This window comes from Schistocerca serialis, chromosome 11 (assembly GCF_023864345.2).
Source record: "Schistocerca serialis cubense isolate TAMUIC-IGC-003099 chromosome 11, iqSchSeri2.2, whole genome shotgun sequence".
Classification (NCBI taxonomy): domain Eukaryota; kingdom Metazoa; phylum Arthropoda; class Insecta; order Orthoptera; family Acrididae; genus Schistocerca; species Schistocerca serialis.
Window position 1 is genome coordinate 52755483 of NC_064648.1, and position 144179 is coordinate 52899661.

Below are 144179 nucleotides of genomic sequence, written 5' to 3' on the forward strand. Positions count from 1 at the left end.
TTTTGGTAGGAAGTCCTAAAAAACGGGACTTTGCGATGTCGGTTATTTAAACGCGGCCGATAGCTCACTTTATAAAAGGAAATGAAAATGACAACGTTTTGTTTTACGTGGTCATCAAACAATTGCGGGATTGTTTTAATATGTGACAGGAATATTAAGCAGACTATGGCAGAATTCCGAGATGGAACACACTGCACGAGTTTAGCGTGTCGACAACAGAGGGCACGCAATCCGCTTGTCGAGGCGGAAACAATGCATAAAATAAGTTCTGCACTGTGAGTTCTGTACTTGTAAGCCACAGAGTAAAAGACAATCGGACAGATAAAAATGGAAATTAATTTCGTTTGTTAAGAAAACCACGAATGTCTCAGAGCACTCAGTGTGTTATTTCAGTAAGAAGAATGTAAGGCCGGGCTCACTCGATTACAGGGGGACCATATGTGATACTACAGAATCGTTTGTGAGTGTCGCTAGTGGCCGGTATTATGACGTCACCACTGTGCATCAGCAACAGGCGACAGCCGCGATGTTTAGTTGACGAATTACTGTCGGAAAGATGCTTCAGCGACACACACTAAAGTGTTGTGGAGTGGAAACGCGGTCTAAATGTACGGGAATGTGAAATCACGGAGATGCCAAATGTCCGATGACTACGTATAAATGATTTACAATTGCAATGAGTGAGGTGTAGCAATTTGCAGGGATACGAGACGGAGTGACCACACAGGCTGAGTCGTGGGTGAGGCAAGTGGGGGACTGGCGGTCACTGGCAGAATTCAAATGGCTCTGAGCACTATGGGACTTAACATCTGAGGTCATCAGTCCCCTAGAACTTAGAACTAATTAGACCTAAATAACCTAAGGACGTCACACACATCCATGCCCGAGGCAGGATTCGAACCTGCAACGGTAGCTGTCGCGCGGTTCCAGACTGAAGCGCCTAGAACCGCTCGGCCACTTCGGCCGGCGCAAAATTAGTTACTTTACATGTATTCACGTAATACTAAGAACCGTCAGTTCTGTCAAAACACGGACTGTAGAGATGAGAATGTACAACAGTAACTTCCAGTTCATTTTTGTCTTAATGTTGAGAGAACACAGAGGATATCCAAAAGGTGTTTACATTTGAAGCACGAGGGAAGCAGCGTCGCGGACATGGACACCTTCTTTCGCAGCACGGCTGTAGTCAGCTGGTCCAGAAAAACTCGGTGGAGGGATTCGTCGAATCTTAATTTGTTACTCAAATTCAACGCGACAAGAATGCCGAGAGCGTGTGTCACAAGAACGTCGCTGCGAGAAACGCCGTTCCGAGTTGTAACGGAATGTTTTCGGCCAACGCCTGTTTTCGCGGCATCTTGAGAATTGCACGTCTTTGTAATTAATTGTTCGTTTACGCTTTTCTGAAGAGCTGAAAACCTGTGAACTGAGGAGAAATGTAATTACGATGATGAGTCGACTAATTTAGTTTCCGAGAGTGATCGATTATTGAAAATATTGTCGCTTATATCATTTTTCAGTGATACGGTAGCTACTTTCTGTTGGGATGAACGACGATTTTTGCTATTCGCTTTCCACGTCTGCGTAGGAGTTTTAGCCGCTGTTGCACGACAGTAAGTCGTTATCACTGCACGTGAAGAAACCGATGGTCGACCATCACATGACATGTGTGCAGACGTGATAATTATGAAGCCAGAAGTTGACATTTTCTATATCTCCGCCGTTACTATAGCGACAGTTATTGTACTGTTTTTATACGTGGAGAGAGCGCACAGTGAATATACGCAAGTGGAAGTGTTGTGAAACACGACGCCACAAGTGGTTAGTGGAAGCCAGTATCGTTTTCCAGTAAACAATACGGTACGTTATTTCATTTGAGAAAAAGGATGACTTTTGCGAGTTTGTCTGTGAAGGCATAACTCTAAATGTGGCTTTATGTAGCGTAATCACAGTTACGTGTGGCCCACCGACGTGTTTTATCACTTACAGGTTTACTCGCTTATTACCTTGCTAAATGTAAAGTCTGACCGCTGTCTGCACATTATCATTTTCTCTTGTTTTCATTTACATCAGAATAGATCCAACACTCGCGAGAGAGTTAAACTGCCGACATTTCGGAGCCCTAGCAGCAGCAGAGACAAAGCTCTGTGGGCAGCAGGAGACGGGGAAATAACGGAAAGGTGCGATTACATGCGTTCACAGTCTATACAGTGTCATTATGCAACACCGAAGACGGTTTCACGATTGTGTGTAATCCGTGCTTTCGTTCGAGAAGTATCGAAAATGAGTCATAGACTGGCTTGAGCGAGGTTTGCCACCGAGTACAGGTACACACACCTGACATGACATCACAAGGGTGCTAACCGCCTTAGAGTAGAATACTTATTCATTGATAAAACCGAATGTGCTTCAAGGCAGCAAAACAATGGGCTGCTATGGTAAATCCGGCATCTAAAACTGCACTTCGAGAATCGATATGAAAGTGTTTACATGACGAACCAGAAGCGGTACTCGAAGATCGGTTTGTGAAAAACACATTTCCTACCCGTATGTAGGACTGTTAAAGTACGCTTCATATTCTCTTTGGCACAATTAAAGTGAATATTAACATATCGGCCGTTTTCTTGAACGGGAAGAGAGACAAAAATTGTGTTTTCGCGCTTCACATTTCTTCTCTGATCCATACTTATCAATGTGTACAAAAAGCTAATAGAAGTCCTATAACCACTACTGTACACAATGTCCTGCATGATTTTGTGACAGAATGGTGTCCAGTACAACGTACTATTCTTTTTTGAACTGTTGATTCCTGTTCATGCTGCTCTATCACTGCTTAACACTGCAAGACGCATACTGCCACCTGTCGGCCGACGGCTACGCTGCGTTCTCCGTAACCCCTTTCGTGGTTAACGTCTTCTGCAACACTTGGCGCCAACCGAATATGTCTTCTCATATCGCTGATTCGGCGCGAATCGCGCATTTTCGTGAATTAAAACAGAACACTCGTACATCGAGATCTCTTCTTATGGGTGAGGACGGAAAGCCATAGCCTGTTAGAATGAAAGAAGTTAAAATAACTGTGAACGGACAAGACTGACACGTCAAAGAGAGGCGGGTGCTATTTCAAATCCGCCTCCACACAGCGTTATCTTATAACGCAGTCAGGTGACGTGTAGTAAACATTAGATTGCCTTCGTTCTCGAGCGAAGCGTTGGCAAGCGTTTTAAAATAAATATGTTCTGTTGTTCTTGTGTGGTCTTCAGTCCTGAGACTGGTTTGATGCAGCTCTCCATGCTACTCTATCCGGTGCAAGCTTCTTCATCTCCCAGTACCGACTGCAACCTACATCCTTCTGAATCTGCTTAGTGTATTCATCTCTTGGTCTCCCTTTAAGATTTTTACCCTCCACGCTGCCCTCCAATACTATATTGGTTATCCCTTGATGTCTCAGAACATGTCCTACCAACCGATCCCTTCTTCTAGTCAATTTGTGCCACAAACTTCTCTTCTCCCCAGTCCTATTCAATACTTCCTCATTAATTATGTGATCTACCCATCTAATCTTCAGCATTCTTCTGTAGCACCACATTTCGAAAGCTTCTATTCTCTCCTTGTCCAAACTATTTATCGTCCACGTTTCACTTCCATACATGGCTACACTCCATACAGAAACTTTCAGAAACGACTTACTGACATTTAAATCTATACTCGATGTTAACAAATTTCCATTCTTCAGAAACGTTTTCCTTGGCATTGCCAGTCTACATTTTATATCCTCTCTACTTCGACCATCATCAGTTACTTTGCTCCCCAAATAGCAAAACTCATCTGCTACTTTAAGTGTCTCACTTCCTAATCTAATACCCTCAGCATCGCCCGATTTAATTCGACTACATTCCATTATCCTCGTTTTGATTTGTTGATGTTCATCTTATACCCTCCTTTCAAGACACTGTCTATTCCATTCAACTGCTCTTCCAAGTCCGTTGCTGTCTCCGACAGAATTACAGTGTCATCGGCGAACCTCAAAGTTTTGATTTCTTCTCCATGGTTTTTAACACCTACTCCGAATTTTCCTTTTGTTTCCTTCACTGCTTGCTCAATATACAGATTGAATAACATCGGGGAAAGGCTACAACTCTGTCTCACTCCCTTCCCAACCACTGCTTCCCTTTCATGCCCCTCGACTCTTATAACTGCCAGCTCTTTTCTGTACAAACTGTAAATATCCTTCCACTCCCTGTATTTTACCCTTACCACCATCAGAATTTGAAAGAGAGTATTCCAGTCAACATTGTCAAAAGCTTTCTCTAAGTCTACAGATGCTAGAAATGTAGGTTTGCCTTTCCTTAATCTATTTTCTAAGATAAGTAGTAGGGTTAGTATTGCCTCACGTGTTCCAACATTTCTACAGAATCCAAACTGATCTTCCCCGAGGTTGGCTTCTACCAGTTTTTCCATTCGTCTGTAAACAATTCGCGTTAGTATTTTGCAGCTGTGACTTATTAAACTGATAGTTCGGTAATTTTCACATCTGTCAACACCTGCTTTCTTTGGGATTGGAATTATTAAATTCTTCTTGAAGTCTGAGGGTATTTCGCCTGTCTCATTCATCTTGCTCACCAGATGGTCGGGATTTGTCAGCACTGGCTCTCCTAAGGCTATCAGTAGTTCTAATGGAATGTTGTCTACTCCCGGGGCCTTGTTTCGACTCAGGTCTTTCAGTGCTCTGTCAAACTCTTCACGCAGTATCATATCTTTCATTTCATCTTCATCTACATCCTCTTCCATTTCCATAATATTGTCCTCAAGTACATCGCCCTTGTATAGACCCTCTATATACTCTTTCCACTTTTCTGTTTTCCCTTCTTTGCTAAGAACTGGGTTTCCATCTGAGCTCTTGATATTCATGCAAGTGGTTCTCTTTTCTCCAAAGGTCTCTAATTTTCCTGTAGGCTGTATCTGTCTTACCCCTAGTGAGATAAACCTCTACATTCTTACATTTATCCTCTAGCCATCCTGCTTAGCCATTTTGCACTTCCTGTCGATCTCCTTTTTGAGACGTTTATATTCCTTTTTGCCTGCTTCATTTACTGCATTTTTATATTTTCTCCTTCCATCAATTAAATTCAATATTTCTTCTGTTACCCAAGGATTTCTACTAGCCCTCGTCTTTTTACCTACTTGATCCTCTGCTACCTTCACTATTTCATCCCTCAAAGCTACCCATTCTTCTTCTACTGTATTTATTTCCCCCATTCCTGTCACTTGTTCCCTTATTCTCTCCCTGAAACTCTGTACAACTTCTGGTTTAGTCGGATTATCCAGGTTCCATCTCCTTAAATTCCCACCTTTTTGCCGTTTCTTCAGTTTTAATCTACAAAATATGTACTACAACCACGAAATAAGTATATCTTGTCTTACTCTGAAAAGAATCGAAATAAATAAATCCTTTTTTTCGTATGAGTTTCCAACAACGTGGAACATTTTTGATCTCAGAAGAAAAATAAATGATCTGAATCTTCTTGTTCGAGCCCACTCCCAACGAAGTGTAGCTTTCAGCAACTTAAAATAATACTATTTTTGTATTTACTAGGTGCATTCAAGTTCTAAGGCCTCCGATTTTTTTTCTCTGGACTGGAAAGAGATAGAAACATGCGCATTGTTTTAAAATGAGGCTGCGTTCATTGTCAATACGTCCCAGAGATGGCAGCACCGTACGGCAGATGGAATTTTACCGCCAGCGGCGAGAATGAGAACTGTTTTAAATACTTAAAATGGCGACGTTTTCCTTACTTGAACAGCGTGCAATCATTCGTTTTCTGAATTTGCGTGGTGTGAAACCGATTGAAATTCATCGACAGTTGAAGGAGCCATGTGGTGATGGAGTTATGGATGTGTCGAAAGTGCGTTCATGGGTGCGACAGTTTAATGAAGGCAGAACATCGTGTGACAACAAGCCGAAACAACCTCGGCCTCGCACAAGCCGGTCTGACGACATGATCAAGAAAGTGGAGAGAATTGTTTTGGGGCATCGCCGAATGACTGTTGAACAGATCGCGTCCAGAGTTGGCATTTCTGTGGGTTCTGTGCATACAATCCTGCATGACGACCTGAAAGTGCGAAAACTGTCATCCAGGTGGGTGCCACGAATGCTGACGGACGACCACATGGCTGCCCGTGTGGCATGTTGCCAAGCAATGTTGACGCGCAACGACAGCATGAATGGGACTTTCTTTTCATCGGTTGTGACAATGGATGAGACGTGGATGCCATTTTCCAATCCAGAAACAAAGCGCCAGTCAGCTCATTGAAACCACACAGATTCACCGCCACCAAAAAAATTTCGGGTAACCGCCAGTGCTGAAAAAATGATGGTGTCCATGTTCTGGGACAGCGAGGGCGTAATCCTTACCCATTGCGTTCCAAAGTGCACTACGGTAACAGGTGCATCCTACGAAAATGTTTTGAAGAACAAATTCCTTCCTGCACTGCAACAAAAACGTCCAGGAAGGGCTGCATATGTGCTGTTTCACCAAGATAACGCACCCACACATCGAGCTAACGTTACGCAACAGTTTCTTCGTGATAACAACTTTGAAGTGATTCCTCATGCTCCCTACTCACCTGACCTGGTTCCTAGTGACTTTTGGCTTTTTCCAACAATGAAAGACACTCTCCGTGGCCGCACATTCACCAGCCGTGCTGCTATTGCCTCATCGATTTTCCAGTGGTCAAAACAGACTCCTAAAAAAGCCTTCGCCGCTGCCATGGAATCATGGCGTCAGCGTTGTGAAAAATGTGTACGTCTGCAGGGCGATTACGTAGAGAAGTAACGCCAGTTTCATCGATTTTGGGTGAGTAGTTAATTAGAAAAAAAATCGGAGGCCTTGGAACTTGAATGCACCTCGTAATACTTCTGAAAACAAAGCACCATTCGTGGCATGGGGTAACAAGAGGCATAGGCAATTAGGCGCGACGCTGGAACATGCGTTATCCGAATGGAGAGAGAGAAGCAGACTTCAGAGAAAGCGGTTGTGAGTCACGGGCTGGGAGCGACCGGCTGTGTGGCGCATCTTGAAACGAGAAGTCTAAACTAAATCAACAGCAGCGGGATGCTAAGGGCGGACAAGTTCTGTTACTTAGGAAGAGTACCCAGTAATCTGTGGGTGGCGACATGACACTCTGTGGATAGATTAAGATGGCGTCACTGATCGGTGACTGGGACACGGTACTGGACACGCACCTTACGACTGGCAGGATACACTCTGCTGCAGGTGGAGTTTAGGAAATCAGTACGCTGCCTCAAGCGGGGAGAGATTCCAATGTTTCTCTTAAACAGAAACACATTGACATCCGTCTTTTTCGTACAAGATCAACTTTTGAATGTAAATAATTAAGACATGTTATGTATCTAATACTTCTACAGATGTACCTGGTAAAAGCGGCCCATGTTTCAAAAGTACACGTAATTTGCTTGACGCTAATTGAGTGTAGAAACAGAAAGTACAGTAACTAACGGATAACTACTTGACAAAAATTGAAAGTAAAATTGTTAATAATCATGACACTCGTAAAGGAGTATTATACAAAGCCTTTAATATCATTATATCGATACCAAGAAAAGATACCGATGTTTCAAATGTGCAAAATTAGCGAAATGATCGATAAAGAGAAATGTTTAAGTGCAGGGAAACACATCACGCGTGGTCTACTGGGTCAGGGTTGCCACGTGACGTCACACGTCGGTGTGGGCCGCTACCGTCTGTAAACGCACCTCAGCCGCTGTGGTCACCATTAAGACTTCGTGAACGACTTAGCTGTCACTACAGCTCTGTGATGGAAGAGATCTAACACCAAGTCTTGGTATTATGCGCTTTTCTGTCGTTATTGCCGCCAAAACTGCAACATCTATTAACACTATGCGGTACGTAATTCGGTTCGCCCTTGTACTAAGAATTCAGTTTATATGGTTACATATAAATTCCATGTAGAGGTAATTAGAAAATCATACCTGCGTCGGAACAGTAAATGCTCTGGCTGGAGACATGGTGTTCTGGATGATTACATGCTGGACACAAGACCGCTATCTCGTTTGAGCATTTTGCTCGTTCGTTGCCTAAGGAAGATACGAGAGCAGTAATAGTCGACTCCGACACGAATTACAGCCTTAGTTAAGAGTAGTTGTTAAGAAATACTCGAAGTCAGTTGTGTGTGAACTGAAATTGGCAAGGACGATAACTTTAGTGAATTGGTGTGTGGACGGCGCTAAGTTTAAATCCAGGTTTGTGTACAGGTATTAACTAAGTCCCACAACGTGATTTATAGTTTAAAATAGCATTAAAGTACCAGGAACGTGCAGTTTCACTGCTAGCTGCCATGTTTGTTACTTCTTTACGTTTTTATTCATTTAATAGAATCCCAATTACTCCGGAGAAAGTCTCAATTTAACTGCCATCATTCCGTGGCGCCAACAGCAACAATCGACCGCTGATGCAGCGACAGAGCTCTGTGGTCTGCACGAGACGGAGAATTAACGGAAAGATAGACTCGGCCTCTGCAATACTGCGACTTGCATCTGCGATTAGTGTCTAAATGTGCTGACAATCAGTACAGCGTCACTATGCGAATGTGATGCTGGTTTCGCGATTTTGCGGATCGCGTGCTGGCAGCATGGATATGTGATTGTCTTCATTTTTTTAAAGAAGTACTGCCTGGTCCGTCAGGTAAGAACGATACACGTGTAAGTAATGCTTTAAACTTACCTTGTTCTCATTGTGGCGATTTATTAGTCCAAACATTCTGTTTACGTATACATCTACTATAAGTTACCCATTATTTTGGGTAAAGACATCGGTCTGTTAGATTTCAGTTGCGTTCCTGTTGCGCCGAAAATATTCAGTTGCTATCCCTAGTTGCTATACTCAAATTCCTATGTTTAATGCTGCCTCTCCACCCTACACTTTTGGTCAAATTGTTTTGCCCCAGCCTGTATGACGATGCTGGATGGAAAACCTCGCACAACCAGAGCTGTTTCAATTATTCCTTTTTTACCTGCGTTATACACACGTCTCATTGGCCCCCAGCCCGGTCATCCGCCTACATTCTGCCACGTCACTGGAAAGCCAGCACGCGATCGGCGAACATGTTGCGAACATCGGTTGTCCATTACTAGTCACGAACAATGTTATGAACAATGTTGCGAACTCAGTGTATACGCGCCTCAATATATTTCGTCTCCATGAATTTTGGTGCTCGTTTGTTGCAAGTCATATGTTCTGTCTTTTCAAAAGATACTTGCTGGTCGACTTTTTCCGCAGCTTCTTTCAGGAATTCAATCTATTTTTTGCCTGTTGAAACGCCGCGAGTTATGATGGCTGGATCATCTGCAAATGCTAAGCAATCTACTGTTAATTTTCCTCTGCCGAGAGTAATTGCTTGGTCGATCTTGAGGACTGATTTCAGTTAGCGCTATTCTTGTATCACCTTTTCAAGAACGCAATTGAACAGTAGTGGAGAGAGTCCATCTCCTCGTCTTACTCCTGTTTTGATCAGAATAGGTTCAGAGATTTCTCCCATAAATTTTGTGTCTATTAATGTCTGTTATATGATTGCAAGTGTTTTCAGATCTAAAACCTGTTCTTTTAATATTTGGAATAATGATTGGCGATCAACTGAATTGTAGGCTTTTTTTAAAGTCAACTAATATGCAAACTACATGTTTGCCACTTATTCTACGATGTCTTAAGATTAGTTTTAAGTTCAGAAACAGCTCTGGACATGAACGGCCTGCTCGGAATCCTGCCTCATATTCTGCAATTTTTTGTTCTAAATGTTGTTGTGTTCTATCGAGAAAGCACTGGGATAGAATTCTGTAAGCTGCTGATATCAATAAAATTCCCCAATAGTTGTTTATATGCGAGCTATCTCCTTCCTTGAGTAGAGGATGAATTAATGCATTTTTCCAGTGGTCCAGAATTCGTTCTGTTTGCCAAATGCCATGTATTACTTCGGTGATTTCTTTTATAGTATTTGGGCTTGCTGATTTGAGGATTTCCGCTACGAGTCCATCTTCAGCTGCAGCTTTATTGTTTTCAAGTCGTTTGATCTGTTTGGGGATTTCCTCAACATCCGGTGATAATGAGTTTGGGTTTGTGGATTCAGGTTCCTGAGGCGGAAATCTCTGTTTTGCGCAGTTCAGCACTTTTGCAAAATATCTTGCAAGTTCTTCGCAATCTTATTGATTGTTTAGAGCAAATTGCCCATTTCCTTTCTTGAAACAAAGATTTTGCGCTTGATATCCTATGAGTTTTGTTTTGAAATTCTTGTAGAAATTTCGCGTGTTATTGCTGTCAAAGTTTTTCTCGATTTCAAGTAGCTGGTCCTTTTCGAATTTCCTTTTGGTCTTTCTGATTAATTGGGCTGTCTCTTTCCTCACTGCCAAGAATGTTTTTCAATTCTTCTCAGTCTTTCTGCTGTTCCAATTACTGTATGCTTCCTGTCGAGACTGGATTGCTTGTTCACATTCTTCGTTCCACCAAGGGAGGTTTTTTTTTTTTTTTTGCAGAGGTATCAGTGTTTGTGCGGTTTCGATTAGTTTGCTTCTAATTGTTGGAGGGTTTTTTCTCTAATTCTTCTGTGAAAGATGGTTGGATCCGGCTAGTGTCAAATTTGGGGATTAGTGGATTCCTTTATGTGAACCTCTTGAGTTTTTAACTGTAGTTTGATTCTCGTTAGGTAATGGTCTCAGTCTACATTTGCACCCTTTCTTACTTGGATATTCATCGTTTCTCTGTGGTTTGGATAGGAAATTGCTACATGATCAGTTTGGAATTCACCAATGAGTGAGTTAGGTCATCTCCGTGTCATTTGTTTTCTTGAGATACATTGACCTGATTTTACGGTTGAATATTCTGAAGAATTCGACCAATCCCCGTCCATTTTGATTAGTCCATTTATATGCTGGGAAGTTTCCTATTGTTTTCCTGTATTTTCTTTCTTTGCCTAGCTGCGCATTGAAATCACCTACTAAGATTTTGACGTGGTTTTGTGGAGTTTTTGATATTATTTCTTCTAGTGTTTCCCACGATTTGTCTACCTTTGCGTGATCTGTTTTATTGTCATCATTGATAGGCATGTGTACATTTATCAGTGTGTATGTTTTGTTTGCACACTTTATTGTGATTGTTATTAGTCTATTATTTACAGGCTTCACATGAGTTACCGAGTTGAGTCACATGAGTTACCGAGTTGAGTATGCTCTTTTGACTGCAAAAGCAACTCCTAAATGTGGAGTATTTTTGATAATACGTTCGTCTGTTTTGCTTTTGAAAAGTCTATAGTTCCCGAAATCCATTGCGTTTTCGTCGGTCAGTCTTGTTTCTTGGAGTGTCGGTATTTCCGATTTTTGTTCGTTAAGGATTTTCTCTAGTTCATACAACTTCTCTACCCGCAAGATAGTATTTCTATTTAAGGTTCCTAAAAATGTTTTGGTATTTGGGCGAAGTTTGCCAGACGTCTCCGACTCCCTCTGTATGCATGTCAAGCCAGACTCCACAGAATCCGACAGTCTGGTTGTCCTGTTGATGGCAGCTATGGATTGGTTACCATCTGGGGTAAAAATTTGTTTCCTGTCACGCCTCGTAGTACTTGATCATCACAAGTTTTGGACCGTAGTCCAGTTTCATAGGACTGGAGTGGATAGTTCCAGAACATACATTTCCAGCGGCTCCTCTGGTGATCAGACGCTGACCACTTTGCCGCTTGTTGCAAGTCAGACGCAAAGTGGATTTAAGTCAGTTCATCCGTCCTCTCTGCCATTGGGATTTCGCCTCTTCTGCCTTCGAGACCGTTGACCATTTTCCTCATTCCTCAGTTGATCCGCAGGTGCTTATTTGCTATGCCTTATTCCCACGTCCTGCATATCTACAGGAATTCCCCTATCAGCCATTATTATTATTATTATTATTACTACAACTACTAAAAGGAAGTTCACTAAGTTCAGATTCCACTCACTACATTAATGCAGAGTTCAAGCCACAGAATTTCATTTTCCATCTCATCCTGTAGTAGGCTGTCTGCTGAAGTACTAGGACCGGGTGGAGATACCACTGGGGCATATCCTGTCAAGGTGCCGATTTCTTGGAGAACATTCTCCAGCAGCTCATAATCGTGACAGGACTTAACGACTCGATTAAGACCAGCTCTTATTGTAATCATGGCGTTCACAATAAGAATAGTTGGTCTGTTCTGGAGAGATCTTCTTATCAAATTTAGTTGGCTAAAGCCCCTTTCCACCTCTGCATTGGACCGCGGTAAAACCGAAGCATAATAGCAAGATCAGAGTTCTCGGAAAGGATTTGAGCCTCTGGCATCTCTGTATGACCTAATTTCATTCCAGAACGCAGCAGTATTGTCGATTTGTTTCCATTGGATAGTAGTGAGCTTGGACCACTGAAAATCAATTTTTGTTACTGTACTGTCTCACAAGCCAAATTCCTTAGCCAGCTATACTATTGGTTCTTTTATAGCTCTCGAGCATTCTCGTGGAGCAATTAAGGATACTTATTGCAACACTTTTACGTTTTGGGGCAAGCGGCGTTGCAGCTCAGAAGCAAGGAAAACAAGAAATGTTTACATCTCTTCCTTATGACTTTCTCAATCTCAGATGAAATTTTCTTGAGAGCACTCATATTCTGCAGTAAGACTTCGACTTCATGACCTGAGTATATTCTTGGCGACTTATAACTGCGAACGTCTGCTGTTAAGAGATCGCCTCTATACCCTGGTACAACTATTCTCCTTAGGAGCCCACTGAGTAGTAAAACAATATCGTTTAGGAGCCGTGATTGGTCGGCAGAATTTGACTGAAATTCCTTGTTTACCAGCTGACAGTCTTCCAAATAATGTTTCAGAAAAGTAAGGTAAATTTTGTTCACGTCATCACTGTACACATTATGGATGACTTGGACAGTGTAGCACTTCTCATGAAGCGCTGCTATCTCAAACTGAGTTTTTAGTTCGACCCACTGAGACAAAGCACGAGAAACAACCTCTAAAATAGACATCCGAAGTGTATTGCACTTCTGAACTATTTTGAACGGATTAGCTCCGTCGCACTTCTGATTTTGAATGGATTAGTTCCGTCATTTATTGCACCGAATAACTTTCTACAAGCAATTTGACGAGATGAAGACTTGGAAAACCAAGAATACGTTTCTGACAACAAAATTTCCAAATTCTGGGACAAAGTTTCAGCTGCAGCAGAAGATGCCGCCAGGTGCACGGAAAGGCAGAGACCAGGAATTAAGACAAGATGAGGGACTTCTCTTCTGAAATTCTGATGCACACAGTTATTGATGCCTACCATAACTGCTGCATTGTCAGTACCTAAACCACGCATTAAATGAATGTTCAAACCGTACTCATTAAGCAAAGATTTCAAACCATTAGTTACTGCCATTGTGTTGCCTTCCTCTAACTCTACCATTCCCAAGAATGTGGAAACAATGCGACCTTGGGCATCAGAAAAGTATATGACACACGCAGGTAACAATCTACTGGCACTAATGTCTAGATTCATCCAAAAGTAAACAGAAATATCCGTATCCTATATCCTTTTCAGACTGGCCTTGAAATATAGGTAAACAATGTTTTTAATCGCACCACTACACTTGCTTCTATGCAAACGCATCTGAGAGACATGGTCAGCACCTATAAGGCATCTTTTTGAAAGGCAGCAGAGGTGATCCACAGACCTTATTGCGGAATGTTTAGTCACAAATCAACAGAATGTAGCTTCTGCAACAGAAATTTCATTTCATTTGACTGCCTAACTGCATGAGCATCTAGTTGCAACTGTCCCTGTGAGGAAAAGGATTCCGCACCTTTTACATGCTTTTTGAATGATTCAATAAATCCGACAGATGCGAATTTAAATAGCACTGGCAAAATCGACATCACACACTGGAAGGATCGGCGGGGATCTCAACAAGCCGGTTTTTCAATTGTTTGTGGCTAAGAACCTCTTTTCTGCGCTTTTGGGTGTATTTTTTGTCCTTTTGCTTCGACATTTTGATGAGACAACTAATAAAATGCAAAGAAAATCACTGATTACAATGCGATTAACTGCACCATAAACATTCACAATTCAGCTCTATGTACTGTAACGACTTCAGACCGCGGTAACTTGCAAGTGCAGTGCTAAAAGCAAAGAACTAAGACAGGAAAGAATTGTTCTGTTTGTTGAGGCAGGGGAAACACTATATCGAAATCTGATTATTAGAAGTAGCTGTAGCCGTATTGTTGCCAGTTTAGGATTTTTCACGCTGAATATAGTTTCAAAATGTATAATCGAAAGACTGACTTAAACGGACAAATATGGTTGCAGACATCAATCCACAAATGCATTAAAAAAATTGATTGATCGCTAAATGCAAAATTTCTGGGGAGTGTTAGAAGACAGGTAAGCGGCCGGGCATTCCCTCAGAACGGCTGTGTCGAATACTGGACACAGGTATTTGAATTTCACTTATTTGTTGAACTCAACAATTTCCTCTTGATAGATGTTTCAATGATGATTATTTAGGGACCGGTTATGACTTTTAGTCGAATTAACCGAATACAGAGTATTCTGAGAATGTGATTTCCGTCAGATGCGACCACGCAGTCCATAAATACAAATCTAAATCTTCATTAAACTTAGTAAGAGATGTTACAGATTTCCATTTATTATTGATGAGAATTTTTAAATTATCTTGCGTCGATGTCAGAGTGTTTTATTCCAAATTTGTAACGAGTGCGCGTTTTGTGAGACGAGTCCGTGTTCCTTAAAAGCGTTTCACGCTAGCAATACGTCGCCACAAAATCCTGCTCGATGGCAGCCATGAAGTATAAAAAAATCTTCTCGGCGAAATGCTGTCGACATTTGCCTGCCCGTGTTGATTATTTAGTGCATGTGAATGTCTGTCGTTAAAATAGAACAGTGACCACGTGTTCCAAGACTTTCCCTTCCCCACAGGACTATGCAAATTGAAGCCAACACGGCATGTAATTCTTAGGTGTGATATTGTGAAATAGAATTTCGAAAGGTATTTGATACCTTGTAAATAATATCATGAACGTTTGTCAAACTGTTAAATGCAAAAAGATAATCGAAAGTAAAAATAACTTGCAATTTGAAAGCAACTTATGTTTCTCGCTACCTTATTTCTAACAATGCCTGAAAAGAGTCACGTTAATAGTATTTATGATTAGGCTGCCCCAGTCATAAGTTCTCGGCATAAGATTAGTTCAGGCCAGAACGTAGTTTTCTCTGACTGACCCCGAATTCCTACTGCATTATCCGTTGCGACCTTATAAAATATCCGTAGGTGCAAGAGAGTACACGAAAATAAAGCTTAATCGGTGACAGATTGTTATCAGAATTTAGGTGGGCCGAAACCTTAGTCTATTAACGGGCATAATAGCCAGAGAAGGTTACCTCGGCGATAATAAGGGTGTGTCCCAGATCTTCTCTCAAAGCATGAAAGAAACTCATATTATCAAAAGTAAGCAACTTCCTCTTTAGCCTGCCATTATAAATTCAATAATTATATTGAACAGACAGGCAGAGTTAATGAAATGCAAACAAAACTAGTGTGACGCCCCTGCCAGGATTTTCATTCGGACACCGGTATTTTCAGATCGAGCAGTCAGTTGTGATAGGATGTACTAATTACACTTCTTTTTCAGGCATCCACAACTCTGTTTTGTGTCCTCTTGCAGCGTTGATAACGGCGTTGAAAATACGGCGGTGCTTTTGTTTTTATTTTGTTTTTTAACTGTGTGAAATCTTTTGGAGGGCTAAAGAAATTTGTGCACAATTAATTAGTTTTTTCTTTCCTTTTGGGGTGTAATCATTTCGTTAGGCGTATAGTGGTATGCGAGTTACAAGGGCGCGAGCGCATAGTCGTAGAGCTATAGAAAACGCAGAGTGCAACTTAGAGGCAGTGGAGACCGTAACGGCAGCCAAGAAAGCGAGAGCGCGTAAACGCTGACACACACACAGGGTATGCAGGGCTGCACAAAGGAGCACGGCAGCGGGCTGCAGTCGGCCGAGCAGGAACCGTTAGAGCAGGCGGGGGTGGGGGTGGGGGTGGCCGAGAGCACGCTTCCGCAAGATGAAACTCTGGAGCGGGCGGCGTGTGTAGAAAGCGCGCAACCAACATTCGCGGTTACCGCCGGTACCAATAATGACATTTTAGGAGAAATTCTTAAACTCGTCCGAAAACAAAACCGTAAATTAGACCAACAGTCGGAAGAACAGAAACGAGTTTCGGAAGATTTAACAAACAAAATTGTTGTCATAGCAGAAGACTTGAATAAACGGTTCGATGAGCAGGAACAAAGATTTGCGGAACAAACGCAAAAGTTTGGAGAACTCGAAACCCGCGTGAATGGGTTGATCGACAGATAACCAATCAAGTAATAGGGCAATAAGTACCGAAGTCGTAAAATACGTAAAGATATGGAGGAGATTACCGAGCGAATAGAAAATCGAATTCAGCAGGAAACTCTAAACAGTGTTTGCCAGTAAGTGTGTCCACAACAGGCTGCACTGAAGGCGCAAGCGGGCGCTATGGCCCAAGTCACGCAGAAAATAGGCGTACCGACTTTGGCAGTCGAAAGTGCGTCCGAACGGAGGGAAAATGGATCTGATAGGACACTCCCTGTGGCTGTTCGTGATAGCGAAGAGGCGCAGCCACTATTACGCTTGAAACAGACGCAGAATGACATAAATAGAAGAAACCGTGAGTTGCCAAATCAACTGCTGCAAGTGAACGAGCGCGAGGCAGCCAGGCGCGGACACGTAGTAGATGGGGGATCATATGATAGGGAAGCGGACACAAACCAAAGTCAAGTACATGACGAACTTCATCAAATGGAATGGCGCCTGTTCAATCTGCAGATGCAGATCCGAGTTCCGTTAACGAAACTGCGGTCACGACAACAGAAGACGAAAACTGTTGGAAACATTTCACTTCGGTACTGAAGTACTCGTTATTTCCAGACCCAAATACTTTGCAACACTCCCGAATTTGGAATTCACAACTTGATAACGGGCCATACCTACATGATCGGGGGAGCTGTTAACAAATGAAGTTCGTGTATAACCACCTCCGAGACGAAGCCTACACTTCATTCGAGAATTCTGGTCAGAGACCGAACAAGAAAGAACAAAATTAGTGACTCTTACGAACCCAGACTATAACGACTGTGATCATCCACTTACTTACTACTCCTCGGCTCCACAGCCCTTGAAGGGCCTTGGCCTGCATCGCAACATTCTATCCGATCCCTGGCTTTCCGTCTCCATCCTCTGACACACAGCTTTTTCGTGTTTTCTTCAACTCCATCCACCCATCTCTTTCTGGGGCTTCCCCTCCGCCGTCTGCCTACAGCCTCGCCATCAAAAATCCTCTCACATGCTCTGTCTTCTTCCATTCTGACCACGTTTCTGACCAATTGTTGCGAATGCTAGCGAAGGTGATCGTCCACGCCCTGCCGCTTACTCCCGCGACTTAGCTCGACGAAATCAGGATCTCGATGCACCTTACTTACCTTCTCAGCTCATTTGAATATGTTTAACAAAACTACGTGAAAAGTTCAGGAGCGAAATAATGATAGCAGGAAGAGGACTAAAAGATGTCACCTCTTTTCAACATCTCCTGCAAGAAGTTGGACGACCGAGAGTCCAAAATAATTCGAATGAAAACAGAAATAGCATAGAAAACGCGTCCCCATGTAATGGTGACCACCGGAATTGGCCGTAACATTCCGCACCGCGGGACAGAAACCGTGGGAGGGGAAGTTGGAGTTGGCGTCCGTAGGACAATCAGAGACCACGTGATGTGGGTCGCTGACCGCCAAATAACGGCCGAGACTCGGAACGAGTAGCTGAGATGCGATGTGCGGACCCACGCCACAAAGACCGTCAGCGTCAAACGACACGCAGCACCCAAGAATGACTGGATAATAGGACGGAGGGTACGCAAAGAACAGGAGGTAAACCAAATCAGTAAATTCTCCGTGGATTTTGAAGATCCGTGAAGAATTACTGAAAGAAGGAGACGATATAATTTCGGAATAGTCCCTCGTAATAAATTTAGAAATTAACGGAATAATTGTGCCTTCTGTGCTAGACTCAGGCAGCGAAACGTCTGTGATTAGGGAAGACGTTTTGAATCGTTGCAGTGCAAAGTGTGAGTGGTCATCCTTACCACTGCAGAAAACAAAAGCTAGGGGCGCCGTGCAGAGGAAATGTGTAGATGTGCGGAGACAAGTACACCTAAAACTCACGTGCCAATCACATGTATTTAATGGTGTATTTTTGGTGCTACCGTTTCTGGCAGCTGAGATGATTCTCGGACCCGACTTTATAATTACGTATCAAGCTGTCCTTGATTTCAAGCGGAGCTGTGTTTCATTAGCCCTGCAAGGGCGCACAGCATAAATAAATTTTAACAACGAGACGGACACCGACGATCTCGTGTCCGAATTATTCGGTATGAGAATAGAATCGGATGAACCTTTAGGCAGCACTCGGTTTGTACGCAGTATGCAAAACTAAAACCAAGACGCAGGTGTAATGAGAAACAAAGCGGAGCATATCGTGACGGAGGAAGACAGGAGAGAGCTGCAGAAAATTCTGCAACACAACGCAGCAGTGCTTTCAGAAATTCCAGTAACAATACGGGATTTTGTCGACTAATTTCGTGTGAAGCGACATCGCCAATTTTCCGTTCGTCCATATGGGATACCGTCAGTGTCTCGAAGTAAAGTCGAGGCAGAAATGCAATCAATGTTATCACAAGGCACCATAGGGACAGCTGTGAGCCCCTGCAACAGCCCGTTGCTCCGTGTGGCAAAGGAGGACGGTTCTGTCCGACTCGTGCTCTATTCGAGAAGGATTAATACAATAACTGAGCCGGAAACGGACCGCCCTGAAACGCTAGACGGATTATTACAACGATTTCACGGAGTAAAAGTGTTGACCTCACGCGACCTTCGACGGAGCATGTGACAGGTCAATCTCGCTCCCTCCTGCAGAAAATGCACTGCCTTCTCATGCTACAGGCGATGTTTTCAATTCCGCAAACTTCCGTTCGGGCTCGATGTTTCGTCTTCTGCATTCGTGCGGGCGCTGGACACTGCGATACCGAGGGAAATTAGGGACAGGGTGACTCCATACGTAGACGATGGGCTCACTGCAGAGGGGTGGCGGTCAGAGCACAGTAAATTGCCCGACGTTCAGCTGAACTCATTCAGAGGTAAAGGTGTCCCTGTAAATTTGAGTAAATCCGAATTTGGTAAAAGGGAAGTGAAACTCCTGGGACACATTGTGTCATCAGAGGGAATCTGTCCCGATCCTGAAAAACTCAGTGCAATACAGGGCTTTCCCGTACTCAAAACAAGAATACAACAGCGCAGTTTTTTAGCACTAGTAAATATTTATAAACATTTTGTGAAACTAGCGTGCGTGACGGCCCCCGTCTATGCACTCTAACCAGGAAGAAACCCTTTTGGAACTGGGATGGAAGGGCGCAGGTCGATTTCGACGAATTGAAGAAGGCGCTTCTTGCTGCTCCACTGCTCACACATCCCGATGTAAACAAGGAGTTCTGCCTATGGACAGGTGGTGCACGAGCTGCATTGGGGATGACGCTGTTTCAAAACTTTGACAGCATTTGCTAGCTGTGTATTAAAGAAGCCCGAGAGAAACAGTACTCTCACAGAATTGGAGGCTTTAGCAATGATTTCGGCCTTTACCAAATTTAGATACTAAGTGTTAGGCCGAAAGACAAATATTTATGCCGATCACGAGGCCCTGCCGTTTCTCATGACCGCAAAATTAAAACGTGGCAGACGTAAACAGTGGGCAGTACACATGCAAGATTTTCAATTCCCACTTATCTGTGTTCGTGGGTCACAAAATATCGTGGCTCATGCCTTATCGCGTAGTCCTGACGGACTCATGACAGGCGCAGATGGAACAAAATGAGATGCCGTTCCATGTATTATACATGAAACTAGTTCCATTCGAAAATTTTATGATTCTAACACTCACAGGGATAGGGAAAGAATGAGATAAAGATCCTACATGGTCTCTGATAAAAAATAAAGTGAACGAAGAAAGAACTTCATCTTTGAGGGAATAATATACAACTGAAAATCGTGTTCTTTTCTTCCGAAAATGCCCTAATGAGATAAACTGGCGCTTTGCATTCCAAATGAGCTCATTAACAAACTACTCTGGTAGTGTCATCTAAGCTACGGAAACTTTGAGGCACAAAATTGTTGCAAGAAGTTACAAGAGTCAGTTTTCTTTCACAACATGGCCAGTCGCATTATAACTGTCCTCAACACGTGTAAAAGTTCCCAAACAGGCAAAACCACCAACTGTGTCGTTCAAAGCACCGTTATATCCGATAGTGCCAACACAATTGAATGAATTAGCAGCAGCTGACCTCTTCGCGCATTTAAATGGGTGTCGATATGTTGTGGTAGTGGTAGAGCTGGCGTCAAAGTACGTCGCATTCACTCCGCTACACCGCACGACTGCCAAAGCGGTATGCACAGCGTTCGTGCGAGACTTTCTCGCCAAAGTCGGACGCGTAAAAGGGATGATGTCCGACAGCGGACCACAGTTTGGGTCCAAAGAGTGGAGATCACTGTTACACAGACGACAAATCACGCCCATCTTTATATCCAGAAACAGCGCGCATTCGAATCCCGCCGAACGAACGATAAAGGAACTAGGTAAACTTTGTAGAATCTATTGCCACAAACAACATAAGAACTGGGCTCTGTATATAGAGGAATTCGAGAGAATACAGAACACAATGCCCCATGGATCAACAGGAATTTGTCCGTTAACTCTATTAAAGAATAAAACGCCACGTGACAGGATCAGAGAGATCGTGCGTGAACTATCCGGCGTCACAGAAACTGAGACATACGGAAGTATTTCGTCATGCTGTAAAACGTATCACAGTGGAAGCTGAAAACAGAAAACGACGGCACAAAGGTCCATTGCGCCAGATACATGTGCAGGAGGCAGATAAAAGTCCTAGTCTGTTCTCACCGGTTGTCAAAGAAACCTAGTTATCTGTGCAGTAAATTTTTCAATCTGTATGACGGAACATTTCGTGTAAAAAGAGTGGCACACGAAAATACATTTGAAATACACAGTCTTCGTACGAGAAAATCCCGTGGTTTACACCACATCAGCAACTTAAAACTGTGGAAGCAATGGGGTACTAAGGTAGGATCAATTGTGTTTTAATGTAATCATTATCGGAACGAAGGTTTATATTATTCTATGTTTTTCAACTCACAAATAAATATTTAAATCATAGTTCTCTGAATGTATGTCGCTTGCAAATTCAGCAAAGCAAGTTATTCATGTGATTTGGTTGATGTCTGGTTGCAGTGACAGTCCAAGGCAGTATGCCCGAGTGAATGAGAGGCAGGTCAAGGTGCATTTTCTAATAAAAGGAAACAGAATGGACGAGCACTGGTCGCGTCGATAGTAGTAGTAGATTTGCGCCGTATAGGAACGTCTTAAGCGATTCTAAAGCGGAATGCGCCATGTAAAGAGTGGATGTTGAGAAGCCCATAGAGGCGATATGTTGTGTGCCGTAAGGGAGCACATGCGTTGTAGAAAGATAGTGTAGATCAAGAAAGGGAACTCCGACAGAGGGAAGAGCCTGAGAATTCTGTGTTTCAGGACGACGAAGTATATCTGGGACTGTGCCGACGGAAACCACGACCAGACCATATCGTGATGGAGATCTACTTGCAGCGACAATGTTCCACAACTCTCCTTACAATGAGACACCTTTCAAGGCAAAGCAGAGAACAGGGAATAGAAAAAGCAGTGTTTATAAGTATGTAAAAATAAAAGAATCATAATGGTTAACCTTGATAAGCATAAATATTTAAATAATCATTAACAAGAGAAATTTTATCGTTAACTACCATGATTTTAAATTAAGTTTAGACATAAATTTACATTATACCAGGTAGCTAAATTTGTTGCAAACTTTTGCCATTAGCACAATCGCAAATAACTAGTAAAGGAAATTATCCATGAGGAATTTATACGCCTGGGTAAACACTTTTAGATAAGATAACATAGCCACTGTTAATCACGTGTTAACACATTAATGCTGAACAAATTGATGGTACCTCAACGAAGATTGAAAGCCTCAGATAAGAAACGATGGGCACAGAACAGGTCTGGAAGGAAGACATCCTAATCAGGGACAACAGTAAAGTGAATGAGCAAAAGCAAACCTTAACTTCAGTGATGTAAATGACGGAATTGTATTTTTACTAAAAGAGTCTTTTAGTTGTTTTATAGTGTTCGCTGTTTGTAACGTTAGTAATTGTGGGCTAGTATTCAGACTGTGTGACTTAATGGACTTTTGCACGTGTAATTGAAGGAGCAAATGCACCTAAGCCTCAATGCTGCGAGTGAAGGGTTGCATGTTACTGAGACCTTTAAAGTGTCTTGATTTCTCCATCTATGATATTACTAATTCGTGGAGTAATTTCAATAGTGAAGAAATAAAATGAACCTCAAGAATAAATGGTTAGCATAGACTCTAACTTTGGGGTACTAACTCGTTTAATCAGTTTGCCAGTATATAGAGTACATGAGAACGAAAACCTGATGGAAGAAAGTGACGTAGTAAACTTTGCGAACTACTGCATGATCGGGAGAGACGATTTGGTAAAAGGGGCCGCATCCTCAGCTACCTCTACCTCATAGCCAAACATTTCGCAACAGTGACGAATTTTAGTTTCTCATCCTGTGACTGGCCCATCAAAGGGAAAGAGTATTGACAATTTTGTGTTCAAATGTATGTGCCACATGTAAAATATTCATGACACACTTTGGACTAAAATATTCGCAGATCAGCCTATTATTTTGTCACTAAACTTTTGCTACATGTAATCATGGCACACTTTAGATTAAATATTCCTGGGTTAGAGTATCTTTTCTTGTAAATGGTACGCCAATTGTAAAGCACTCACGACAAATTTAAGATGTTGTAAAATTAGAATGTAAGTCTTTTTTGTTGAGAGAACTCGACTGTTTAACGTGCTGTTGCAAGGCACCTGAAATTAAATGAAACCTACTCAGCGAAATAATACTTTCGATTATGTGTGAGGACACATTTGAACGTGTAATCTGTGTTGTGTCAGGATCGCGTCGAAGCAGAACGGCGGTGGTAACGGCAGTCTTCCTCCGTGGCGGAACCCAATTCAGGAGCGAGCGGCAACGGGGTGGCAGCCTTGGGGGGCGGGCGGCGACCGCAGGCGCTCAAGGCCGCACCAGCAGAGGGCTGCGCGCCGCGGCCCCCGCCACACCACCCCACCCCACCCAACCCCCTGCTCACACTCCTGATGCGGCCTCACGCCAAGGGACTGCAGCTCACGCCAATGGACCAAATGATAGTCTTACATTACTGGCCTCCAAGGTCACCGGACCGGACTGTTTGTGATTATTCCTTGTGGGGGCTTATGAAAGACTGTTTATGTGGTTCCGTTACTTGAATGAACTGAAACATCGCAGAACAGAAGCTATGGAAGCTGTGACTTGAAACCTGCTCGCTGCAGTGTGGGAACAATTTGAACACCGCATTGACAAATGGCATGCATCTCAGCGGGTGCTATTGAACACCTGTGCAAAGGCAGGAAAAAAAAGAGTAGATTTTGAAGTGTTTATATGACTACGCAGAAGCGGTGTTGGGAATTCGGTTCGTTACGAAATCATGTGTTGGGAGCCCCACGTAAACGGGGTTTGCCTTGCGAACAGCAAAGCGCACCACGAGACACCGTGGTGTGGATGGAGGCAGGCGGCCCGGCAGTGCGCACACCGACGTAGACGCCTCGCCGGCCGGCTCTGCCGCAGCCGCTCCCTCGCCTGCCCTGGGCCCAGCTGGCAACGCCGCCCCGTGACGTCAGCGCTGGGTGGGGGTAGCCGCGCGCCTCGGCTGTTTGTGCGGCCCAGTTCTGGAGTGAGGAGCCAGGCGTGTAGAACGGCGAGACGCGGTGCTGTCTGCTCGAGAGCTGCTTTCTATCACTTCTCCGGGGGATACCAGAGGAAGGTAAGGCGGGCAGCCGGCCTCTACTGTAATTTCTGGAAGCTGCGGACGTTGTTCCGCTGTTTTCCACGCTTTTGTGTGGTCCGTCGCCTAACTCGCAAACTCAGCAAAATTGCTCCTCTCCAAAACAGCGTCGTACTTTGAAAACAGAAAATTAGCATCGCTACGAATGGCGAATAGTGTGTTAATTTACAGTGTCGAGTGTTTAATAATTTTTTGCTCGTTATTTCCTGCCTTTTGTAGAGTCATTTAATCGCTGAAAACCTGAGAGAGAATAACGTGGTACAAATGGAAAATAGCGCCACATTCAGTCGGTCAGTGTTTCGATGTGCCAGTGTAGATTCCTGCAGAGATGTGCCAGTGTAGATTCCTGCAGAATTCTCGTACCACACGTATTTAAAGTCAAAACCACGCGTTCTTTATTATGTCGCTGCATCGAAATAAAATATGTTCGTAGGACGAAAGTCGGCGATAACCATCAAATGCAGCAGACTGAGTGAGTTTTAGTGCGACACTAGGTCTTCTGCCTCTGGTTCCATCAGCCGTAGCCATCTCTGTTACGGAACTCCCAGCAGAAATTTAATTTTGAATGTTTCACATAAACTGGCCGAATTTAAACATCTAAAATGCTGTCGTAGTCTAGTATTTAAGAGGTACAATTTTGTTACGGGTCTCACGCAGTAAGAAAAGTATCACAGTCCACTTAGTGTCTCTTGCAGGCGTTGAAATTCCCGGACGGTAGTCACCCAGTATTTGAGAACGAGACAGCTTAGCGTTTACGATAAACTCAACAAAATTTCAAAGGCTGTTATTTCTCTCGCTATCCTCTTTCCTCCTGGCCCTACAAACCACACACAACGTGAACAACCACACTTTCGCTGCTCGTGCAGTCAACTTCGGCATCAGACATGGCGTTTTGTTGCTTCATTAGTACCGACGCTGTTTGCAGCGCACTTCGCAGACAGTAACCACATACACCACTGAAAGTATCGGCTAAATTATATCATTGTACGGCAAACGCGTCAGGAGATAAGTCATAAATATTTAGACACGACAAAAACTTGTTTTTGCTTAAAACGGAGCGCAAATTAACGAGACCATATTCATACAGCGTTTCATAATGAGAATACTGGCGGCATTGAAGACACGTTCAGAATAATTTCAAATCGTTCTTCTCTTTTTCTCGCTTTTATATGACAAATATTACACACTTTAACTCATTTCTAAAGTAATCAGACGTAGTTACATTTTTCTGTACATGTATTGTTATAATGTTATGTTCATAAATAAATGCAAAAATACGCGTAACTTGGGGGAAGAAAAGCTGTTTCGTGCGCGGGCGTTCCGAATCGACTCGCGAAGCAGAACACGTGGCGACATGCCGACATGATTCTGGCGGTGAAACACAGCGCTTGCGTGAATTTCAATATTTTCACAATGTTCTGGAAGTGAGGCTGTGGTGAACGTGCGATTTGTCGCGTTCCCCTATATCTTGGTTGGACTGAGCCGAAGATGGGGTGAGTAGTTTGCGAATCCTTGAAAAGTTACCGTAATGTTCCTGCTTCATGAAATAAATCTGTTTTTTTATCGTTCTGTCACGTCTCCTCTTTTGAGATTTGCTGCTGAGGGGGAAGCGATCAAATACCACACGTTTTTTGTTCTCTGCAGTGCTGCAGCGCTTCGTTTGGCTTTTCTGGTGTTAAAAGTTGCGTGATACGAGAGCATGCTGCGTTTACAACGCATCAGAGATCTCTTTGAGACGCGTCGGATTTGTGTGCGGCTTGTTGTGCAGAAAAGTTGTTGCAGTCATGCTTCCGCATTAGTCGTATTTTTCTGTACGAAGCAACGAATGTTACCGGTTCTGGCGCTGTCACTTACCAACTTCTTTACTTGAATTGAATTGGATTTTATTTGCCTGTAGACAACCTTTGTTGTATAAGGCATCGTCATTTGTTACATAATTATACAGTTTGTTACACAAATTATACAAAGAGTAGATACATAATTCCACAGATGGTTATACAAAAGGTTAACATATAGATACTATTACGTAAATATTGCATATCTTCTACTCGTCCATAATTAGTTACACCGGTTGCACAGACAAATTTTGTTGTATGTCGTAAGATACAATTTTGTTAGTTCACAATCACACTTTGTTATATAAAAGAGCATCTTATTTTTCATTATATAAAAGACTATCTTATTTTTCATTGTATAAAAGGTTTTGTTATTACATATGAATTCACTTGTACTAGAGAATGCTTTCTCCTTCAGCCATGTCTCTACCACCGTTTTAAATTTATTTTCGTGCAGCTCCCTTGTGCCACGTGAAACTGTTAAAAAATGAGTCAAATGACGAGATTAACCCTTAACTATCAAAGTGACTTTTCTGTAACTTATACTACGAGATGGGGTCTCTGAGATCCCTGTGTTTAATCTGAGAATTAAGGCGCAAATAATTTGATATTTTTAAGTTAAATGACATTTCGTTTTAGAATTACTTAAGTGTTTTTTAAATAATCTTTATTGATTTGCAGGAGTTTACTTTTTATTTAACATTTTGTGCGGATTTTTAAATAGTAGACATAAACGAAGTTTCACAGAACTGAATTTTAGATTCTCAAAAAGTACAGTACATCTGTAGCAAGTAAATTCTCACATCAACTAAATGCTGGGATTTCAACGTGCACATAAAAACTGCTCTATAGATACAAAACGAAAGTCTGAAAAAGTGACATTCAGTTTTCTATATCACCACAGTGAACATAAAATTTTAACTAAAGCATTAAGAATTTTATTGTAGAAACAGAGGACCACATCACAATTGTCCTGAAGTTCTTCCTCTGAATGACCCTTCGCCAGCAGAACTGCGATCACTGGATCTCGTAAAATCCGGCTATTTCTTGGCCTTTGTCATTGACATGTCCCTGCATCCACTGACAAATGGTTTCATTAAACTTTCGATCGTTAAAACTGAAAAGTTCACGAGTCGCGGTCTAGGAGACATCACTTGTCAGTAACACGTGTAAACAACAGACAAAGAAGACAGTAGTGCAGCTCACAAAATATTGTGGAGTTGGTGCTTGAGGGAAAAGGCAGGTGGGGATATAGAAGCATTCTGCCAGAATTGACCTTCGAGAGACAGTTCGAAATTTTCACGCGGGCTGGGAGATAACCCTTCGTGAGTTAAGGGTTAAAGAGAAGTGTAAATTCTTACGCGCAGCCGATAACGACGGTAGAATTGAAATTGTCATTTCGAGTGTAATAATTGGGAGAATTGAGGTAGATTTGTTATCGCAGCTGTGAAAGAAAGTACGTTACTTTGCCGCAGCACTGTAGGTAAAATTCGAAGCTCAATTTCTGGCTTTGTTCACTTATTCCATTAAGTGTAGGGCCCTGTAACACAAAACAGAAATAGGCCTATACTTAACGTGACCTATTCGTTTACTCCAGTACAAGTTAGTCCATTTGAGGGAAGTATATAAATACGGTAATCGAGTTGAGATCTGGAAAACTGCCAGACGTCTCCAGCTACCGAGAGGGTTTTACTTTTTGCTGGAAGAATGACCGATCATCACGTCTGTCGAAGGCTCAAGTCTGTCGTGGATGCCGCACGTTTGACACTTTTGTAGGCATGATTGCTGTGTGTGATTGCTTGTGTTAACCACGTAGCAAATTTAAACTACTTTGTAATCTGTTGATGTATTTCATCGCAGGGTATCTAGATTCTGAGAGACCGAATTAATAGTATTGATGTGCGGAACACGAATTTGCAGCAAGTTCTCTGTAATTTCTTAGTAACGATTCCCTGTCCTGAGAAGTACTTTGTGTCGCTTCCATGTATTGCCTTTATTTACTTAAATATGACTATGTACACATTCTTTCAAATGAGGCAGTAATATTTACACTTTACGATATATTTTATCTGCCTGCCTGTTTAAACTTTTTCTTTTCTTTACTTTTACAATTTAATATCGTGACAGGCAAATACCTAAATACATAACAGGCTACTTGGTGAACGAGGCGGATGGCCACTCAAAGTAGGTTTCGTATACAGCAAAACCTCAACACGGAAATAAGTGCACTTGGCAGAAAGTGTTTCACAGAGTGTATACGATCCGGGAAAAACCCGGGAATAATTTCATCCGGGAGAAAACCGGCAAAAACCCGGGAATTTTTCATTGTTTTAGTTTTCAGTTAAATTTTTGTAATTTTGACTGGTAAGAACCGGTACTCTAACAAAGGATATTACTGTTTCCCGCTACTGCAGAATAATACTTCAACAATAAAACATAAACGAGAGAGAAAACGAAAATAAATTGCAAAGGAAATGCGCCATGTACAACGACGACATACAGTGCTCGTGCAAGCGTCTGCGAACAGCAAAATGTGTCAAAGGCTTTGGGAAGACTATGCAATGCTTCATAACAACAAATTGCCTCCGATGAGCGTGAAGTCACAACTGTTTACATTTGATTCGTTTTAGCAGTTACGAGTGGGCTCATGCGCGTTAGCAGTTGAGTCGCGTTTGAGTAGTTTCTCCCACTTTGGCCAAAGGAATGTCACTGTTGGCTGTGAAGCAGTCGCAGCAGGCAGCTAGATGCCACCGGGAAAAAAGGGCCTCCAAATTCATATTCTTGAGGGGGGTGGGGGACTTGCTTCACCAAGCGCCTAGGATCCAGCGCACGTTTGTCTATCGTTTATTCTTATGATTTTGAAAAGCTTCCCTTCTGGTTTTTGAACACATTTTAAGTTGATTTCTTAATGAATCATAAGTTCATATTTGAATGCGTGCATATTGTTCGTAATGTCTCTGTTAGGAGTATCAAAAAATGATTCAAGTGGCTCTGAACACTATGGGACTTAACATCATAGGTCATCAGTCCCCTAGAACTTAGAACTACTTAAACCTAGCTAACCAAGGACATCACACACATCCATGCTCGAGGCAGGATTCGATCCTGTGACCGTAGGAGTCCCGCGGTTTCGGACTGCAGCGCTAGAAGCGCGCGGCCACCGTGGCCGGCGTTAGGAGAATCCTCGTCGAATCTAGAAATAAACTTCACGCAGACAAAAGGGGACGGGGCTATACGAGCTGAGCAGAGTAAAGCCGAACGGATGAATGCCAATCGCTGTCTTGATTGTGTGGTTGATTGGGTTTGCGAATGATCGGGGTTGTTATAATTACTAGCGAAATCCATAGATTCATACTACCAGAATGGAAATAAACGACTGGCAGGAATAATGGGTGAGAAAGATTACGTATTATCTTCTCGGTGTATCCAAGAAAATTAAATTTTGACAGAAAATTTTTGTCCAGATAGCTACTCTAGTAAGGACCAGTTGTACAGTCCCCGGCTAGCAGCCGCTTAAGTTCTATTCTGGAAGTAACGCGGAAAACGTGTTGTACGAACACGTAATAACGCCTAACCGGAAAATAATTAGATAACATTTCGATTTTTCATGTAGCAAAACGTTCGACGAACTTTGATGAGGTAATAGATTATTTCGCAGAAAGGAAAGCACGCCATGTAAAGCTGTAGCAAGATTAGAGAGAAAAATATGCTAGGAGCTAAGGATTGAAGAAATGTGTACATTCTTCCATGTCTCTTGTCTGTATTAGTTTTGTGTGTCCGATATTTAATTCTGTCACACAAAACAGCAAGTTATTAGCTAATTGGCAATAAAGGGTGCAAATTTTCTGAAGTTATTGTTCTCCCGATTACAAATAATCCCATCCACTGTTAATTGCGAGATTTTTTAGAGGGGGCAGGCTGTCAAACCGGCCGACAGGGAGCAGGAGAGGCACCACAAGATATTTCAATTTCCACTGTCCTGAATATAGTTTGATGGCATCCATTACAAAATTTACACGTATCAATTCCACAGAGTGAAATACAGTGACTTGCGGTAAAAGAATGCTTTATCAAGAGCACTGCACTTTGGCACACTTAAGGCCAAATAATATGTATGACATTTCCTCGAACACACATGTTTTGTGTTCGACTTTTCAGAAAGATGTGCGCTACAAGATGAACATATTTTTGAAAATTCGATTTTTTTTTAGTATTGACCCGTTTCGCAAATATCTGTAGATCCGGGGCTGATGCGCAGAGCAGTCTGAGTTACAGTGGGTAGTCTCCACGTGACCCGTGTTTACATTCAGTGATTTTGCTGTTTCCCCTTCGTTTACTCTCATGTCAAATGAAAACAAAACGAATACCTGTGGTCAGGAGCCATCAAGTGAATTAAAATACATTCACATAATTACGGAAAGCTAAAATATGTCATTAGTTTCAAATTTTATTTCCACCTTTGTGACAGGCAAGCATTAATCGCCTTGCAGAACAATGAAGTTACTGTCATCTGTTTGCCAAAGAAATTTGGCTTTTATTAACCTTTTCTGCTGAAGAGGTCAACGTACCTGAAATGAAATGTTTAATTCCACAGTACTTGCTAGTTTGAACTGTTCGCTGCATTTCTAGTGCACGTTTCCATCCTCTAGTACGTATGGCATTATGCCATAATAAAGAACCAAACATGATATAATACAGTACTGGCGCTGCAAGAAAATTTACATCCCGAAAACCACACTGAAAAGCTTAATATCAGGTCGAGGCCTAATTCATTGGGAATCTGGACATACGAATGTGCACTTTAAGTATGCACTTTAAATGTGCACATTTTAGTATGGTTCACGAAATTCCGATGCTCTTGGAGTATCCTCTGATGTCTTGTTTCTTTTATGACATATGTGTGAGCTTTCAATGTTTTACACGTACATACATACGGGCTTATTACGTCATCATAGCTGCGCAAGCGCTGTGTCGCCTGTTATCTATATTCTCTGGCAACTGCTGAAACGAACCTATTTCTGACAGGTCGCGGGAAAACACTGGGACTGGTGGTTTGAAATGCGTTACTTTCAAAGTAAATATCTTTTACGTAAGTTGAACTATGTGCGAGAATGTACCATGAATTTCTTAAATCACGGAGCGTTTAACTCTCATTTAAAAATCAACTCCTTGATAGCGAGCCATTTAGGATTTCAAACCCTGAAGATCAGACATTTATGTCATTAAAAATTTTACTGGCACATTTGTATGATATATGATGTAACAGGCGCAAAAAAGATCATTATATGCGAAAGCTTAGCTTCTGTTGTAGCTTATTAACGTTAGAGACCAATATTATATGTGTAAGCTTTTCTTTTCTTGTAGCAACGCTACGTATATTAATTTAAACTGTTAACTTTCCCTGTTTGCGTGTTCGTGCTACTGAACAGTGATGTTGCTGTTGGCTGTCTACATCACGTGTCCTATCTATGCTCTGAATATCCACTGTCATCGACTGGCGAGATCACGTGACATGAGCTATGACTGGCTTACAAAAGCGCTTCGCAATCTCGATTTCAATGATTCGGAAAGTGACATGCGGTGTTTGGTGGCATTCCAATGTATACTTTCGTAATACGAAAATACGCAGCGCAGATGTTGCTGCACATCAAATATATTTGGACTCGCATTCGGGAGGACGACGGTTCAATCCCGCGCCCGGCCGCCCTGATGTAGATTGTCCGTGATTTCTCTGAATCCCTCCAGGCAAGTGCCTGGATGGTTCCTTTGAAAGGGCACGGCCGACTTCCATAATCCGATGACCTCGCTGTTTGGTCTCTTCCCCCAAACAATCCAATTCAACCCCAAATATATTTCCAAAACGTGTTTTTCTTCCCTGAGTTTCGTTTTCTAAAGTGCGAGGAAATTCTACAGCCGTGTAAAAAACCATAACCATTCAAAGGATTGATAAGGGAAAATATAGTGTCACTTATCACGGAAAAAGCGTGTCTTCACCTGGGAGAAAGTGTATTTTTAACCGGGAAATTTTTTTCCTTGTCCGCGTATACACCATGTTTTCAGTGTCGCCTAACATAGGCCTAATTAACTAACTTCAGCTCTCTGTAAACAAAAAGCATTTGTTGTTCGTGCAGTAGGCACAAGTACTAGAAGGCGTAACGTAGGCATATCTGTACTTTTATTGCAATACCTCTCGACAAGTTGAGCAGCGCTTCGTCGCCTGCAGTCGCGACTTCGGCACAGGGATCGCATTCTTTCTTCCTGAAAACGGCCGGGCTGTGTCGCTGCCCCGGCGAGTCCATAGTACGAGTAGCCGCGCGTGAGTGGGGGGGGGGGGGGGGGGGGGGGGGGGGCGCTGCAGGCAGTGGGCGGCGCGAGGGACACTGTTCTGGACAGGCCGGAAGCCTGTCCCCAAGTTTGTTTCAAGGTCGAAGAAAAGATGGTTCCGTTCGATGGTGATAGAAATAAAAAATTATTTCCGCATCTTTCGGTGTGGTGCAGCCCCTTACGCAGTCAGTGTTTCAAACAATTCTTAGCTGTACTTGTAATTCGAATACATCCAGATCGTTTGGGATCTGAGAGTAAACACTCCAAATATGTGAAATAGCCATTAAATTCTTTTTGAAGAAAATGAAGCTTCAGTGTGTAGTCTCTCTTTGAAACGGAAAGTAGCTGTTTTTAAAGGAATGAAAAATAGAACGATGGTCGGGTTAGAAACTTCAAAGCGGTCACACACATCGTGTGTGCCTGCCTAGTGAATATGTGTATTGGATACGGTGGTGTCTTTATACGATCAGTGTTCAATTAGTGTATTTCAAAACTTTGAACAGAACGATAAATTCAGTTAACAACATTACAATAGATTCCTTACAAAAGACTGAAGAAAGTATTTATCATATAGGAGCAGAGAAATAAACGTCTCAATTTCCCAGCATTTTCGCTACGAGAGTACATTTGTTTTCAGGGGGAACGCTAAACGAATGAATTTGCGGTTAGGTCGAGTTTCCGCACCGCCTTCCAGCTTGCAAAGGGTTGCGCAGTTTCACCGATTCTCGGGTTACGTCGACAGTGTGGAAACTCGGCCACAGCCAGAACTCAACACACCTGTAGTGTGACGTGTGCGTGATTAATTTCATAGCAACATTAGTCTCCCAGAGTTCTGTGCCCTCCGACGTAAATTTTCACGATTTCACAAGTCTGCAGCTACAAATTTGCCGAAGTTTGCACTTAGCTCTGCTCGCTGCTTTTTTACTCTTTGGAGAGAACAAAATCCACCCACAGAAGCTCACTTGCAGATTTCAACTTGCGAGCTTTGTTTTTGAATTAGCATTACTCGAAGAACAAGACGACGAAGAAAAAAAAATGGTACCAGACATTCATCCTGTAGTGAAATGCGGAATAAGTGATACTCGTTGACACTGTGTTTTTGTGGTTAACGTTTCAATAAAATGGCAACGAAACACAAATTCATCAATTTAAAATGCGTTCTAAAACGACAGTCGTAAGGCCCCAACACTCCGAACAAATACCGCGTTTCTTACCTAGCTGTCCCCCCCCCCCCCCCCCCAGTTCTATGCACGATGAAAATGTTAAGAGACGTTGAATTTCGTTGTCGGTTCTCAGTAATGCGGCAATCTTAAAAGTAAAATTTGCCACGAAACGCATCATTGACCCACCCTGCCGCGGTACACGGCTGCTGGGTGCTGTGTAGAGATGGACAGACACGTTCAACCTTCAGCACTAGTTCACTGGTGATCGTTCTTTTTTGGGAGCCGTTCATCTTTATTTGTTCACCGTTCATTTGTGCATGTAATACGGTTCTTAAGAAAAATTGAAAACCAGTAGTGTAGGTGACTGAAGGATGGAAGCCGCCAAGAGGGGGCACTTGCCTTCCCTCTGGAATACAGGGTTTTTATTCATTGCAGAACTCACATACTTGTTGAAGTAATTTCCGTGATTCTGCAGAACCTCTCGTGGTAGCCAATTGAAGCGTTACATGGCTGATTGCAGTGAAATAGTATAGGGTCGCTCACGGAAAAGCGGCCCTGGTTACTGACTGCTCGCCAACTAAGCCCGTTACGAGCAGATACAATAAAGGGATAAACATGTAATAATTAGCAATGCATGGAGAGCTGCATCAAACCAGTCTCGGGACTGAAGACCACAACAACAACAACAATTAGGCAATAAAGAAATACCAAATAAGCCAATGCGAGTCCCAACTGCAAAACAATAGATGACGATTGGTGGGCGACAATGGGCAGTCCAATACTCGGGGCCGATTTTTCGTGCGCCAGCCTGTACCACTGAAATAATGTTGTAGAAGTTGTCATGTTCTCCTTAGAAAATGTGACACCAGACGTGTGGTTATGGAGCGCGGGCTTCGTTCGGCTGTAAGTCGGTCTGCCTTCCACAACAATAAACATGCCATTTTACCTTGGATCATAAAAAGACTGAAAATAGCCTCTCTGTCGACTTCCTTTACTGCCTTCTTTGAAATATTGCTGTGGAGTTGCATACGAGGCATTTAAACCGCTGTCGTGGAATCAGTGTGCGTCACAGGTTTCGTAACGAATCATCAGTAGCTAAACGTAGCGCTTTCCGGAACAATGTAGTAACAGAATGGCCTGTGCATTACGCTATGCCTTAAAATTTGTTTTCTGCTTTATCACTTTCCTGAAAGATTACTCAAAGGCTCTTTGACTTGTTCATTTTCCTTATAACAAATACTATTCTCATTTCTAATCGTTTTATACTTCAAATTTTTCATTTTCGTATCAGTTTAACGTTACTAGTACTTGATAAAAATGTTTTCTAAATATTTTGCAGTTTTATTTCCTAACTTATTGGTCATTTTCTTGAACACATGTTGAATGCTATCGTAGAATGATAAAACGTTAGATCGTCAACTTCAGAAAAGTGTCATGTCCAAAATCCTATTAATAACACAGAAAGGTTTACTTCAAAGAAGGTAATTGAGTCATGCCCGTCTTGTAAGTATCAAAGTAATTTACCCATAATAAATACAAATACTGAGTTGACATCGATCATTTCGTGGAGAGTTCTGGAGGCATGATAACATCTCAAAAGTGATAAATTATGCCCCCCTCCCTGGAAAAATTTCTGCTTATACTGTACAAGTACTACATTTTAGAGTATTGGATAAAAATTGTAGAAACTGTTTTTTTAAAATTACAGTTCATGAATATCTTTCTTTCATAACACAAACCCATTTCCAACAAAGTATTATAGGTACTACAAGCATTGTAGTATTTCAATAAATATTTTGCATTTTACAAACTCAAGTGGGGTCAGACATTTTCGCATATGGGCTATTAAAGAAAGCCGGCTGCTGTGGCCATGCGGTTCTAGGCGCTCCGGTCTGAAACCTCGCGACCGCTACGGACGCTGGTTCGAATCCTGCCTCGGGCATGGATGTGTGTGATGCCCTTAGGTTAGTTTGGTTTAATTAGTTCTAAGTTCTTGGGGACTGATGACCTCCGATGTTAAGTCCCATAGTGCTCAGAGCCATTTGAACCATTTGTTAAGGTAATTTGTGGCTCGATTGAATGTAAATGACATTAGAATGAACTCAAAGTAGAGCGTGGCCAATTTCCTTCCCCATCCTTAGCTAATCCGAGTTTGTACCCAAACCCAGATGACCTCGATGCTGATGGTATGTTAAAACACTAAGCTCCTTCATTTTGAAAGACTGCAAGATTTGTGCACTTAGCTGCAAATTGAAGAAATTTGGTCTCCTCTATTTCTAAAGACATCTTGTGGAAAGTTAGGATGCTGCAACTAAATTGAAAACCTTGAAAATTGTGATATCAAAGACTTGTAGCATTTCACCTGTTGCAACAATATTACACAACAGATATATTACAGTTTTAACGAACTGTCAATCGATACAGGTCTACACTTGTTGATGGTGCTGCGTAACGACAGTGCTGTTCAGTAACGCTGTGTTTCAGAATCGACTACAATGGCAGCCGGCAAGGGAGTTCAGGAGAGCACACCTGCATACCTGGGTGGCCTACTAGACGCTGGGGAAGGTAACATGGTGACTTTGGCGGCGGGGGAGACGCGGCTGGTGGCGCACACAGCCGTCCTAGTTACCGGGAGCCCCGTGTTTGCCGCAATGTTTCGCCATGACATGGTGGAGTCCAGCAGTGGCCTGGTTGACATAAGAGATGTGGACGGACCAGTGCTGAGAGAGCTACTGACGTTCATGTATACCTTCCATGCCCCCCAGCTGGCGAGCATGGCTGCACAATTACTAGTCGCCGCCGACAAGTATGGCGTGCTTAGCCTGAAGGCTCAGTGCGAGCAGCAGCTGGCCACAGCACTGGCTGTGGACAATGCGGCGGCCACAGCTGTTCTTGCTGTGCGTCACTGCTGCCCTGGCCTCAGGCTGACCACCATCTCCTACATAAAGGGGCGCACGCATGAAGTGATGGCAACGCAGGGCTGGGCTGACGCAGTACGCACCCAGCCAGAAGACGTCATAGAGGTCAGCAAGCTGCTCGCGGAGACACCAGAGTCCAGGTAAGCACAAGATGATCACCATTAATCTGTGTGCGTGTGTGCGCGCGTGTGCGATATTCTGAACTGTTGTGCTTGATGAAAAAAACTTGTTAGCACTATGCGGATTTCTTAGATTTACTGCTGGAGAAGGCAGAGTGGATTCTACAACACACCCAAACTATTATACTGTATTTCTTTATCATAACTTGAAGATGATGAAATAGTTAACTTTGAAACAATCCATGTTAACAGGAATGTGGTGTTTGTCACTGTCGCTAAACACTAATTTACCACATAAGTACCTCCTCTCAATGTATGACTGTAAACTTTACTACATGGTGGCGTCTAATGAACTCTTGCGCTGCTGGCTGTGTAGAGGGACAATACTGTCATTTTAAGCAATTAGTGCAGAGTTAAAGTTAAACAAGACACTGGTCTCACGTTATTTAAGCAGTGGTGGCATACAGAAACTGTTGAGGGCGTGTCTTTGAAAAAATCTCTCAATCATTGCTGCAACTGGCAGTGACAGTGCTTACTTGTGGTTTCATTCTGAGGTACCGATTGTTCTATGGGACCTCGGTCTTTGACACCACCATATTTCCCCACCACGAAACCTCCATACCATTGTCATCTAGTGTTGTCACATGGTGATGGTGGGGGAGAGGTAGCCTGAATGCGAACACAGATGAGAAGAGAGGAAGTGGAACAGCAGCCAACGGCTGCTTGTTGTCCACACCACGATAGCCACCTTGCGAATGACTAGGAGCACTGACTGAAAAACTGACCATGTGGCAGTCGCGTATCCAGTAACACAGATGCTGTCGGTTGGGTCGATGGCAAGTGAAACACCTGGGGCAGTGTGATGGCTGTCTGTGGGTGGCACCTCCACAGATACACGGATGTCAGCTCAGGCTGCAATCTAGGTTGACACCACTCTGGCACTTAGTTGCCAGGATGTTTCCTCAAATGTTATGGGCAGTTTAGTCAATGTTTGTGTAGAGCAACTTCCTCATAGATTGCACGTGTGACAGGCCAAACATGAAAAAATGTGGCTTTGCATTGTCTTCAATGGTTCTGTGCACCTCAATCTTTAGTCCTCTGCAAATCTAGGTCACACAGTCTGCTGTTCTTGTCACATGGGTCGCAGACTTTAATGAGAGGCACTGAAAAATTGAACAAGTCTAACCCAAAAATCTTTGCACTGTTCCTAGAACTGAGTGCATGAAACATATATTGCAAGTTCACGAAAAGTTGCTGGCATGTTGCATGCGTGAGCGCGCGCAAGTGTCCCCCCCCACTGACACACACACACACACACACACACACACACACACACACACACACACACTACTGGCGTCATCTGTAGATACTACAGAAGTAGGCATCTGATGATGTGGGCTACTGATACTGTCGTGTTATTGATGCACCAGTTGCGAACTAAAATTTCTTTTCTATTGGTGACATTGACACAAAATGCACCTCGTGTAAGCTTCACTGAATCCGTGCACCGGACCTGTGCTTGCCCAGGCTGCCTTGTAAACAGACTGTCAGGCTAGGTCTTTGCATACCATGTGGAAGCATTTTGTGTCACACCAAGGACAATGTTTCCTGTAATTTGAAAAGCACTGAAGACGACTTTCTCATTGTATTCTGCAGTGAACCTCACATACGATGCCACCGAAAGTTTTTACCTTCACTTTCACTGTTCATGTGATCGCTGTTTTATTCACTTAAACATTAGGATGAACTTTAGACTGGGTGTCTTGTGCATCATTTAACAAGAGAAATAGATGGAGAATCAAAGTCAACTTCAATTGTGTCCACCGTACTTAGATTCCACAATAGACAAAACTGTTTTCAGATTGTGTTCAAGCAATTTTAGAACAGCTGTGCAAATGCATGTGTCTGACACATTTTATGTGACTGCAATATGTAACAAAATAATGCTATGGCTTAGCCCAAAGCACGTAAACCTGAAATATCTTGTTTAACCCTGTAAGTTCAGCTATCCACTGTTCAAAACACTGTTGGGGCAACTTCTTGAGACGAATAAATCAGAACCTAACTGCAGTCATACATATCTGAGCAACAGAATGTTCATCTAACTTCCAAACAAGGTCATCATGACGAAAATCGGGGCACAATTTTGAACACTGAATTGGGGCACAGTTTGAAACACAGTCAGTATGTCAGTTCTGACAGATGATGGAGAGAAAGCAATGGGCATCATAGCTGTAACATTGTATGTGTCAAAGTGGGCTTCGACTTGCGTGTGATATTCAGACCAATCCTCTTCATTACCATTAAACTAATGGTGCTTGGGAGGAGTGACTGGCTGTGGAGCAACTTAGTCATTTGTTAGAAGCTGAGCAGCAGTTGCTCAGTGTGCTGCACCTGAAATTGAAGAACTTTGTGTTGAGAGGTAACCTGTTATGGCTCAGACACAGTTAAATGCTTTATGGCATACACAGGGTGAAACAGTACTCACAAAGAATAGTATACCCATTGTCAGATGTCACAGGCTGCACAGATTGCTAAAGCAGGACAAGTGGCGAACTGTGGTGACACTAACATCAGTCTTCAATGCTTGGAAGAGTGCAATTGTGTCTCAACACAGTGTACTGAACACCTCTAATGATAGGCTCCACAGGTAATGACTGCATGTGGCAATGTTAACACTGTGACATCAGCAACTAAAACTGAAATGGGCACGTGACCATCGGCACTGGACGTTGGTGCAGTGGCAGAGCATTGTACAATTGTACAGTTTGATGAGTCCCAATAGCTTCTTCATCAATCGGATGGTAGGGCATGAATGATATTCCAGGGGAAAAGCTCCTCCCATCTGTTCTGTGGAGAGACAAGCTGGCAGTGCCGCCGTCATGATGTGGGGAACATTCACAGGGGGATCTTGTGGATCCAGTGGAGCTTGCTCAAGGCACCATGATAGCAAATGAGTATTATACACTGGTTGCAGACCACGCACAGCCCTTTGACTCACATTTATTGACAGTAGTGGCAGTTTTCAATAACATGTGCCATGTCACAAGGCCAGGAGTGTGATGGAGTGGTTTGAGGAACACATTGGCGAGTTGCAGTTGATATGCGACCTGATCGCACACATCTGGCATACGATGGAATGTGGCGTCTGAGCTCATCTCCCCCTCTCTGGAATTGATGGACATAGGTGACTTAGGCTGTGTCCTACGTGAGCAACAGAAGAGACTGACAGTGCACAACAGCTTCAGGCGACAAAACACAACCGCAGGTGTAGTTACGGAAGTGTCCTACGTGAGCGATGTCTGTGTCACTGCCTGTCTCCCGCTGCAACTGGCTACGTTTGAATTCAAACGTATTTGAATCTTGTTGCTGCAACATGTGTGACAGAGAGATACAGCCACGTGTCTTCTCGGCAAGACAGTGGAGCGGACGCGACGGCAGCCATTGAAATATTTAGGAGATTATAAGAAAACTATTTGGTGAAAAAATTTGGTTCATCCGCATATTACAGCTTGATATCGTCGCTTGATAAAGGTCTCAATTTATTTTCGTTATTCGTCATAGTTACTGTGCTGCACGAAATTGAGTACATGGGTGCACGAAATTTTGAAGAATTTGCAGAGGTAAAATCACATTGCATAGACTTTCCATGTAGTTCATTTAAGGCCATACATTATTGTGGATGAAATGTAATAATATATCTAAACTGTATTTAAAATTGAGACCGGAATATTTCTTTTCATTCTTGAGATATTGGTTGTTACATCCACGGACGGGGCGGAACCTTTCCTGCGCTTTGGTAATCAAGTGGTCGTAAAAATTGTTGTATTTCATAAACGGTTCAAGATATCGAAAAGATGATATTTGGAAATGATAACACGCAGAAAGGACTATTTATCGTATGATTGACACTCGATTCACTTTTGTAAACGCGTGAGCAGAGCAAAAACAAAACTCCCTCTAAATTACACCATGAGGTTTTTTCTGAATTTTCATAGCCAAACAAAGGGAAAGAAACAGTAAACGAGGTATCAAAGTGATCAGCGTGAGCTCTAGGTTTGTATGAACATACGTAACTGCTTGAAAGTAATCTGGGTAATTATAAAAAACTTAATTAATGAGGTGAGGAAAAATTGAAATATTTCACAAAAAGCTGCTGCCAAGCTATGTAAATGAAGTGTCAAATTTCGTCTGTTCAAGGCCTAGCTATTTTGCACATAAAAAGATACATTGGTATTTAAATGTCAAAAAGGATTCCATCGAATCAAGTATGTTACAAAGGCAAACAAGGAGTCAGTAAATCATTCCTCCTGAATAAAACTTGAAAATCAAAAATGAAAGAAATCATCCACATAATTTATGAAATGATTTGTGTAAAAGAAATAAGTAGATTAGAGAAATGTTCTACATGCTTTTGAATGATGCTCAAACTCATGAACAGAAAATGAGGTGCTCCAAACATTTCCCTAATATTTTTTATATCTTATTTTTAGACAAATCATTACACAAAATCTTTGACTTTCTTTTTAAAAAATTTGTATGCTTTACCTTTACACACTATTTAGATTAATGGTAACGCTTGGCCTTAACTCTGACTGCTGATGAATTACATTTGTAACAGCAGATATCTGTAAAATTTCATGCTTCATTGTAATTTGTTAGGAATTTAATGTTTGTGATATACTTGGAGAGGTGTGTATACACTTAAAGATAAAGTTCTTTGGCAAGACCTTAAAATATGCTTAGAAACGCAGTGTAAACAGTATATATAAAGTGTATTATACAGAATTGTAATGGAGTCAGTTAAAATATAAGATGCAGCTGAAATCGAACCTAGGACAACGAATCATACTCATGTTCTGTAACGCTACCTCTACACATCTAACTGTCCTTCAGTTATCAATCTACGTACTTACATGTCTATTTATGGTAGTCAGTAATGTAGTCAGTCATTCTTCTGCATTTATTGGCTGTTAAAAGTTCTTGATCACATAAAAAACATTTGTATTTAATGTACTGGTGAGATAGTCGAATGCTCCTCTGTTCATTCACGTGTCTTTGAAGATTTGTATGGTGATCTTGGTAGTTGATATTTATGAAATTCTCCATGGAGATTCCTCCCTTTGTAAATTTCATGCACAGCATTCCTTTTCGCTTGATTTTCTTAGGTAAATCTAATTTTGTAGACTTACTCTCCAGCTACAGTATTCTACAGTTTAAGGGTGCTGTTTTATAGACACAGCTGGTTGGCTCTAAGCAGCCTTCTTGTAGCACGACATGTTCGCTCGCACGCAGGAAACCCGAGCTCTTGCCTGATGTTGCTGCTTGTCGCTGGAGTGTCACATATCCAGAAGTCGCTTGCTTTTGTCACTCACATAGGACACTGCCTCAAGTGTGCAGATGCAGTGCCAACTCCCTCCAGTGACCTACAAAGGCCTCATATTTCTTTGATGCAATTAAGAGTCACTGCTGTTGTCCATGCTGGCTATTAGGTAGGTGGTCATAATGTTGTGGCTGACCAGTGGCTATATAAGACATCTGTTGTTGGTGTCTGGAGTTGAAAGTCACTTAATTTGTTTTCTTCTTCCACCCTAAGCGTTCTCATTTTGCTGCCCATTAATGTCCCCCTCCCTCCCCCCATTATGGAACAGTGCGTAGGGATTCTTGATAAGTTGTATTAGAAATTTAGTCTCCCAATTTGGTTAGCTGGTTCTATTGTTTGACGTCATGGCTTCATATATTTAATGTTCGGTGGTTACATTGTGTACCTGTCAGTGGTATCTGAAATTTCTTTAATTCCTGCAGAATAGGTCTGTGTTTTAAGGCATTCCTAATTTTTTAAATGTGAAACATTGTCTTTGGTTACTCATGCAGTTGAAGTGCTTGTGGTAATGTCAGCTTCCAGATTAGAAGTACAGCGTGCCAGAGCTCAGATCGACATGTTTGATTCTTAGCCTTGTGTGAGATGTGGGGAGAAATATACAGACTTGTTGCCCCTTATTGCCTGCATTTTAATCACCTTCCCAGGTCTCCATTTTTCAGAGTTTAAGTTGGTACTTGTTAGTGGATGCACAGTTGATTAGTTCAACTTCGTCTAGTCTAGTCTACTCTACTCAACTTTAACCAGTACATTGCTGCCCAATATGTGGTAGTAATATCAGTTGGGTTTGTTCTGATCCCCACACACAGTGTTACCACTGTAGTGATGCTGAAAACACAGCTGACAGTCTAAGCAGGCCACTCCTCTGCCTTCATCTAGCAGCTGTTTTGTTGGTTCAAATTACTCAGTGTGCCTACATACTGGTTGAAAAGTGCCCACAAACCATTCTATTACTGCATACCTGCAATAGTCTAAGGATTGTAGCACCTAGAGTTGTCTGAAACTAGCAAATATTGCAGGGCATCAGAGTTTGTCGAAAGCATATGCAATATCTTTCGCGATGGCTGTGGCATCTTTGTTTTGTATGTTTTTGACAATTTCCAGAGCTTGATTAACTACATCGTCTGTTGCTTTCCTTTTATTAAGACCAAAATCTTGTGGGCCGAGGCCCCGAAGCACTCGCTGCCTGGAGGCAGCTGTACAGTAGCTTGTGCACCTTAGCCATTCTGGTTTTTGAGGAAAGTTGGCCTGCATTTTCTGGATGATTCCTGCAATTATGGTTCCCCAAACTGTAAATAGCGTGCCTAGCCTTAAGGCATCATATATTAATTCTGGTAAGTACAGAGTGATCTGTGATGCTAGTCTTTGGAGTATCTGTGAATGCATCCATTCTGGATCTGGAGTTCGTTTATTCTTTAGTTCTATTATTTCTACCACAACTTTGTAATGTGCAAATGGGTGGGTGACTAGCTGAATTGCATGGAGTGTGTTTGTGCTCCCTGAACATGGTCTGTTGTGTGTCAGTGACATCAAGGTAGGAGATAATTCAGTAGGAATTGTTTATTTCTTCATCTTCCTGTCACTGTACTCTTATACTGCTGTAGCTTACACAGAACACAGGGCAGCAATACATCCACACATTGCAATGTTGTACATGATAACCTGTTGTAACTTCTAGATGTAGTGAAGCATGTCACCATGCCTAGTTCAGTCCCACATTCACATCTCACAGTACACATTCAGCAGCCGAGACAACACTTGGAACTGACAGTTGGTCCTGTGCACACGACAGCAGCCTGACTTCTGGTAGCCCCAGCTTTCAAAAGCATCTTTGAGGTACTGACAAATGGGAAGTTTTCCATCAGTAATTGTGATTGGACTGAAAGACAAAAGGGGAAAGATGTTCTTGTCGGAGCACAAAAGGGTGAAAATATTGCTCTTTGAAGGACTCGTGCAGAAAAATGGAGAACTAGCTGCTTGAGCCCTCATTCTGCTTTACGTACCAAAATTTTTATCATGCGAAGATATTCATGCACACTCCCACTGCCACTGCCCATCTATCTCTCTCTCTCTCTCTCTCTCTCTCTCTCTCTCTCTCTCTCTCTCTCTCTCTCTCTCTCTCTCCCTCTCCCAGCAATAAATGGAAACCCTTTCTTACTTACACTGTCTCCCTTTCTTTCTTTTGCAATGCCACTGTCTCCACCTAACTGCAACAGCTCAAAAATTCTGTGGTGTCAATGTTATTTTTTCCCATCCCCATGTGTTCAAAATTCCAGTCCATAATGTGCTGTCCCCCTATTCCTGTGTGTATTAGGATGCAGACCCACAAAGCATGTGTAGGGTCTCCACGCATCTATTTTTCATTTCCACTGTCATCTCTCCATTTTTCTCCTATTGGGTATATGTCCATCCATCTCTCTTTCACTTCTGCTGCTATTGTCTCACACTGACCAGCAATATCTATCTCTTTTGGTTTCATTGCTGTTGCCTTCATGCATCTCAATTTTTCACTGCGACTTTATCACCTCCATCCCGCCACCTAGCCTCCTCTTTTTCTCCCACTGGCACTGTCTTTCCTAGCTTTTGCCATAACTCTCTCTACTACTCTTTCAGCACAAAAAAATTGAGTATTTCCAGACACCAAAATTTTTGGTGAAGAAGGTGCAGTGGCGACTGAGGCAGCTGGTTCCCTACTTTGCTGTCAGTCTTTCAAAGAGTTAAATATTTTCACCCTTTCATGCTCTGATAGCATTTTTCCCCTGGTAGTCTTTCCCTGTGCATCAAAATTTCCACAGCCAATATCTCTGGAACCACGATACATACTGACAAATGGCTTTTCCGGCTATTAATGTAAGGCAGGGAGTCGCGAATGTAAATTCTGTGAGACATTCTAAATGGTGTGGAAATACTGGTATCAACTCACTTACTTTAAAAAAAAAATGGACACTCCATATTATTCCATACACAATCAATAACAGGAGCGATCACAATAATAATGGCGTTGGTTGCATTGCAATACATAAATTACATTCCAAGAAATTGAAACTAAAGTTGCTGCATGAAATGAACAAAATGCGCTGTTATTGCACTTCCCGCTAAACGAGAGTGACCCGCACATTGCTCGTAATCACGAAGTGATTGACGTGCATGTTCTTACATTCATTTTTTAATTTTTTTTGTTTATACAGTAAGTTCTGTAGGACCAAATTGAGGAGCAAATCTCAAAGGCCATGGAACGTGTCAGTACATGAAATTACAACGTAAAAGTAATAACAGATAAAAATAAATGACTTTGTGACTAACCTAGGCCTCCTAATTGCTGAGGACTGCTGCATGTTCCCTAAATCTACAGCTACACAAGGCTCCTCTCCACTCAACTCTGACAGTTGGTCAAATGTATTGCATATATGCAAAGTAAAACAGTCTGAATACCTCCTCTTCCTAGCTGCCTTCTTGCCAATTGCCAGTTCCCATTCGACTGATGACCATAGATGTTAAGTCCCATAGTGCTCAGAGCCAGCCAGTTCCCATTCCCCCACTACCCTTCACCCGCCTCAACCTATCTAGTTCCTCCTTTGCGTGTTGTAACTGCTCCTCTATCAACTTATTTCTACTACAGATTCTGCATTCCCAGGAGAGGATCTCACTAAAATGACCACTGGTTTCGCCACTGCATTCCCCCCGATGAAAATACTTTGAACAAATCCTACACCATAGCCCACTATTCACAAACCTACGACAGAACCCACACTCCTCACTCATGGTAAAATTTTACAATTACTGAAAAAACTATATGGCTACGTTACCAAAGTTGTTACACCACTAGAATTATTTATAGAACTAACAATAAAGGTCTCGAAATTCTCTGCCTACTAAGAAAGCAACTACTTGTATAAATACTACTACACAACAGCTAATACCAATACCAACAAAACTTCACAAAATTATTAGCTAAAACCAAAAAATTCGAAAGGCTACTGGAACATTAAACGAAGTTAAAACAGCGAATGAAAATTTTACTGAAGTATTTCACTAGAAACAATAAGAAATGTCGGGTGAAAACTAATGTACGGAATTTACCAAACAACTTAAATGCACAGAAAACTCTAAAATACACAGCAAGCGAACTATTCCAAAAGTTTATTAAATCGTTATTTCGCTTCAAACAGCATGAAACACTGCCAAAAACTATTAAATTTAATAACTGTATAACAGTGGACAAATAAGTTCGTCAGTACTTAGCTTTCTAACCGCTACAGCTGTAGTGCAAGCTGCAAAATGTACGCACACATTGCTATCATGAGGGCCTAAGGAAGTAATAAGGGTTTCTGCCACAACCATTGATATCTACATAAGTGTCCCTCATACTTGTCGTATTCATCTACATACAGATTGTGGAACAGTACCTGCCAGTGTACGCTGCCCCGTTAGTGTCCAGGTCAACCCTTCGCCTCTGCAGTTGCATACAGCAGTGGGCTGCAATCGGCACTGTATGTGGGAATGGCTCACTGTGATGCAGGTTGTTCTTTGTGAAAGTATGTACAGGTACATGGCACTGGTGTACTGTACACTGTGATTGGTGTCAGTTGTAATCGTGGTATTAATTTACCTGTCATGGTATTCAAAAATGAGGAAATGGTTGACATGATGTTACTGTACAGAGAATGCCACAAATATGGCACATCTCCACAAGTATTGTCAGAAGGCTTTGTGTGACAGGGCAGTTCTGTCCATGAACGTGGTTCTGCAGCAGGGGCCTCACACGTGAAGCAACAGATGGAGTTGTTGTAGTGATCCCTGCAATAAAGCCTCGTGCAAGTATTCATCAAATGGTGACGGGTGGGAATTCCTCGAATGAAAGCGTGACGTATTCTGGACAGGCATAGATACCACCCGTATCATGTGGCAGTACATAGTCCTCCATAATGACTATGTTCAAAATCACCAGGAATACTGTCAGTGCAGAGTTGCCACAAGCTGTGGAAATCAGGGAATTTCAAAAATGTCAGGGAATAAGGGAAATTTGAAAAAAATAAACACAGGAAATATCTTGTTTTGGTCCCAGTAGATGAAATGGTTTGTTTACTGAGGTGCCAAGCAGTCGGGAGGGGGGGGGGGGGGCGGCAGCTGAGTATGTGCGCCACTTCCTTCCCTCGTTCTTTCTGCTTCTCCCTTTCCCACCTGTCCCCTCACTTGCAGTCAGTGCTGCCACCACTTCTTTCCATTAGCCTAGCAGCTGCCAACAAGAGGCAGGGAGGTGTGAGGAGTGGTTTGTTTGGCTCTGATTCTCAAGAGACTGTAGACAGCGACTGGCGATAGCAGTGGTGTGGGCATGACTTCTTAATGAAAGGTTGTGTGTGTGTGTGTGTGTGTGTGTGTGTGTGTGTGTGTGTGTGTGTGTGTGTGTGTGTGTGTGTTTGTTTGTTTTTGGTTTTCAAAGGCCATGGCCGAAAATATAGTTGAGTGTGTGATTGGTCTTTTTTACACACCTGTCTGCAGCTCAGTATGGGTTGATCACCATGGACTCACTTCATCAGCATGGTTTCTGTGACACGTAAATAACTGACCACATGGGTGGACTTCCACGACAGCCCAAAACCGCAGGCCATTGCTGAAGGTATCTCAAGGGATCGGGCCTGCCAATATGAAACCGTGAAAAACTCGAATTTTTCATTGTTTTAGTTTCAGTTAAATTTTTTTTAATTTTGACTGGTAAGAATTGATTCTCTAGCGAAGAATACTACTGGAGAACAATACTGCAGCAATAAAACGTAAACGAGAGGGGAAAAAGTAAATCTTTAGTTGTGAAGGAAATGCTCCATTTAAAACAAGAAATCATGTTGCACGCACAAGTATCTGCAAACAGCAAAAATGTATCAAAGACCTTCGTAACAATAAACTCCTTTCTGTAAGTGTGGCGTCACAACTGCCTACATCAGGTTCATTTGAGCAGTTGTCAGTGGGTGGATGTGCAGTCGACGTGCATATGAGCAATAGCTTCTCCCTCTTCTGGCTACTTGAAGTGCGGCTGTTAGCTCTATCGGCAGTAGCAGCAAGCAGCAAAATGCTAATGAGAAAATTTTTTCTTACGTTCCATAGCTGCCAGCTTCACGCATTGTGCAGAGTTACCTGAGTTGTAGTGGGGAGGGGTTAGCCTCCACGTGACCCGTATTTGCGTTTAGTGCTATTGCTGTATAATCTTCTTTTACAGCTCCCAAGTCAAATGAAAATAAAACGTTTTTCTGTAGCTGGGAGCTATCAAGCGAATTAAAATACATTGACATAATTATGGAAGGCAAAAATATATTAGTTTCAGTCTTCTGGATTTTATTTTATTTCAAAGATTTTAGCAGTCGAGCATTAATCACTTTGCAGAACAATGAACTTACCGTCTTCTGTTTGCTAAAGAAATTTGGCTTTATTAATCACTCCCACTGAGGCAATCAATTTAATTGAACCAAAGTGTTTCATGCCACAGAATTGGCTAGTTTCAATTGTTCACTGAATTTAAAGTCCACGTTCTCATGTTGTGACATGTATGGTACTATGCCATTATAAAGAACTATACATGAGATGGTGTTGTTGTTGTTGTGGTCTTCAGTCCTGAGACTGGTTTGATGCAGCTCTCCATGCTACTCTATCCTGTGCAAGCTTCTTCATCTCCCAGTACCTACTGCAACCTACATCCTTCTGAATCTGCTTAGTGTATTCATCTCTTGGTCTCCCTCTACGGTTTTTACCCTCCACGCTGCCCTCCAATGCTAAATTTGTGATCCCTTGATGCTTCAAAACATGTCCTACCAACCGATCCCTTCTTCTAGTCAAGTTGTGCCACAAACTTCTCTTCTCCCCAATCCTATTCAATACCTCCTCATTAGTTAAGTGATCTACCCACCTTATCTTCAGCATTTTCTGTAGCACCACATTTCAAAAGCTTCTATTCTCTTCTTGTCCAAACTATTTATCGTCTATGTTTCACTTCCATACATGGCTACACTCCATACAAATATTTTCAGAAACGACTTCCTGACACTTAAATCTATACTCGATGTTAACAAATTTCTCTTCTTCAGAAACGATTTCCTTGCCATTGCCAGTCATCATTTAATCATACAATCTCGTACATGAGATGGTACAGTACTGCTATTCGAAAAAAATTTACATCCCAAAAACCACACTGAAAAGGTTAATATCACGTGGGACCTACTTCATTTTGAATGTTGACAAATCAATGTGCACTTCAGGCCGGATTAGGAGTTTCAGTATAGTTTACAAAATTCTGATGCTTTTGGAATATCCTCTGATGTCATGTTTCTTTTATGGTGTAATGTAAGATCTCTTTATGCTTTATACATACATACATACGTGCGGGCTTCCTACATCATTGCAGCTGCACACGCGCATTAATGCCTGTTTTCGGGCGCACTCTGGCAACTGCTAAATCGAACCTACTTCTAACAATCTCGGGATAGTTTTGCGAATGGTGGTTTGAGAGGTGTTACTTTCAAAGTAAATTTCTCTTTATGGAAGGTGAATTATGTTACGTGTGAGAAAGTGGGATGAATTTCTTCAATCAGAGCATTTGACTCTCGTTTAGAACTGAATACTTTCAGGCCCAACCATGTAGAATAATTTGTGTCTCAGGAGACCAGACACATCATTATTCCAAATTAGTGGCACATTTGTGTGAAATACCTTAAGTATAACACACGCAAGAAAGATAAATACTACATGTGAAAGCTTAGATTCTCTTGTAGCTTATTAATCTTAGAGACCAATATTATATGAGAAAGCTTGGCTTTTCTTTTTGCCACACTACGTATATTAATGTAAACTGTTAACTTTTCCTCCTTGTGTATTCACGCTACGTAAGTGATCTCACTATTGGCTTACTACAGGGTGTGCCCTATTCTCTGAATATCTATCATTGGCTGCCGAGATCATGTTGCATGTTGGCTTACATAAGGGCATCGCAATCTCGATTTCAAAGCTCTGGAAAGTAACGTGCTGTGTTCGGTGCAATTCGAATTTATACTAATATGAAAATATGCAGCGTATTTGTTTCCAAAACGTGATGGAAGACAGACCCTTCAATTGCATCAAATAATGTGGTGTCAACATGATGGATGCCCTGTGCATAATGCCACAGTGGAACAGTAGGAGCTAAACTAACCACCCCACATCGATGAATTGAACAGAGCAATCATATCGAAGGATTTCCAGAAGGATCGCCAGACCTCACGCCCATGGACATTTTTCTCTGGGGAAATGTCAAAGATGCGGTGTACCAGCAGGTCCCAACAACAAGTACGAACACTACAGCCTATATTCGTGCTGCATGCTCTGCAATAGCATCACAAACACTGATAGCCACGAGTGGATCAATGACGGAGTGGGCACAGCTGTGTTGCCAAGGATATAGTGACAGCAGTCACTAAAGATGTTCAGTGACACGTCCCGTACATGGCATGTACCATTGTGTAATTGATAAACTACATACAAATAGCATGTATCCCTCTGTGTGACCCTTTGACAGCCATTAATTTTGTTTACCCTGGTCAGTGGATACCAGTATTTTCTTACAGTTATGTGCACTGTAGTAGTATGAAGCACATACGAGTAAACCATGCCCTTGTTTATCTTGCGGGTGACTGGACATCTGTGTGTTTCCTAGGCCATGTACTAACAGTGTACATAGCGATACGTAAATACAGCTTTGTTGTGTCATAGTACTTAAATCACACTGCGATTTCGAGCAACATGTGGGTTTCTCTTATATTGTGAAAAGTGCAATAATGTCATGTTCCGCTTATTTCAAGCGTCAAATTCATGTACCAATTTCTTAATGTAATTGATGCATTGCGGTGAAATCAATGCCATTACTGTCTGCCCCTGGTAACTCAGTGGTCAGCGCAACGGAATGTCATACCTAATGGTTCGGGTTTGATTCCCGGATGGGTCGGGGATTTCCTCCTCTCAGGGACTGGGTGTTCTGTTGTCCTTATCATTATTTCATCCCCATCCACATGCAAGTCACCAAAGTGGCATCAGCTTGAAAGACTTGCACCAGACGAACTGTCTACCCGATGAGAGGCCCTAGCCACATGGCATTTATATTTTAATGCCATAACTACTACTTTCTGTTGAAACCAATATTTCCGCACAGTTTAGATTGTCCCATAGTTTTTACTTTCTTGAGCCTCTGCTGTACATTCATACCCGTGAAAGCTGTTAGTCAGTATCTGTTGGTGGTTCCACAGATAATGGCGGTGAAAAGTTTAGGTGGTACGCCACGTATCAATCAAATTCTGTAAGTCAACAACATTTAGACAGTTTATTTACGTACTTCGGCACATTTAGGTACTTCGTCATATATAAACAACAAATAAGTATGCATAATATGAAGTTAACACAAAATTATTTGACTTAGGTTTCTTTCTGTATACCTTGATCAAGTGAAATATTTGTCTTAAGACGTAAAAATGTTGTTAGTAATAATTTACAGAATCAACAGCTTTTCCAGTTATATATGTTTTTAACAGTAATTTTAAGTTATTTTCAACACGTGAAAACCCTCATGAGGCCATTTTTAGCACTGTAGTACAGCTTCCCATCTATTTATATATGTGTGAAGTGCCTATTATACAGAGGTAGTATGTCATAAGGTTTTATTGATGGAAAAATGCTGGGTAAAAACAAAGTTTCATGACCTCAGAACCTATGCAATGGCCCTAAAACCCTTGCCCTGTGTTCAGTACATTAGTTAAAACTATATGTGTACTTCAGATGGGATATCACACACATACTTTGAGTGGATATAAACACTAAATATGAACTCTTACATATCATAACGGATAATGATATCCAAAAAGTTTCAAAGTTACTGAAAAATGTCATCTTAAGAAGACATGGCGAAGGTGCTGTCATGAATAGAAATTACTGTCCCCACAATTGGTGCTTTTCCTACACAAAAATCTTGGTCCTTTGTGGCTTTCCCATGAACAAATTGTGCTTTCATAAGCCACCTAAGGTCCAGCGTGAGCCACACCTAATGCAAAATAACCAGATGATTTCCTCAGTTTGCCTGGGCTGGAAGGAGTGTGTGGTGTTTAAATTTTTACGCTGTACTGAAGGATAGCAACAGTATGAGATATCTTCTGTCTGGTATACAAATGGCCTTCAGGCTAAGGGCTATCCGAAACACTACATGCCTTGTCTCTGTCACCAGCGGAACATGAGTTATGACCCCCGGAAAATCCGTATTTTGGGGCGCAGCATTTGGAGCATAATGGTACCTTGAAGTGTGATCCATGGGATGACTAAAACACAGCGTCCTAAAAGTGTTAAGTTGCTTGCTCAGAAGTGTGATGTCAGTCAGTGTAATCACCAACTGGTGTTCCTTATGCTCTTGCCACTGAATGCTTCTGCTGCAATACAGACTTTACTTTGTGTAATTGTCTTTCATTTCCTTGGTATGTGTATGGCGTATGCCAGCAATTTCTGTAGCCAATTTATTCTACTATGTACAAGGAGTACAGGGGAATGTGGCATAATTTTATATATAATTTTATTTATAATCAAATAAAAATATGATGACTTTTTAATGACTAAAAGTTTCCTCTGGCTTAGCTCCATTCTCTCGTGCCTTATCTGAAATACCTTCCCTGCGAAGTTAAGTATCTGCTGTCTTAATGTTTGTTATGTGTGCCTGTTATAGTTCAGTCTTTGATAAATGAGCTAGTTTGAGTATTGCTTTAGTGACGTATTTGCAATGTCCTGTTCAATAATCCTGTCAGTCCAGAGATACTGGGCCCTTACATTTACCTTTGGTTTGTTATTTCTGAACAATTTTTTGTTTGGTACACTTAGCTGCTGTTATGGTGGAACTTGGGAAAACCAGTGTGTAAACTGACAAAATGGTGGGCTGTTGAACTCAGGCTCCCCACCAGTGTCACAGACAGCGTGTGTCGTGTTGCCACTGTGGACAGGCCCCCGGCTGCAGTAAGCGACCTTCTGCCCCCCCCCCCCCCTCCACAATACCCTGTGCGCCCACCCGCTGACGCAGTGCCTCTTGTTTTCAGCGTGCCAGCCACTGCAGACTGTAGGCCCACCAGCACCAGCCACGGCACTCAGCCGCTCAGCGACTGCGGCCGCACTCCCACCGCTGCTGCCCGCCATACTCCCCCGCCACCTGACGACTCGGCCGTCTCCCGCCTGCGGTGAGTACCATCACTGCCAACGCACGACTTGTACATTCACAGTAACTCTCAGTGCCGCGTCAACCAAATGTTACACTGAAAGGCTCTAATTTAAATTTTTTAAATTTTCGATGTAGCTGAGCTTGGAGCTATCAGGAAAACTTACTTCTTCATTTAATTGGTGTGTTTAATGCGGCTGGGGCTCTTGATGGTGTTGACGTACCTTAAAAATTAGTCCTAAAAGAAGTTGGTGAGAAGACAAGGTTTCAGTGCACTGACATTCAACGAAACTTACATGTCACGTGAATGTATTCTCACAAGAAACCTCTTTTAAGTGCGAGGTCACACTGTCTTTCACTCATTTGAAAGTGTTAACATTTCTGATGGAAAAAATTTTAACTGCTAATGACTCACCATCTTCATCAGGAGGGTGACAGAAAAATGTTTCCGTGAGGTTCAGAGATCAACCTCCTATACGACACACTTATTACACTTAACAGAATAGACATCGTCGACACCCGAGAAATGTTCAGGGCAGACCATTAACTTGAACCACGAGCACAAATGATAAAAGGTCACAAAGGCAAACTGTTCAGAACATTCAGCTAAGCATCCACTCTTTTAAGTGATACACGTGTAATGGTGTGATAACAACTGATGGAATTTGATGGCACGCAAATGAATGCAAAACAGTCTGTCATGGAGTTTATCATGAAACTCGCCATCCTTGAAGGTGTACATGGAGATAGTGCGATAGTACATTTTATAGGCATAGAACAAACATACATCTAGAGGCTGAATTTTCCAGTGATACAAATTGTTGTATCACACACCTTTAACGAGGGATAATTTGCTCTAAAGGAGTGTGGTTTTTATATGCAGACCAGGAATTGAGCAAAAGACATTTTAACAAGCTGTTGGTCAGAAGCAGTGCTCATACTATAGCTGTAGTTCTCTTATGCCCATTTTCCCGCTCTTGCTTGCTTTCACATAACTATTCCCTGTTATTGGAAATAAGCGACCGACGGTACGGTCATAGGCAGTTGGGTGTATAACAAAAATTTGTCTCACAGTGAGTTGAAAGGTTTACAAGATGCATTCATTGGGACTAGATTGACATTGCAGTTCCTTCTTAACATGAACGTGCTCAATGTACCAGACTAGTACCTGCACTGGCATAGGACAACCAACTGTGTGACTATTCAGCATGCCATTTGAAACTGATCAGAGAAGAATGCAGCAAGACGTTATGGAATAGTGTGTCCCAACTTTCAAGTGGGAAAGTGGGTGCAATGCATATGTTGTAACTTAAATGGCATATGAAATGTATGAATTGACTTAAGAAAATTCATTGCTCCCACCTATACAGAGATTCAAGGATTCCATAACTCAAATTATCTAGAATGGTCAGCCATCGATATGAGCAATGTGTGTATCTACTTGCAGTGGGTCCCACGGCTTCCTATTGTTGTTATCCAATTTGGTTATTGTGTTAGTGAAGCAAGGGTTCCATTGTTCTGGCCAGTAAAAGTGTCTGTGTTAAGTTCTTTGTGTTCCACTGCCCAGAACCCCATCAGATTCCCTTATTGATTTCGTTCTTTTCTCCTAGTTCAGTATACTGAAACACCTGTTCATTTTCATATATTGGTATGTTTGTTGCATATATCACGAATCTCAGCTGCCATTGATGGAAACACAATCTGCCTGTGTGCCATGCCCACCTGCATAGCCCAATAAATGTGCGAACATTCGATACATATAAACTTCTTACGCGGTGAACAGCCTCTTCACTCGCTCCACAGAATCGCTGTGGGCTACTGGTAAAATAGCAACACCAGAACAACCACCCTGACTCCACAGGAGTGAAGCCCAGCTTACACACTAATAGTGAAAGTTACTCATGCTACTACTGGATTTTACACTAAAATTATTGATGAGGCTAAGATTAATGAGAGTAACGACAAGCTCCATTGGAATCACAGTGGCAGTACATGGCAAGGGTTTAACAAGATGAGTGGCCAGTTGTTCTTCGTAGGCTTGTGGATGCAGCTCTCAGTGCAGAGACGTCAGGCTGTGTCCTACTCATGTCTGGTGCCGCATGCGAACTTCCACGAGAAAATATCATCATTTGGAGCTAGCATCATGGTGTTTCAGTGAAATATCAGCAAACCCAGTGAGCAACTGTGAGCAGTGTATTCCCCAGTAACTGACAAAACAATTCTCAGCTGATATGTTATACTACTGCTGGCTGCTATTAATTGTTGTTCCAGTAACTGTCTGGAATTTGTGCTGTTACCCAGTGACAGTCATGGTACAACCAATGCCTAACCAACACCTGACAGCTTCATGGATTGGACTGTTCCCTGGACAGCATATATATGCCACGAGCCGATTTCCTTCCTTCTTCTTGCTCAAGTCTCCAAACTTTTTAAGAAGAATGATGAAATGCTCGTTTGGACATGCATGCATGTCTCAAGGAGCAGGTATTGCGACAGCTACATCTGTTATGAACGAAATAATTGATCAACAGAGGCACTGCCTCATTGTTTTATCTCCCCACATCAGTCAATGGCTTTCAATCAAAGCGTCCTCCCCAGTACAGAAATTGATGTGTGTATGAGTACAGTTAGTGATGCATGAATGATGACATTTTGGAAGTTTGGGTCTGGCCATGAGTTGTGCATGTATAGCGAAAGTGGTTAAGGCGAGCACTCGCGTAAAGCAGGAAATCTGGGGTCGAGTCCAGGTCTGGCATGAATTGTCACTGCCAACATTCTCTTACGGACTTGAAGGCTGTCGTACTCGCATCTGCAAAAGCATTTCACGCATTTCATAATGGCTGCAGCCGCTGCAGTGCATTTTTCTTTGGATATGCACAAATTCACAAACGAACATTTTGTTGGTCTTCGTAACAACACAGCCACTGCAATACTGTCAATGATAATACACTGATGTGATAAAAAGTCATGGGATACTTCCTGAATTGTGGTGGACCTAGACATGGCAGGGACTCGGCAAGTTGTCAGAAGTACCCTGCAGAAATAGAGCCGTGCTGCTGCTACAGCCCTTTATAATTGCGAAAGTGTTACCACTGACCTCTCGATTATGTCCCATAAATAGTCCATGAGATTCATGTCAGGTGATCTGGGTGGCCAAATCATCCGCTTGAGTTTCCCAGAATGTTCTTCAAACCAGTTGCAAATACTTGTTGCCCAGTGACATGGTGTAATGCCAGTCACAAACATCCCATCATTGTTTGGGCAAATGAAGTGTGTATGAATTGCTCCAGATGGCCTCCCCTAAGTACCCGAACATATCTATTCCCAGGCAATGTTTGGCTCAGTTCAACCAGAGGACCAGTGCATTCTATATAAACACAGCCCTCACCACTATAGAGCCAGCACCAGCTTGCATCATGCCTCATTGACAACCTGTGTCCATGGCTTTGTGGGATATGCGCCTCACTCAAACCCTGCCATCAGTTCTTACCAACTGAACTCTGGACTAATCTGACCAGCCCACAGTTTTCCAGTCATCTAGTGTCCAGCTGATACAGCCACGAACCCCAGAGAGGCAATGCAGGCGATGTTGCGCTGTTGCCAAAGGCACTCACGTCGGTCTTGTTACCATTGCCCATTAGGGCCAAATTTTGCCGCACTGTCCTAATATGTGTGTTCTTCATAATGTCCCACATTGATTTCTGTGGTTATTTCACACAGTGTTGTGTGAAATATGCAAATGCCACAGCACTTGGTCATTAAGTGAAGGCGTGATGAGAGGCCGTGCCTGAAATTTGGTATTTTTGGCACACTCTTGACACTGTGGATGTTGGAATGGTTCGAAAATGGAATTTCCCATGCATCTAGCTTAGTTGCATGATGAAATGAAAATATATCATTAATTTCTCCAAAAAATATTGATATACTGTTGGAAAATGTGACACTGATATATATCATTGTATCGATATCAAAACAGCAATATCAACTGCTGATATTTCAGTTTTATAGTATATTTTTTCACAATGTTCCAAAAATATTTGAAGTATTTTTTAAATTGTAGTAGGACATAATTTTACTTCCACTGTGTGAAGGGGTCCTACTACATTTTGAGCTTTCATCATTTCCGATCTTTCTGTTTGACACTGTAAAGCAAGTATATGTGGCACAGAACAATTTCGATTGCACTGGGGGTGGTGGTTTGAATGGAGTAACAAGACTGATAAGAAACAGAACACCAGTGGCGTTAAAACACAATTTTTGCGGCAACTAGTGTGCTATTTCTTTGAATCGATATTCTTTAAAAACAGTTGCTGAAAATCAACAACAAAAATGTAAATGTCGATAATGGTAGTTGCAGTGGGCGCAGATGTGTGAGGGGAAATGCTGACATAATTGGTGGCCAGCACTACCAACAGTAACTGCAAATGTTTAGATGCACCATGCAATTTTGACACTACAGCTGCTAGGTCGCTGGCATTTGCGGAAATGAAAGAACAGGGAAGGCAACATGAAGTGTATCAGACAAATCCTATATATGCGACAAAACCAAATGATTGACCCATCAGACGCCTTTCATTGTGCCACTTGTGTGGAGTTACCACTTTTAACGAAGTGTTTATCGGCATGCGTGAACATCCAACATTTCGTTTCAATTCTTGCTCTAAAGGAGATGGGCGGGTTGCTACCTTGTTGATGTACAGAATATGTAATAATAAATAGATACTTCTACAGTTCGAAAACCAGCAGTATATTTACAACGTGTAGCCGATATTTTTATAGGCAGGAGAGCCCCAATATTTTGTCCACCGATAGACACATATGTTTCAATATATCAAGAGTCGATATAAACATTTTAATAAATATCCATGTATTGGATACTCCATATTCTTAAAAATATCAACAATCCTAGTCCAGCTCTGACTGCCATTCTGCAATCAGTCTGCTTATTCCCGTCGTGCAGCCATTAAGGCGACGGCAATGTTTGCATGTGAGTCACTTGAGTAAAAGTGACAGCCTGACCAATGCACAGCCCTTTTATACCTTGAGTGCACGATACTACCACCATTTGTGTATGTAGACATCGGTATCCCACGACTTTCGTCAGCTCCGTGTAATACTTGACCTGTCTTTGCTTGAAGGCGCACAAGTGCTTGTTAATGGTGAAACATATACTGTCAGGTCGAAATTATAAACTATTTGCCATTATAAACAGAGACAATAAACTTTAAGTAAGTTAAACGTTTTGTTCAAAGTAACTGATGACTTTTCACCCACAAACTACATACTTTTGTTAACAAAATGCGGTTTTAAATTTAAGTATGTACTCAAGTTGTGGACCATCCACCTCAGGCCACATGTGGAATTGCTGTTTGAGAAATAGATGAACAGAAGGAGATGTGTTGGATGATACGCAGTTGCATTGTATGGCAGTTCGATGGCTCATATCATCTGACATAGTTGCAGTTCACTACAGACTGCATATCTCAGTGCTCTCCATAGAGAGTAATAGAGGAGTGAAATCAGGGTAGCTTGCCTGCTGATGTGCTGCAGCATTCCATCCTGCCCAGAAGTCAGGAAACTTTTCATTTGGTGGTTGCTTTACAGCAGGAGAAGAGTCTGGGCAATGGTCGTGTTCAAACCACATACACTGACAGTTATCCAGTGGTACTTCATCTGGAAGAATGGGCAGAATGTTTGTAAGAACATGTCCATATGTACTTCCATTTAACCTCCCTCCTTTGATGAAGTAAGGTCCCACAATGTAATTTCCTATCATACCACACCATACATTCGCAATTCAAGGTCGTTAGTATTGTACCTGACCAAGCCAGCATGGATTTTTAGTGTCATGTGCAGGCACTGCAGATCAGATAGATATAATTGTATGCTATGTTCAAAATAATGTCTTCGACTGTTTCTGATGTACTGACAGACGGTAGGGATGACATTTATGTGAATGTGGGGTGCGAATGACACTCATCTCCCACATTCCTATCGGTACGTCTCGTGCTACTGTTTGAACTGACAAGCATTGTAGCTGGAACAGCGTCTTCAAGTGCTCTGTCAGCCACAGTCTTTGTCCTTGTCCTCTGTGTGATGATGCTGGAGCTCTCTGATCGCACCGGTGACCTAATTATTCGTGCTAGGCTCTGGTGCAATGGACAATGATGGAAAGAAGATATTCCTGTTTCAACAGAATTTCTTTGACATCCTTGATATAAAATTAGCATGTCTGACTTCTCATTGCTGTACATACCTGCATTCCAAGAATACTGAAGCACAAGAGACTCGCATATAGACTTGGCAGTTCGTGCTAATTCTACAGTGCAGTCAAGTAAACAGTTGAAAGGTCACTTACATTGGTGCAGCCTTGCCTGACTATCTTTTGTTCATGATGCAGTGTTGTCTGTCAGTGGAGTGAGTGAGTGAACGAGCCAGTGAGTGCCCACTCTGCCTACCCACCTACGTCATGAGATGCTTCTGTGCGCTCTTTCAAAGTGCTGTACCACAGCGCATGTTTTAAATCAGCAGTGACCCAGTGTGGAGACACATCCTGGCAGTGTTTACTGCTATGTAAATGAGTTGACACTATCATAATGCAGCAGACGACTGCCAACTCCTGAAATGCAATGTTATGGAGTAAATTACCTTAACATGGGAACAGGAATCAAGTCAGGGCTCCCGTATATGTTGCAAATATAAAACCGAATGCCTGTTCCACTGAATATGTGTTTGTCTACAACTTCCTCCAAAATTGGCATATATATTCCGTCTGATAAGATATTAAACAATAAACACTGCAGGTATACTGGAGAATTTAAGGCTTTCCTTTGATGGGATGCATTGAAACGCGACAATTCTTGTGACGAGTTGTGCTCAAAAGTGATGGAAAACTTGTTTCGCATGTTCTACAACTCATTTGCATGACTCTTTTGTCATGTTGGTAAACATATCTCAAAAGTATGTGTACACCAGGCATATAGGATATTTAGTGTGTTGTCAGATGTTAACAGGGTTATTGATGTGTTAGTAGTAGTGGTGATTATTTGTTTAATGTAAAAGCGGTTAGTGCATTTGTATTACATGTTGTTACAAGAATGGAATGAAATGCATCAAGGTTTTAGAAATATTACATACTGCTTTTGGTGAGTCTACCATCAGTAAAACTGGTCTTAACGACAGATACACATGTTTCGAAGATGATGATTATGAAAAGGTTCATAAAAGAAGACGAAATAAGTTTCACGATATGATGTTTGAGCTAACAATCAATCGTCTGTGACAATATTCCAGATGGCCAACAACGGTCAAAAGTGAATGTCATGTTTCTCACAGTGTTCTTAGATTTCAACAGTTTAGTGCACCATGACTTCTGTCACAAGGTGAAATGGTCAGCAAGCAGTGCAACTTTAAAACTCATCGCCACTGGCCTGAAGAAAAAAAAACCTTCAAATTTGTTGTGGAATAAACATCTCTGCATTGTGATAATGCACCTGCTTACAATTTGTTGCGTGTTCTTGCATGTTTGGCTACAAACCATACTGTAGTCATGCCCTTGGCACCACGATCATCCCGTATGAAATTTTGTTCCAAAAAATTAAGACAAACCTTAAAGGCCTGCCTTTTTCATACACAGATCATATTCGAAACACACCCCTGAGAGATAAGGGTTATCTCATAGACAATTCCAGAATTTTTCAGTAACTGGTACAAACACTGGAATAAATGTATAACATGTAATGGGAAATGTTTTGATGAAGACATTGATGTAGACTAATACATAAACCCAGTAATAGATCCAATATTCACTGTTTCGCTTTCAATAATGTTTTCAGTGTTGGCACCTACGTTTTGTTGACAGGCGATGACGTTGTATTTCACTACTTAGAAATGTGATTAGTTACTTGTGTTTTCTTCCTAAGTATCAGAAGGGATTGCTGCCAACAGAAGGTAGTGTTAGAGTTGTATTCGTGTGGAGGTCAACCATTGGTTACCAACAGGATTCACAGGTCAAAGGAGGTGACTCTTTGGAGTGAATTAGGAGAAAGTTACAGCTCATTTTGTAATGAGATGGAGTGAACCAATTTTTAATGGGAAGTGGCTGCAGATTTGTATTGTGGGCTACTGGTAAGTATCTGCCAGCAATACGCTGATAGATCTGTATTGTAGAGGGGAGATTTCTAGATTTGTAACTTGTCGTTAAGCAGAAGTGTATACACGACTGGTCACAGTTTTACGTCTGTGATGGTTTTTTCATTTGGTGTCTGAGTGTTTATAGCAGAGTGTAAGAGTGTTGATGTTTTGTGCAGGTTGCTTTCCGAAGCAGAGAGAGGGAGGAGGCTGATAGAAGCAGCCAAGGAGGGGGCGGTAGAGCAGCTGTGCAGGTTGCTGGCGGCAGGAGCGGACGTGGGGGTGAGGGACAGAGCGTGGTACAGCCGAACTGCCCTGCACTGGGCAGCAGTCTGGGGCCATGTGGGGGCAGCCAGCTGCCTCATAGGGGCCAGCGCGGAGGTCGACGCCAGGGGCAGCAGGCAGACGACACCCCTACACTTCGCTGCAGCAAATGGCCACACGGCTTTGGTGCAGGTGCTGCTGGATGCATCTGCTGACCCAAATGGCAGAGATGACTTGGGGCTCACGCCACTACACTTGGCGGCAAGGTGGGGCCAGACAGGTGTGGCGGTTGAACTGCTGCAGGCGGGAGCTGACAGTGTGGCCAGGGATGGCGGGGGGAGGACCCCTCTGGACCTCGCCATGCAGAACAATGAGCAGCAGCTGGTGGAAATGCTGCAACAACGCTGATGTACAGCATTACACAACACATAATTAGTTTTACCATATGTCTTAGTCATAAATAAAGAACACAGAAAAATGATCTTTTGTTCACTCATTTATACCTAACATTTCGTGCTGCATATCACTACTCCGGTAACACATGACAACTGCAACAATCAGAGATAGCTGTAAACTAACATGAGGAACCATTATTTTGAGGATTAAGTCTGTAAAATACTTCACGATAGATTTTTCAAAATCTCAACAACTGAAAAACACTCCATTATTAATAAACATCACCTCTCTGTCTCACCGTATACAACATAATCAAGTTTCTTACAAGGATACAGACAGTACCTATCATGACTGCCTGCATTTTGAAATGTGAACATCCAATCTCGTTGAAGACACTAATGGCACAATAGTGTTGATTGTCTAGCACATCATGCAGTTGCATTAACGTCTGTTGTTCGAACCAGTCCCCGACATTACCTGATTACTGGCAGCATGCATGGTGCTATGTTGCACCAGTGTAAACTGCACGATACTCAAACTACTGTCATACAAAACTGTGTACCTGACTGAGACTTGAACTCGGGATCTTTGCCTTTTGTGGGCAGGCGCTCTACCAACAGAGCTACCCAGGTGTGACTGATGCCTCGTCCTCAAAGCTTCACTTCTGCCAGTACTTCTGGTAGAGCACTTGCCCATGAAAGGTAAAGATCCTGAGTTTGAGTCTTAGTCCGGCACACAGTTTTAATTTGCCAGGAAGTTTCATATAAGTGCACACTCTGCTGCAGAGTGGAAATCTCATTCTACTGTCATACAAGTTGTTCAAGTAGAACGTATCTTCAGTTGCGATCTCATGCTGAGTGTACTTCTGTATGTGTAGTATGCAAATACTTGTCTTTAATCACAATCTCACATTTGTAGCAGCACTTCTACCACACACTTAACAATACTGTACACGGAATGTGTGTCAGATCAGGGCGATTCGTACAGATGACATTATCATCAAAATTAAAAGAAATAAAATTCTCGACTTTGGCCCATAGGTGAAGTAATTCCAACTGGTGTGAACCTAGTAAGCGACTTATTGTTAGGTTAGTTAATTGAACTATAGATGTCTGTATCAATGTAATTTGCATCGAGTGTCAAACTCGCATAATTTTTTAGAATTTTTGAGGAATATCAGTCATACTGTGTCAAAGCAGGTGACCATCTCTGCAGACAGCAAGCATTTCACAGTTCAGACTGTCGCACTCTCAGTAAAGGCTCTCACGTCGGTCGTCTGCTGCCACAGCGCATTAATACTAAATGTCGCCGCACTGCCCTAATGGATACGTTCGTTGTGTGTCCCACACTGATTGCTGTGGTCATTTCAGGCAGTGTTCCTTGTCTGTCAGCACTGGCAATTGCATGCAAATGGCACTGTCCTCTGTCGTTAAGTGAAGGCCATTAGGCACTACCCGGAATTTGGTTTTCTCTGTGGACTCTTGACACTGTGGACTTGGAATAGTGAATTCCCTAATGATTCCCGAAATGGAATGTCACATGCATCTGGGTACAATTACCATTCTGTGTTGAAACTAGTATTGTCGTCATGGCCGTAATCACATCAAACATAAATTTCTTGAGTACAAGGAATAGCTTCACCAAACAGCTGCCCTTTCATACCCTGTGTGTGTGATACTATTGTCATTTTATATATGCATATTTCTAGTCCATTACTTTCCTCACTTCAGTGTATAGTGTTTAATAAAAATGATGGAACAACCAGTGGGTATGTGAAAAACAAAACACACTATGACAAAGTTTTACTAGATGTTGCCTTTGACGGCAGTACTACATGATTGGTAGTTACAGAGAAGGAAGAGATATGTGTCCTGTGTGCAGAGAAGAGGTTCTTTTAAAGCATCAAGTGATGTGAAAGACTCATAAAGTGTTGAAGTTGGAAATAAACTGTCTGAATTGAGCATGTGTGGTTGCTTTTACTATCAACAACAATTTTGTAAATTTTACATTTTAATGTGACACTGCAGCTAATGGAACAGTGCAGAATACACCAGCGGTGATGAACGAGAAGCCGTTTCCCATGCAGGCGGCTGCAGGAGATTCACCATGCGGCATGACGATGAGTCAGCCGTGGGGCCATGAGACAGACTTGCAGCCCATGGCCTCTGTGATTGGGTGCTGCCGGTACTCAGGTGAGAGATCTGGAACTTTCCTTCAGTAAGTATCGGTCATCAGTGCACCTGTGGCATGGTAAGTGGTCGTATGTATAACTGCTACATGATGAAATAAACAACTTATACTCAAAACTGCACACCACAATAGAAATAGAAACTGACAACACACTAAGTTTTCTGAATTTCGCCATATGAAAAAGAACAGTCCACATGACTTCACAATATTTGGGAAACTGACAACTATGAGCATCACCATTAATGATGTGTCTAATCACAAGCAAGCAAGCAAGAGAGCTTCAGATTCATGCTCCACGGGTTGCACAGAACATCCATAAGCAAACAGGATCAGACACAGGAGCTAGACACAATAAAACATGTAGAAGAGGAAAATGGTTGCAAGCCCCGTATGATAGAGAAATCAAACATTTGTAGAGCGCGCACACGCGCACACAGAGACAGAGAGAGAGGAAACAAAATTCAAATTCGTTTATAACAAATGAATGCCAACAGAATTAGAAAACACAAGAACATTGTAAGAACAAAATTACACGAAGTACATGAGTGTGAGTGTGCAGTGCCCTCATAAAGCAAAAAGACTCGGTCACAATAGAACCTGAGTAATAACAAATATGTACGCAAAATATTTTGACACACCAAAATCACGTCATTTAGGAATCAAGACATGTTAAGTTGCTGATAAACATCACATTTCCAGCATTTGGTTTGCAGATTACAAGCTATCAGTCCAGGACACCATACAGATGGTCCTGCAAAAAGTGTATAATGTAAAAATCGCAGAAGAATAAAAATTTTCTTTAGATGTCACTTTCTTAGATTAATTGAAACATCTGAGATGGTACAGGGGTGCCGAACAATATTTGGGTACCAAGAAACAAGTGTTTTTGCATAAAAGGCGGACCAGTTTCCAAAAAATTTATGTATCTTCGCCGTTTACTGTAAAAGTTATTTTCCACAGTTGCAATTTCGGCTTTGGGCACAGAAAAATATTTCATCCAAGCACATATCACAGTGAACTCCTGACATATATGCGTTGATTTTTAGTAACTTATGTTGAACAGTTTCACCAATTTAAATGTTAACTGTTTCACTGCATTCATTATTAAATTCATTATAATGGCTTCTCTGAATTTATTTCAAATGGGTTAGCTATCCTTACTCTCAAATTACAGAGATTGTCCACTTGCTTCTCAATAGGAATCCATAGTGCCACATTACAAGAACTGCTTAAGTGACTACATCGAGAGACCCATGAAGAACAAGGAGGAAATGCGGTGCTTCAACCCATTAAGACTATACAGGAAATAGTTGACTGTAGCAGTCTTGGGTGGGAAGTAATGACCAGTGGTGGAGTATGGTGTGTACAATTTTTTTTAGTCATGGCTAAATTTAGGAAAATGTTCAGAGACTGGGTACCAATTGGGGGTCAGCACGTAAGAAAACGTTGGAACAAAGCTAAGGATTAAATATTTGTACAAAGAATGGGTGTGAAAAAATTAAAAGATGGATAAGACCCAGGACAACCAGAAATCTGGGAAGAACCCAGAAATTTTTTCATCCGGTAGAAAACAGTGAAAACCCAGGAATTTTTCATTGTTTTAGTTTTCTGTTAAATTTTTGTTATTTTGACTGGTAAGAATTGATTCTCTAGCAAAGAATGCTGCTGTATCCTGGCACTGTGGAATGATACTGCAGCAATGAAACAAATGAAAAAAAAAATCTTTAGTTGCAATGAAATTATGCTATTTATAACAAGAAAACACTGCTCCCACAAGTCTGCAAACAGCCACTGACAAGTGGCCTTAGGGCGAAGACTATGTAATACTTAGTAACAATAAACTCCTTTCTATGAGCATGATGTCACAACCGCTTACATCAGGTTCATTTGAGCAGTTGCTAGCGGGCTCATCCGCATGCGCAGTTCACTTGCATATGAGGAATACCTTCTCCTGCTTCTGATTACTTCAAGTGTGGCTGTTAACTGTATGGGCAGTAGCAGCAAGCAGCCAAATGCTACTGAGTTTTTTCTCGGGCCCCTAGCTGCCAGATTTGTGCATGTGCAGAGTTGAGTTGTAGTGGGAGGGGGTAGTCTACACATAACCCCTGTTTGCGTTCAGTGATTTTGCTGTTTCTTCTTCGTTTACAGCTCCCACGTCAAATGAAAACAAAATGTATTTCTTTGGCTGAGAACTATCAAGAGAATTAAAATAATTCCACATAATTATGGAAGGCAAAAACATATTAGTTTGTTTCCTGGATTTTATTTCATTTCAAAGTTTTTAGCAGTCAAACACTATTCACCGTGCAGAACAATGACTTGGCATTATGCCATAATGAAGAATCAACATGAGATTAGTACTGTACTGCTACAACAAGAAAACTTACGTTCCAAAAACCACACTGAAAAGCTTTGTCAGGTGGGACCTACTTCATTGTGAATGTGGACAAACCGAAGTGCACTTTAGGCCGAATTATGCACTTAGTACAGTTTAAGGAATTCCGATGCTTATGGAGTATTCTCTGATGTCATCTTTCTTTTATGGCGTAATGTAAGAGCTCTTTATGCTTTATACACACAAACATGCGAGCTTCCTACATCAGTGCACCTGCACACACGCAATTACGCCTGTTTTCTGGTGCTCTCTGGCAACTGCTAAACCGAACCTATTTCTGACAGTCTCGGGATAGTTTTGTGAATGAATGGTGATTTGAAAAGCGTTGCTTTCAAAGTAAATTTCCTTTCATGGAAGATGAATTATGTTACGTGTGAAAAACTGGGATGAATTTCTTAAATCACAGAGCGTTTGACTCTCGTTTGTAACTGAACACGTTGAGGACCAACCACATAGAATAATTTCGAGCCCAGAAGACCAAACACTTACATCATTATTTCATATTTACTGGCACATTGATGTGGCGTACCTTAAGTATGACACACGCAAAAAAGATCAATATTACATGTGAAAACTTAGATTCTCTTGTAGCTTATTAATCTTAGAGACCAATAGTATATGAGAAAGCTTGGCTTTTCTTGTTGCTACTCTATGTATATTAATGTAAACCATTAACTTTTCCTCTTTGTGTATTCGCACTACGTAAGTTATCTTGCTCTTGACTTATTACAGCATGTGCCCTATGCACTGAATATCTGATGCCATGAGCTGGAGAGGTAACTTGGCATAAGATATGATTGGCTTCCAAAAGGGTCTCGCAATCTCGATTTCAAAGCTCTGGAAAGAAACGTGGTGTGTTCGGTGCAATTCGAATTTATACTTTTGTAATACGAAAATATGCAATGTATATGTTGCTGGTATCAAAAGTCTTTCCAAAACTTCTCTCCTTTTCTTTCATCAACCGCCATTTCAAAACCTCTCCCCCATTCCATTTTTTCCCAGGAAGGTCTTCGCCAGTGTATAAAACGTTAACCGCTCAAAGGATTGATGGGCTTTACAGTTACGACGGAAAATCTACGGAAAACCTTGTCATTTAGCACGGGAAAGGTGTATTTTCGCCCGGGGTAAAAAGTATATTTCTTAAACGGCTGTCTCTCTCTCTCTCCCCCCCCCCCCCCCCCCCCCCCCCTCCAGTACTACACGGCTCTCGCTGGCCTGGCCGTTCTCACGCTGTGCATCCATCTGGCGCGTCTTCCGACGAGTCTGCCTTGCCACCCTACCTACTCGCTAGCCTCCCGTAATAGCAACAGCTTATGATATGATACTTCTTTGGGGTACTCTGGAAATTACAGTTACATCTACATGGATACTCTGCAAATGACATTTAAAGGCCTGGCAGAGGTTTCATCGAACCACCTTCACAATTCTCTATCATTCCAATCTTGTATAGCGCACGCAAAGAACGAATACATATATCTTTCCTTATGAGCTCTGACTTCCTTTATTTTATGATGGTAATCGTTTCTCGCTACTTAGGTCGGTGTCAACAAAATACTTTCGCATTCGGAGGAGAAAGTCAGTGATTGGAATTTCGTGAGAAGATTCCGTCGCCACGGAATTCACCTTTGTTGTAATGATGTCCAGCCCAAATCCTCTGTCATTTCTGTGACACTCTCTCCCTCATTTCGCGATGAATCTAAACGTGCTGCCCTTCTTTGAAGTTTTTCGATGTACTCCCGCAATCCTATCTGGTAAGGATCCCACACCACGCAGCAGTATTCTAAAAGAGAACGGACAGGTGTAGTGTACACAGTCTCCTTAGTAGTTCTGTTACATTTTCTAAGTGTCCTGCCAATAAAACGCAGTCTCTGGTTAGCCTTCCCCACAACATTTTCTGTGTGTTCTTTCAAATTTAAGTTGTTCGTAACTGTAATTCCTAGGTATTTAGTTAAATTTATGGGCTTTAGATGTGGCTGATTTATTGTGTAACGTAAGTTTAACGGATTCCTTATAGCACTCATGTGGATGACCTCACATTTTTCTTTTTTAGGATCAACTGCCAATTTTCGCAGCATTCAGATATCTTTTCTAAATCGTTTTGCAATTTGTTTTGATCTTCTGATGACTTTATTAGTCGATAAACGACAGCGTAATCTGCAAACAACTGAAGACGGCTGCTCAGATTGTCTCCCAAATCGTTTATACAGATAAGGAACAGCGAAGGACCTGTAACACTACATTGGAGAACGCCAGAAATCACTTCTGTTTTAGACGATCACTTTCCATCAGTTACAACGAACCGTGATGTCTCTGACAGGAAATAGCAAATCCAGTCACATAATTGAAACGATTTTCCATAAGCACGTAATTTCACTACAAGCTGCTTGTGTGGTACAGTGTCAAAAGCCTTCCGGAAATACAGAAATACGGAATCGATCTGAAATTCCTTGTCAATAGCACTCAACACGTAATGCGAATAAAGAGCTAGTTGTGTTTCACAAGAACGGTGTTTCCTAAATTCATGGTGACTGTGTGACAATAGACCGTTTTGTTCGAGGTAATTCATAATGTTCGAAAACAATACATGATCCAAAATCCTGCTGTATATCGACGTTAATGATATGGGCCTGTAATTTAGTAGATTGCTCCTACTATCTTTCTTGAATATTGGTGTGACGTGTGCAACTTTCTTGTCTTTGGATACACATCAATAATCGAGCGAATGGTTGTGTATGATTGTTAAGTATGGAGCTAATGCATCAGCATGCTCTGAAAGGAACCTACCTGGTATATGGTCTGAACCAGAAGACTTGCTTTTATTAAGCGATTTAAGATGCTTCACTACTCCGAGGATATTTACTTCTACATTACTCATGTTCGCAGCTGTGTGTGATTCGAATTGTGGAATATTTACTTCGTCTTCTTTTGTGAAGGCATTTCGGAAGGCTGTTTTTAGTAACTCTGTTTTGGCAGCACTGTCTTAGATAGTATCACCATACTTATCATCCAGAGAAGGCATTGATTGATTCTTGCTGCTGACATGCTTCACATACCACCAGAATGTCTTTGGATTTTCTGCTAGGTTTCGAGACAAAGTTTCGTTGTGGAAACTGTTATGAGCATCTCGCATTGAAGTCCACACTAAATTTCGAGCTTCTGTAAAAGATCGCCAATCTTGGGGATTTTGCATGTGTTTAAATTTGGCATGGTTTTCTTCATTGGTTCTGCAAAAGTGTTCTGACCCGTTTTGTGTACAAAGGAGTATCAGCTTCATCGTTTGTTAATTTATTTGGTACAAATATCTCAATTGCTTCTGATACTATTTCCTTGAATTCAAGCCACATCTGTTGATTTTGTTCCATTAAGAGAGACGTGTTGGTAGTAGGACAACAAGGACGCCAGTGAATTTCTTTAGTGCAGTTTGCCTACATCTGGTGCCGGTATGCTCTCAGGGGCAAACCTATTGTTCTGCTTTGATTGACAGATAATTAACCTGTCGTTCTGCTTTGATTGACAGGTCATGAACCTGTTGTTCTGCTAAAAGGATCCTTCCTTTTGACTGACAGGCACTTAACCTATGGTTACCCTCCCCATTCCACTCCCCTCCCCCTCGTCAGGAAACCTCCCCCATCGCTGCTACGGGTACAGTTTCAGGTCTGAGTTACTGGAATAGCCCCTCTCACTCTTAACAGTTTGTTGACTACTTGATGAAATTGATCTCCCCCTCTGGTGAACCCCCTCCCTTCCCATCCTCCCTCCCAGAAATTAGCAGGAAAAAGACTGAGTTGATTGGTCATTTGGAGGAAATTCGGTTGTAATATGTGGAATATTGTTTAGACAATGTATAGAATATTATTTAATTATTTATGGCACTGTATGGAACATAGTTTATTTAATTAGTTAAAGAATTTGTCTGGAAATCGATTGTTGTGTATGGAATATAGTTTAAACAATTTAGACAATGTGTGGAATATTGTTTATTTAAACAGTTCAGGGGACTCAAGGCAGTGTATGGAATACATAGAAATTGGAGGCTCTTTAGTGGAGAGGAAGGATCTCATAACAGGAAATTCAAGGGTATATTGTTTATCTATAAAAAATTCAATTTGTGGGAGTTCGATTTCTCTTGCTCATCATTCTGTGCTGTTTGGAAACATGTAGGTGTTGTAAAAACTAATTACATGGGGCAAACATGTTGCATGACCCGATGTTTGGCACTCTACTCTGGGTATCTTAGCCTTATGTTTGGTCCTTTGTCGGCACTTAACCTATTGTTCTGTTAAGTGGCTTGCCATGTCACCTCCATTTCCTTAAGCTATTGTACCGCCTTTGATACCAAATTAAGTAATTAGTCATGTCCTCCCACCATTTTATGGTACACCTTTCGAATTTCACATGCTTTTGAATGACATTTCTGGTGCATTCATCTTTGTCACCCACCCCCTTAAACTACTGTACTGCATTTTACATAAAAAATATGCAACTTAACCTAATGTTCTGCACTTAACCTGCTGTTCTGCTCCATGTCACCCACTCACGCACAGCCTCCCCTTAACTATTTTACGGCTAACACCACATCGATATAAAAAATTTATGCAAATTAAATAAATCGATATCCTTCACATAGAGGGTGGTCCATTGATAGTGACTGGGCCAAATATCTCAAGAAATAAGCATCAAATGAAAAAACTACAAAGATCGAAACTATTCTAGCTTGAAGGGGGAAACCAGATGACGCCATGGTTGGCCTGTTACATGGCGCTGCCATAGTTCAAATGGATATCAACTGCGTTTTTTAAATAGGAACCCCCATTTTTATTACATATTCGTGTAGTACGGAAAGAAATATGAATGTTTTAGTTGGACCACTTTTTTCGCTTTGTGATAGATGGCGCTGTAATAGTCACAAAGGTATAAGTATGTGGTATTACGTAACATTCCACCAGTGCGGACGGTATTTGCTTCGTGATGTTAAAATGGACCATTTCTAATTGTGGAAATGGTCGATGTCGTTTCGATGTATGGCTATTGTGATTAAATGCCCAACAGGTGTGTGCTATGTATGCTGCTCGGTATCCTGGGTGACATCATCCAAGTGTCCAAACCATTCGCCAGATAGTTACGCTATTTAAGGAAACAAGAAGTGTTCAGTCACATGTGAAACGTCAACTACGACCTGCAACAAATGATGATGTCCTAGTAGGTGTTTTAGCTGCTGTTGTGGCTAATCTGCACATTAGTAGCAGACAAATTCCGAGAGCATTGGGAATCTCAAAAACGTCGGTATTGAGAATGCTACATCAACATCGATTGCACCCGTACCATATTTCTATGCACCAGGAATTGCATGGGGACGACTTTTATCGTCGTGTACAATTCTGCCACTGGGCACAAGAGAAATTACAGGGCGAAGACAGATTTTTTGCACGCATTCTATTTAGTGACAAAGTGTCATTCACCAACAGCGGTAACGTAAACCAGCATAATATGCACTATTGGGCAACGGAAAATGCACTATGGCTGCGACAAGTGGAACACCAATAAAGCTTGGTGGGTTAATGTATAGTGCGACATTATGGGAGGAAGGCTAATTGGCCCTAATTTTATCGATGGTAATCTAAATGGTGCAATGTATGCTGGTTTCCTACGTAATGTTCTACCGATGTTACTACAAGATGTTTCACTGCATGACAGAATGGCGATGTATTTCCAACATGATGGATGTCCAGCACATAGCTCTCGTGTGGTTGAAGCAGTATTGAATAGCATATTTAATGACAGGTGGATTGGTCGTCGAAGCATGCATTCTCACAAATGATAAGTTCACAAAGGTACATGTATCACATTGGAACAACCAACAAGCATGTGAAATTACCAAATTTAACAAAACCTACCTGTTACCAACTGTTCATCTAAAATTGTGAGCCATGTGTTTGTGACTACTACAGTGCCATCTATCACAAAGCGAAAAAAGTGGTCCAACTAAAACATTCATATTACTTTACGTGCTACACGAAAATGTAATAAAATGTGGGTATTCTTATATATATATATATAAGTATATATGCGATAGTGTAACATCTAGGAACATATTTCTGTTTCAGATCTAGTTTTTCACACGTACTTCAGTGACGGGTGGTAAGCCAACTTGTGCCTGTCCTTTGGAGTTTCATTTCTTCGAAAGGTCATATTAGTACACCTGAACACTTCTGCTACAAGTGTTGCAAACCTGTAATGAAAAAGCACCATTCGGTACTTTTAGATTTACATGTACAAGCATGAGCTGTACAAAGGAATAACAATGAAAATTTGGCCAGACAGGGACTCGAACCCGAATTTCCCCCGTTTCGCGAGCACTCACCTTACCACTACGGTACCACAGCACGCTACATGCACTGACCCAAACTTGTGTATGTCGTCAACCATGTGTCTACAGCCACATACGGAAGTTTGCCTCTTGCCGTGTAGTACGCTCAGATAGCCTAAACGTGCCAGCACGGTAGCTCAGCGTGTATGGTCAGAGGGTTTGCTACCGTCTGTAGCAAAAAAGTGTGTGAATGTATCAACGAAGAACCTAAATGGGTGTCATCGGATGTCCGACATGAGCAAACATAACGAAGAATATAGAACAGATTGAGATCAGCAAAAACGAAAAAAACAAAAAAAAATGTAAAGCAACCCCTCACACAATGTGGGAAACCCGGGTTCGAGTCCCAGTACTGGCATTAATTTTCCTTTGTAAAGCTGATGGCTGTCAGTATTTGTAACTGCAAATACAGTTCACGTATTTCATAACGGCTGCAGTCACCACTGCACCTGTTCCTTTGAACATGCATACATGTCTGAAGGAACATTACCTCATAATTCCAGAGAACAAAGGGACTCCAGTATCGTATCATTTCAGACATTGTCCGTGAAATGTACTTTGCATACTTTAGCGTAAAGGTTGGGGATGAGGACAAGTCATTGACCCTGCAGCTAATCTGTTTAAGTCATGAGGATGCACTCTGTATGCAGTCCAACCAAAGAAATACATGCACACGTTTACATATATACCCCGCAGGTGACCTCATGGTGTTCGGCGTGGGGTATCTTGCACTACTAGTAGTCATTTTCTTTCCTGATTTGCCCACAAAAGGAGCAAGGGAAAAACGACTGTCTATACACCCCCATACGAGCCCTGATTTCTCTCATCTTAGTGATCCTTATGCCTAATGTACGTCGGCAGCAGTAGATTCGTTCTGCAGACAGCTTCAAGTGCTGGTTGTCTAAACTTTCTGATTAGTGCCTCGCAGAAAGACCATAGCCTTCCCTCCAGGGATTCCTATTTGAGTTCCCAAAGCAACTCTGTATGACTTGTCCGCTGAGCCAATCTATCGGTGACAAATCTAACAGCATGCCTATGAATTGCTTCCGTGTCTTCCTTTAATATAAACTGGGTGGGGATGCCACACTCTCGAGCAGTACTCAAGAGTCGGTTGCACTTGTGTTCTACGTACTGTCTCCTTTTCAGATCAACCACACTTTCCTAAAGTTGTCCTAATACCATCCGTGTCCCCTACTACAATACTCACATGCTCTTTCCATTTCATATCGCTTTGCAACGTTATACCCAGATACTTAAACGACTTGACTATGTCAGACAGGATACCAGTAATACTGTATCCGAACACTACAGTTTTGTTCTTGCTATTCATCTGCATTAATTTACATTTTTCGACATTTAACACTAGCTGCTATTCATCACATCAACTGGAAATTTTGTGCAAGTCGTCTTGTATCTTCCTCCAGTCAATCAACTTTGACACCTTACCATACACCATGGAATCATCAGGAAACAACCACAGATTGCTGCCCACCCTGTCCGCCAAATCATTTATGTATATAGAGAACAGTGGTCCTATTACACTTCCCTGGGGCACACATGACAATATCCATGCCTATGATGAAGACTCACTGTCAGGGACAACTTACTGGGAGTAGTGGGACAAGGATAATGCTACCCCACATTCCACCGTTGCCAGATGTATCCAAGAAGTGCGGAGATAACGTCATCCAAGGTGGCGTCATGTAGACTTGGCAACAGTGCATGACGTCATCCAAGATGGCGTATTTTGGCGGGAAGATAGGTCAATTGGGCTACTAATCTAACACTCCAGAAAAAAAAGCCGGCATGGTCAGATTCCAACAAGATAATGCACCAAAACCCATTTATCTCCACTAAGCAAAGAAAATTGGGGGGAAGATAGGCCAAGTGAGCTACCTCTACTAACCTAAGTCACTCGACCGCCACCTCCTCCTAGAGATTCGTGGGAAAAGGACTTGGGCATAAGACTTTATTTAAACAATTTCATGCAGGTGTGTTCGCCACGAGGTCCGAACTCCAAATAACTTAGTACACAGCACCACTGCCAGAGGGCACTACCGTTATGTCAGATGATGACACAAGTACCATTATCCAAGACTGTGGCAAACAGTGTGTTCTCCACGAGGTATAGTACACAGCGCCACCAACAGAGGACACCACCGTCACGTCAGCTTACGATGCAGGTACAGTTATTCAAGATGGCCGCACCCACTGTTTCAACCACCACGAGGTCTAGAAACTACTTCATGTCACTGCCACCAGAGAGTGCCACTGTCGCATCAGATAATGACCCAAGTACAGTTATTCAAGATGGCTGCATCTACTCTGTCCACCAGCACGAGGTCCAGAGTGTACTTAATATCTCTGCCACCAGCGAGAGCCACCTGGACGTCAGAACATGACACGTGTACCGTTATTCAAGATGGCTGCAACCAGTGTATCCACCATGTGGTGTCGGCCTAGTTCCTATTGGTGCAGCGATGTCAGCCGATGGCTCAAGTTCGTCAACTTTCACTCTCGCCCCGCTGATGTCACAGCTTGGGCCTTATACTCGCGCTGGACATAGTCTTCTGGAAATATTCTCTGAGGTTATGATCATGCTACTCTTCAAGCGTAAAATATATACTTGTTTTCTTCATGTAGTCAATATAGCTCAATCGGTTAAGTGATGGAACTGTACTGACTACACACATAAATCTATTATTATCCTTCCAGGTGTATTTTCTATATACATAGGTAAACTACATGACCGTGCATGACTCATTTTGTATATTGACAGGGCTTTGTTGTCGGTCTTCGTATGGGTGCTGACGTATTTTATCTAAGTCAAACATATTCAAGAATCTCCAAACAGCTTGTTAGGGTAACACAAACCTCATTATAGCCTTCAAGCAAGACAATCTGAATTTAAAGCACATCTACCAAGCACATGTGGGACTGGACACGTTGTTCATTGATTTTGTAATTCACAGTATGGATTTCTCGTCATTGATAAAACAAGAGGTACAGGCGAAACTTTCAAGAGTTTTTACATATATAGCATAGTAAGAGATGTTAGTACATCAGTCAACTCCACACCATGGACCAATCTGAGCGAATGTCTACCTCTCAACCCGATAGGATGGATGTACACAGACAGAACATTCGCTTGTACTTCGATGCGATACTTCAGGCTATGGCGCATAAAGTTGCAGGTATGTGCAGGGAACTACAGACATATTACTAGACTCTTCTGAGAATGTTGAATGCGCTAAATGAGCTAGTTAATCAAGTCAGTAAGAAAGTAACCGACATAACTGAAAAGGCTGATGCTATTCAAGGGAAAATATATGTACACTTCCTTGTTGTTGAGAAGGTAAGTAGGAGGAGGAAGAAAATGACTGGATATATAAAGCATCACGGCACAGAGATATCTGATTAGTATATGCCGAGATGTCGACGATGAAACAAAAAGTGATTCAACTGCGTAAAGTAGTTCTTGAGAAATTGTGACAGTTCTGTGAGCTGTGGTTTCGGCACTGTACTGAAGCCAAGCTGGATGCTAACCTTTGCGGACCAATCCTAATATAGTGTCCTTACCCCCCCCCCCCCCCACTCCCCCACCTACCCTTCGCATCACCTCATTCAGCCCTTATCGAGCTGAAGAAAGGAACTGGTCCAACACTGTTGTGCATGAATTCCGTTTCACAATTACCAACATGCCATAAACATGGAAGCAGTTTATGTCCAATTATTTCTCCCCATTCCTCATAAGGATTCCCCCTCCTTCCTTGCTTCACATAGGAATCGCAACAGTAAAATTCTATGTGTCTGTGGACAAGGAAAATCCATGAGTCTTGCAATTCTTAATTCAGTTTTACGAGATGGGGTTTTTGTAGTACACTTGCAAGAATACAGCCATTCAGTACTGTAAGTGTGTATATCTATACTTAATCCATTTTATGCACTGGAAGAGAGGGGAAAAAGAAATGTTATTTTGAGCTCGCATTGATGTCCTCTCCATGAGTGGGACCACCTCAAAGTCCACGAGTGAACACTGCGTCACATGCAGTTGCAGAGTTAAGAATTTTGTGTTCTAGTTTGTGTGGCTGCACAGTGATATGACAAACTGGAGAGACTAGGGTCGGGTCAGTTCAGTCCTAGGCTGCTAAAAGTTCATTCTGCTGGCCAATTTGAGGGTCTTTTTGGGAGATTTCTCATGTTCATCATGTCTTGGTCAGGCACTGCTCTCTGCTTGACTTAATCCAACTAATATAACTTAGCTTGCAAAATACATTATTTAAACTTCAGTTATACAAGTCACAATAAAAGTTATGAAGCATAAAAGTAATGCATTAAATATATTAATCTGATTAAATATGGAGTTTCAAAAGTAGTCAGTTTTGTACATGGCATCAGAGTTCAAAAACACTTTTTTGTGTGTTTCTCCACATTGAGGAATATTAATGTGGCATTTTCTTGTTTGAAATTGTTAATTTTCAGTTAGTCCAACATTAAAGTAATGTCAATATTTTCTAGCTTTGTTCCATAACTAATCACGTATCTTCAATTTAATCACATGAGGATGTAATTTGAGGTCGTTGAATCAGAAATTTGGCATCTGGATTCATATTACCAACACAGTCTAATACATACAGTCAAAACACTTCTGCTCATTTTTCTTATGCACTATTATAGCAGTGTTCCAAGTGGACATCAAGCTACTCTTTAGATTGAGATACAGCATGAGTGTGAATAATATTGTTTATATTGCTTGTAACAAAATTTTTACAAGAGGGGGTGTTATTAATACAATAAAAATCAGCAGTCGCTAAAAAATTAAACCACAATTTTCTTTTCTTAGTTTGTTATGGACCCATTTGATTCCTACAAGGAATGAAATGGGTCCATAACAAACTAAGAAAAGTAAATTGTGGTGTAATTACAGGACAGTCTGCTACTGATTCTCTTGTTATGTGCATATCTTCGCTGAAGAATGTTATTTTTCTGTAAGAGATTAATTACTTTCTCAAAAAGTCAGAGTATAGGTACCCAACAATGTGAACTTCCATTCGTTACACTTCCAGCCAAATTAGTGAGTTAGTGGAATGCAAGAAACTTGTATGGAATACTATATCTCTATTATTTAACATACCAAATAAGCCCCAACAACTGTAATTAGAAAGAAATTTTCACAGGTGTTATAATAAAGCAGTAAAAACACAGAAGAAACAGTTAACCAATTGTTGCTGCCTCTGAGCTATTAATGGCAAGAATCAACAACACTGTTCTCTTTTGATGAAAAAGTAATTACATATACAAAAAACAATGTTTTACAAAATTGCAAGAATCTGTAAATCACTAGACTCCATACAGAATTCTTGTGTGTCCAGAAAAGTGCCTCTCATAATAAGAACAGGCAGCAACAGAAATATTTGCTTGTTATGCTTTAATACTGTATTCATATTCTCTTGCTTTCAACATGATAAACTGCAGTTATACAAATATTCAAAAGTATTTTTTCATTAATAAGTTGTACCTTATGTCACTAGATCAGCTCATTTTCATTTATTTGACAATAATTCATGTCCCTTGATAATTTACTGATGCTTCAAATGCAAAAATGAGGTAGCTATTTCTTTAATTAAGTAGAAATGCAATTGATACTGGCTTTCTTGCCACTAGGTGTGCTAGTGTTGTTCCAACTGTCAGACAATAAAAACTTTTGTAGCACTGAGTTTCACAGCTGTTTATATACATTACTTTGCATGTACTATTGAAATATGCTTACACAGTTTCAGTACCAAAGCAATCTGCTTTGAAAATACTAAGTAGATAACTATCAGTATTTTGAGACATAATAAATTTTGTGTATTTCTTGTCAGTTTTCAAACTTGCTGACAAGTTATATGAAACTGGCAATTCCTCCCATTGTGGAAAAATTCCTGTGGGCCCGCACAAAAAGAAATAATAATCTTAATTTCAGTATGTCGGGATCTTTCAAATACCACCTCATATTTTTTGTAGGAATTCTAGAAAGCTTTCGTATAATGTTTGAGTATCCATTTATACAAATTTCCTTGTGATCTGAGACTTTCCGCCGGCCGGTGTGACCGTGCGGTTCTTGGCACTTCAGTCTGGAACCGCGTGACCGCTACAGTCGCAGGTTCGAATCCTGCCTCGGGCATGGATGTGTGTGATGTCCTTAGGTTAGTTAGGTTTAAGTAGTTCTAAGTTCTAGGGGACTTGTGACCACAGATGTTAAGTCCCATAGTGCTCAGAGCCATTTGAACCATTTTTTTTAGACTTTCCCAGTATATGCTCTGCTTCCAAGGGGTCTGGTGGACTGCAAGAACCAGTCATCAAAGGGCCACAATATTTCAGTGAACAACTGTTCGGCGATTATCAGGTCGTGCTGGTGGAATGATGTGTCTGCAGCGTGCTGGCGATATTTATACCTGTCAGTTCAGGCGTTGTGCTGCCACATCACTGTGCTGTGCTCGGTGGTTGGGGAGGGGGAGGGGCTGCGGCGGTTGGAGGAGAGAGTTTCAGTTGCCTTCCACACGCTGACCTGTCGAATTTCACATCCGGATGTCGTCTTCTGTTTTGATGGAGTTTAGTATTGGCTTGCATTACTCATTGTAATCCCTGTATTATATGTCACACAGATTTCAGTCGTTTCTTTGAAAATGGAGCCCCAAAATTTATCAATAGTAACCAGGACTTCCATTTGTTGCTAAATCATTTTATGTCCATTTTCAATGCAATATTCTGCTACAGCAGACTTAGTGGGCAGCAGTAAGCAGGTGGGGTGCTCATCTTCTCTACATCAGTTTTGGATTATGCAGATCGTCTGCCCACTATAATTTTTTCTGCATTAACATGGAACGTGGTAAACCACTTTTTTGAGACCCAGGTCATCTTTCATTGTCCGTAATGAAGCTTGTATTTTGGCTGGTGGGCAGAAAACTTGCGTTATGTGCTGTTTTTACAGTACTTTGTCAATTTTTGATGATACAATGTCAACAAATCTTATTCTTCTGTGTTTTTGGCCTCTGTGTTATTCTTGGGGCTCCTGTGTCACAGGGCCACCCGAATCTGTCAGTTGCTGTATCCATTGTCGTGGAAGGCAAGTTCAACGGTTCCCTGCTCTGCTGTCAGACTTCATTTGTCTGAAATAGAGTATGTCATGTGTACCTGAGGGCTGAGCACACGATTCTTCTGTGAGAGATGATAGCAGCTGGAGGCATGAGATAGAAATTCGTATGCACTGAATTACGGTAAACCTGTGGGCAAGCGAGGCGTCAGTCCTACATGGAACTAGGACATCGAGAAAAGGAAGTTTGCCCTCGTCTTCTATTTCAGTGGTAATTTCAATATTTTCTTGGATGGAACTCAGATGTCCTCAGAGTTTCTGAGGTTTTTTGGGGCCCCATGGCCAGATGACGTGTGTGTTGCTGACATACCAAAAGAAACAAACAGGCTTAATTCAGTGATTTTCAGTGTTCTGGAAATGAAAACATGAAGAAATTCTTTTCAACTGGCGAGAAGGAGCTGCCCATTGCTACCCATCACTGCTCACAATGTTGTCTGTTGAAAGAAAATAGGTCGATGTTGGAACAAGTATATAAAACTTTGTCAGCTTTATGGAGTCTTCCAATGGGACTTGAGTCATAAGTGAAATGACGCCCAAGCTGACTATAATATCGGTCTCGTGCAGCCTTAGATCCTTCAGCACCTTCATCAGTCAGCTGCAGACTGAAAATTTCATTCTGGGAACATCCCCTAGGCTGTGGCTAAGCCGCATCTCCGTAGTGTCCTTTCTTCTGGGAGTGCTAGTGCTGCAAGTTTCGCAAGAGAGCTTCTGTGAAGTTTGGAAGATAGGAGAAGAGGTGATGGTAGAAATAAACCTATGGGAATGGGCGTGTTGGTAGCGCAGTCGGTAGAGCACTTGTCGACAAATGGCAAAGGTCTCGCGTTGGAATCTCTCTCCTGCACACAGTTAAAATCTGCCAGGAAGTTTCGTATCAGCGGATACATATCGTAGAACTCCCCGCCATGATCGGTTTGGAGATTGTCTGGACACCGATTCGTTCCTGTCTGTAGAAAACGTTCAAAAGCATCAGTCACATTTGGACCCGTTTTTGTCTTGACCGGTAATGCCCACACAAATTTCGAGTATGTGTCAATAATGATTAAAATGTGTTTGAATCCACTATTCTCATGTGAATATTGCCGCACATCTACAAGATCGACTTGCCACGAGTCATCCAGCCCTTTATTCATAACGTGCCTGCGAGGATATGTTATTCGTGCTGGCTTGTGCAGTTCTCGAGCTACCGTCTCCATACTTATTAGATGATACCTCTCTCTCGAAGTTCAGAGATTATCGAAACAACCTCATTCGAATGAGCTGTATTACCTGCAGCAGCTGACGCCATGAGCAATCGTAGTCGATCTATTAGTTCGTTGGGGTCGTCATAATGTATATACTGCAGGATTCGATTGTTCACTGCTTTAAGCCCAATGTCAATACCATCACCGCTGCTGATGCTGTTGTTGATGTTTTCGTGTTCAAGTATTGGTTTTATAATGCTTTTATATTTCCTGTTGCTGAGGCTTTCCTTGATCTTGTGTACACCAGTCATGTGCAGTATTTCACGGTACATTACCTTATCATTAACTGAATAATTTATGGGTTTCTCGGTAGGTCTTAGGAAAATAAGATACATTAAGCTGGGTGTTCTGTCAAACTGCCTATCACCAAACTGTATTTTGTTTTAAGTTACAGTTATGGGATGCGCAGCAAACATGTACGGTCTTCCCCTGCTAACGCCGAATGTTCTATCTATCTGACCAGGACCATGATTAATAATGAATTCATCAATGGCAACACCTATGATCCTGATCGCCCTTCTCAACAACAAGGAAGTCTACATCTATTTTCCTTGCACAGCATCAACGTTTTCAGTTAAGTCAGTTACTTTCTTACTGACTTGATTAACTAGCTGATTTAACACATTCAATATTCTCAGAAGAGTCTGGTAATACGCCTCTAGTTCCCTGCACATACCTGCAACTTTATGTGCTATAGCCTGAAGTTTCGCATCCAAGTACAAGCGAATGTTCTGTCTGTGTACACCCATCCTATCGGGTTGAGAGATGGATATACGCGCGAATTTGTCCATGGTGTGGAGTTGACTGATGTACTAACATCTCTTACCATGCTATATATTCAAAAACTCTTGAAAGTTTCGCCTGTATCTACCATCATTAAGTTTTATTATTTTATCAATAACGAGAAATCCATGCTGTGAATGGTTCCAGCAATCTGCACATATCTTTACAAAATCATTAATTGGCATGTCCGTTCCCACAGGTGCTTGGTAAATTTGCTTTAAATACAAATTGTCTTGCTTGAAGGCTGTAGTGAGGTTTGCGTTATCCCTAACAAGCTGTTTGGGGATTTTTGAATATGTTTGACTTAGATAAAATACGTCAGCACCCATATGAAGACTGAAACAGAAATATCTTCGAATTTGGTCTTGGTTTTCCAAGGCAACATCGTCAAATATGAACACTGTGTTTGGTTTTGCTTTATCAGGTGGTGGGATACCACCGCTTTCACTGAATATTGTGTATGTAACACCACCTAAACCTCGCAATATCTCTTTCAATAGCTGATACTCGGGTTGAAAAAGTGTTTTTGAGATTACACATGTTTGAATCAGACACCATCTATATGCGTTAGCAGAGTCATGAGGATGTTAGTCTTGCCGCAATTGGATGGGCCTACAATAATTGTGGTGGTGGACAGAGACGATGCAGCCATCTTGAATAACTGTACTTGGGTCATAAGCTGATGTCACAATGACATCCTCTGTTGGTGGCGCTGTGTACTAGACCTTGTGGAGAACACACTATTTGCCACCATCTTGGATAACAGTACTGATGTAACTGTAGCGCCCTGTGGCAGTGGTGCTGTGTACTAAGTCAGTTGGAGTCTGGACCTTATGGCGAACACACCTGCATGAAACTGTTTAAATAAAGACTTACGCCCAAGTCCTTTTCCCACAAATGATTAGGAGGAGGTGGTGGTCGGGTGACTTAGGTTAGTAGAGGTAGGCCAAGTGAGCTATCTTCCAGCGATTTTCTTTGCTTAGTGGGGATAAATGGGGTGTGATGCATTATCCTGTTGGAATTTGCACTTGCAGCCTTTTTTCTGGAGGCTTTGGTTAGTGGAGGAAGTCCAATTGACCTGTCTTCCCACCAAAATCCACCATCTTGGACATCTTGGGTGACGTCATGCCATGTTGCCAAATCTACAAGACGCCATCTACCGGGTTCTGTGAACTTATTCCATACGCTCGTACCGTCATTAACAGCCTGCAGTAGGGCACAATGGCAAATGCTTTTTAGAAATTACAAACAGAGAATATGCCTGTAGCAGTTCGTCCGTAGTCCGCAGTATATCACGTGAGAAAAGGACACGCTGAGTTTGCATGAGTGATGCTTTCTGAAACCATGCTGATTCGTGGACGTAAGCTGTTCCGTCTCAAGAAGATTCATTGTTTTTGTACTGAGAATATGTTCGAGGATTCTGCAGCAAACCGATACTAAGGATATTGTAATTTTGCGGCTTCATTATTTTACCTTTCTTATACTCAACAGCAGCGCATTTTTCCAGTTGCTTCGGTCTTTGCAGTGACCGAGAGATTCGCAATACATGCAAGGTCAGTTAGGGGCCAATGCCGTAGAGTTCCGGGGTTCGTCCCTGGGCTGGCGACTTATTTGCTTTCAACTCTTTCAGTTGTTTCTCTCCGCCAGGGATGCCTATTACTATGCCCTTTTTACGAAGGCGTGTGCGATGGTCAAACGATGAGATGTTTGTACTATTCCTGTGTGAATGATTTCATCAATGCAAAATCTAAAACTTCCATTTTTCCTTTTCTGTTGCCACACCAGACTCGTCGTAGAGTGATTGGATAGAACCACTCGGCCCTCTAAGCAGTATTACGTAGGCCAGAATCTTCTCGGGCTCTCGGTGAGATCTTTCGTTGAAGTATGACGGTGGAAGCTGTTGTATGCTTCGTGCATCGCTATTCTTATAGACGCAAGAATTCCTATTAACTTTTACCCATCGTCATCTGCGAATTCTTTTTTTTGAACCAAGGCTGCAACAACAATGTGAAATCTCACCATTTTGGGATTCCAGTGGCATGGGGCGAGTCTTGAAATTACAGTGATTACTATTAATTCTGCTCTTGGAACATATGAGGACACAACTTTAAATGAAAAACTGAATCTTTTATTCTGTACCTCTGTCATCTGTTAGACTTGATGGCGCGCTTCCACTTTGAAGGAAAGAGCACATGACGGGTCTGATGAAAATTATAAATTCAATGACTGCCGCGTGCCCCAGTTGTTTTCACAACATGAACGGTATGATTTGGTCAGAGATCTGTCATTTCTAAAAATCTCTCCGCTACAGGAAAAGAAATTGTTGGCCTTTTGAACTTTTCTTCTTCTTCGTTCAGAATTTTTTTAATAAAGAATTTCCTTCCTAACTTTTCTGATTGCGATGACCTCCTGTACATCTCCAATGTTCCTGGTTTGACGCAAATGTTTGGAAATTGTAAGTCAACACGAGGCTGGAGACTCTTCACTAAATCTAAAGAAAGAATTCTCAAGGCTGTTGTTCTGCACTGCAAACTTCCATACCAGTTGGATATTCAATATATTTGAAACACAAACGTTATATTGTAGACTTGAAGCCGGAGGATCTCAATAACAAAGAATATTAGTCCATCATTTGTGGGAATCTGAAAGTATTCTCCTTGACCCTTGGTGAATATGGTGGCCACACGCCGTACCCCTACTTCCTATGCGAAAGGGACAGCAATGCAAAACACAGACACTGGTCTCAGCAAGTCTTATCAACTCTAGTGCAAACGCTGGAGGCAAAACTGCAGTATTCCATTTTTTTGTGGACTCAAAGAAAAGTCCACCTCTATTTTACGTAAAATAGTTCGTTTTATGAAGCTATTAAAGTCCTAGCGTCTTATCGTAGATTGTGTCGGCTACAACTGACGGATGAATCACAATATGATGGCTATAGTTTGAGTGGCACATTACACCACCCTATTGTTCAATGGGCATGACTGAACAAGTTCTGCAGTCAACAGCTGAGGCACTGTTACTTACGTTAAGTCCATCCACCACGGGAAGGTCGCACGACTTCGGATGGAAAAAATCGGTTTTTAATTGTCCTGAGGGCGAAAACCTAATAAAGAGCAGAATGACATCAGTCTCAAGCTCGGTTTTTAATTGTCCTGAGGCCGAAAACCTAATAAAGAGCAGAATGACATCGGTCTCAAACTATTCTCGGGCCAATAACTCGAAGTCGACCATTCGTCTTCCCCACCACTTCTCTGTCTCGAGAAAGTATGATAATATCGAACTGAGAAGATGTTCGAGGATCCTGTAGCAGACAGAAGTTAAGGATACTGATCTGTAATTTTGCGGGTCTGTTCTTTTACCCTTCTTATATGCTGGAGCCACCCGCGCTTTCTTCCAATCACTGGGAAGTTTCTGCTGGGCGAGAGATTCACGATAAATGCAAGCTAGGTAAGGAGCCAGTGGCGTAGAGTACTCTTCGTGAAACTGAATTGCGATTCCATCCGGACCTGGTGATTCATTTGCTTTCAGATGTTTAAGGTGTCTCTCTACGGCAGAGATGCACATTACTATGTTGTCCATGCGGGAGTCTGTTCGATGTTCAAATGACGGTATGTTTGCACGATTCTCCTGTTTCAATGGTTCTTAAACGTAAAATTTAAACCTTCAGCTTTCGTTTCCATATCTTCAACTGCCGCACCAGACTGGTCAACAACGGACTGAATGGAAGCCATAGACCTGCTCTCCCTATGTTTCCACAATCACAAACAACTATAACATCATATGTTGCCAGTTCGCAATTATAGACAATGGAAATGTTGTCTTGGCATAATGTTTGCAGATAAGGGCGTTCTTAGAGTCATTTGGATTTTGAGTTTTGCTCTGAACAGATTTCCTTATTAGATCAGGATTTGCTAGGATACTAGATGTGAATTTGACAGCATTCATTACACATTCAAGATTGAATTTCTTTGTCGCTATAGGAGTTGTTATGCCACAGGCAGTTGCGAATGGGGGTATGACCGTGGAACATCGAACAACACAGATCGGTTCTACATTAACACATCAGCATATCTACCAAGTAGTACCTGTGTTAGTAACTACACTTTAATTACAACCACCCGATATGTAGTACACTTTATGCCAATTTGTCCCCCTGCTTAGCTGGATGGTAGCGGACCCAGGTTCGATTCCCGGCCGGGTTGGAGATTTTCTCCGTTTGGGGACTGGGTGTCGTGTTGTCCTCATCATCCTTTCATCCTCATCACCGGCGCGCAAGTTACCCAATGTGACGTCAACTGAGATAAGCTTTTCTCTTGGCGGCCGAACTTCCCCGAGTGAGGCCTCCCGGCCAACGATGCCATGCGCTCATTTCCATTTTATTTTATGCCAATTTCATGTCTGTTGCCTTTTTAGCGACCAGTCATGTTATTAGGGAGAGACGAAAGCGTTGCAACAAGATTGCAATAGCTGCGAAACATCACAAGATGAGTTGAGTCTGTATCATGTAGAAAAAAGAAGTTAAGGAAAAAGTAAAGAAGTTACGAGCAAATTTCTTTTCGCCGACCGTAGCAGCATCCGTTACGTAAAAACGCCTTGTGGGACGTGGTTTGGTTTAAAGTGTTTATTTATTTTTTTAATTTTTTTTATTTTTTTTACTGACATATTTTCCAACCACGCAACAAGGGTATGCGAACTACTGAGACAGGTAACCCAAGAATGGTCGTAGACTTGTAATCGGCTATATGATGCTTTGCTGTGATTGTGGGGATGCTAGAAAAAACGAAAATGAAATAATCTTAGCTGTTATTACAGATGGTTTCGCTCGTTTTCGTAAATGTGTAAGCCATTTGTCATAGCATTGAAGAAGAGAAAATAACTAAGAAAAGTTAGGGACTGAGGTCATTTTTCGTGTAAGACGAGGGTAATTACGAATGGTCGAAGTTCCGTGTTGCCTTGGCAGGCACTTTGGAAGACCAGCGACCACACGACCTTACAGAGATCACACGTACCGCGGCTTTGTTGCTGAAATACAACCTTTTCGTTCTTTTGGCTTTCGGTTACAAGGACCATGCAGCCAACGACGTTTGTAAAGTGCCAAAGAAACACAACAGCAAAAAAGCAGAATAGCATAAAATGACAAAGTTAGCATATAAACACACTGTTAAAGTAAAATAAAAGCGCAATTACACAAAAACCAGACAACCAGCGGCAGTGATGACAATGACATTGGAACAGAATTACAAATAGAACAACACAATAACGTCATGACAGGCATACAGGGTGACACAGAAAAACGGGAACATTTCCACAATCCCATAAAATTGGAAGTGATGAAGGAAAAAACTTTCATTCATAGTAACTGAAACCTTACAACTTTGCCATTTACGAAATATTTATGGCATTCATCACTTTTTAAATATTGCGTCCTTTATATGGCGTACTCCTCTACGAATACATTCGTGAAAACTGCTGTTGAGATTCCTCATTGACCGCTGCAACGTCTCAGCTGGGATACTGTTTTAACTCATTCAGGGTTCTTGATCGAGTCCTGTAGACTTTGCTGTTGAGGTAGCCGCACAAGAAATAAATCACAAACGTATAAGTCAGGTGATCTAGAGAGCCAGGGAATGTTACCGAATCGTGAGATCACACGGCTGCCAAACAATTCTCGCACATATACCATTGATTGCCGTGCAGTGTGCGATGTCACTCCGTCCTGTTGCAACCAGGCTTCTCGAATGTTTGTAAAGTCTACAGACGTTAAAGTAACCTCTGGCGTGCCACAGGGGAGTGTTATGGGACCATTGCTTTTCACAATGTATATAAATGACCTAGTAGATAGTGTCGGAAGTTCCATGCGGCTTTTCGCGGATGATGCTGTAGTATACAGAGAAGTTGCAGCATTAGAAAATTGTAGCGAAATGCAGGAAGATCTGCAGCGGATAGGCACTTGGTGCAGGGAGTGGCAACTGACCCTTAACATAGACAAATGTAATGTATTGCGAATACATAGAAAGAAGGATCCTTTATTGTATGATTATATGATAGCGGAACAAACACTGGTAGCAGTTACTTCTGTAAAATATCTGGGAGTATGCGTGCAGAACGATTTGAAGTGGAATGATCATATAAAATTTATTGTTGGTAAGGCGGGTACCAGGTTGAGATTTATTGGGAGAGTGCTTAGAAAATGTAGTCCATCAACAAAGGAGGTGGCTTACAAAACACTCGTGGCTTGCTCATCAGTGTGGGATCCGTACCAGATCGGTTTGACGGAGGAGATAGAGAAGATCCAAAGAAGAGCGGCGCGTTTCGTCACAGGGTTATTTGGTAACCGTGATAGCGTTATGGAGATATTTAATAAACTCAAGTGGCAGACTCTGCAAGAGAGGCGCTCTGCATCGCGGTGTAGCTTGCTCGCCAGGTTTCGAGAGGGTGCGTTTCTGGATGAGATATCGAATATATTGCTTCCCCCTACTTATACCTCCCGACGAGATCACGAATGTAAAATTAGAGAGATTAGAGCGCGCACAGAGGCTTTCAGACAGTCGTTCTTCCCGCGAACCATACGCGACTGGAACAGGAAAGGGAGGCAATGACAGTGGCACGTAAAGTGCCCTCCGCCACACACCGTTGGGTGGCTTGCGGATTGTAAATGTAGATGTAGATGTAGATGTAGAAAGTTCCGCAATGCAGCTGAAACGAAAGTTCGTAACATCTCCATGTAACGATCGGCATTGACAGGTATTGTGTTTCCCTGTTCATTTGCGAAAAAATACGGTCCCATAATCCCATGTGATGAAACATCATACCATACTGTCGCTTTACTAGCGTCTAAGCCGGCCGGGGTGGCCGAGCGGTTCTAGGCGCTTCAGTCTGGAACCGCGCGACCGCTACGTCGCAGGTTCGAATCCTGCCTCGGGCATGGATGTGTGTAATGTCCTTAGGTTAGTTAGGTTTAATTAGTTCTAAGTTCTAGGGGACTGATGACCTTAGAAGTTAAGTCCCATAGTGCTCAGAGCCATTTTCACTAGCGTCTAAGGGTTGCTCATGAACGTCATTAGGATTTTTGTTTGCCCAGTAACAGTAGTTCTGTTTATTCACATAACCTGCGAGATGAAAATGTATCTCATCTGACATCCAAAACTTGTTTAGCAATTCATCGTCATTGTTTATTTTTGTTATCATTTGTTGACAAAATCCTAATTGTGACCGGTAATCGTTGTCCTTCAATTGTTGCACCATCTGTAGTTTGTACGAGTGAAGTTTTAAATCAAGATGAATTCTGCGAACACTCTCCCGGAAAATTCCAACCACTGCTGCTTCCTTACCAACTGAGCACCATGGGATGGGCTCTGTATGACAGACTCGCGTACAACATCAATGATCGCTGGAGAACGAAAACTTATTGGTCGTCCTGTTGGTTTCTTCTTGAGGGCGGATTCTGTCTCTTCAAACTTATTAACCCAACATTTTATCGTGTGTTTCAATGGAACGGCATCATGACATCCTAAATTATAAAAACGTCAAAACTCCCTCTGCACCGCTACCAAACTATCATTGGTTTTATAAAATATTTTTATGGTTAACGTACGCAGTTGTCCGATCCACTGATCCACGATTACTGAAATGGCGGACTGTTTACTCGCTAACTGTCATGAACCTGCAGTGCTGCCACCTGACCATGGCTGGCACTACTCATTTCAAACATTCCCGTTATTCTATTTCACCCTGTACATATGCTCTTATAGAAAAAAAAAACATTAAAGGGCAAACACCGTACATCACTTAATAAGTACTACAATATCTGAACAACAGAATTGCATATAACGTAATATAACAATACGGCAATTACACCATGCAGATAGACATTCTTAAAATAAAAGAAGAATCCAGAAAGACAAACACAATACAACCAACAGTATATAGAGTAGTGGCAGTAGAACAGTGACATAAAATGCACAAGAGAGCTACAATGAGAATGTAATGTACAAATAGAGGTTTGCACGCAAACTGAAACACAAAATTACGCAACCGTTTATGAATCGCGTCGATGCCATTTGAAAATGAAGACCGCGGCACATAAATTAAATCTGGATGCTGGTAGTTTTCAAACAGTCTGTTAGCAAGCTATACTTCTATTTATCGAAACTGCGGAGTAGAACAGGAACGCTGGTACGGAGGAGGCAACCTCTTGCAAACAGTTTCTTATACAGGGTGCGGCGCGGAAACTTCCTTACTTGAAACACGCAGCACACAGCGGTTGTTACTCTTTGTTGCGTGGGCTTCAGTGCTATCAAAAGAGCGATACTTGACGTTGTTTTTTATGGTTCGTTTAGTAGCGATCATGCTGTGGGCAAGAGAAGAACGCGCGTTCGCCGTTGCGGCCTACTTTTCGAATGGACGTTGGGTCATTAGAACTCAGTGTGCATTCAGGAAACAGTTCAACATTGCGCCTGAAGGTCGTGTGCCTGACGGGAAATCAAATGTTATGTGGGTAGACACCTTTATGGACACTGGAAGTGTGCAGAAAAAGAAACCATGACCTTCAAGAACCACCAGAAGGTGAGGATGTCGATTTTGAACTCCCCCGAGCGATCTGCACGCTAACGTGCAGCTGCCGTTGCAGTTTCTGAACGCTCAGTGATACGAATTCTTCAGGAAGCGTTGAAATTTCATCCGTATAAACTGTTAGTGGTGCACACACTTCATTCGCGTGATCTTGTTTCACGAAAAAATGCGTGTGAAGCCTTGTTCGATGAGCTGCCTCATGACGCCTCAGCGTTCTTCAGCGACGAGGCACGTTTCCATTTGTCTGGCTGCGTGAATAAACAAAACATACTGTATCGGAGTGGCTCGAACTCTCGAGAACTTCATGAGCAGCCCCTGCATACAGAACGTGTGACTGTGTGGAGTTGGCGCTATTGGCCTACAGTTTTCCGAAGAGAACGATAAGGCAGTGAGGGTCACTTCTGAGCGTTATGTTTAGATGATTGAAAAGTTTTTTCTTCCATAACTTGAAGAAATGGATGTGGGTGACGTTTCGTTCCAACAAGATGGCGCCACAGCTGGTACGGCACGAACATCAATGACTGTGCCGCGCGAACACTTCCCCAGTCGCCTCATCTCTTTGAGGGGCGATCTCCAGTGGGCAGCACGCTCGTCAGATTTAGCGCCATGCGACTTTTTCTCATGGGGCTGTCTCAAATCCTCGGTGTATACCAGTCGTCTGCAGACCCCAGCTGAGCTATGGAACAACATTCGTGTTGCTATTGCCAACATCCAGAGAGACATGTTGGAAAAAGTGGACCGAAACTTTCGATTTAGACTCGCCAAATGCATTGAGCAGAATGGAGGCCACTTTCAGGATATTGGTTTTTTGGAAAGAAAAAAGAATTAAATTGGTGTCTCTAATACTTTCTGATTTCTGATTTTTTTAAAAAAATAAGGAAGTTTCCTCGCCGCACACTGTAAAAGTCTGACTATGCGGTTGTGTACGTGGAAAGTGCCAATACGATGTGGTTAAGATCCGCGGCTGACGTTGTGTCCTTATCCCAGTGTCCAGACGTGACAATCTTCAAGCGATACAGGTGCGCGGGGTAACACACGTGTCGCAGCCTCATGGGAGTGACAGAAACCACGTGACGTCTACGAAGCTGCCCCGAGGCGGACCACGGCCGAGGAGAGGCGCTCCATTGTACGGCCGCCAGGTGGCTGAGAGACATGTCTGCCGTTCACAGCTCCAAGCCTCATAAGCAGCCCTCCTTATCGTCGATGTGAAGGAAATACAAGCTTGTACTTGGCAGGATTCCTTGACACGCATTCTGCTCAATACGTGCAATTGTTATTCTACTCGCACAACCGCCAATTATTCTATTCCCCAAGCAGGGGGAAAATTGCAACGTTATTATCCTTTCATAATCTGCGCTAGCCGATGCTGCGACATTTCGCATTCTGTTTAGTCTCTCTGTGAGGTCCTGCAGTCAGTGTCGCAGATTATTAAGCGGAGGGATGTGCAAATCTGGCCAAAACTTTCGGTTTTCACTTTTCTTTTCGATCTGTAGTAAAATTTATTAACTACTATTGGGACTTGCATGGGAAGCGATGAAAACAAAATCTGTGTTATTCGAAGTTCCCGGTTGCACTGTGAATACAAGAAAAACGTATAGAATTGCCTTCGTATCTTATGGATTAAGAACGGGACATCGGGAGAAAAGGTCAGAAAAGTGAGAAAAGGATAATGTTATTATTGTAAAGGCATAATATTGTTATGAAACACCGCTCACATAACTCGTGCAATTAGAGCACCGGAGACGTCGATGGGATGCTGAATCTGTGTGCCCAGCAGCAGGTCCGGTGGAATCTGAGCGAAGTGCTCCCGTATACTGGTCTTCAGGTCAGGTAGAGACCGGACGTGTCCCTGTTAAACGCGTTCATTTAGCTGTCCTCAGAGGTCTCGATGACGTGCAGACCTCTCGCTGTACCTGACGGGCCGTGTAGGTGTAGTCTTTCCCAGGAAAAGCAGACTGAGAATAAAGGTGCTGTGAATCCACGCAACATAGTCACATATGGCAAGTGCAGTTGCTCTTTGTGCACAGCACACGTTTTAATAGTGCCCCAAATTCGGCAGTTCTGTGTATTTGCGGCACCCTGTGGTGTAAAATGTGCCTCGTCGCTCCACAGGAATTATCTGCTCACATGTCGTCAACTTCAGTCCGTGCCAGAAACTGAAGACCAAATATAGAACATTGCTGTGGATCATGAGGTTTGAGTTGCTGCACCATGAGGATCTTCTACAGGTACCAGTTTAAAATAGACCATAAAATTTTCCGTACTGTTGACCAAGGGAGCCGGTCGGAGTGGCCGTGCGGTTCTGGGCGCTGCAGTCTGGAGCCAAGCGACCGCTACGGTCGCAGGTTCGAATCCTGTAACGGGCATGGATGTGTGTGATGTCCTTAGGTTAGTTAGGTTTAATTAGTTCTAAGTTCTAGGCGACTGATGACCTCAGAAGTTAAGTCGCATAGTGCTCAGAACCATTTGAACCATTTTTTTTTTTTTTTTTTTGACCAAGGGATGGACAGTTCTCTGGCCCGGGGACGTGCTGCGTGGGCAGTTACAGCAGCCCCGACCTTGCCAGTAAGTTCCAGCAGGATAGGACACCCTTCTCTTCTGTGTGCCACACCATCTGTATTTTCGAATTTCATATCATCTTCTTTAAACGATATAAAGACATCGGACCTTTCCTGAGACGTTACATTCGGCGATACTCTTTCAATGCAGCAGTGTAATTGCTGCCGTTCACATAACTCAGTTTCACTGACAGGTCATGGTCCCTCTTGGTGACTGTCACACTGTTCACTCACGTTACGGATTTTCAAATGAAAGCGTGAATGTCATACCATCATACAAACGGTGAATAGCACCACATATGCACCTAGTGGCCAAAACTGGAACTTCTTTTTCTCCAGTATAAGTCGGTTCTGCATTAATGCATTAGCCTATCTACCAAGTTTCGCTGCCATTCCATACTTACAGCCCACATGGATCTCCACAGGTATCTGCTCTTTAATTATGAGCACCCAGTACCTCGAAATGCAAAAAAAATGGTTCAAATGGCTCTGAGCACTATGGGACTCAACTACTATGGTCATTAGTCCCCTAGAACTTAGAACTACTTAAACCTAACTAACCTAAGGACATCACACACATCCATGCCCGAGGCAGGATTCGAACCTGCGACCGTAGCAGTCGCACGGTTCCGGACTGCGCGCCTAGAACCGCGAGACCACCGCGGCCGGCTCGAAATGCAAATTATTTACATTTCAGAACACATGCACATAGCATGTAGGAGTAATGCCCTCTATGTTCTGTATATAAGGGATGACTATGCAGTGGGTCTGACATTCAGAAATCGCATTTGAATTTTGTTGGTTTGTGAGAATATTGGCCGGCCGGTATGGCCGAGCGGTAGTAGGCACTTCAATCTGGAACCGCACTCCTGCTACGGTCGCAGGTTCGAATTCTGCCTCGAGCATGGATGTGTGTACTGTCCTTAGATGTCCCGTAGTGCTTAGAGCCATTTGAACCTTTTTTTATTGTGTTAAAAAATATCGCGTCTGTGCCTCGTATAAGAAGGAGAAACCTCTGCCAGTACGTGTCGGAATTCGACAGTGTTGGCATAGTGGCCTACTGGAGACTGCCGTTTATCGGTCCACCACATTGCTGGTCACGTTGGTTGGGATCACGCGACTGTCACACGAATACAGTGTCTCAGCACCACCATACGACATCTCAGCAGCTGCACATGACTAGCGCTTGAGAGGACAGGTGAAGTGCTCGTGCAGCCATGCAGGATCGTACTGTCTAACCGAATAAAAAAATTAAAAAAATACCTTTTACAAAATTTTACTAGTCACTCTCAAATATTGTACATGCTGTAAGATTATTATTACTTTTCTTTAATTATAACAATGAAATCTTAGACGAAGCTGGAATCCAATTGTGCTGTACCTTATTTCGTAAATTGTTATCAACAAACTTTTCTTTTGTATGAAATGCTAATGGGACAAAACGTTGGAATACGTCATAATTTATGTTAATAAATGTCTTTGATAAAAGAAGTCCACTCCAAGCCAAAGTTTTCAGTGATGTCGACTTGTGGAATTTGAATAAGATCACTGAAAAAATTTGAGTGTGCCGCCTATCAGGAAAAATCATCGAACTTCTTTAACATAATATCGAAAATTGCAGATTGCTTTGTCAGATATACAGTGTTATCAAATGTTGGTGAAGCTGATTCGAAACTCTCCCACAAGAACGTCGTCTTTAACAGATGCCTCCCATCTCACAATATTTTTCAAATTAAGTTGTGCTTGAGATTGCATTAATAGTGAACACGAGTTAGAAGAGCACTTTGTTGTCAAATTATGTTTTCAACATGCACTCGCATTAATTCAAGAATGAACAGTAATCAGAATCAAATCAGCAAAGTAGTACGATGCGAATGAGAATCAGAATACGAAAACTAATAAAGGAGTCTACATTGTTTCGTCACTTATAAGTTAGTTCTGAAAAACTATTCTAGTCGCCTTATGACATAGTTTGTAGTATGTCTGCCGCGCGGGATTAGCCGAGCGGTCTCAGGCGCTGCAGTCATGGACTGTGTGGCTGGTCCTGGCGGAGGTTCGATTCCTCCCTCGGGCATGGGTGTGTGTGTCTGTCCTTACTATAATTTAGGTTAAGTAGTGTGTAAGCTTAGGGCTGATGACCTTAGCAGTTAAGTCCCATAGTATTTCACACACATTTGAACATCTTTTTGTAGTATGTCTCAACAATTTAGTTTCTCCTCGGTCTTACATAATCTTAGACACGGCACTTACGCGTAACCAATCAACCATAAAAGTTACGTAAAAACTCGTAAACATAAGAAAAGAGGGGCCATAGCTGTCACGTCACACATACCTTGAGCACAGACCAATGTCTTTATTTACTTATTTATAATCAACCGATTTTGGCTCACGTTCACGAAAGAAAGCGCTGATGTAGGCAGGGACATGATGAAGTTGTTGTAAACAGTCTAGGTGTCTGATTTACGGATGTTCGACGATCACCCCTATTAAAAAAAAAAAAAAATCAATGGCTGGAGCTTTAACGCCAGTGTTTCACTATCTGACGTTTGACTATCGATACGGAATTCTTAAAAAAGTCGTGACGTTGATATCAAAGACAAATTATCGACTTTCAGGGTTGGAAACAAAACAAAAACTAAAATAAAAAACTAATCTTTTTGTAATCATGTCTCGTAACGATATAACAACAGTGATTAGCACTACCAAGTGGTAAGCTGAAAAAGGAATTACACTTCAGATTACAAGGAGCGATCAAAAAGTTTCTGTCTGAGGGCATTGCTGCACCCTATATGCAACGCAACGTGTCTCCGATGCGCGTATGCCACGTGAATCAGCAGCCCGCAATGTTATATTTGGCCTTCAGAATTCACGAGCGAGATTTTCATATCGTCTCGCTCGCTACGTACAAGTTATTAGTCCTAGAGGAAGAAATGAATAGAACCTTTCTTGAAGAAAAGCTTCTTCTTCTTTCGCTTATGCCTTTATCCCGTGGTTTCGCAGGATCGGCATTGTTAGAATCGGAGTTTGCAAGGTTAATGTTAAGTAAGGGGTTGCCAGATGCCTATCCTGCCGCCACCCTGTAACCCCCCCCCCCCCCCCCCCAAGACGGAAGTAGTGTACCCCAGCTGTCTGCGTGTAATCCATGGAATAGTGTGAACGTGTTCAGATGTCTGCGGGTTGTGTGACTGAGGCGGGACGTGGGGATCAGCCCGGTATTCACCTAATGGAATGTGGGAAATCGCCTAAAAACCACATCCAGGCTGTCCAGCACACCAGCCCTCGTCTTCAATCCGCCAGGCGGATTCGATCTGGGGCCAGCGCGCCTACCCCTATCCAGGAAGAAGTGCATTGGCGCTCTCGGCTAACCTGGCGGGTTATGTAATACAGTTAAATTTTGTACTGGGATAGGTTTTCACTGGTGGCCACGGTTTTCGAGGTACTGGAGAAAAATTTACAAATTACATTCAAGCGGACCTCCCCCCCCCCCCCCCACACACACTCATTCCTCGCGTGTCGGGATTTCTAGTATGTTGTTCGTGGCTCTCCTTCTAATCAATGTAGAAAAATTTATACTATACGAACTGTTCTCGATATACGATGTTTGTTGGTCTCTGTAGATTGGGCTATTACGCCACCAGCGTAGTCGGAGATGTGGTTAACATTATTAACCTAACCGTACCCGTGAGAGTTATGAAATGATAACGTCTTTGGTAAACGTTACGCTAAAACTAATTACATTGCCTATTCGACCCAAACATAAGCATTACAAGCACAGAAATTTCGCTGTCAGAAAGCCTGACTAATATAATGGTGTAGTTATTTATTTAAAGATGTTAAAATTCACAAAATTGTTTTATAAAATTTACGCAAGCGTCATTTTTGCAATCTGTAAGTGTTCCGCTAAACTGCTGCGTAATAAGGTCAGTCAGTGAATCCCAAAGAAAGTCGAATGTGGGACGTAATTCGTGCAGGCACAAATATTTATACAGTGGTAGTTTAATGCGATTCTGTCTGTTTTAATTATTCGGGTGTTGACCGTCTGGTTTTAAACTTTCTTTGCTTTCTGCGTCTAATTTGATTAAGAAACCGTTGAGATTGAACTTAACATACACATTGATGGACATGAGAAATGAAAGGTTGCAATAAATTTTTTCATCTGTGATTATTATTTACTTATTTATTTATTTATGCATTTATTTTACCTGGCAAGATTAGGGCCTTCAGGCCCTCTCTTACACCTAACCAGGCATACTCAGATTCAACAAATTTCAGTTTCTACAGAACATTAAGGACATATAACATGTTATACAGTTTTAATGTTAAAGAAAAAAATAGAGATTATAAAAGTAGTACAATGATAATTATAACAATCAAAAAATAATTATAACAATCAAGAATAATAATAATAATAATAATAATAGTAATGACTATGTATACGAAAGTAAACATATTTTTCTTTTTTGAATGTCAGTCCTATTGCTAGTTGGGAATTTTCTCGTTATATTCTTGCAGCTTGTGAGTTATTCTCATCAAGCAGAGACATGAGACGATAGAATGGGGTGAAAGAGATATAGAAGAGGTAGATAGGTTAGAGGAAGAGAAATAGAATGGTAAAATTCGAAGCTATGATGGAGAAGAGAAAGAAAGAGATGAGAGGGGCACAACAATGGTGGCTATACCGTCTCTAATATGTAAGTCTTGAGTTCCCTCTTGGATGTTGAGTGGTTCTGGATAAGACGCAGATCACAGGGGAGCGTGTTCCATAGTCGTATGGCTGAGATGTAGAATGACACGGAGAAAGATTTTGTGTTATGTAAAGGTACAGCCAAGATGCTAGACGTATCCGATCTGGTATTGCGGTTGTGGAATGATGATAGGTGTTTAATGTGAGACGATAAGTATTGGGGGCACCAGTGGCTAAGAAATCGATGAAGTAAGCACATCGTGTGGAGATCGCGTGCCTTATGTGGGCGTATCCAACCTAGCTGGGAGTATGAAGGACTGATATGATCATACAACCGTATATTGCATACGTATCTAACGCTAGCATTCATCACTAGCTCGAGGCATCTCGAATTTTCACTATTTGTGCCGTGTTGAACTACATCACAGTAGTAAAGATTAGGCAAGACTAGTGTTTGGACTAGTTTTTGTTTAACATGGGTTGGAAATATTTTTCTAAATTTTTGAATTGCATGTAGGGAGGAGAGCGATTTCCGGCAACCTGTGACTGTTTGTTCTTCCCAGTTTAAGTGTTCATCCGAGATTATTCCAAGGTCTTTTACTGTTTTTTGGTATGGTAGTTGGGTACCATTGATGAGTATTTGAGGGACTGTTTCGCGAAAGTACCGGCTGATTAACTTTGGATGAGATATAAGTATGACCTGGGATTTCTTGGGGTTTAGTTTCAGACCTAGGTTCTGTGCCCATTGAGAAACAGAGCAAAGATCTTCGTTCATACTCGCTACTGCGTCAGCAATGTTCTTGGGGCTTCCACTTATGTATAGTTTGATGTCGTCAGCATATAGATGGTAGTTGCAGGAGTGAATCACTGAAGAAATATCATTAATGTACAGTGAGAAGAGTAATGGACCAAGGACGGAGCCTTGGGGAACTCCAGAGCGCACGTTTTACCATGATGACTTTTCTGACCCACAAATGACTTGCTGACTTCTGTTTTTGAGGTAGCTGTCGAACCAGTGCGCTGTTTGAGAAATTCAGCTGCTTCATTTTAATTAGTAATATATCAAAGTCAACTGTATCAAAAGCCTTGCTAAAGTCAAGCAGTGTTAGGATGGTCCATAGCATGTTTAATGTCATCAGTTACTTTGATTAATGCAGTTGCTGCACTATGGTGCTTTCGAAAGCCTGACTGATATTTGTCGTGGATGTTATGAGTTTTGAGGTAATCCGATGTATTCTAGGGCTTTAGATATTGCAGGTAGTATGCTGATCGGCCTGTAGTCACCTGGCGACTTAGGGTTGTCAGTCTTGGGTATAGGTTGACTTAAATTTTGCTTCCACTCAGTAGGATATGTACTATTGACAAGAGACAGGTTGAAGATGTCTATGATAACTGGAGTAATAGTGTCTACGACGTTCTTAATCATGCCAATGCTCACTCCATCATTTCCTACTGCCTCGGAAGAGATTCTCATAATTGCTTGTGTACTGTGCCGGTAGTGACATGTTTTAGGAAAAACTTGTCTCTCGAGAGATTGATGTCTTGGGGCTGGTAATTTGTCGCTGCGTGGCAGTTTACAGCTATTGAGAAGAAATCGTTTAATTCTTCTGCAGACGCTTGATAAACAGCGTCAGATCTTCGCTTCCCTATACCGAAACTGCGCAGCTTTTTCCACAGTGCAGCACGTTTCGATATGCCGCATACGACAGAGCGGGCATGTCTGATTTTGGCATTCCTCACGCTTTGCTTGGTTCTATTTCGTAGTTTCCTATAAGCTTCGTACGCCTCAGGAGTTGGGTTACGCTTGAAGGCCCTATGTGCAGCATCACGTTTATTACATTACGTATGAAATATTCTGTTGCAGATTAGTAAAAATGAATTTTTTTCAATATTCCAAAATATTTATTCAAGTTTTACTTTTATTCAAGTTCTAAAGCTGTTTGTGCAAGAATGAAAATATTATTGTCCATCGAACTTAGCAAACATTTACATGTTGCAGTGGATTTTTGTTTAACTGAATATAGCCCGACCAGCTCTGAAGCATAAGACTATCTTTACCTTATGAAAATGCTTTCATTTTTATATTGCTAAGCTCTCATGAAAATTATCCAGTTTCAAATACACTTTACGATATGTTCAGAATTTATCACTTTTTGAATGAAAATTTACAAAAGGTGCAGCTTGTATCCACCGGTGAATGCACAAGATAAAATCTACTATCTCCTTTCATTCTGCGTCTGGAACGCTGTGAAAAGAAACACGTTATTATTTTCGTTCGCCTCTACCTGTACCCTTTTTAGGATGTGGTCGTTATTGCGATCGTATATTTAAATCTGCCACTGCTGCAGACTGCTCGCTCGCGGCGCAGCTCCGCACCGCCAGCCATATCTAATAAAATGCTGAAATTTCTTGAATAAAATGGGTAATGTCCGGTGCGAACTTTGCAGTAATTGTGACAAACAGATTTTACTAGATAAATATATTTTAACAGAAACAATTAAAATCTTTACACACCTTTTACAATCCCAGCTACAAATGGCGTCAATCATCGACTTATGACAAATGAAGACTACACAAGAGCCTAATGCAACGTCACGGGTTCCTCTCCCATTCAGTCCGTGTAGAAGACAAGCGATTCTATTACAATATATTGCCTGTTTATATCTTAACTAATTCTAGTACAGTCTCTGTCATTTCTCTTTACATATCGTTTATTCTGTGGCGGTTTTCACATCCTTCGCCACAGATAGTATTTCACACTCTTTGAATAATCATTTATAATAGCAAAAATCGTAATTATACTTTTCCTCACAAAATTAAGTGTCCTTTTGAAATTCAATTAACAGAAACACATATAAATTATTTGTTACAGTGAGCATTATACATCGAAATGTTCCTTTAACTTTCACTATGGATGCGTGCTGCCAGAGAACGTTACCGTAGGAAGGAGTGCCATTAAGAAAATACTAGAAATTCTGACCGGTGGGGGTTGAAAGGTGGAGAGAGGGAGAGTTTTAAGGTCACTTCTCTAAGTTTTTCTACAATAATTCGAAAAATGTGGCCTCTAGCGCGAAAGTATCGCGGCACAAAATTTAACCGTCACAGTCCCATTTGTATTGTAAGTTCCAATGTTCTTATGTCATCATTTGGAAGATCATTTAGAAACCTGTTCCAAATATAATATTAATCGCTGACATACATGATTAAATAAGGCTACAAATTGAATCTTCAGTCATGGTGCAGTCTGCTGATGGATTCAGTCACAAGGCAGCACTGCTTTTTAACCTCTTGAAGGGTACTGTAACAGGGATATCCTCTGCAAATCAGCTGGTCAGATTATGTCGTATTCCAAAGAAGCTTCTACAAATATTGAAAGGCGTCAATGTGAAAGTCGTTTTTTTTTTTTTTTTTTGCTTGTAAGTCTCTAAGACTCTGATGTAATGCTTGCCTGTATCTATCTCCTCGTGTGGGAGATGAAGTAATACCTTTAACCACTTTGCAATCCTCAACACTTCCTATTTCTCGGAGCTTCATTTGACTGGCATACGTTAATTCTATGGCTCCAAAATTGTTTCTCAGCAGCAGTGTCTTACGCCTTTTCCTGTGTTCGCTTAACTCTACGAACGACTTTTGTGGCCTAGCAACTCGATTTTTAGAACACGGAGTTCTAATGGTACTATGGAGCCAGTACGGCTATTTTTTTAAGGAAGTACTTTCAGGTTAGTGTGACGCAAGCCATCGTTTCTTTAATCGTGACTTTATATAATAAAGTTTGTGTTTAAAATCTTTCTTTCCTTCCTCGGGGAATGTAGGATCTGATATTACATAATTTGTCATAAAGTCCAGTCCTTTTACAAACTCTTTATCAGAACTTCTCTTCTGACTTCCGAAGGGCCTAGGATAAAAACCAATAAGGTTTCAGAACTCATTCTGGAGATGACATTTTCGTAGGTGGCCACATGTACACTCTGCAAATCACACTTTAGTGCCCGCACTAATTTCTCTATTATTCCAACCTCGAGCAGAGCGCGGAAAAAGCGAACGCTGCATGAGCTCCGATTTTGCTTATTTTATTATGATGATCATTTCTCCCTATGCAGGTCGACGTCAAAAAATATTTTCACATTCGGGGGACAGAATTGGTGACTGAAATTTCGTGAGGAGATCTCGCCACAACGAGAAGTGCCGTTGTCTTAATGATGTCCACTGCAAATCAGGAATCACGTCAGTGACACTCTCTCTGCTATTGCTCGGTGATACGAAACGTGCTCCCCTTCTTTGAACTTACTCTATGTATTCCGTTAACCCTGTCTGGTAGGGATTCAACACCGCGCAGCAGTAACCCAAAAGAAAACGAACAAGCGTAGATTAGACAGCGATTTTAGTAGATCTATTACATCTTCAATCGTATAAAATTAAACTGCGGTATTCAGCGGCTATTTCTACATCTAAATCTACATCTACATGACTACTCTGCAATTCACATTTAAGTGCTTGGCAGAGGGTTCATCGAACCACAATCATACTATCTCTCTACCATTCCACTCCCGAACAGCGCGCGGGAAAAACGAACACCTAAACCTTTCTGTTCGAGCTCTGATTTCTCTTATTTTATTTTGATGATCATTCAGACCTATGTAGCTTGGGCTCAACAAAATATTTTCGCATTCGGAAGAGAAAGTTGGTGACTGAAATTTCGTAAATAGATCTCGCCGCGACGAAAAACGTTTTTGCTTTAATGACTTCCATCCCAATTCGCGTATCATATCTGCCACACTCTCTCCCCTATTACGTGATAATACAAAACGAGCTGCCCTTTTCTGCACCCTTTCGATGTCCTCCGTCAATCCCACCTGATAAGGATCCCACACCGCGCAGCAATATTCTAACAGAGGACGAACGAGTGTAGTGTAAGCTGTCTCTTTAGTGGACTTGTTGCATCTTCTAAGTGTCCTGCCAATGAAACGCAACCTTTGGCTCGCCTTCCCCACAACATTATCTATGTGGTCTTTCCAACTGAAGTTGTTCGTAATTTTTACGCCCAGGTACTTGGTTGAATTGACAGCCTTGAGAATTGTACTATTTATCGAGTAATCGAATTCCAACGGATTTCTTTTGGAACTCATGTGGATCACCTCACACTTTTCGTTATTTAGCGTCAACTGCCACCTGCCACACCATACAGCAATCTTTTCTAAATCGCTTTGCAACTGATACTGGTCTTCGGATGACCTTACTAGATGGTAAATTACAGCATCATCTGCGAACAACCTAAGAGAACTGCTCAGATTGTCACCCAGGTCATTTATATAGATGAGGAACAGCAGAGGTCCCAGGACGCTTCCCTGGGGAACACCTGATATCACTTCAGTTTTACTGGATGATTTGCCGTCTATTACTACGAACTGCGACCTTCCTGACGGGAAATCACGAATCCAGTCGCACAACTGAGAGGATAGCCCGTAGGCCCGCAGCTCGATTAGAAGTCGCTTGTGAGGAATGGTGTCAAAAGCTTTCCGGAAATCTAGAAATACGGAATCAACTTGAGATCCCCTGTCGACAGCGGCCATTACTTCGTGCGAATAAAGAGCTAGCTGCGTTGCACAAGAACGATGTTTTCTGAAACCATGCTGATTACGTATCAATAGATCGTTCCCTCCGAGGTGATGTATAATGTTTGAATACAGTATATGCTTCAAAACCTTACTGCAAAGCGACGTCAATGATATAGGTCTGTAGTTCGATGGATTACTCCTAACACCCTTCTTAAACACTGGTGCGACCTGCGCAATTTTCCAATCTGTAGGTACAGATCTATCGGTGAGCGAGCGGTTGTATGTGATTGCTAAGTAGGGAGCTATTGTATCAGCGTAATCTGAAAGGCACCTAATCGGTATACAATCTGGACCTGAAGACTTGCCCGTATCAAGCGATTTGAGTTGCTTCGCAACCACTAAGGTATCTACTTCTAAGAAACTCATGGTAGCAGCTGTTCGTGTTTCAAATTCTGGAATATTCCATTCGTCTTCCCTGGTGAAGGAATTTCGGAAAACTGCGTTCAATAACTCCGCTTTAGCGGCACAGTCGTCGGTAACAGTACCATCGGCACTGCGCAGCGAAGGTATTGACTGCGTCTTGCCGCTTGTGTACTTTACATACGACCAGAATTTCTTCGGATTTTCTACCAAATTTTTTATAAAATTTCCATCAGAGGTATGATTTTTCTATCACACTATAACATCTACTATATTAAGAGATACTCAGGAAAACACCCTGAACTATTAGAAAAAAATTAGTAATACAATAGTAAGAATGTAAATAATTATAAATAGCAATACATATCTGGATTTTCGCAATCCATATGCTTTTCACCACACTTCAAGTAAAAATACACTTTACCGAATTCAGAGACGTAGACTGATTTCAAGAGATTAGAGAAGCGTCAGACGCACTGCAAGCGAGACGTAAATGCAGACTGGCTGTACCGCGTATCAGTACAGAACGAGCGACCAACACACCGCCTGAGCAGTGCCCCTTCTATCAGACTACAGCAGGAAATCACGCATTCTGGGAATTACTCGCATTTGAAAAGTGGACTTCTCGCCAGCTTTTAGGGCAACATACCCCCACGTGCGTCGATGCCAGGTGGGACCAAGCAGCTCCAACTTAGCCCTGCGCCGTCGTCAGCTGTCTTCAAGTCGCCGCTAGACCTGATACCGTATTTTACGACTGTAAGACGCATTATTTTTCTTCGAAAAATTTCCTCCAGAAGTCAGGTGCGTCTTGTACTAGAAATTCCATAAAAACGTCCAGCGTTTGATTTAAAATTCCCGCCAGTCTTAAAAATAGCCATATATTCGACGCCGCGGGAAACCTACCTCTACCTGCAGCAGCAGTACACCCATGCGACGAACACGAGTTGCCAGGGTTCACCAGCTTGTCAACTCTGTCTGCCTCCCGCCCCGCCATCACAAACGCAGAACACACTGTCTAGCCTGCAGAGGTGTACAAATTCCCCTTGCAGCCTGCTTGCCCCTAGCTCCTCTGCAACCATTCATGCAGGTCAGCCTGCCGCGACGTAAACACAAGAGTGCGCGTGTACTGAGGCATAGTGGGCAATGCGGGTGATACGGGCTCCCGCAAGCCCGGGCTACCTGGGTTCCCGCAAGCCTGCCAAGCTTCACGGGACCCGCTCAGCTTGCTGCGCCTGACAGCAGGTTGCGCTGTCAAGCTACCGTGACTAGAGTAGCCAGGTAGTTAGCCCGCAGTTCATTTATCGCAACGGTGGAGGCAGCACAATGAATAGGTCGAACTTTAGTGAGATTGAAAAAAAATTGACAACTGGCGAATACATGCTGGTAACGAAACAGAGCACAAGTGCCGCATGGGAAACGTTTTCGTGTGTTTATGAGGCCGCTTCAAATAAATCGGTAGGTGTGTCTCAATGCAAACTATGTAAAAAGCTCTTAAGTACTTATTCGGGAACCTCGAGTATGTTACGACATGTGTGCAAATTTGACAAGCGGTTCCCTCACTCCGTAAATATCTTGAAAGAGGACAAAGATTTAGTGGCCGAAAACTGCGTCGAAATGTGTGCTAAGGACCTGAGACCATTTAGCAGTATAGAGGGAGAAGGATTTCTTAATTTAGGGCAGACACTGATCGACATAGGTAAAAAATATGGCTCAGTTGATATTAAAAATGTTATGCCTTCCCGAGTGACAGTAGCTAGGAAAGTTCAAACCTTAGCTGATAAAGTGCGCAGCAAAATGCTCCCAGATATAGTGCATGCGATTCGTTCTGGTATATGTGCCAGTACAATTGATCTATGGACAGACAATTACAAAGGGGTGCATTACATGTCCGTGACAATGCATTACATAAATTCAGACTGGCGTTTGAATAAATATGTACTGATGTGCTCTGCGTTTCCTGACTGCTCAAAAACTGGCTCGAATATTCGAAACGAGTTGGAAGATGGCTTAGAAACTATGGGTGTTTCTCGTGAAGACATTGCCAAAATTACGTTTGTCACAGACCAGGGCAGTAACGTTGTCAAAGCTCTCGAAGTATATCAGCGTCTTCCATGCATGGCTCATAGTATATACACAGTCTTGAAACATGTTCTGAGCGAACAGTTTTTGAAAGAAAATGTTCCAAATATATTAGCCATTCTTAATACAGTGCGGGCTACGGTTTCGTACTTCAAGAGAAGAGGTCTCTGTGTGAGACTGAACTCATCTTTAAAGCGGTGGGTTTCAACTCGTTGGAATAGTTATTTTGACATGCTTGTATCAGTCCATTCTCAGATTGATTCAGTGAAGGCTGTTTTACATAATGAAGGTGCCTCTGATAAGATGCTGGGTTATGACCACCATATAACTGGCCAGCTTATAGAATTTCTTAAGCCGTTTAAAGAAGCCACAGTTGATCCAGAGAGTGACAAGGATCTAACCCTACATTTAGTTCTACCGTGGTTTTATGCCTTAAAAACTCACTGTACCGTACGGGATAACGATGAAGAGGTTTGTAATTTTATTCCATCTGAATATTATAGAACCACTTGTGAAATATGTATGTTGAGAAAATGTATTTTCAGGACATGAAACCTTTGAAACAAGCCGCTGATGCCTTCCTAGAACAGAAAATGTGCGTTAGTATGTTGCATAAAATTATGGTGGCTAACTACCGCACATTAAGAAAGTTAACCGAGGATGAAAAAATTGAAGTTTACCAAGCAGCACGACAGATGTGTGCTGAAGGTAAGCTCCTAAGATAATGCATATATTCTTCATCTACATGTACATGGTTACTCTGCAAGACACACGCAAGTGCTTAGTTGAGGGTTCATCGAACCACTTTCAACTTATTTGTCTCCTTTTCTCGAATTTCGCGCGGGATAGAACACCTACAGCTTTCCGTCTGAGCGCTGCTTTTTTGTATTTTATTCTGATGATCATTTCTTCCAATGTATATGGGACTCAACAATATCTCTTCGAATTCGGAGGTGTAAGTTGGTGATCGAAATTTCATATATAGATCGCGCCACGTCATAAAACGCCATTGTTGTAATGATTACCACCCCAACTCTTGTGTAATTTCCGCGACACTCTTCCCCCGTTTTACGATAATACCAAACCAGCTGCCCTTATTTAGACTCTTTCGACCTCTTCCGTCAATAGTAAGGCTCTCGAACTTCGTAGCAATGCTCCAAAAGAGTGTTTTGTCATTAAAATGCCTACAGTATTTTCTGTGTGTCCATTCCTATTTAAGTAGGTCGTAATTGTAATCAGAGGTATTAAGTAGAATCTACAGCCTTTAGATTTGACTGGTTGATCTTGTAAACGAAGTTTAACGGACTTAGTTTAGTACACACAGGGATAAACTCGCTCTTGTCATTATTTATTGCCAACTGCTAATTTTCACACCAAAAATATATACCTTATTTAAATCGTCCTGCAGTTAGTTTTGGTCTTCTGGTGACTTTACAGGACGATAAATGATAGCATCATCTAAAACCTATTATAATTTCAACTATGTGTAGTACGATCTTCACATTATTCTGCAAATATTAATTGGAACCTGTACAGTTTCAGTACAAGTGCCCAATCACAGCAACCAAGAAACAAATCCAGGGCCGTACAAAATGGCGAAATTTGAGGACTGGGCAGAAGAGCCTCCTCTCCTACATGATGAAGTCAGCAGATACTTGCAAGAACACTGTGTGAACGAGGGAGATATTCTACAGTGGTGGAAAAATAACTCCCAACGACTTCCTCGACTTGCGTGTGTGGCAAGAAAAATATTAAATATCCCAGCCACTAGTGCGTCTAGTGAGAGAATTTTTAGTTGCGCTGGAAACCTAATTAGCGATAAACGATCACGTCTTAATGCAGACAGACTTAACGATCTCGTCATAATTAATTCAAACAATAATCAGCAGACACATTGAAAATACAGTAGAACATTAAACGGGAAACTATGAGTTTGAGCGCAAATTTACTAATTAAGAGTGCAGATTTCTTTCTTGTGCTTTCTGGGCGTCAATTTCTGAGATAGAAATTTTGTGATGCATACAGTTCATTTTTATTTTAGACTAAACTTTTTGATTTCAATCCTCCCAAGTGACATTAATTATTGTTTGTAAACCATTTTCTGTTACTTGGGTTTGCAAAAGTAGCCAAATATTTTTAGGAGTATCTGGTTTGGCCTAAATAATACTTTCAGGGGAACTGAAGGAAAATTTGTAAAGATTTTATGTTGAAAAGTGTTCTGCAAAATAAAATATTCATTTGTGGAGTAAGGCAATACACATTATGAGTTTAAATTACAATTTATTTTGTTGAGTTCCACACACATTGCAAAATGTAATTTTATTCTTGTATTTCTATATTAAGGGGAATCCCACATGCAGAGTCAAGATGCTGAAGACCTAGACGCTACAAATACTCCTAAAATGAAGAGCGTCTTTTTCCATGAATGTATTGTAGTAGGAATATAATGGAAACTCTGAGCCACTCTCCACAGCGTCTATATCTGCGTCGTGAGGATTCAGACTCGTCGTTTAGGTCTGTGTTATGAGGGTCTACAGTCGTCGTTTGGATTTGCATCATGCAAGTAAACACTCCTCGTCTTAGTCTGCATCATGATGGTCCGAAATATGGTCCCTCATGATGCTGACCTATACTACAAGTGTGGACTCTCATGACGCAATCGTAGGAGCCGCGAAAAATGGCTCAGGGTCGCCATTGTATTCCCAGTACTATAGTTTTTAGACGAACTGGATACGAAACACGTCCTTCGATTCTGTTAAAATGCATTTTGGCAATTTAGAATGATTTTGCCAACTTCGAATGAATTCACAGAGCCAGTAAAATACATCCTGGAAACGTAGTTAAATATTTATATAATTGGTGTCATACTTGGCTGAAACATACTAAAGTTAAAGAATCTAGACTTCCAAAATCTTAATTTGGTTCTCATTGCAGTACAGTGGTTAATAGGAAGTAGATAATTTATTCTTCTGGGGATGTGACCAATCTTCTTTTTGGGGGGTGGAGGTTCACTTCTTTAGTACAAATATCGATCCGTTTCGGTGTTGAAAAGTGCAGCACAGACTGCATTGCGTTGCCCGGGCATTTATTTATTCCATACTCTCGTAGTCCATCTTCCCTCCCGTATTTTCTCTCTATCCATTTAGTCCTCTCCCACTATCTCTTTGATCACCTCCCCCCCCCCTCCTCATCCCTTCGCCGGCCGAAGTCGCCAAGCAGTTCTAGGCGCTACAGTCTGGAACCGCGCGACCGCTACGGTTGCAGGTTCGAATCCTGCCTCGGGCATGGATGTGTGTGATGTCCTTAGGTTAGTTAGGTTTAAGTAGTTCTAAGTTCTAGGGGACTGATGACCTCAGAAGTTAAGTCCCATATTGCTCAGGGCCATTTGAACCATTTTTGAACCCATCCCTTGGCCCATCTCCCCCCCCCCCCCCACCCTCTATCCATCTCCTCGTCCTCTCTCTGTTGGATTCCGCCACCTCAGTTCATCTCCTCTTCACCTATCTATGAAAACTCATATATATCTGTCAACTTTTGTGGTGATCAGTGAATCAATGTCAAAGTTTATTGCTAGGTAGCATTTATTGTAATACTTTTTGATACGCATCATTGATAGTTTTGTTTTCTGGTGCGTAAACAAATGAAGTTGAAGGTGTCCCGACAGGGGAATATGCGACATACAAATAGCCATGTGAAAAACATGATTTTCAAGATTGATGCCACAAACATATAACAACTGCCCTTGCGATTTATCTATCGACATGCAAATGCAAGCTGCACTGGAAATTATAACCGTTTAAAGTCGAATGGCATGTCGGTCGGAATCTTAGTGATACTGGAATCAAACTGTCCTCACCTTTGTACTTTCCTTTTAAAATTGTGGCTTCGATTACGTTGTTCCTTAACTTCTTCAAAAATGGTTCAAATGGCTCTGAGCACTATGGGACTCAACTGCTGAGGTCATTAGTCCCCTAGAACTTAGAACTAGTTAAACCTAACTAACCTAAGGACATCACAAACATCCATGCCCGAGGCAGGATTCGAACCTGCGACCGTAGCGGTCTTGCGGTTCCAGACTGCAGCGCCTTTAACCGCACGGCCACTTCGGCCGGCCTTAACTTCTTCCCCGCAAGCCGGGTGCCATTACAAAGACGTGGCTGGTTTACCTTTCGCAACATGATTGCCGATCCGACTTAATTACAGATTGGGAGGCGGTAATCCGGGGAAATCCAGCGAATTTAAAAATTCCGTAGGATAGTTGACTACATCATCTTGGTTAGTAACGGAATAAACCGACTTGTACGTCAGCAATTCGCCAGGTTTTATATTTTGAATCTGAAAATTCATATCGTTAACATCAAGGTTTCTTGCAGCCAATATAACACGTTCACTCAACCAAAAATGGTTTGCAACTGTTAAACGACATTTGCTGTGCGCAAATTGTCCAACACGATGACTGTGAATGTGTCAGACAGCTCTCAAATTTCAAAAAGATCATAGACATTTCGTTTAAAAGAAATGTATATATATATATATATATATATATATATATGTATACTCATAGACAAATACATATATATATATACATATACACATACACACACACACACACACACTCACATATATACATATACACATATATATATATATATATATATATATATATATATATACTCATAGACAAATACATATATATACATATACACATACACATACATATATACACATACACATACATATATATACACATATGCACACACACACACACACACACACACATATATATATATATATATATATATATATATATATAAACATATATATATATATGTATATATATATATATATATATATATATATACATGCACATGTAAATATTCAAAAACCTTCTCCATGGAAACATGCGTACATAGTGAACTTTCATGGTAACCTGCAAACGATGTCAAAATCTTTTGTAAGGTACTCTCTTCAATGTACTGTCCGAAATATTATGTAGACAGTGATGTTCCTCTTGATGGTCAAGTGTGCAAAATTTCTTCAAGATCGGAATAAAATTGTAGGTTGGTGTAGAAGTGTGTAAGTAAAGTATCCTCCGCCATGCACCATTCAGAATTTTAAGCAGACAGCGCCCTTCATCCTGCTTTGAATATCAAGTGTGCCAAATTTCATCAAGATCGGAATAAATACGTACAATTTGTCGAATTCCGTTATATAAAGGAACCTCTGCCATGCACCATATGAAATTTTATGTAGACTGTGACCTTCCTCTTGGTTTCAAGGTATAGTGTGCAAAATTTCATCAAGATTGTATGCAATACAAACACACGGACACAATGAAAACGCACTTTCTGTTTTTGTCAAATTTTCCAATTTTTCGGTCGATTTTCGAAAAATTTTATTTCATAAAAACCTTGTCCTGAGAATTACGAACACAGCAAAAAAAATTTAGCCGAACTGGTCCAGGCGTTCTCGAGTTTTACGCTTATCAACACATTTGGCAATTAAATTTTATTTATATAGATAAGAAGCCCGAAATATACGCGTAAAGGAAGAATATACAAATAAAACCAATATTTTTTTACCTGAAATTAATGCATATATATCATGTTGGGGTTTGTCTTTTGGTGCTCAGGTAAAATAAAAACTTTTAATTAACGTTCATAATACGACAATGACGCGCGCAGACTAAACGGCTGCGTAGCGCAGCTCAGCAGTAATATGAGCAGGCAAGCAAGTTTCCCGCAGCCTGCCCGGGTTGGGTTCTGCTTGGCTTGGCTGGGAGTGAAGCAGCCTGCCCGTTCTGTTGACAACGAGCGGCGGCCTGCCCGCCTGGCCACCGGGCAAGCATGGGCGGGTTAAAAGCGGGACATGTACACCTCTACTAGCCTGTGATGCATCACTGCAGGCTACGTTGACAGTGAACTTGAACTGAAAGTGATTTGTGTTCTCGGTAACAGTACAATGTTTTTGTTAGTAGCTAGTTTCGCTCATGGCAGGAAATAAACGGTATTATTATGATGTGGGCTATAGACTGAAAGTAACAGCGTATGCAGAAGAACATGGAAAAACAGCAGCTGAGCGGCATTTCGGCCCTCCACCCAGAGAAAAAAACCATTCGCGATTGGCGGCCTAGTAAGGAAGAACAGAAAAAAGACGAAGAAGACTAAATGTTCAAATGGAGGACTGAACGCAAAATGGCCAAAACTAGAAGACGACGTACTTAAATGGATTCAAGGAAACCCTCAAAATGGCACGGGAATTAATACGAAAATGATTCAAATACACGCTCGTAAGCTAGCGCTACTGTGGAACTTCGAGGGCGGAGAAGCACAGGTTTATGAAGCGCTGTGAACCTGGCGCGAGAACCAAAATATCTCGGACAATGCCGCAGGAGTACGAAGAGAAAATATTATCTTTCTATCGCTATGTTATTCCACAACGAAAGAAAACCAGTGTTGATCTAAGTCAATTAGCAAATATGGATGAAACGCCTCTGACTTTTTATGTGCCGAGTAACAGAGCTCTTGCTGTGAAAGGTGCTAAAACTGTAAACATAAAAACAAGTGGACATTTCAAAAATACATTGTACTGTTGTCCTGGCATGCTGTGCTGACGGTACTAAACTTAATCTAATGATCATTTTCTGGCGCAAAACCATGCCAAAATCTTCTGAAATACTGCCAGGTGTCGTTGAAATTATGGATTAGGAGAGAGTAGGAGAGAAGTAAAGGTGCTTTATTGAAGAAGAGTTCTCTTCTTGTGTTAGATCAGTTTAGTACTCATTTGAGACAATATGTGCAAGAGAAATTGAAACAGGGAAATACAGAGCTTGCTGTTGTTCCGCGAGAGCTTGCTTCGCAGTCGCAACCTCGTGATGTCTCGATAAATAATTTAAAGTGTATATGAGAGCGGAATGGAACAGATGGGTGATGGATGAAATCCTACATGAATTCACGCCGAAGGGAGCTTTAAAACGAACTACAATCAAACAAGTGCGTTAGTGGATAAAACAGTCGTGGTCTAGAGTGACAGAAGACTTCATTATTAAATCTTTAAACAAGTGCAGCTCTCGATGGCAGTGAGGGCCATCTTATATACGAAGAGGACAACAATGACAACGAAGAGGAAGAAGAAGAAAAAGAAGAAGAAGAAAGTTCAGAAGGTCAGTTCTATTTTGTAAACTAAGAACTTTTTGTTTACTGACTTTGCAATCTAATGATAAAAATGGTAAAAATGTTATTTTTAAAAAAAATAATTTCTTGAAAATTAAGGTGCGTCTTGTAGTCCGTAAACGCAGCGGCGTTGCCGCAGTGGTAGCAGCGGCTCCCGTCAGATCAGCGAAGTTTAGCGCTGTCTGGCTTTTTCCAGCCTCCTTAGCCTACACATGTGTCAAGTGCATGTCACAGTGTTCTGCTGTATGCCGTTATGGCCAAGGTGCGTTGCGCTATAGGGAAAAAAATTACGAATAAAGTTTTGCAAATCTGTTTAAGCTATCACGGCAGTTGCTAAATTACAAGTCGCTGCTGTATTTTAACCCTTTCACACCAAGTGGTTACAATTGCGTAAATTAAATTTTACTGTCTCTAGACTTCCACAAAAACATTTTTCCTCGATGGAAACGTCACGGCATTATTGCACGGTTGGAGGCTGTTCAATATAATGTACGGCCGGCAGTATACAGAAGCCCAACAGCGGATTCATGGTACTTATGTTGCACACTAAGAAATATAATAAAATAGTAGGTAAAATGACAGGACGGGAGGTAAATCGCTGCAAAAAGAGACGGTACTCACTTTACAACGGTCTGCGTCGTGTTTGTGGACATTGTGGGTGGAGAAAAATGATCGATGTTCTTCTCCGAGCTCTTAACAATTTCGCAACATGTGCCACTTTCCACGTTTTGTCACAGATTGTTGGCGTAGAATTTATTTTCGACGCGTGACGGAACCGGCTTTTCAAGTCAGGAGGTCGGAATGTCAGTTAATAGAACGCGCGAAGCAGCAACGAACGATTCGTACTATCGCCGTCAAAGCTCTTCGATACCCGTGTCAGAGACGTGTCTGCGCGACACGGCAGCAAAGATGATTTTTTTTATTTATTTATTTTTTTTATTTATTTTATCCATCTTTCAGCACCTACATGCAATCGATGTCGTCATAAGAGTTACAGCTATTTGCACATTATGTTTTACATACCAAAATATTACATAGTAAAAATATAGCAATGTTGTAAACTATTAGCTTACAACAGCCTCTACACCTAGATCCATACATAACAGTAAGCCATAATTTATCAGCATTAACATGCAATCAATGTTGTCAGAAGTATTATAGCTATTTGTACATTATGTTTCATATAGCAAAAATATTACATGGAAAAAAAAGATAGTGTTGTACCCTATTAGCTTATAGCTAGCTGCCTCTACATCCATAACTATACATAACAGTAAACCTTAGTTTATCAATAAATTAGATCATCTTTACAACTATTCTGAAATTCTTCTACACTGTAGAAAGTATTTTTCTTCATCCACACTTTGGTTTTAGTTTTGAAAATATCCATTGAAAGCAATTGAGCCTGTACGGGTAAAGTGTTGAATAATTTTATGCCTATGTATTCATAGCTAGATTGGGTTTTCTTAAGCCTGGATGTGGGTATATCAATCATATTTGTTTGTCGAGTATTGTGTTGATGAACTGATTTCCTTATAGTGTAGTGGTTTAAGTTTTCTTTTATGTTTAATAGCCAACAATATATGTAAAGAGATGGGACTGTGAGAATTTTTAAGTCTCTAAAATAAGGTCTACATGAGGTCTTGTTGTCAGTGATTCCGTACAAACGTCTAATTGCTTTCTTCTGCCAAGTGAAAATTTTTTTGGCTCCTGGAGAGTTACCCCATAAAAGAATGCCATATTGTAGATGGCAATGAAAGAAGGCATAGTATGACTGAAGCAATAAATCTTGTGTAACACGTGTGTGTAGTTTGGCTAGTAGGTAGATAACTCGTGATAGCTTTCGACATACATAATCTGTATGTGTGTCCCAAGTTAATTTTGAGTCAATGTGTATTCCTAGTAGTTTAACAGATGATAACTCCATGTTACTGTTTGATAAACTGAAGATTATCTTGACAGTCTTTTCATGGTTCATAGATAAGTCATTAGCTTTAAACCAGATATTAGACATTTTGAGACACTCTTCACTTTCCTCCTTCAATATGTTTATATCCTTTCCAGAATTAGCTAATGTTGTGTCATCAGCATAGAGGATAGATTTACGGGGTAAGTTGTTCGGAAAGTCATTTACAAACAATATAAATAGTAGAGGGCCAAGCACTGAGCCCTGAGGAACACCTCGTTTTATACTTAAAGTCTGTGACTGTTGGTCATTATGCTTTACTATTTGTTTTCTATTGCTGAGGTATGATTCAATTAGTGAGAGTTCCAAGTGTTTGATTCCATAGCAACACAGTTTATCTAATAATAATTTGTGGTTAACTGAGTCAAAAGCCTTACTCAAGTCAATTAGAATGGCTTCAGCAGATAATTATGACTCAAATGCGCTTAGTACAAAAGAGATAAGGTTTTCAACTGCTTTGACTGTTGATAAGTTTGACCTGAATCCATACTGAGAATCATTCAATATATTATTGTCTGATAGGTGTATGCATATTTGCTGCATTATGCAATGTTCTATTATTTTTGAGAGAATAGGCACAAGTGAAATTGGTCTATAATTATTGATACAGGACTTGTCACCCTTTTTGTATAATGGTATGACAACTGTTTTTTTGAGACATTCTGGAAAGTGTCCACTTGAGAGCATCCAGTTTATCAGTATGCAAAGAGGGTATGTTATGAGATCTACAACTTTTTTAATTACATAGTTTGACAGGCCATACACATCTTCAGATCTAGAGTATCCTAATTTAGAGGTTGCTTTAATTATATCAGTTACTTGTACTTCTCTCGATTTACAAGCTGACACTATGTTTGTAATGTTTTGTTGAAAATTTCTGCCAGATATGGGGTGAGAAATAGGTGTATGTGTTGAATTGGAATTCTGGTCGCTATGGGTTGGAAGGCTAAGATTGGCAGAGTTGACAAAAAAGTGATTGAAATCATCAGCAGTGACATTAGCAGCATTTGTGTTGTCTTTGTAGTTTACATCCGTACCTAGCTCTGCTTTTATTACTTTCCATGCAGCCTTACATTTATTGTGTGATTTTTTAATGAAATCACCATTTGCCTTACACTTGGCTATTTTAATTTCAGATCTATATTTTGTTTTCAGGTTTTTGTAAGTTTCTTTATCTACTGCTCCCTTTTTGACCTTATCGCAACAAGTAATTACCAATAGTCTCAGTTTTTGTAATTGGGGTGAAAACCACTTCTGTAAAGTTGAGTGGCTAGGTTTCCTAACTTTTTTGTTTTTTTGTTTTTTAACCAGTGGACAGCATGTGTGGAAGATTTCAGAAATGATTTTGAGGAATGTGCTGAAGGCTTCATCAACATTTCTGGAGGAATGTATAACAGTATTCCAATCTATAGACTTAAGTTCTTCTCTAATATTTGTATCTGTAGATAGTCTGACACACTGAGTTTGTTCCTCATCTTCTTTTGGTTTTTTAGTAATTAGTTTCACCCATATACCTGTATGGTCTGACAGGTAATCGACATTAAGTAAGCCTAGCTCAAAATCACATTTGTATACATTTGTTATTAGATTGTCAAGACAGGAGGAGTGCCTTGTAGGACTTTCATTAGCACAAAAGAGATTATAGGATCTTAACGTGTTTACTAAATTAACATTTCTGGCTGTCATTTTCCTAATGTCTATGTTTAGATCCCCAAAGATTAAAATTTTGTATTTAGTATATTTTTGTATACTGATCACAAGTTTTTCTAAACGTTCTATAAACTGTTCTACATTACTTTCAGGAGTGTGATATAAAGACACAGTTATGAGCTGTATACTAGGTATAATAAAAGCAGCTGCTTCAAAAACACATTTAGTGCATAGGTCACTGACTTCAAGAACAGAAAACTTTAGGTCTAGATCATTGCTAATATATATGGATGAACCCCCATAGGATTCACTGGGTCTGCAGAAGTATGTAGCTAATCTGAAACCTGACGGTACATACAGTTTTATATCATCTTCCTTTAACCTATGTCCGTTTGTACATAAAATCATTCTTTTGTTACTTTTTAATAGTATACCAAGCTCATCAGTTTTATTTTTCAGAGATCTGACATTTAAGTGCAGAAATAAGATAGAGTTACTGTCACAGGAGGGAAGGAGTACAGTATTATGGGGCAATGGAGAACATTTAATTGTTTTTTCAGCCCTGGAATCTATGTTAGGTGGCGGTTGGACTTCCTTGGGATAAACCATAAAAAATCTTCATTTCTCTTAGGTAATTTTTTGGGTCTGTTTGAAACACAGTTGGAAGTTTGTTTCACTTTACTGTCCACAAGTTTTATAGGAACATGTTTTCCCAAATCATTTGGTATCATGAGACATGTCAATCACTGCAGCCACCTGTTGCTTCCGACGGCGACTGCCGGGCACTGAGATGGGAAGGCGCAGACCAGCAGTGTTCGTAACGGGAGGCGACGGCCAATGGCGTTGTGCCGAGAGCGGGCCGTCAAATGGGGGAATCGACGTAGCGGCGAAGGAAGGGGCAGGAGGAGGGAAAGTGTAGCCAGTTTAGCTCTTTTCCTGCTATATCTGCGGTATTTCATTGGCGTGTTCGGAGTTAAAGATAATTAATCCTTACTGGAGAGATTTCTAACTTACTAGTTTCTCGTATTATTTTCCTAATATTAAGCGCATCATACGTTTCTATACACATCTGCACTGAGGTTATGAAGGTCATGGGATACCTAGTAATATGGTGACGGACCTCCTTTTTGCCAGCGTATTGCAGGAACTCCACCTGGCATGGACTCAACCAGTCGTTGCAAATGCTCTGCGGATATTGAACCGTGCTGTCTCTAAAGGCGTCCATAATTTCAAAAGTGTTGCTGATACCGAATTTTGTGCACTAACGTCCTTTCAGTTATTCCCCATAATTGTTCGATGGGGTACCCGTCCAGTGATCTGGGTGGCCCAGTCATTAGCTCAAACTGTCCAGAATGTTCTTCAAACCGAATTCGAACAACTGTGGCCTGATGACACTGCCTGTTGTCATCCACGAAGCTTTTATCACTGTGTGGGAACATGAAGGCCATGAATGGCTGCACATGGTCTCCAAGCAGCCAGACGTAACTGTTTCCCGTCAGCGATCGGCTCAGTTGGACCAGTGGACACGGTCTGTTCCACATAAACACAGCTCACTCCATCATGAAGCCATCGCCAGCTCGCACAGTTCCTCGTTGACAACTTGGCTCCACGGCTTCGAGGGGCCTGCGGCACACTCGCATCGTACAATCAGCCGTTACCAACTTAAATCGGGACTCATCTGACGATGCCACAATTTCGTTCGTAGTCATCTGGGGTCCAACCAATATGGTCCCGAGCCCAGGAGAGGTACTGCAAGGGATGTCGTGCTGCTAGCAAGGGCACTCGTGTTGGTCGTCTGCTGCTATAGCCCCTTATCGCCACATTTCGCCGCACTGTCCTAATGGATACGTTCGTCGTATGTCCCACATTGATATCTGCAGTTATTTCGTGCGGCGTTGCTTGTCTGTTAGCACTGACAACTCTACACAAACGTCGCTGCCCTCGGTCGTTAAGTGAAGGTCGTTCACCACTGCACTGTCCGTGGTGAGAGGCAATGCCTGAAATGAGGTATTGTCGGCACACTCTTGGCACTGTGGATCTCGCAATACTGAATTCTCTGACGACTTCCGAAATGTAACGTACTTTGCATTTAGCTCCAATTACCATTTCGCGTTCAAAGTCTGTTAATTCCCGCCATGAGGCCATAGTCATGTCGGCACCTCGTCACATGAAACAGTGGAGTACAAATGACGGCTCCCTCAGTGCGCTGCCCTTTTACACCTCGTATACTCGATACTGCCACCATTTGTGTATGTGCATGTCGCTATCCCATGGTTTTTGTGATCGCAGTCTGCGCTGCCTTTTCTTTGGGGCATGTACAAACTGTCGAAAAGATGACTGTGAAGTGGGCGGCTGTTTTGCAAAATTGAGGTAATAATAATTTCTCGCTCTTGGGGCGTGGTGGCACCTTAATTTCCTCCCCTCCCCCTGAAAGTATTCACCATGGGCTGATAGTGTCCTTACCTGTGATCACTGGATTGCAGTTGGTGCCTCACTGGCAGAAATTCATCGAATTGCTTTAAACCGGCTTTATGATGAATTCTCAAATAATATACTCAACAAAATGTTGAACAACCTCAACTGTTTTCCATAACTGCCCTACCTGCTTTCTAGATTTGTTAACAGTCACACCAATGGGATGACCATCCGCAGTTCTCACATAGGATATTAACCACGCGCAGACACATAAAGTAGCCTCCAAATCAGTCTTACAGCGGCTAAATGTTTACGAGGTGCTTTCACATATGAATTCTGACAGATGAACATCACAAAGTTGGTATCCCCTTACACAGTTAGTGCAGGCGGTAGATTTAACAATAACCGATATTCCTCTGCAGAAATGTGTGTAGTTGACATGGAGAAATTGACGTCATGAAGTAACTGGACAGTAGCCTTGAGGTATTGTGCGGCTGCTAAAGAGGCACGAAGTGTACTTTGAGCAACAAGCTTAACAAATGTACAACGAAAGTGACTATGTGCTGTTAACACACTGAACGCTAGCCTTCGACCTTGAGAACTTTGTTACGTAGTGATTAAAATTCTTATGGGTATTATGCCGCGTCGTTGCTAAGAACTAACAACAATAATAAACTAAAACCGACGTTTCGGCCGAATTGCAACGGCCTTCCTCAGGGCACGACTGGTTTTGCATGGAGATAGGTGCTTCTATTTATGACAGATATCGACGTCTGACGTCACTGTTGTAAAACTTATAATTGGCACTCTAATATGATTGGCTACTCATGACGTAAGATGGAAAGAAAGAGGCTATTCGTGGATGTCCATGTCGTCAACGATTGGTAGCTGTCCGCCAATCAGCGTTCGGCTTCTGGTCGGCAAGTTTTGCTCCTGGTGTGGGCGGAAGTGGACTGACAGTTGCTCTACAGCTGTTTGTGCAGATACGCCCGTGTCCCGTGTAGCTGCTGCCCCGCGGCCCGTTGGACTGGGATGGCCGGCAGCCAGGACGCTGGGAGTTTGTAGCCATCTTCTCTGTTGATGTTGTCAGGCTGCCCAATAATTTCGATCGCCTCCCGTATTTTGCGTTCTCGCATCGACGATTCTTTCGCCACTACTCGGGCTTCCTGGAACCTGATAGGTTCTCCACAGTCGCGGTGGTGTTCCGCTATCGCCGATTTATTATGTTGTTGTAATCGTACATAGCGTTCGTGTTCTGCTACTCGTAAGCTGACAGGTCTCCCTGTTTCTCCTATGTAGGCACCTCCGCACTCACACCGTAGTTCGCAAAAGACTTGCAGTGTTAAGATAAACTGAAGCGCCTAGAACCGCTCGGCCACAACGGTCGCCCGACGAAATATATAAAGACTGTCGTTTGAATAGCTTAGAATTTGGGAAACTACACATTTGTTTATAAAATTTTAAGGTGAAAATTTACTAGAGAACTTGCTTTAATTAAAATATAGTTAGTTAACAAATTCAAAAGGTTACAGAACTGTTTTGTATATCTCTGTTGTGACTTACTGATTGACACTTAATGTTGCAATATTTGAAATTACGTTAACTTATAGAATTTCTTAACTAGCAACTTAACTGGATAATGAATGGCGACATTCAGTGGAGAAAATTAGTGTAAAAAATTCTAGTATTAAATCCTGGAGTTCAACAAGTGCAGTGGTTGAATTGGAAAAAGTAAATTTTGATCTGACTAATCTTTAAGGGTAATTGTATTTCAAGTTACTTAGTTTTTGAAAGACTGAAGCGTGTTACCAGAAAGAATGAAACAAAAATTTCTCATGAAAGGTGTCAATTCTCTGAAATCTACTGATTAGCTCATACTGCTTTAAGCATCACACACTGTACTAATAGTTTCAATTATCTGTTACTTTACATTAACGTCGTTTCCACCAAAACTAAATATCTAGCTGTAATCAGCAGCCTGAAAACTATGTCTTGAGTAATAAACTAATGAGAAATATTGTATGTACGGTATTTTGGGGCCTGTGCAACATACACAGAGAGTCTTTCGTCACAGACAGTTTAAATATAAATCAGATAAAGTAGTTTATCAACAGGAGAAGAATGTTAGCAGCTGGAATAGATCACGTATTCAATGTTTCAGGATGAATTCGTCAATCTCAGTGGACACATTAAATATAGTGGTAACAGTACTTTAATTTCAGGTAACAGTTCAAATTTTGAAATGTTGGTAGAATTGTTATGTCATCGTGCAGTGACTACAAGCCCACGCAAGATAACATGGCCCCTGCACAGAAATGAACAATGAAAAGAATAAAGTTTTTATTCTTTTTTTGTTGCTATCCTTTTTATATGTTCAAATGTTCGTATAACTCTCATTGTATAGCATTTAGCATCAGATATAAGGAAACTGCTAGTTGAACCTTAACTTAACTTACTGAATTTTTTAATAACGTGAGAAATGAACGTAAATAGGGCCAGATGGATCAATTGAAGAAAGAAAAGAGCGTCTTTCAGGACAGTCCGCCTCTGCGACTGAGCGCTCAGCATGTTCGTTTCGCGGCACTGCCAGGGGTTTTCCCTCGGTGGAGGACTGGCGCAGCTTGCGTTCATTCTCGTGGTGCCAAGTCGAGAGCTACTCGACCTATTAGGGGCGGTCTCAAGTTCAAGAACCCAGACGACGAGTGGGGGAGAGGTGTTCCGACAACGTGGCCTTCCACACCACATCCAATGACTGCATTGGACGCAGGATGACACGGCAATCAGTGATGCCACTTTGGCCCATCTAGGGCCAGAATACTGAACTTTCGACTTGAAAATTATAACATCTCGCTGCAGTACACATAGGTAACAAATGTACGTTGTGTAGGGTGTGAACGAGTAAACAGTCTTATAGAAAGCAGTATATTTATTCATATCTTGAAATTAAGTACATTGCAGCGGTGTACCGTAGGTCTCTAGAAGAGCGTAGCATTCCAAAGGATTGGAAAAGGGCACAGGTCATCCCCGTTTTCAAGAAGGGACGTCGAACAGATGTGCAAAACTATAGACCTATATCTCTAACGTCGATCAGTTGTAGAATTTTGGAACACGTATTGTGTTTGAGTATAATGACTTTTCTGGAGACTAGAAATCTACTCTGTAGGAATCAGCATGGGTTTCGAAGAAGACGGTCATGTGAAACCCAGCTCGCGCTATTCGTCCACGAGACTCAGAGGGCCATAGACACGGGTTCACAGGTAGATGCCGTGTTTCTTGACTTCCACAAGGCGTTCGATGCAGTTCCCCACAGTCGTTTAATGAACAAAGTAAGAGCATATGGACTATCAGACCAATTGTGTGATTGGATTGAGGAGTTCCTAGATAACAGGACGCAGCATGTCATTCTCAATGGAGAGAAGTCTTCCGAAGTAAGAGTGATTTCTGGTGTGCCGCAGGGGAGTGTCATAGGACCGTTGCTATTCACAATATACTAAATGACCTGGTGGATGACCTCGGAAGTTCACTGAGGCTTTTTGCAGATGATGCTGTGGTGTATCGAGAGGTTGTAACAATGGAAAATTGTACTGAAATGCAGGAGGATCTGCAGCGAATTGACGCATGGTGCAGGGAATGGCAATTGAATCTCAATCTAGACAAGTGTAATGTGCTGCGAATACACAGAAAGATAGATCCTTTATCATTTAGCTACAAAATATCAGGTCAGCAACTGGAAGCAGTTAATACCATAAATTATCTGGGAGTACGCATTAGGAGTGATTTAAAATGGAATGATCATATAATGTTGATCGTCGGTAAAGCAGATGCCAGACTGAGATTCATTGGAAGAATCCTAAGGAAATGCAATCCGAAAACAAAGGAAGTAGGTTACAGTACGCTTGTTCACCCACTGCTTGAATACTGCTCAGCAGTGTGGGATCCGTACCAGATAGGGTTGATAGAAGATATAGAGAAGATCCAACGGAGAGCAGCGCGCTTCGTTACAGGATCATTTAGTAATCGCGAAAGCGTTACGGAGATGATAGATAAAATCCAGTGGAAGACTCTGCAGGAGAGACGCTCAGTAGCTCGGTACGGGCTTTTGTCAAAGTTTCGAGAACATACCTTCACCGAAGAGTCAAGCAGTATATTGCTCCCTCCTACGTATATCTCGCGAAGAGACCATGAGAATAAAATTAGAGAGATTAGAGCCCACACAGAGGCATACCGACAATCCTTCTTTCCACGAACAATACGAGACTGGAATAGAAGAGAGAACCGATAGAGATACTCAAGGTACCCTCCGCCACACACCGTCAGGTGGCTTGCGGAGTATGGATGTAGGTGTAGATGTAGATGTTCCTCCTACAGGTGGTAAATCTGGTTTGCTCCAAATGTGCTTTTGATATTCAAGTCAGGAAAATGGATCATTACCATTAAGAGATCATTACCGTAAATTTCTCAAGGTCATGTCTGAGCCATTACCATTCACTTTATAAAACTATACTGCAACTCCACCGAATTACTATATTTTTGTATCTCACTGCTGGAACATAGCTTGCCTAGCAAGCGATTTATTGTGCTTGACGATGTGAGAAGAAAAACCACCAAAAATAAAGAGCAAGCTAGCCGAGATACGAAATTGGTTAAATTCACGTAATATTCAGTATAAGCAAGGAAGCACGAAAATTTAGATACTCACTATCATGAAAACAACAAACCTGAACATGTGTTACTGCATACAAGCTTCTGACACATTGTTCCTACAAATACCAAGGCTCTTTCTGTTACACACATTACCAAGTGGGAGGAGGGAGCTTTACTTTATGCCCTCTCAAAATGATTATTGGTCTTCCGTCTGAAGACTGGTTTGATGCAGCTCTCCATACTATTCTATGATGTGCGAACATATTCAACTGCAACTGCAACTACAACTGCAACTGCAACCTATATCTTTCTGAATCCGCTTACTGAATTCATCTCTTGGTCTCCCTCTAAGATTTGTACTGCCCATACTTCACTCAAATACTAAACTGGTGATCCCTTGGAGTCTCATAATACGTCCTATCAACCGATCCGTATGTAGTTTGTGCCACAAATCTCTTGTCTCACCAATTCTGTTCAGTCTCCCTCATTGGGTACGTGATGGACCCATCTAATCTTCAGGATTCTTCTGTAACAGCACGTTTCGCAAGCTTCTATTCTCTTTTTGTCTAAACTGTTTATATTCCATGCTTCACTTCCATACAAGGCTACACTCTAGACAAATACCACCAGAAAAGACTTCCTAATAGTTAAATCTATATTCGATTTTAACAGATTTCTCTTCTTCAGAGGTGCTTTTCTTGCCATTGCCGGTCTACATTTTATATGCTCTCTGCTTCACCTATCGTCAGTTATTTTGCCGCCCGAATACCAAAACTCATCTACTGCTTTAAGTGTCCCGTTTCCTAATCTGATTCTGCAATCATCACCTGATTTAATTCGACTAAATTCCATTACCATTACCTCTTTTCAAAACATTGTCCATTTCTTTCAACTGTTCATCCAAGTCCTTTGCTGTCTCTGACAGAATTACAATGTCATAGGAAAACCTCAAAGTTTTTATTTCTTCTCCCTGAATTTTAGTTCCTACTCCAAAGTTTTCTTTTGTACCCTTTACTGCTTCCTCAGTGTACATATTGAATAACACTGGGGATAGACTTGTCTCACTCCCTTCTCAGCCACTGCTTCCCTTTCATGCCCTTCGACTCTTGAACTGCCGTCAGGTATCTGTACAGGTTGTAAATGGTCTTTCACTCCCTGTATTTCACCCTTGCTAATTTCAGAATTTCAAAGAGTGTATTCCAATCAACATTGTCAAAATCTTTCTCTAAATTTTCAAATGCTCTAAATGTAGATTTGCCTTTCCTTAATCTATCTTCTAAGATAATTCGTAGAGTCAGTAGTGCCTCACGTGTTCCTACATTTATACCCAATTCAGATTCATTCTCCCAGAGGTCTGTTCTACCAGATTTTTCATTCTTCTGTATTGAATTCGTGTTATTATCTTGCAGCCATGGCTTATTAAACTGATAGTTCGGTAATTTTCACACCCTCCGCAACTACTCTCTTTGGAATTGAAATTTCTTTTTGCATTCTGAGGGTATTTGCTCTGTCACACACATATTGCACACCAATGGAAGACTTTTGTCACGGCTGCCTCTTCCAAGGCTATCAGTAGTTCTGACAGAATGTCGTCTGCTCCCGAGCCTTGTTTCAGAGCTTTTTGAAATTCTTATCGGAGTATCATATCTCCTGTCTCATCTACATCTACGTTTACTTCTCTTGCTATAATATTGCTTTCAGGTTCATCTCCCTCGTATAGTGCCTCTGTATACTCCTTTAACGTTTCAGCTTTCCCTTCTTTGCTTAAGACTGGTTTACAATTTGAGCTCTTGATATTCACACAGCTGCTTTTCTTTTCCTCAAAGGCCTCTCTATTTTTCCTACACGCAGTATCCGTGTTTCCCCATAGTGAAATATGCTTTCAAATCCTTACACTTGTCCTCTAGCCATTCCTTTTTAGCTATTTTGCACTCCCTGCCAGTCTCATTTTTTAGACGTTTGTACTCCATTTCGCCTGCTTCATTTCTTGCATTTTTAAATTTTCTGCTTTCATCAGTTAAATTCAACTAGTATCGCCTGCGATCAAAATTCGGCCAATTGCGTCAGTGGACCTGATTTGTGATGGCAAATGTCGTGTATGTTATAGTGTCCGAAATTTTAGACGCAGAACTGGTGAGTGATCAATGCTGCATTGTAGCTACGTGTATTCTTTAAATAATTCATTGATTTCTAATTGTTCGATAATTTCAACGTAGTCTTTGACATAATGCGCTGAAAAATAAATTTTGTATTAATGGTGGGAAATTAACTTTATCCTTATGACAACATAATGTGAACGCCGTTGTATCGCGTCAAGTCACATCAGACGCGACGTGATATGCATTACAAATTCTGCGCTGTAAATTCATCAAACCCCAATTGCAGTTCTCAAAATTATTTGTAATTATCTTCAACGCACATTTAAATGTATCTTTCACAACGGCAATAGAATTATCTTTATCAATATTTCCATTGTTCCTATTATTTCTTATACTTTCTCTATGCAAAAATTATGTCTCCCTAGCTCTCTCAGTCCGACCCATTAATGTTCTGCGCTGTAAATTCATCAAACCCCAATTGCAGTTCTCAAAATTATTTGTAATTATCGTCAACGCACATTTAAATGTATCTTTCACAACGGCAATAGAATTATCTTTATCAATATTTGCATTATTCCTATTATTTCTTATACTTTCTCTATGCAAAAATTATGTCTCCCTAGCTCTCTCAGTCCGACCCATTAATGTTCTTCTTCGAGGCACCGAGTAATACAAATATAGTTTCCTTACGAGACGTTGTAGCTAATGAAAATGAATAGACTGAAAATCAGAAACATTAAATTTTGTGGTGAAGGCGGCAACCGAACACAGAGTTAGTTTTGTTTACTCTTAGACCACTACGTTTCGTTTTCCACTGTTGACATGAGCCAGTAGCAGTCTGGTATGTGTGTGTTACTGCAAACGATCTGTCTGTAACATTTCTGCAAGAACGTTCCTAGAATGCAACTTCACGTAGCGTTGTTACTTTCTTGTGTCGTTTCTGCCGTAGCACCTGATCGTCGCGCGTAGCAGAAGTTGGTAGCAATGTCAGAGACGAAGCAAAGCTTTTCACATGTGTGTGTCTACTTCTTTTTACTTTTCCTAATGCCTTTCGTTGACCTTGTTTGCAGGGTACTGATGTGGAGGCAGATGTGGTCAGCAACCCTGTCTCACTCGCTTCACAACCACTGCCCCTCGACCCCTGTAACTGCCGCCTGACTTTTGTTCTAGTTGTAAACGGCCTCTCCGCCTCCTTATTTCACCCCTGCTGTCCTCAACACTTCACAGCGTATTGCAGGTCAATACTGTCAAAAACTTTCACTTACAAAGAGAGGTCCCCAACGCTGGAGTCGATTTTTTGGAGTCATCAATGACAACAAGCGAAGGTCAGTAGAGATTCGTGCGTTTGTGGAAAAATCTATGTGCGAAGCATACAACAAGTACCAACGTCATACCTTATCTGGCCGAGAACCCGACAAAATTCTGCACGTGTATGAAATTACTAAGCGTGTATAAGGCTTTCATTTAGTCCGTTGTTGACCAAACTCGCGTCGCAACTGCAGATAGCAAAACGAAAGCCGAAGTTTTAAATTTCATCTTCCAGAAATAGTTCACACAGGAGAATCGCACAAACGGACCATCATTTGACCATCGAACAGGCTCGCATATGGGCGACATAGTAATAAGCATAGCTGGCGTAGAGAAACAAGTGAAAGACATGAAAGCAAATAAATCACAAGGTCTGGATGGAACCGCATTTCGGCTTTACAAAGACTACTCTACGGATGGGTCTCTTACCGAACTTGCATTTATCGTGAATGTCTAGCCCAGCAATAAGCAGCAAGCAACTGGAGAAAACAGCAGGTCACTCTGCTGTGTAAGGGTAAAAGAACGGACCAGCAACACTACAGACTAATATCCCTAACTTCTCTTCGCTGCAGAATCCTTCAGTATATTCACAGTAGGAATATAATAAAGTTTCTTGAGACCGAGAAGCTTATGTTCATGAATCAGCATGGTTTTAGGAAGCATCACTCTTACGAATCTCAGCTTGCCCTTTTCTTACATGTTACACTGAGAACTATGGATGAAGGGTAACAGGTGCGTTCATATTTCTAGATTTCCGGAAAGCATTTGACATGCTGCCCAATTGCAGGCTGTTAATGAAGGTGCGAGCATGTGGAATAAGTTTACAAATAAGTGTGGGCTCGAAGACTTCATAAGTAATAGAGCCCAGTATGATGTTCTCGACGGTGAGTGTTCATCGGATACACGTGTGTCCAGGGGAAGTGCGATAGGACCGCTGTTGCTCTCTGTATACGTAAGTCATATGGATGACAGCGTGGGCAGCAGTCTGTGGTTGTTTGCTGAAGAAGCCGTGGGATACGATAAGGCATCTAAGTTGAGTCAGTGTAGGAAGGTACAAGAGGATTTAGACAAAATTTCCAGCAGGTGTGATGAATGATAGCTAGACCTAAATATGGAATAGTGTAATTTAATACGGATGGGTAGGAAGCTCAAACCTGTAATGTTCGGATGCAGTATTACTAGTGCAGCGGAGTGTGCGCTGATATGAAGCTTCCTGGCGGATTAAAACTGTGTGTCGGACCGAGACTCGAACGCGGGACCTTTGCCTTTCGCAGGCAAGTGCTCTACCAACTAAGCTACCCTAACACGACTCACTTCCCCTCCTCACAGCTTTACTTCCGCCAGTACCTCGTCTCCTACCTTCCAAACTTTACAGAAGCTCTCCTGCGAACCTTGCAGAACTAGCACTCTTGAAAGAAAGGAGTGCTAGTGTCCTGCTTGACACAGTACAAGTCGTTTAAATATCTGCGTGTAACGTTGTAAAGCAAGGAGGGGGAAGGAGCATGTGAGAACTATGACAGGGAAGGCGAATGGTCGACTTCGGTTTATTGGATTAGAACAATTTTAGGAAAGAGTGGTTCACTTATAAAGGAAACCACATATAGGATGCTCGTGCGACGTATCCTTGACTGCTGCTTGAGTGTTTGTGATCGGTTCCAGGTCACACTGAAGGAAGACATCGAAGCAGTTCGGAGGCGGGCTGCTAGATCAGTTACTGGTAGGTTCGAGCAACACATATGTGTTACTGAGACGCTTCGGCAACTCAAGTGGGAATCCCTGAAGGAAATGCGACTTTCTTTTCGATAAACACTATTGAGAACATTTAGTGAACCGGCATTTGAAGCTGAATAATGTACGATTGTACAGCCGTCAACATACACTGTGCGTAAGGACCACTAAGGTAAGATACGAGAAATTAGGGCTCTTTTTTTTTTTTTTTTTTTTTTTTTTTTTTTTTTTTTTTTTTGATCATCAGCCTACTGACTGGTTTGACGCGGCCCGCCACGAATTCCTTTCCTGTGCTAACCTCTTCATCTCAGAGTAGCACTTGCAACCTACGTCCTCAATTATTTGCTTGACGTATTCCAATCTCTGTCTTCCTCTACAGTTTTTGCCCTCTACAGCTCCCTCTAGTACCATGGAAGTCATTCCCTCATGTCTTAGCAGATGTCCTATCATCCTGTCCCTTCTCCTTATCAGTGTTTTCCACATGTTCCTTTCCTCTCCGATTCTGCATAGAACCTCCTCATTCCTTACCTTATCAGTCCACCTAATTTTCAACATTCGTCTATAGCACCACATCTCAAATGCTTCGATTCTCTTCTGTTCCGGTTTTCCCACAGTCCATGTTTCACTACCATACAATGCTGTACTCCAGACGTACATCCTCAGAAATTTCTTCCTCAAATTAAGGCCGGTATTTGATATTAGTAGACTTCCCTTAGCCAGAAATGCCTTTTTTGCCATAGTGAGTCTGCTTTTGATGTCCTCCTTGCTCCGTCCGTCATTGGTTATTTTACTGCCTACATAGCAGAATTCCTTAACTTCATTGACTTCGTGACCATCAATCCTGATGTTAAGTTTCTCGCTGTTCTCATTTCTACTACTTCTCATTACCTTCGTCTTTCTCCGATTTACTCTCAAACCATACAGTGCACTCATTAGATTGTTCATTCCGTTCAGCAGATCATTTGATTCTTCTTCACTTTCACTCAGGATAGCAATGTCATCAGCGAATCGTATCATTGATATCCTTTCACCTTGTATTTTATTCCGCTCCTGAACCTTTCTTTTATTTCCATCATTAATTCCTCGATGTACAGATTGAAGAGTAGGGACGAAAGGATACAGCCTTGTCTTACACCCTTCTTAATACGAGCACTTCGTTCTTGATCGTCCACTCTTATTATTCCCTCTTGGTTGTTGTACATATTGTATATGACCCGTCTCTCCCTATGCTTACCCCTACTTTTTTCAGAATCTCGAACAGCTGCACCATTTTATATTGTCGTACGCTTTTTCCAGGTCGACAAATCATATGAAAGTGTCTTGATTTTTCTTTAGCCTTGCTTCCATTATTAGCCGTAACGTCAGAATTGCCTCTCTCGTCCCTTTACTTTTCCTAAATCCAAACTGATCGTCACCTAGCGCATTCTCAATTTTCTTTTCCATTCTTCTGTGTATTATTCTTGTAAGCAGCTTCGATGCATGAGCTGTTAAGCTGATTGTGCGATAATTCTCGCACTTGTCAGCTCTTGCCGTCTTCGGAATTGTGTGGATGATGCTTTTCCGAAAGTCAGATGGTATATTGCCTGACTCATATATTCTACACACCAACGTGAATAGTCGTTTTGTTGCCACTTCCCCCAATGATTTTAGAAATTCTGATGGAATGTTATCTATCCCTCCTGCCTTATTTGACCGTAAGTCCTCCAAAGCTCTTGTAAATTCCGATTCTAATACTGGATCCCCTATCTCTTGTAAATCGACTCCTGTTTCTTCTTCTATCGCATCAGACAAATCTTCACCCTCATAGAGGCTTTCAATGTATTCTTTCCACCTATCTGCTCTCTCCTCTGCATTTAACAGTGGAATTCCCGTTGCACTCTTAATGTTACCACCGTTGCTTTTAATGTCACCAAAGGTTGTTTTGACTTTCCTGTTTGCTGAGTCTGTCCTTCCGACAACCATATCTTTTTCGATGTCTTCACATTTTTCCTGCAGCCATTTCGTCTTAGCTTCCCTGCACTTCCTATTTATTTCTGTATTCCTGATTTTCCCGGAACATGTTTGTACTTCCTCCTTTCATCAATCAACTGAAGTATTTCTTCTGTTACCCATAGTTTCTTCGCAGCTACCTTCTTTGTACCTATGTTTTCCTTCCCAACTTCTGTGATGGCCCTTTTTAGAGATGTCCATTCCTCTTCAACTGTACTGCTTACTGCGCTATTCCTTATTGCTGTATCTATAGCGTTAGAGAACTTCAAACGTATCTCGTCATTCCTTAGTACTTCCGTATCCCACTTCTTTGCGTATTGATTCTTCCTGACTAATATCTTGAACTTCAGCCTACGCTTCATCACTACTATATTGTGATCTGAGTCTATATCTGCTCCTGGTTACGCCTTACAATCCAGTATCTGATTTCGGAATCTCTGTCTGACCATGATGTAATCTAATTGAAATCTTCTCGTATCTCCCGCCCTTTTCCAAGTATACCTCCTCCTCTTGTGATTCTTGAACAGGGTATTCGCTATTACTAGCTGAAACTTGTTACAGAACTCAATTAGTCTTTCTCCTCTTTCATTCCTTGTCCCAAGTCCATATTCTCCTGTAACCTTTTCTTCTACTCCTTCCCCTACAACTGCATTCCAGTCGCCCATGACTATTAGATTTTCGTCCCCCTTTACATACTGCATTACCCTTTCAATATCCTCACACACTTTCTCTATCTGTTCATTTTCAGCTTGCGACGTCGGCATGTATACCTGAACTATCGTTGTCGGTGTTGATCTGCTGTCGATTCTGATTAGAACAACCTGGTCACTGAACTGTTCACAGTAACACACCCTCTGCCCTACCTTCCTATTCATAACGAATCCTACACCTGTTATACCATTTTCTGCTGCTGTTGATATTACCCGATACTCATCTGACCAGAAACCTTGTCTTCCTTCCACTTCACTTCACTGACCCCTACTATATCTAGATTGAGCCTTTGCATTTCCCTTTTCAGATTTTCTAGTTTCCCTACCACGTTCAAGCTTCTGACATTCCACGCCCCGACTCGTAGAACGTTATCCTTTCGTAGATTATTCAATCTTTTTCTCATGGTAACCTCCCCCTTGGCAGTCCCCTCCCAGAGATCCGAATGGGGGACTATTCCAGAATCTTTTGCCACTGGAGAGATCATTATGACACTTCTTCAATTACAGGCCACATGTCCTGTGGATACACGTTACGTGTCTCTAATGCAATGGTTTCTATTGCCTTCTGCATCCTCATGTGTTGATCATTGCTGATTCTTCCGCCTTTAGGGGCAATTTCCCACCCCTAGGACAAGAGAGTGCCCTGAACCTCTATCCGCTCCTCCGCCCTCTTTCACAAGGCCGTTGACAGAATGAGGCTGACTTCTTATGCCGGAAGTCTTCGGCCGGCGATGCTGATTATTTATCAAAATTTAGGCAGTGGCGGGTATCGAACCCGGGACCGAAGTCGTTTTGATTATGAATCAAAGACGCTATCCCTAGACCACGGGTTACATACACGGAGGAATATACAGACAGTCGTTTTTCCCTCACACTCTTTGCGAGTGGAACAGGAAAGGAAATGACAAGTAGTGGTGCAGGGTACCCTCCACCACGCACCGTACTGTAGCTTGCAGAGTATCTATGTAGATGTAGATTTAGATGTAGATGTAGATCAATACGGCGATGTAGGCTAAGGTCTCACACATCAATCTCTGCAGCCATTCATCTCGATGGGCTCTAGTTCGCGAGTAATCGAAATTAAAGGTTCGGAATGTCGCGTGAAAGTCTTTAGCTTTTGAAAAAAGGTACACATAATAGACTGGTTTAGCAGCGTAACAGTTAAGGTACAGGCCTTGTGTGCCAAAGGCTATGGGGTCGAATGTTGTTGGACAATGTAAAATTTTCATTTTTCGTCCTTTATCGAAATGATTTTAATCATTTTTATTGAATTAACTGGGTTAAATGTATTTCTTTATTTCTGTTCCTTTGTCACAGCATTTAAATCAACACATTAACTTTTTAAAATCGTCTCATTGTTTCATGCTTTTTCCACATGAGATCTCTGTGCCTGTGAATTCAATTATTTTTATTTATGTATCATAATATTTAAACATTTGAAAACTGACGATGTATTTGGTAAAACACAAAGACCAAATACTCTGTTTACTTTGATTGTGCAGTTGCGTGAGAAACGTATTTTTCGTCATAGGATGCACATTTTTTGTCAACGGCCGTGCCGCAGTGGCAGCACCCGTTGCCGTCAGATCACCGACCTTAAGCGCTTTCGGGCTGGGCTAGAACTTGGATGGGTGACCATTCGGTCTGCCCAGCACTGTTCGCAAGTGCGGCGCACTCAGCCCTTGTGAGCCAAACTGAGCAGCTACTTGATCGAGAAGTAGCGGCTCCGGTTCCGTAAACTGACATACGGCCGGGAGAGCGGTGTGCTGACCACATGCTCCTCCATATCCGCATCCAGTGACGCCTGTGGGCTGAGGATGACACGGCGGCCGGTCGGAACCGTTGGGTATTCGTGGCCAGTTCGGGCGGAGTTTAGTTTCTTGTATATTTTTTGGATGGTTAACGTCATAAAACATACAAAACAGTAATTATTGCACGATGGACAAAATACAGCACATGAAGATTTCAACGAAAAAACGGATTATAAATAAAAAGAAATTTTAGCAAAATGAGGAACATAAAATAATGAATGCAATAGCATGGACAAAAATATAGGATGGTAAAATGGAAGAAATTAATTCGAAATTGCTATATATCAATAATTAAAACCACATGAACAGAGATTTCAAGTGGAGAAAGCATAAAAAAAAGGGAAATTTGAAAAAAAATATATTGACTAAAATAATGTGACAAGGGAATAGACACAAAAAATACATTCAACCTGAGCACCTGTCAAGATATGAATGCAGGAGCTCTTGCACATGAGTCCTGTACCGTGACAGTTACGCTGCGCAATCAGTCTACTACAAGTACCTCTGTATATGGACTACGTTCTGCAGCAGCCTCAAGATCCAAAGTTTCCTAGGCTAGGCACTCTGCGGGCATGTATCAGGAGGAATGTGAGTGTAGACAAGTCTACATAGGAAAAACTGGCAGGCTGGTAACAATCCACATACGCGAGTAGGAGCCCACATCCGACTTTGGTAGCTTATCAGTGTGCAGTGGCCCAGAATCAGACAGACTTCGGTAAGGAAACAAAACTAAGTGAAAGCTCTGTACTGGCCAAGCATCTGGGGATGGTGAAACGCGAGATGAGGGAAGCGGCGAAATGTTGAAACACTTCCCTAGCGCCTGCTGCTTCTCTCGCGTGGAGTGTATGATCCGCACAGTTATTTATTTATTTTTTGTATTTTTGTCCTTTAATCGATTTTTGTGTTGTTCAAAGATTGCAACAGTTCCTAAGCTTTTTTCGCCAATTGAGGCCATAGAAGCATGATTTTTCCGAATGTACTTCTTACCAAAAAGCGATTCCGGTAGCTGGAATCCAAGGTCTTTGTTAATCATGCCTTTTGGGTTCTTGTGGTGTATTTACACAGAAACTTTCATTGCCTAACCCCTTTTTTTGTATCTACCTGAGAAGTTATATATCAACTTTCATGGATTTAGCCTTAAAATTTTTTTAATATAACAAAATACTTTCATAAAATTTTCATCCCTCATTTCACTCCCTTAGGGGCTTAATTCCCAAAAAACAGTGAAACAACTGCTTTTTAATTTCTAACAGAGAAGCCTTATACAAATTTTTACAGATTTAGTTTTGAAAATGCTTTCACAATAAAATACTTCCATAAAGACTTTATACGCTATTTCACACAGGAGTTAAATTTCCTAGGAAACATTGAAAGACGTGGCTAACGATTCAAATACCAGTTTTCAATGATGTAGCTTTAAATATCGCTTAGTGGTTCCTTGATAATTTTTTTATGTTTTATTTCCAGTTGAGCCTCTACGGATTGCGTGGTAACATGCAATTTCATTTTAGTGTTTAGGTCTTGTTCTTGTTCCATCTTTGACTTCCTACCAGTTTCTTCTGAGCCCACCAAAAAGTGCCTGTATACGCTCTTCTGACAGAGGTCCTCTCCGTCTTTGGACGTTGATGCCATTTTAAAACCTTGGTAGTTGTTCACCAACCTTCTAAATTTGTTCCTGTCAGGAATTTCTCTCTCTGAGATACCAATCTGCCTAATATCTTTTCTATTTATTTCATTTTATTTATTATTTTATTTTATTTCTTATTTTATTTATTTATTTATTTTAAAAAACTTCACACGATATTTTATCTCCTTAGCAGTTGAATTTCAAAAATTCTGAAATATAATTTTTTTTATTTGTAACTGAGAAACCAAATGCTTATTTTCGTAGATCTATGTTCAAAATTGCATTAATAGGTACATATTTTCAGAAAGTCTTTCATCCTCTAATTCATCCCTCAAGAGTGGAATTTAGAACAATCCCTTCTTAAAGGATGCCTACAGTATCGGATTCACACCCTGTCCTAAATTTCAGATTTCTATCCTTAGTGGTTTGGGCTGGCCGACGAAGAGTCAGTGAGTCAGTAAGTCAGTCAGTTTGAACATTGCCCATCATATACAGAGATTCTGACAACACGAATAAAGAGGATGGCAGCCGTCAGAGCTGTACGCAACAGGAGAAACCCACTCCCTCCACTGCAGTAACCTGCTACAAGGTCGTTGGCACTCCTTCCGAGTTGTATCGACAGTTCGTAAAATTGTGACGTAATGCCATTGTCAGTGAGCAGTCATAACAAAACGCAACTGACTCTGCAGTGATAGTTTTCTACAACATGACATACCACAGCACCCAGAAAACTTAATGCCAGATGTCTCTGCCCATGGAAGCCTACGCAGTAATATCCTGTTATTTGTTTGCTGTCACACTTTATTACCGTGACACGACCAATATCCTGGTAAAGACAATGCCCTGATGTAAACATTTACTACTACTAAGTTAGGTTTTTCTGTTTTATGACAAGGAACCACCGCTGTACCGCCTCATTTTCAACGTTCAAAATGAGTCTACATAATAACATAAAAAAAAGAAGTACACATATTATCAACAACAAAAAAACTCCTTTACTGAAACTAGATCAGAAAATCCAGTCCATACGCGTATAAATATGTTCTATAGTTCCATCTCAAGCCGAGACAGAAATAAGACGATACACTGAAATTTAACAGTCCCCTTACATAAGTTGCAGTCTGTAAACTACTGTAACCGATAAGCAGAACAGTCTATTATGTAGCGAATGGAAAAGTCGTAATGATAGTGGACTTTGCAACTTGCAGATTAATTCTTGATAATATGCAAAAAGCCTCAAAGCACCTGTCATTAAAGGAGCCCATCACGTTAACTAGGGAAGTATTTATCGACAGTGTGGTAATTTTTGTGTTACTGGTATGGTCATTGAGGAAAATGGTGTATAAGAAGCTCTATCTATTTAATTATTTTTAATGGTGTTCTGGGTATACATTTGGTTGTATGGCACTAATGGTGCAACTAGTTCAGGAGCAATAGCCAAAGAAGATGAAAATAATTCTCTTGGAGTTCTAAAATGATCACACTGTGGAGAAACTCAAGCTTTCAGAGATTTGCGTCATCCTCACTGTCAGAAGACCATGGTGAAGAAATTGTAGAAATATGTGGAAGCTCAGACTTCGAGTTAAAAATCACTTTACTTCTAGACTGACAGCGTTTGATATAGTTAAGTATGATAGCATAAATAGAGACATAACTGGCATCATTTCGTTACTGCTGATTTCCACAGCTGTGTACTGTATTGCTCTAAACGCCACTGTGGAATGTATGACTGAGGGTAGCGCCAGCACTAGTCGCACCTTCTCCACCTCACTTTGGAAATGGAGCGAGGGAAAGTACTCTCGTGGTACGCCTTACTGTGCCCTTTAATCTCTCTTACCTTCTTAAGGAGCCCACATGAGTTATACAATAGACGCTGCACAACTATCTCACATGCTTCCTCCAATAACAGGTAACAGAATTTCCCCAACATGGTCTTGGAGTTCAAAAGAGTCCCACCTAAGTTGTTCGAGTATCTCTGTTGCACTTCCGTACGAGATTTGCTAGCCTCGTATGATTTCAGAATCATAACTTCTTTTGACGTATGGAATCATGCCTTCTGGATAAGGAGTCCAAAGGCTGGAGCAGTACTCCAGAAATAGTTGCTATGGCGTCTTATTTTCTCTACTTTACCAACTCACAACACACTCCTAGAACCGTCTCAGAAAATCGGAGTTTTCTGTTTAACTTCCACACTGCTGACATCCAGTGTTTGTCCCACTTCATATTACTAACCTTTTCAAAGAGTTATATACAATTTACTACAGCCATAGTGACAAGCGACACTTTATGAATGGCGTGTAATCGTGGTTTGCCTTCTATTGATGGTCCTTAAAGAGTGTGGCAGACATGAAATGATGTCATTAATTCCTTCAATACTTACCTACAGCGCTGATTATACAGGGTGGTCCATTGATCGTGACCGGGCCAAATATCCCACTAAATAAGCATCAAACGAAAAAACTACAAAGAACGAAACTTGTCTAGCTTGAAGGGGGAAACCAGATTGCGCTATGTTTGGCCCGCTAGATGGCGCTGCCGTAGGTCAAACGGATACCAACTGCGTTGTTTTAAAATACAAACGCCCATTTTTATTACATATTCGTGTAGTACGTAAAGAAATATGAATGTTTTAATTAGACCACTTTTTTCGCTTTGTGATACATGGTGCTGTAATAGTCACAAACATATGGCTCACAATTTTAGACGAACAGTTAGTAAAAAGTAGGTTTTTTAAATTAAAATACAGAACGTAGGTGCGATTGAACGTTTTATTTAGGTTGTTCCAATGTGATACCTTTGTGAACTTATCATTACTGAGAACGCATGCTGTTACAGCGTGTTTACCTGCAAATACCACATTAATGCAATAAATGCTCAAAATGATGTCCGTCAACCTCAATGCGTTGGGCAATACGTGTAACGACATTCCTTTTAACAACAAGTAGTTCGCCTTCCGTAATGTTCGCACATGCATTGACAATGCGCTGGCGCATGTTGTCAGGCGTTATCGGTGGATCACGATAGCAAATATCCTTCAACTTTCCCCACAGAAAGAAGTCAGGGGACGTCAGATCCGGTGAACGTGCTTCGACGACCAATCCACCTGTCATGAGATGTGCTATTCAATACCGCTTCAGCCGGCCGTGGTGGCCGAGCGGCTCTAGACGCTACAGTCTGGAACCGCGCGACCGCGTGACCATGCCTCGAGCATGGATGTGTCTGATGCCCTTAGGTTAGTTAGGTTTAAATAGTTCTAAGTTCTAGGGGACTGATGACCTCAGAAGTTAAGTCCCATAGTGCTCAGAACCAACCAATACCGCTTCAACCGCGTGCGAGCTATGTTCCGGACATCCGTCATGTTGTAAGTACATCGCCATTCTGTCACGCAGTGAAACATCTTGTAGTAATATCAGTTGAACATTACGTAGGAAATCAGCATACATTGCACCATTTAGATTGCCATCGATAAAATGGAGGCCAATTACCTTTCCTCCCATAACGCCGCACCATACATTAACCCGCCAAGGTCCCTGATGTTCCACTTGTCGCAGCCATCGTGGATTATGCCGGTTTACGTTACCGCTGTTGGTGAATGACGCTTCGTCGCTAAATAGAAAGCGTGCAAAAAATCTGTCATCGTCCCGTAATTTCTCTTGTACCCAGTGGGAGAACTGTACACGACGTTCAAAGTCATCGCCATGCAATTCCTGGCTCGTAGAAATATGGTACGGGTGCAATCGATGTTGATGTAGCATTCTCAACACCGACGTTTTTGAGATGCCCGATTCCCGCACAATTTGTCTGCTGCTGATGTGCGGATTAGCCGCGGCAGCATCTAAAACACCTACTTGGGCATCAGCGATTGTTGCAGGTCGTAGTTGATGTTTCACTTGCGGCTGAACACTTCCTGTTTCCTTACATAACGTAACTATCCGGCGAACGGTCCGGACACTTGGATGATGTCGTCCAGGATACCGAGCAGCATACATAGCACACGCCTGTTGGGCATTTTGATCACAATAGCCATACATCAACACGATTTCGACCTTTTCCGCAATTGGTAAACGGTCCATTTGAACACGGGTAATGTATCACGAAGCAAATACCGTCCGCACTGGCGGAATTTTACGTGATACCACGTACTTGACTGTTACAGCGCCATCTGTCACATAGCGAAAAAAGTGGTCCAAATAAAACATTCGTATTTCTTTGTGTACTACACGAATATGTAATAAAAATGGGGGTTCCTATTCAAAAAAACAAAGAAAAAAAACGCAGTTGATATTCGTTTGACCTATGCCAGCGCCATCTAGCGGGCCAACCATAGCGCCATCTGGTTTGCCCCTTCAAGCTAGACGAGTTTCGTTCTTTGTAGTTATTTCGTTTGATGCTTATTTCGTGAGATATTTGGCCCAGTCACTATCAATGGATCACCCACACTTGAATCTGACAGCATTGCTGATTGCGCAGCATTCAGTTTTATGATTCAAAATGGTTCAAACGGCTCTGAGAACTATGGGACTTAACATCTGAGGTCATCAGTCCCCTAGAACTTAGAACTACATAAGCCTATGGACATCACACACATCCACGCCCAAGGCAGGATTCGAACCTGCGACCGTAGCAGTCTCGCGGTTCCAGACTGAAGCGCCTAGAACCGCTCGGCCACAACGGCCGACTCAGCTTTATGGAGAGGGACACTTGTTTTACCTCACTGTTCACACAAGTAGTCCTGCAAAATTCCAGCAGAGTGACTGATATGTTTCATACTCTGACACAGGCAACAGTTACATAGTTATTGTCTAGACCTCCCATATTTTAACGTATCGAAAGAATTTGAAAACGAAATATTTCATATGTGTTAAAGTGAAAGTGTGGTTTGCTAAACGCTAAATGGTTGCCTTTTCACGATATATGAAATGCAGCGGAACTGTCAGACATTTATTTATCTGTAATCAGAATTATTATATATTGATGTCTGATCAGTATGTCTTTCAGGCTTGTGTGAAAGAACAGCCACCACATGTATAATTTAAGCAAGGCTGGCCGATGATCTCTTCGGCAAATATGCACACCAGCCTCGAACTATTATGGGAATCGGCGAAACGTCGCGAGTAATAAGAATAATAGGTAAGGGCACTGCGTCAGTAGTGTGTGGATGAGTAGAGAATTCCGATCCGACGGTAGGCTTGCCAGGGCAACGGCGTTGCCGCAGTGGATACACCGGTTTCCGTCAGATCACCGATCTTAAGCGCTGTGGGGCGTGGCCGGCACTTGGATGGGTGACCATCCGGGCCACGGTGCGCTGTCGCCATTTCTCGGGGTGCCCTCAGCCTCATCATGCCAGTTGAGGAGCTACTTGACCGAACAGTAGCGGCCCCGGTCAACGAAAACCATCTTAACGACCGGGAGAGCGGTGAGCTGACCACACGCCCCTTCTATCCGCATCCTCAGCTGAGGATGACACGGCCGCCGGATGGACCCGGTGGGCCCCTTGGGGCCTGTAGACGGCGTGAGTTAAGTTTTAAGTTGAGGTAGCCTTGCTAGGGTTGTCCACGCAGCTGGGAAGACCACTGCGTCTGCACGGCTCAGTGATCAGAGCAGCTGCCTAGCAAACAGGAACAAATTTTCGACTTTCTCCAATGATGTAAATCAGTGCCCACTAGCAGCTACACGTCATAATTCCTTTGTGTCTATCGTGAGATTAATTTTAATTTAGTGGATAGAAGATGATGATTTATAATTTTGTATCCTACTTCGGTTTTCCCTCTACATGTCGCATCTTGATTTAAGTGTGAGATTTTTCACTAATCAACGCCGAGCACTCTATCAAAGTGAGGCGCGAGAATAGAGATACCACGTCTAAAACTCACAAATAAATGCAAAGGATTCATGAAGGCCGTGCGGGATTAGCCGAGCGGACTGAGGGGCTGCAGTCATGGACTGTGCGGCTGGTCCCGGCGGAGGTTCGAGTCCTCCCTTGGGCATGGGTGTGTGTGTTTTTCCTTAGGATAACTTAGGTTAAGTAATGTGTAAGCTTAGGGGCTGATAACCTTAACAGTTAAGTCCCATAAGATTTCACACACATTTGAACATTTTTTTTTATTCATGAAGGACATCCAGGACAGGGGACTGAGAGTTGCAAGAAAAAAACTTCTGGAGATACATTAACTACACGTCAAGTAGAAGAAGTAGAAGAATTCTGGAACCAATTAGATAATATTCTCCAAAAAATCCCAAATAACCATGTCAAAATCCTTATGGGCGATTTCAATGCACAAATCGGTAAAGAAAAGAAATATCGATATTGGATAGGTAAATGGTCAGGGCATACACAGACCAACCGGAATGGCATGCGACTCATTGAAATCTGCAAAAATCACGACCTATTTTTCAAATCAACATTTTTCAAGAAAAGAGCCTCGAAAACGAAAACTTGGATCTCACCTAATCCATTACTAGGTGAATATCAGTTGGATCATGTAGTGATCTCCCGCGTAAATACAGTAGAAATCATGAAAGTCCATAATGGGCTAGACCTAGATTCCAACCATTACCCAACAAAATTCTCCCTAGATGTCATTCCAGAAAAAAGAAAATTCTCTAAGAAAACTCTACACCGTAAGTGTGATGTACAAAAGAGAAATGGTAATGAACAATTTACTAAAGAAACACAAATTTTAAAACCACAAAATTGGCAACAACTGCAAGCAGGACTTTTAAAAGCTGCTGAAACTGCAGCACCGCAGACAAGAACACGTTAACACCCATTGTGGACAGATGAGTGTCACCAACTGATAAATCTCAGACAACAGGCGTGGCAAAATTGGTTGTGCAACAAAAATCAAAAGACGCTGGCAGATCTCAAAGATACCAGGAAAACAGTCACAAAATCTGTACAAACAGTCCGTAAACAACATGAAAACATAAAATTGCAAGACATAGAAAATTACCTCAAGAAAAACAATTCCCGAAATTTCTACACAGTCTTCAAACAAAAATTAACAAAGTACTCTCCTCCATCACTCCAATTCAAAAATGAACATGGGGAAATTGCCCATACCAACACCGAAAACTGTGAAATTCTTGCAAAATACTTTTCTAAATTACTGAATTGTGAAAAGCCTGCAGAAACATTTGAGTTCCTTCACACACAACAAAACCCAGACTCAAAGCCACCAAGTTTACAGGAGATTAAAGAGATAATTCAGTCACTGAAAAATAACAAAGTATCAGGAGAAGATCAAATCATCGCAGAATTATGGAAAAATGCAGGAGAAAATCTTATTGCAAAACTCAAAGAAATTATACATGAAATCTGGAAAACTGGAAAAATCCCCACAGATTGGAAGACAGCAATCATACATCCTCTGTACAAAAAAGGAAGTAAAACAGACCCCAACAACTATCGTGGAATCTCTTTAATGTCAACAACATACAAAATTCTGTCTAAAGCCCTACTAAATCGAGCAGAACCTCAGCTGGATTCAAAACTAGGCGAATACCAAGGTGGATTCAGAAAAGGTCGATCATGTGTAGAACAAATCCTTAACTTGAAAAACTCAATGAAATATTTTCACAAAAGTTATGTCATCACGTTTGTCGACTTTAAAAAAGCATATGAAGTATAGACCGAGAATCCCTTTTTGAAGTCTTAGCAGAATTTGTACTAGATCAAAAGACAACAAACATCATAAAAGAAACACTCACGGTGACCAAATTCAAAGAATTGAGCACAGAATTTGAAATAGACACAGGAGTACGACAAGAGGATGTACTGTCCCCAGTGCTCTTCAGTTGTGCTCTTGAAAAAGTTGTTAGAGAATGGAAAAAAGCAGGTGCACCAGCACACAGACTGGGACCAAGACGTAAGGGCATAGAATTATACTGTTTAGCATTTGCTGATGACATGGCACTGATCGCACAAGACATTACCGATGCACAGAAACAGCTAGAATTATTATTACAAGAGCAGTCAGCAAAAATAGGATTACAAATTTCATTTGAAAAAAACAAAATTTATGACTGACATCAAAGATGCACCTTCTGATCTCAAAATTGGTGTAAAAGAATTTAAATATTTAGGTAAATGGATTGCAGAAAATTGTAATGAAAAGAAATCTGTCAGATCAAGAGTCCAGAAAATGGAGACGGCGTTTCAATTAACATAAAACATTTACAACAAAAAGAGTCTCTCGTGGAACTGCAAAATACGACACTACACAACAGTAATTAAACCCGAAGCTCTCTACGCATCTGAGACACTAAACCTTCAACACAGAACACTGAAAGAGGAATTAGAAGTGAAAGGACGTAAAATAATGAGGAAAGTCCTAAGACCATGAACTAAAGATGGTGTGATTATCCAAAGACGAATGCAGAAATATATAAAAATATCTCCAAAATAACAGACACAATGCGCATGAGAAGAATCCAATTCATGGGGCATTTAGAAAGAATTGACTCAAACAGGTTAAAGCACAAAATCCATACATTTTTAAAGAACAAAACTACAAGACAGAACTGGTACAAACAGACAGAAAAAGACCTGAGGGAATTAGGGTCTCCAAATCTACACGATAGAAATGAAATCAGAAAAATCGCAAACACACAAGGTTTTGAGGAAGAAGAGAGAAAAACTAACCGACATACGTGGTCTACGCAACGAAAGCTAGCCCATTCGTTGTTTGTGAAGGAATACTGGGCGAAAAGGAAGGCCAACAAATGTTCATTACGCGTGGTCCTAAGTGATCCATCTGCGAAGAAGAAGAAGAACAACAACAACAACAACTACACGTCTTTTACGTATCCCATGGACATGATGTAATTTATTTTTAGACCGTTTCATCTGCCTTCAACCAACCAATAAATTTATCATGAAACTTAAAAGCAATGTGAAGCTATGATTTTTGGGTACAACGAATTTTTTGAAGAAATAATGGTAATCTAAGACATCGTATTCACCGAACCCGAGAAATTGTGACCGACAACTTGAAGCAAAGACTTGTCGCCCGCCGTACCAACGCCGTGGCGCCGTTAGGACTCCAGTACGTAGAGCATATGGCGTTTCCTATGCGACAGTTTAACCCAGGAAATTGCAGACTTGGCGGCTTTGTTTAAGCAGAATGGATATTCTGATAAGCAGATGTGGAGCCCGCACAATCCCCAGAAGTGGATGAA

At 41.6% G+C, this 144179-nt stretch overlaps 1 protein-coding gene across 1 annotated transcript; it reads left to right on the plus strand.

Annotated features, from left to right (window-relative positions):
* The first annotated feature begins 24068 nt into the window (after positions 1-24068).
* On the plus strand, positions 24069-61987 carry LOC126427025 (ankyrin repeat domain-containing protein 23-like). Its single transcript, XM_050089191.1, has 4 exons — positions 24069-24155; positions 35983-36556; positions 52997-53134; positions 61422-61987. Exons 2-4 carry the CDS (start codon positions 35994-35996, stop codon positions 61912-61914), a joined length of 1194 nt encoding a protein of 397 aa, XP_049945148.1. The 5' UTR covers positions 24069-24155; positions 35983-35993; the 3' UTR covers positions 61915-61987.
* The last annotated feature ends 82192 nt before the right edge of the window (positions 61988-144179 follow it).

Bases quoted from the DNA above. Each gene is read 5' to 3' on its own strand.
- LOC126427025 (XM_050089191.1), top strand. From the start codon at position 35,994: ATGGCAGCCGGCAAGGGAGTTCAGGAGAGCACACCTGCATACCTGGGT. The intron at 36,557-52,996 runs GTAAGCACAAGA...TCTTGTTTTCAG, and splicing joins GCGGAGACACCAGAGTCCAG to CGTGCCAGCCACTGCAGACT. The intron at 53,135-61,421 runs GTGAGTACCATC...TGTTTTGTGCAG, and splicing joins TCGGCCGTCTCCCGCCTGCG to GTTGCTTTCCGAAGCAGAGA.